Source organism: Carassius auratus, chromosome 5 (genome assembly GCF_003368295.1).
Source record: "Carassius auratus strain Wakin chromosome 5, ASM336829v1, whole genome shotgun sequence".
Lineage (NCBI taxonomy): Eukaryota > Metazoa > Chordata > Actinopteri > Cypriniformes > Cyprinidae > Carassius > Carassius auratus.
The window spans coordinates 7,482,671-7,606,017 of record NC_039247.1 but is presented as its reverse complement, the minus strand read 5'-3'; the positions used below and the strand labels follow the sequence as shown (position 1 = coordinate 7,606,017).

General features: G+C 35.8%; 6 protein-coding genes and 1 pseudogene across 10 annotated transcripts; 5 read left to right on the top strand and 2 right to left on the bottom strand.

The window, feature by feature from the left end:
- Positions 1-2,262: 2,262 nt before the first annotated feature.
- On the top strand, positions 2,263-35,838 carry LOC113073163 (paxillin-like). Of its 5 annotated transcripts, none has more exons than XM_026246044.1 (13): positions 2,263-2,448; positions 21,105-21,310; positions 22,282-22,489; positions 22,576-22,768; positions 24,434-24,584; positions 25,308-26,414; positions 27,734-28,003; positions 28,674-28,973; positions 30,670-30,828; positions 31,882-32,055; positions 32,885-32,966; positions 33,100-33,248; positions 34,335-35,838. In XM_026246044.1, the coding sequence occupies exons 1-13, from the start codon at positions 2,436-2,438 to the stop codon at positions 34,599-34,601; spliced, it is 3,279 nt and encodes a 1,092-aa protein (XP_026101829.1). In that variant the 5' UTR covers positions 2,263-2,435; the 3' UTR covers positions 34,602-35,838. The 5 variants fall into 5 exon arrangements, with proteins under 5 accessions (XP_026101829.1, XP_026101823.1, XP_026101848.1 ...); XM_026246038.1 differs by lacking the exon at positions 2,263-2,448 and adding an exon at positions 16,566-17,500; XM_026246052.1 differs by lacking the exon at positions 2,263-2,448 and adding an exon at positions 18,558-19,097.
- A 2,986-nt stretch (positions 35,839-38,824) lies between these two features.
- On the bottom strand, positions 38,825-43,119 carry LOC113073154 (osteoclast-stimulating factor 1-like). The gene is made up of 10 exons (XM_026246026.1): positions 42,910-43,119; positions 41,078-41,124; positions 40,932-40,982; positions 40,759-40,822; positions 40,511-40,564; positions 40,320-40,427; positions 40,102-40,151; positions 39,876-39,954; positions 39,468-39,566; positions 38,825-39,385 (listed from the first exon to the last, which is right to left on the bottom strand). The coding sequence occupies exons 1-10, from the start codon at positions 42,941-42,943 to the stop codon at positions 39,327-39,329; spliced, it is 645 nt and encodes a 214-aa protein (XP_026101811.1). The 5' UTR covers positions 42,944-43,119; the 3' UTR covers positions 38,825-39,326.
- Positions 43,120-45,431: 2,312 nt separating this feature from the next.
- Positions 45,432-52,736, top strand: LOC113073143 (proheparin-binding EGF-like growth factor). The gene is made up of 6 exons (XM_026246018.1): positions 45,432-45,592; positions 48,400-48,573; positions 49,681-49,882; positions 50,936-51,094; positions 52,270-52,364; positions 52,448-52,736. The coding sequence occupies exons 1-5, from the start codon at positions 45,517-45,519 to the stop codon at positions 52,355-52,357; spliced, it is 699 nt and encodes a 232-aa protein (XP_026101803.1). The 5' UTR covers positions 45,432-45,516; the 3' UTR covers positions 52,358-52,364; positions 52,448-52,736.
- A 2,801-nt stretch (positions 52,737-55,537) lies between these two features.
- On the top strand, positions 55,538-75,659 carry LOC113073127 (NAD-dependent malic enzyme, mitochondrial-like). The gene is made up of 15 exons (XM_026246015.1): positions 55,538-55,701; positions 60,701-60,832; positions 63,860-63,993; positions 65,439-65,588; positions 65,829-65,904; positions 66,077-66,238; positions 67,320-67,533; positions 68,017-68,114; positions 68,239-68,352; positions 70,081-70,192; positions 70,458-70,600; positions 73,329-73,431; positions 73,593-73,663; positions 74,320-74,418; positions 74,516-75,659. Exons 1-15 carry the CDS (start codon positions 55,699-55,701, stop codon positions 74,675-74,677), a joined length of 1,773 nt encoding a protein of 590 aa, XP_026101800.1. The 5' UTR covers positions 55,538-55,698; the 3' UTR covers positions 74,678-75,659.
- Positions 75,660-76,897: 1,238 nt separating this feature from the next.
- Positions 76,898-83,862, top strand: LOC113073111 (zinc phosphodiesterase ELAC protein 1-like). The gene is made up of 3 exons (XM_026246013.1): positions 76,898-77,170; positions 78,002-78,478; positions 83,298-83,862. The coding sequence occupies exons 1-3, from the start codon at positions 77,014-77,016 to the stop codon at positions 83,780-83,782; spliced, it is 1,119 nt and encodes a 372-aa protein (XP_026101798.1). The 5' UTR covers positions 76,898-77,013; the 3' UTR covers positions 83,783-83,862.
- Positions 83,863-85,815: 1,953 nt separating this feature from the next.
- On the top strand, positions 85,816-97,718 carry LOC113073099 (mothers against decapentaplegic homolog 4-like; annotated as a pseudogene).
- A 2,586-nt stretch (positions 97,719-100,304) lies between these two features.
- LOC113073093 (RNA-binding E3 ubiquitin-protein ligase MEX3C-like) lies at positions 100,305-103,344 on the bottom strand. The gene is made up of 3 exons (XM_026245999.1): positions 103,229-103,344; positions 102,638-103,110; positions 100,305-101,408 (listed from the first exon to the last, which is right to left on the bottom strand). Exons 2-3 carry the CDS (start codon positions 103,080-103,082, stop codon positions 100,321-100,323), a joined length of 1,533 nt encoding a protein of 510 aa, XP_026101784.1. The 5' UTR covers positions 103,083-103,110; positions 103,229-103,344; the 3' UTR covers positions 100,305-100,320.
- Positions 103,345-123,347: the final 20,003 nt, after the last annotated feature.

The window sequence follows — 123,347 nt, the reverse complement described above, 5'->3', positions numbered from 1 at the left end:
TGACTGTGACTGCAGATGCTGAACTTTCTAAATATTTAGCAAGCAACTGTGAATCTCACATTATTGTGCAAAAGAAGAGCATTGATAAAATCTAACTTTTAAACATTACTTAACTGAACCAGCTTTAGTTTTTTTATTATTATTTTTAACTACTAATGATTCTATTTCAATTATTATTTTTACAAATTATTTTTTTTACCTGCTAATAAGTTTTAAAGATTGTTTTGATTGCTAAATAATTTTTTATTTAATTTTTGTTTCAAAAAAATTTTTTATTGCATATTGTCTTTTGTTTCTTTTTTCTTTTCTTTTTTTGCCTTATAATACAATTTTATATAATCATAGGTTACATTTATTTGATCAAAAATATTGTAAAAACTGTAATATTGTGAAATATTATTGCAATTAAAAATAAATTATTTCTTTGTCAATATATTTTAAAATGTAATTACTTCCTGTGATGCAAAGCTGAATTTTCAGCATCATAACTTAATTCTTCAGTGTCACATGATCCTTCAGAAATCATCTTAATATGCTGATGTGCTGCTCAAGAAACATTTCAGATTATTATTAATGTTGAAAACAGTTGTGCTGCTTCATACTTTTGTGGAAAGCATGCATAGAAAGCTAAAAAAAGAACAGCATTTATTTAAAATACAAATGTTGTGTATTATAAATTGATCAGTTTAATGCACTATTGATGAATAAAAGTATTATCTTTTTTTTTCAATAAATAAATACTGAACCTAAATTTTTGAACAGTAATATACATATTATTTTTCCAAATACATTTTTCTTATATGCTTGATAAAATGAGTTTTTAATTGCGTAAAAGAAACCAGTAGTAAATCCTGCTTTAATTCAGTACTGAAGTGTGCTTGTTTTGGAGTGCATTTTTGTTATCTGTTGTCATTCCAATTGTGCACTGCATGATCCATAAGAACATGCTGAAGCTGACTCTGATGACTTGATCGCTGTGTAATGCATAGGATGACGTGGCACTGCATGAACGTAATGGGATGACATTTCATGTGTGTGCTATTGCTATTGCTATTGCTATTGCTATTGCTATTGCTGTCTAAATGAGCTAAACACATGGCAAAGACATCTTCACACAACTACTTTATCAAACGCATGCAGATAGTGTGTGCGTAACTTCAGTCAAATTATAGTTCTGATATTATATTTCTTAATGGAAAATGCTAAAAAATCTATGCAGATTTAGTATTCACACAAACTTCATCTAAATAAATTGTATATATTAAATTGTATTTTTTGCTTCTATACAATTCTATCATCAGTTTGATAGTCTGGGCTTCTGAGGAAGTCACTGGCACGACCCTCCCTTCTCTCCAAGAACTGCATTTATCCAGAGTGAGGAAAAGAGCTGGTAAAATCCGTCTGGACCCCTCACATCCAGCACACTTCCTCTTTGAACGGCCAGACATAGGAAAAGTTTCTTCAGCTCACGTCATCTAGTTCATGAACAGTTAAATGTTCTCCCCACTATGCAATAAAACATGTGCAATACTTAACTATTTCTTCTTATATTTATTATACGTATGTTATTGATTTAATACTATATATCTTACATATATCCACATTCCCTTGTATAATTTGTCCATAGCACTGTACAAACAATATACTGGTTACTGTCTCTTGTCTATTGTGTATTGTTTTTTTTTACATATTTATTTTTACTCACTTATTTTTATTTTGTCATCTGTGCCTTGTCACTTGTCAATCTGTGTAGTGGAAGCTTCTGTCACCAAGACAAATTCCTTGTGTGTTTGTTTGTAAGCACACCTGGCAATAAAGCTCTTTCTAATTCTGATGCTCTTCTGATTCTGATAATAATTTTAATAATTGTGTTATTATATTAAATATTAGCACCATTAGTAAGTATATATTACTTAATCGTAGTATGTATATATTTTTTTATATTTAATTTTATATATTATATGTATTGTTTTATTACCATTTATTTTTTTACATTTTTATTATTAGCACCCATTATTATTTATAATTTTTATAAATAAATTGACACTTATTATATATTTGTAATATTTGCTAAATTATTAATGTGTGTTTGTGTGTGTGATACAATTTATTATTATTATTATTATTATTATTATTATTATATTACTACATTACATATTAGCACCAATTATAATTATTAGTATTATTTTGGGGTTATTATTTGTTTGTAATAATTGTATCATAGTTCTGGACGCTTTTCCTAAAGCCTCGCTGTAGGTCAGTGAGCGGGCGCTGCGTGTGCTCGACTCACCAGTCACCACGGGCTCGCGCAGCTCGTGCACTTGAGTTGAAAACTTCTCCGCGCGATTGCGGAGCGCACACGAGACGCGAACCAGAGCCAGAGCGGTAAATCACGGACTCCTGCTCCCGTTCTCGAACCAGAACCACCGCGAAACATGGATGATTTAGGTGAGTGTGAGCCGCTTTGACGTTTGACATCAGATAATCGCGAAAGGAGCAGTTCGACGCGACGCTAGAGCGCTGGATTGACACTGTAGAAGCGGATGGAGCGCGTTGCTGCTGCCAACGTCAGCGCGCGTCGATGCTCGACTACTGCAGCATGCTGAAAAACACACGCTCGCGCTTCTGGACGGCTGTTTAAAGCTGCTTGACGCACTCTGTTCATGTGTGTCCAGCTGTTTTGCTGTTGTGTTGATGCTGCAGTGTAGCAGGAGTCAGACTGATTCATTCTTTACAGCTGCTTCCTTTGCAACACTATGTGATTAATACCAGAGCATTGCTAGAGCAAAACCGCTTTGAGCTTTATATTTGTCTCTAAATGCAGACGTGTAGAGCACACATTTGTTGCTAATTATTGTGCATAGTTCCTCTCTGGTTGATTTGCAAGGCAGCTTCTGAAATGTGTCAACAAAACATCAATGTGTCATTTTGCACCCAACCTCCCAACTTCACACAAATGCACCTAAAACTTTCTGTTGGGTTTGTGCATTTGATTTCACTGGCTTTAATGGACACTTTCATTACAAAATAATCAATAAGAGTAGTAGTTGTTATTGTTGACAGTTAACTAGTATTGGCACACTGTAATACAGTTGATCCCATAATCTTGTGCTTGGTGTTGTAACTTCTTGACTTGTAGCCCAGGGCAATGAGAAAATGAGCTTCAGCCTAATCTAACTAATCTCAATATTACTGCCTTGAGGCTGTTGAGTGGAGTTTTCATGAGTGGCACGTTGTTTAGTGAAGTTATTTTCGTTGATCTCTGACGACGAGACGCAGGCATTGGTTTCGCTCAGAGAGTTTAGACATTAATGTGGGCGAGCAGGGTCAGAAATTAACCAGGTCTGGGGGCTGAAATACCAAAGTGAACGTAACAACATCTTCTTAGATGAAGAAGAAGATGTTTTAAGTGGATATTTTGGGGACATTTGATAAATTGAATTACATTTTTATCTAGACTGGTCTAGTATTGACTTTAGTGCCATAGCTGTCAGTTATTTGCGTTAACTTTGTTAGAAATGAGTTTGAGATGAGTTAGTTTGACATTTATGAATGGCACAATGGAAAAATGAATTCCAGGGGGTGAAAACTGTCCTTTAATTAAGTCCATTTCTGATGCTGCATGCATAACCAGTTAACACATACGGTATTTAGTGTTGTACTTAAACTTTACACTTAGATTAGACTGTTGTATGTTAGAACAGTATCTCATTGGGGGTTTAAAGCATGTGTGTATGAGATTTATATCATTGCCTGTGAAAACACTAGCAAGACGTCTTTATTGCTGAAAATTCCTATTTAAAAGATTTGAAGATCTGCACCACTGTCTTGTTAAATCAAATATACATTTTCTTTATGTTTAGCTTAACTAGATAGGTGTTTACTCTTTTTATCTGGGCTGCATGTAGATGTAGCTGTTGTCTCAATTTTTAAGTGTGTTTGACTAAAAGGATTGTGTCATTTTAACATTAAAGAGTCTAACTGCGAAATGAATCAAGATGCTGGGCCAAAGCCTCCGTCTTTCAAACACTCAAACCTATTTTTAGCGATGATATGGTAGTGACATCCTGACAGCGCTTTAGTGTCCGCCTTGTTGTAAACCGTCTGTTCTCTTACTGATCATAGGAGCCTTCTATAGTCTCTAATGCAGATTGGCATAAATGGGGCACAAATAAGATTTTACTTGATTATACTTTTTGGGCCATTCTGTGCCAAATCATCTGAATTTCAGAAACGTCCCTGGCTAAAATGTAGGGGTTTGTTGATAATAACAATGTACTATTAAACAGGTTACTCATGGAGGCACATAAAAATCCCAATATCTCTGGAACTGAACCATATTGGGCCTTAAAAATTAAGACACCAAAATCAAAATGTGTTAAGAAACACCATCCAAATGGATATTGAGGTAGTTTTAATATCTCCTGAGTTGCAAGCATTCAAAGTTAAAATAATTTTTCCTCTCTTGTAATTTGACTGGTGAAAATTGTCATTTTGACTCTCCTCTGCAAAATAGTGGAATATTATGCAAATATATATCCGTGACATTTACTATTTTGCCTTTCATTACTATTTATGTTTGACTTTCTTCAGTAAAAAAAAATATATTAACAAAAATAAAAAAATTGTAGCCAGAAAGTTTCTGAAATGTGGTTTATTTGACATGGAATGACTCTGTTTCACTATAAATATTTGTGTACAATTGAATAATTTACTAATTGAGCGACATTGAAATCCCAATATCTCTGGAAACTAACCACATAGGGTCTTAAAATGAAATGAAGGCACCAAAATATAAGTTTAAGAACCAAAATCCAAAAGGATATTGAGATATCTTTAATACTTCTAGAATTACAAGCATTCTAACTTTGGAAAAACAAACACAAAAAGTGCTTTTCCCCATTTCGTAATGCATATAATGCAACAAGGATTGCTAAAGTCGGCTGATTTTATTAATAGACACCCCAATCTCTGTGTAAAAATAATGATGCTGCCATCTTTCTAAAGTCATTTTCCCCCTCCTGTAATTTGGTTCCAAATCTTCAGGTGAAAGTTGTCATTACTATTATTGTCAAAATAGTGGATTACTAATTTTCAACAATGACATTTAATATTTTGTCTGTCATCTTTATTTATGTAGACTGGCATCACAATCTGATTCCAAAACCATTTCTAGTGCATCTCTGAACAAATACTCAGCAGCAATATAGATGTGCAGATCTTTGTTGTTGAGTTCAGTGGTTTTTGTTCTATGCAAATTGTGCAAAATAAGACTCAAAATATGCATGAAGAAAGTGCACAGTGCACTTTTATCTCATAAGGCCTCGTTGACTGTGTCCTAAATGGCACACAGACAGTGGTTTCTTTATCTTCTGCGGGAGGAGCGTAGATCCAGACAGACATTGAGATCACAGGTGTGAGCATTTTTTTATTTTTTTATGCAGGCCTCTCCTGAAACCATAAACCTCTATTGTGGGCTATGGAGGAGCTCTTGAACCAAAAAAAACTGTACTCCAGCGTCCTTTTCAGTGTATTGTGTCTTGAGACAGTTAATGTGACATTCTTAAATAAACCAACAAACCTGTCCGTATGTGTCTCTTAGTGTAAAGAAATCTGATTCATTGTAGCAATTCAGATTACACTACCATTCAAACGTTTGAAATAATTTTTAATAAATCATTATAATTAAATATTTTTTAAGAAGTCTCATATACTCATCCAAGGCTGCATTTATTTGATCAGAAATACAGTAATGGTGTGAAATGTTGTTTTAATTTAAATTAACTGTGTTCCATTTGAATACATTTAAAAATAGTGGTTGACCGATATATCGCCAAGCCCAATATATCGGCCGATATTTGTCATTTTTCAAATATCGGCATCAGCCGATAAGTTTTTCAGCTTGGCCGATGTGTTTTATTTTGATGGCACTGAGAGCAGCAATGCTAAGTGCACACAGTGTTCACACTCTCTCTCTCTCTTGTTTGTCGTCATCATGCATTTTTATCCAGCATAATCACGTGTTCTCTGTGTGATGGTCAGTCCGTGTGAAAAGAATGCTCTAAACTCTATTATACTGCACTTTATGCATTTGCCCACTGTCAGTTTCATGTCATTTTCACTGTGTGCTGTATGTAAAATAGGGCTGCACGATGTGTCGTTTAAGCATCGATATCACGATGTACGAATCCACGATAGTCACATCGCAGGATGTGCGATGTAGTCTGTCGTAGTTGATCCGTTATTCATTAACTGTATGGGTGAGCTGCTCCCAGGCCCTTAACAAATGTGATTCGCTGGATTAATTGCACATCTTAACCATCATAGAGTGAAAGTTTTGACAGGGCAGAGAGAGCGAGAGAGAGACGATGGTGTCGATGTTTAAATCATTTAAAATGACAATGTAAATGTGCTCACCCCATTTTTGTTAGTAAGAAAAAATTTGATTAGATTTCATATCGCAATATATATCGCAGAAAAATACAATATCGCAATGTCCTTTTTTTCCCAATATCGTGCAGTCTTAATGTAAAATGTGTGTTGTATGACTTTATTTGAAAAATATGATTCCCAAAGCACACAAACTTCCCAGAAAACTGTGTGCCCTGTTGGTTACAGTGCTTACTTTCTTTTTAATTATATTTTTATTAAATATTTATTTATTTGTGAAAAAATACTGTCATCTAAAGTAAAAGTGTGTTCTTTTACACATTTATTTTTTAATCCATTGTCAAATTATTTCATATTTCTTAAATATTAATAATAATCATTAAATATTAAAAATAATAATTTCAGCTTTATATAAGCTAACGGCCTCCTTGCGTTCCAAGATATCAGCATCGGCTGTCATAAGATAAGATAAGATAATATAATTTATTCCTGTGATCAAAGCTGTATTTTCAGCATCATTCCTCCAGTCTTCAGTGTCACATGATCTTCAGAAATCATTCTAATATGCTGATTAGCTGTTCAAGAAATGTTTCTGATTATTATTAATGTTGAAAACATCTTAATATTTTTTTTGGAAACCATGATCCTTTTTTTTTCGGGAATTATTTGATAATAAGAACGTTCAAAAGAACAGCATTTTTCTGAAATGGAATCTTTATAATGATATAAATGTATTTCCTGTCAATTTTATAAATCCTTGCTGTATTGCTATTAATTTTTAAAAATACTGAACCCAAACATTTAAACAGTAATGCATGTACATTAGCCTAAGTGTACATTACATTTCACAGCGACTTACTAAATAAATAACTAAAAGCCATAAAACACACGAGAGCTGAAAGAGTGCTGAGCTTCTGCAGTTCACTTGTGTTTATGATCACCAGGCAACTGCACAAAAATACAAACGGACAGAATTAGACACACAAGTACTATATTTTCAGTGTCAAGTGTGTGGTGAAATTTGGACTGATAGTTAATATTGATTGTGTAGTGATAAAATGCAGATGATAAATGTAATATGCATCTGGACTGAGATGCATCTAAGATGAGAAATCCATATCTTATAGTTATGACTTTGGAATTGGTTTATTTTTATCAAATTTTTATAAATTGCCTGGGTGTTATTGCTAAAATAGATAGTAATGATGCTGAAAATTCAGCTTTGCATCACATGAATAAATAATATTTTTAAATATGTTCAAATAGAAAGTACAAAAAAATCACAATATTTCACATTTTACTATATTTTTGATCTAATTAATGCAGCCTTGTTGAGCAGAAGGGACTTCTTTCAAAGAAAGAAACTTAGTAGTGCACAGTATGTATCCTAATGTATTCAGGAACCACTGAATATTGTCTGTTCTCATATTGAATATATAATAAAATGCATGAATAAGACATGTGCAGTGTAAATAAGAGTTTATCCAAGTATTAATGGCAAGGAAAGCCCCTTACACTAGAGAGCGATCTTGGATGAGGTGTTTCTTGGAGCTTATAATACATTAAAGAATGATTCATGTGACTTTTACATATGCCAGGTGACCTGTTAATAACAACAACAAAAATATTTTAGATTGCAGTTTTGCAGAATATTCCTTTTTCGAATTGCCTGAAAAACCATCTCATGTGAGCGTTAAAACTTTTTTGCGATATATGGGTTTTTTTTGTGAAATTGACGAGTTTGCATTACGCGTATTTTCAAAGTAGTTCCACTGTCAAAAATGAATTAAATGTAAATAGATTTCTTTAAGGCAGTTACCGCACATTCATTTAACTATAAAAGCACCAAAGCATCTCCACTGAAGATGCTGTGCCACACAATCACTCTCAAGTGCTCACAGCTAAGCGTTTCACACTTTGGTGGACACACAGTCTTAGTCCAAGCTTGATGATAACAGTCTGTATGATCAAGGCCTAGATGTTTAACCTGCTCCACCCTTGTATGCACAAGATGAAATGTATCTAAATGATCTGGCGAGAATCAGAAAGGATTGTGTGTTATTAAGCTTTCTTTTGCGTCTGTCCTAAACCATTTCAGACGCTGTGTGAGGTTGCTGATGTTCGTAGGGCTAAACTGTGATATTCTGTTGTACACGGTGTGAAATTGTGGTTATAACTCAAGCACATTGGCTCTCAACCATTGAGTTTGCTGCATGCAAAACTGTGGTTTGATGATGTGTTATCTGTGGGTTAAAGGAATAGCTTTAAAAAAAAAAAAAGAAAGTTCCTCATTTACTCACACCCTTGTGTTTTATTTTTTATCTGTGAAACACAAAATGTGTTGTTTGGCAGAATGTCCAAGCCTCTCATTTCCATCTGATATAAGTGCACGGTGATCAGGCTTTGAACAGAGAAGAAAGAAAGAAAGAAATCTCAAATTCAGACCAAGCTTCTGAGGAAAAATTAGTCATGACTGTGAGAGACAAGTTTGGAATTGTGAGATCACAAGTTGCAATTACTAATAATACTATTATAAGCATACAAGTCATATGAAACACTTTAATACATTTTTGTTCCCTTTTTGTGTGGCCTTCTATATAAATCAGCATACATTGTCATTGTATGGAAAACATGGTGAAATGGCTGCATGAACTTCTCTTCTCTTGGTGACTCTTAGTCACAATGTGAACGCTCTCACAGCGGTTCCTTTTCTGGGAAAGAGTGTTTGGTTGTGATGTGTAAACACTGAGTGTTTGGTGAATGGTAAAAGGCTTTAACCTCTACACACACACACACACACATAAACACAGGCTTAATGATGAAATGTACAGGCCCAGACAGTGACATGTTTGTATTTGTATGTGTTATGGTTTGAGAATGTCATCATTTGATCTTTCTTGTATAGCAAAGTTTATTCTGTAAAAGAAACTGTGACTTTCAGACTCAGGTTATCTTGACTTTATCAAGAGTATCACCTGTTTGCAGGACAGATACGCTCACATCATAGCTGAACACTTTCTCACAGCTGAAAGCTTATCTGGTCTTGTCTTGAAGATACCACATTCAGTGTTGTTGTGATACACAATAGGTTTTGCTATTGAGATGCCATGCCATGTTGTAAGGCAAGATAGATTAAGTAGAAAAAAAAGTTTTTATCTCCTTTATTATTTAATTGATTTGGCCCTTAACATGTTGTATTTTCTCTTTAAATATTATATTTATTTTTATTTATTAATTTGTTTTTGTATTTCTGTTTATTATATTTATTTTTTTAAATAAATGATATTTTAAGGAAATTGCTTAATATTATATTTTAGGGAAAAAAGTACATATAATATCAAAGGAGCAAAAATAAATATAACATTTAAGAAGAAACAAATATATTAGGATAAAAATAAATATAATATTACTTTTTTAATAATATTTTAATATATTATAAATTAAACTTTAAGTTTTACATACATTTATTTTTTATTCTTTTAATATTTGATTTATTTCCTCTATAAATATGTCCTTAAATATTATAAATAAGTTCTTTTTTTTTTTTTTCTTGTTTGCTCTGTGCAGAATATAGTTGGAAATTCTTTCTTTAGTGAACAAATCTCCATTCCTTCATTTTTTTTTTTTCATAAGGCTACATTTCTATTAGTCATTCGAAATAAAATGAATCTCATCCGCAGACAGCACATGTTGTAAATCTCTTATAACCGTGTTAGATAAACAAGTCCTGCTGTCAGGTTAATTACTGGGCTACTCTGTAAATGCTTACTATACCCTGAATTGGCTGTGTGTTGTCCCTGACTCAATCTAAGAGATGCATTTGGCAGGACGATCAGAGGCATTCTGGATGAGTCTAAACAGGCCAAAAAATCTGAGGAATTCCCAGCACACCTTTCTGCCCATCAGATAGAGAGACGGAGGGATGGGGAGGGTGAGAGAGAAAGAGCTCATGGGAGAACGGCTGGATGCAGGAATGTTAAGTAAAGACTTGCACATTTATTCTCCTCTGCTTCTCTCATTGGAAGTACAGTAACTCTCATGTCACATGTTTGTATGGGTGATGCCTGCACGTATCTTCTCTGATTAGGCTTTGAATCCAGGCATGTCGTGACCAAGACTGTGTAGCATGTTATTTTTATTTAATTTTTTTTGCATGGATCCCATAGGGCTGTGCAAAAAATCGAATGCGATTTTCATGCGCATGTCATCAGTAAAGATGCTCCTGTGATTAGAAGTATATCTCCAGCACGTGTGTTCAGATCAGGGTTGCCAGGTTTTCACAACAAATCCTGCCCAGTTGCTTTTTAAAACTAGTCCAAAATTAGCCCAATCGCGCTTCCAGGAGGTTCCCCGATAAAAATTGCTTCCCGGGGTTAAAATATACATTTTTTGGAAGGGTTGCCTTGGTAAAATTCACATTTTAGTGGCTAAATATCACGTTATTTGTATTGGGGTTGCTTCAAACCGCGGAGATGAAGAACAATTGCAGACTTGGCAACACTGGTTCAGGTGGAGCGGCAGTTACTAAACAGAGCCGTAGTCTACCGACAACTAACAAAATCATTCTCAAAATCGCGATTTTAACATCGATGTTGTGTAGATTGTCATTGAATTACGGCTCGGTGTAGTAAATGCCAACCAGTGTTGCCAAGTCTGTTTTTGTTTTTCATGTCCGCGGGTCACAGCGACCCCAATACAAATAACGTGATATTTAACCCCTAAAATGTTACCAAGGAAACCCTGCTAAAAAACTTATATTTTAACCCCGGGAAGCAATTTTTATCGGGGGAACCTCCTGTAAGCGCGATTGAACTAGTTTTGAGAAGCAGGATTTGTTGTGAAAACCTGGCAACCCTGATCTGAACGCACGTGCTGGAATATACTTCTAATTAAAGGAGCGTCTTTACTGATGAAATGTGCATGAAAATCGCATTCGATTTTTTGCACAGCCCTAGGATCCCATGGGTTGCAGGTGGTTTTGATTGAGATAGTTTGGGCCTGTGGTTTTGTTTTCTCTCAGATACACCTGTACATGGCAGCTGGAACAATAACTACTTCACATGCTCTTATATCTGTAATTTTATTTCTTATTTTTTATTGTATGGTTTATTTATTATTTTATTTTCATATTTCTTATATAATTTCATATATATTTTTTTCTTCTATTTTATTAGTTGTTTTATTCAGTTTGAATCATATTTTTTTTTATTTATCTTTTTTATTTTTTTTATTTTATAATCTTTTACTATTTATTTTAAATAATTTTTATTTTATTTGTATTTTTATTTTTTAATTTAATTTAAATGATTATAACAACTTTTTAATAATTTTGTTATTTATTAAAGAAAATGTCTAATAAGTCATTTAAGTACGATTTGAACCATGCTAATGCACTTCTATTAATACCAGCAAAGTTTTCTAGTCTTTTCAAGAGAATGTTGTGGTCAGTAGTGTCGAACGCAGCATACAATTCAATAGCTACTAACTAAACTAGACTAAAACTGTATCTCTGTGTGTGTTCACTTCCTCCATACGACCACATATGTTTTGATTCACATCTGTGTCATCAGCTGTGTTGATTCATCATTGGGTTACGGTTAATTTCAAGTTCATTTGACCACAAGTTACACAAATGTACTGTAGCCTGCAGCAGATTCGCCTCATGAGAAGGCTATCATTTTAGATTAAATGTGACTAATACTCTCAGGTTATTAATGAGATGGTCCGCTAGAATAAATAGCAGTTTGATAATGATACTGGACTGCTGCTCTCTCTTTCTGTCTGTCTGTTTGACTCCGAGCTGGTAATTGGTCCCACATGGCGTCTCTCTGACAGAATCATAATTAAAAAAAGCACGCAGCCTTAAATATAGAGGAGCCAGAGGACACGATCTCCACCGAGGAACAGCACTTTCTCATCTCTTTCAGTCTCTTTAAGTAGCATTTAAGTAATTAACAGGCCAATGTTTAATGTTTGCTCATTTAAAATGTCAAGTATAGTTTATTGTGATATAAATATCTAACAATATGTTTTTTTTATTCTTAAGGGCATTATAATTAATAAAAATGATTGCTGGATATACACACATGCGCACACCCACATATATGGAAACATATAGGCAGCAATATAACTTTTGAAATGTAATATGAAAAATGGCAATGTATTTCTGTATTTAAATTTACAATTTCCCACACATGTGCAACGGTTACTGCAAAATGAAAACTATATAATTTACATTTGACAGTTCAGTTCTAATTTGTCAATTGAATACATATTTTAACGCTTTATAAGTTGCAACATGTAAATGTATTACATTTACATTTATTCATTTATCTGACGCTTTTATCCAAAGCGACTTACAATTGCTATATATGTCAGAGGTCGCACGCCTCCGGAGCAACTCGGGGTTAAGTGTCTTGCTCATGGACACATTGGTGTCTCACAGTGGATTCGAACCCGGGTCTCCTACACCACGGACGTGTGTCTTATCCACTGCGCAGACCACATGGCCATCCAAATGGCCTTTACAAGTTGCTTCACATTCACACTCACTCACACACTGACTGCGGTGTCAGCCATTCAAGGCTCCATCCAGCTCGTCGAGAGCAGCTGGGGTTAGGTGTCTTGCTCAAGGACACCTCGACACTTGGTCAGGTGGAGCCGGGGATTGAACCACCAACCTTCCGGTTTGTAGACAACCTTGAATTTCAAAATGCATTGTGAGCCGAAGGTATTGCAAAAAGCTTGCAAAGTGGTCATTTAAAATGTCTTTAATTTCTCTTAAATGCTTTGAAGTTTACACTTAAGATGTTTAAATTGCATGCAATGAATGTAAGCCCCCACCCTGTCAATCATTACATCAAGTCAGGGCTTTTGTTGCGTTGTCTGGGGTATTTTGAGAAAATTGGTAGCAAATGCACGATAATATAATGCATTCATTGTGAATAGAAGCATCAGTTTTTTTTATAAGCAGTTTCAACACTCTGCTTCATGTCTGGTGTTGGTGTTTTCGTGGTATTTATCCTTGTCAGTCATTTCATTGCCTCACTATGTTTGCTCTGTTGTGATGGAAAAACAGATTGTGTCATTTCTTACAATACTCTTCCTCATTCTTGCAGGGTTGACATCAGTGTCACATGTCAAGAACAGAACACTCGAGAATTCTGAGTTATTAATGCTTTACTCCCTCAGATCTCTCAGGTTTTACAGCGTGGGATGTATTTCATCGGCTCTTCGTGGCAGGTTTAGGACTGGAGGCTCTTATTTTAGCGCGGGGGTCTTGGGTCTCCCTCCTTGGCTTGACCACCCTGGTGCTTTCAAACCTGAAGGTCAGGACTTCAGAATTGAGAACCCTATATTTCACTGTCATAATTGACCAACATCAGACTCTTTTGGTTTGATCTGTCTGTGTGGATTGAGTTTCCTGCAATTAAGATTGGAGTGAGTTGTCAGAGTCATTTTTAAGATCGGTTTCTCAGCTCAACTGGTTTATCTCTTCGGGTGCAGAAGGTGTTACCTGAACTTCCACTTTTTGGCAATAAAGGGGCATACGTGTATGAGAGTGGAACTGAATGGATTATGAAATGGGTAATAATAAGGAGCCCTCAAGGCAAAGAGATAGCAGATCTTGGTCCCTAGACTCATATTCCCGGCTGTGTTAGATCTCTAGAATCTAGATTTATTGACCTACAGCATATAAATGTGCTGGATTGTGAAATGGCGTGTTAGAAAATAGTTTGGGCTTCTATTATTTAACATTTTTTTGCAATGCGTAATCACTGTTTTCCACCAATAATCCCAGTCCAATGAACGAGTCCTTCTTTTCCTACCACTGTCTGAATGTTTTATAGACGTTCGTGCTAGAGGAGGTTGGGTCAGGGTGAAGTTATGCTGCAGTTATATCTGCATCTGTGTATTTTAGTGTAACTTGTCAAAATATAAGTAACTCAAAGCAAACTGTTCTCCCTGGGACGTGGTCATTTTTTAGGAATGATTGAAAATCGCTTTATTGTGTATTTATTTGTAATGATGAAATGTTCAATGTAATTTATTTCATATTCTTTCAGTTGCATTAAATGGCTGATATCATCAAAATCTTATGTCACAAAATTGTGTTTAATTGTAACAGTGTACATCACCCTAAAGTTATTTTTGGTGTTTTATTTTGTCTTAATTATAAAAATAAATAAAATGACGTACAGTATTAGAAAGATACAATAAGAAAGACATAACTAAACTAGTACTTACCAAGTGATTTAGGGACAGTCTATTTGTCTGTTTATTTAACAGAAGCAATTATAAAATACAGAAATAATTTCTTTATCGCTGTGACGTTAATACATTTTAAGTAGTACTGTACTGGATGTGTGGATATATTTACATACTGTAATATAGATAGACTCTTTATTTCGTGGCCAGGATATGAATCATCCTACCGTGCATCCCTACTTCAAAATTATTTTGCCAAAGCTAAAAATCATCAAATTGTTTGGTTAAAAAGCTCCCTTAGCAAAATCATAAAGCTAACTAAAGGGTATTTTCAGATCTTTATTTTGTTTAAACGTTAACAACTTTCTCCTTCAAGCCTACAGATACGTTGGTAAAAATAATCTTGAGCCATGCATTTATAATAACTTGATCTTTTAGAAGGATATGCAGAGGTTTGTCTAAATCCAGGATAGCAAATTCTGCATTTCAGAAGGGTGGAAAACCTTTGAGATATTGAACATTCAATATGATTTTATTTTTATTATGAGTAAATTTCAAGGATATTAAAATTTTCTATTTCATTACCCTTTTATGAAAAGCACATTTGTAAGGATGTAACGATTAACTGCTAGCTGGTTGAAAATCAGTTAAAATATGTGCCGATTCAAATCGGTAGAGATGCTAAACAAATCGCAATTCAATTAGGGATAGGAGTTATGCCTACCCTATGCCTGAAGGGAACTTACTGTCTTTAGAAAAGTTTAGCTGGTATTTTTTATTTTCATCTTGCCTCTGTATAATGCATATTAAAGTTCATAAGTGCAGCGCTGCTTTGTTTACAGCGGAAACCAAGGAAACGCTATAAGCGCCACCTGCTGGCAGAGAGTGAATCTGCATCTCATTCAGCTCGTCTACGGCTTCTGTTACATGGAAATATTTTTTATCTATAGTTTCACAAAACGGAAGTCAAACCATTATGTTTTTGCTTCAGAATTTCGAAATTATACATATGTTTGGATCATGATTAAAATGAAGTGATTCTAATTTTAGTCTAATTTTAAATGGAAAGAGCACAGACAAAGCCTTATTTTGTTTATATGTAGAGATTTATTTTATTTGTATTACTTATTTATTTGATTTGGGGCTTGTTTTTACCCAAAGCGACTACAAATGAGGACAATATAAGCAATCAAAACCAACAAAAGAGTAATAATATGCAAGTGCTATATTAGTATATAATTATAGCTATATTTCAGTTTCACAAAGAAATGTACAGCATTTTGTCAAAGCAATGATAAAAGGACACATTTAATTCATAATTTGTTATATATATCACTTTGTAAAAAAAAACAAAAAAACTGAATCGAATTGTGAGTTGAGTGAATCGTTACATCCCTACACCTTTGATTAGCTAGATCAAGATACCATGTTAATGGCCTACATTTTTGACCATGTGGGCCATAGCAGGGTTTCTGCAGGTCTTAAAAAGTCTTAATTTGCCCTTCCACAAATGAAGGCCTTAAAGGGTTTTAAATTGAAACCGAAAGCTTTAAATTCATAGTCATGACATTAAATGTTGCATGCACCAAAAAAAAAAAAAAACTCATTTCATTTTGAAAATTTTTTTTTTATTTGAGTTGATGAATGTTCAACTTTGGGTAAAATGCAGTGCACATCATTGTCACTTTTTTGTCAGCTAACCAATCACAGTGGAGAAGGGGCGGGACTAATACCACATCGACCAACCGTTACGCCCTGCTTGTACTACAACTGAACAACAATGGAGAAGATAATTTATAAGCTTTGAAGTTTTGCTGATATAAGACATTTACATTTAGAGACCATACTCACGTACTGTGTTCCATTTTTTTTTTCATAAATTTTCTTTATTGGTCTTGAAACCCTGAATAGTGTTTCATGACGACCGATCCTTATTGACCTGATTTTTACAGAAAATCATAACTGATTTTGGGGGGACCGTCCTTCTTTTGAAGCTGAGCAGAGATCGTCTGATGCGTTTTCAGTGATGAAAGATGTTTAAATCAGCCACATCCTGTATCGTCTTTCGAAGGAATAACGGTCCTTTGCTCGCTCTTGCAGGCTTTCCAGAATAACTTTCTTCCTAGATAACGTCTAGGAATGTTTAGCCCTGTAGTGTTTTTTTGTAGACCTTAAAACGTGGTCATATATGGGTTTGCATAGTGTCTATAGCTTGTAAACCAAACCCCTTGAGAGAAAGCGTTATCTAGCGAACTGACGGCTGTATACATAATTGAGCCTAGAGGAATGTTTGAATGCTTTGGAATGGGAACTACCCTTCCTTTCCTCATCCCACTCCAGACTTTTCCGGATCCTGTGCTTGATTCCTTCGGGTGCGGTTCCTTTTTTTGTTCCACAATGGACGGAGAAACTTCATTACTTTTAGCAGTTGAGGAGATTGAGAAGGTTTTATGGGAATTCGACATGAAGGATTTCATACCAGAATTTGGACGGGCCCAAGAGTCGATGTCTGAGACCGATATATACGCTTTTCCAGAGAATACGTCACCTGATTCAAGAAATTTGGCACTTGTTTCAGCTTCGGTATCAACTGACCTAGAAGAAATGTTAGAAAAAGAGGTGATTTCTGATTTAGCTGCTGAATCTGTCTTAGTTTCGGCTTTAGAAATCAATTCAGATTCAGTCGCTCCATCTGTAGAAGTGTCCTCATTAACATCTGCTCCTGACCCACATTCAGCCCCAGATTCAGCTCCGTTTGAGGCGTCAGACACACACACTGCTCTGGGAACTGAAAAAGCACATGCTGGAGAGTCATTGACAGGTTCTATTGTTCAGTCGGCCGGCACGTCTGATTCAGACGGGACGTACATGATCCCAGACCCGGATTGGGTGACTGGGGGAGGTAGGATTGGCTCTTTTTGTCCTGTCACTGTGCAGTTAAGTTAATATATGTATTTATTTCCCAAAATCTCTGTTCGCACACATACGTTTGCAGATATGTGTGGGGTTTCATGTGGACTGTATCATTTTTGAGTTTTGGACACAAGTTAGCCTACCTGAGTACTCAGAAATAACAGATGGCTGATTGTGAAAATGCAATAATTATACGATCAGAATCGTTATTATATTAACTTTTTATTTAATCCTTCAGATATTGCATATCAATTAAATTTCAGCAGTTTAGATTTTTGATTAGTTTTCATTATTCATATACTGCAGCAACTTGTATCCTAATTTGGCAGCAGACAGCCAATGTGTCCAGATAAATAAAAAATGTTTTATATATATATATATATAGTGCATGTATGAACTGTGTTCTTGTGGCTTTTATTATTTATAATATTATTTATTTATATTTATAATTATATTTATAATTGATATATTTTAATTCGATTATGTTTATCAGAAGATAATACTCATCGTCATAAAAACCTGGAAAAATAAGGGCATTTAAAAAATTGTAATTTGCTACCATGCAAATCTTAAAATCCAGGAAGTGATTTCTGAAGTGTATCTATGTTTCAGTGACTAGAAATAATTTTCCAAGTGGTATTTAAAAATCTTTATCCAATAAACATGATGCTTAATTCTTAAAGGGATAGTTCACCCTAAAATGACAGTTCTGTCATCATTTATTCACTTTCAAGTTGTTCCAAACCTTTCCAAACCTTTACCAAACAGCTGATGGTCCCCTTTGACTTCCATAGTATTTTTTTTCTATGTGAGTCAATGGCCACCGTCAACTGTTTGGTTACCCGCTTTCTTCAAAATATCATTTTTTTATGTTCAACAGAAGAAAGAAACTGTTTTAGAACAACTTGAGGGTGAGTAAATAGTAACAGAATTGTTATTTTTAGATGAACTATCCCTTAAATTGATATTGATTGCTAATATCAATGTAATAGATGTAAACAGAGAAACAGCAGAGACGATTGGAGAGAGAGAAATGTGGGTTAATGTTTCCTTAGCCACTCCCTCATCAGGCCGAGTGCTGAACAAACAGTCAAGATACGAGCAGATTCAAGTCTCAAAGTCTTCCGGTCCTTGCTGTTGTAAATAATATTCACATTTATTTGGCAGATGGTATTACTGTAGTATCACTGACCGAGTCATTTAGCAAGTTAATCTGTTGGTCTAATGGTAGCAGTGTCTCTCTCTCTCTCTCTCGCTTGACCAGATTGGTGACCTGTACAGAGCTGCAGGCAGGTTATATACCGCAGCATTTTTAGTACGTGGTCTGCGGAGGGGAAGTTAAAGTTAGCACCTGTTGAAAAACAGCCGCTCGCCCTCCCTTGCCTCGGATGACTCCACAGTCCCTGCTACTGAACCCAGAAGAGTCTCCGATACTTGTCCCGTCTCAAAGTGCGACGTTTTCCCTTTCTTCTCTCTTCTCCTCTTCTGTCTAGATGGTTCTGTCTCTCTTTGATATTCCATCCTTTTCCTATCTGTTTTTTTCCACTCCTTGCCGTAGCTCCTCCCGTCTGAGATAAAGTGCGAAGGTAAGGACTCAGAGCTCAGCAGGGTGTTTCTGTCTGTCCCAACACACTGTAAGTAACCAGCTTCACTCCGTTCCTGCTCTTTGTATTCACTTGGTTGTTCCTTTGGGATTGTGGCTTCATGTGTTTGTGGCTGTAATGGTGATTTTGGGGATCTGCTGTTGTTGACGGTTGATATTGTGTGATTTAACAAAGTGTTGTGATTGTGTGGACTGACCAACGTTTACCTGCTTACAGAGGTTGATTGTTGATGTTTTTACTCGTCTTGTGTGAGTCTCTGGACTATAACATGTATGGTTCTAGATAAACCGAACTCCTAACATCTAAATTAATATCATGTGTCTACACTAGGCGTGAGCGGCATGTCGAAGAACATCAAAACTTACAATCAAATCATCACTGACAATCGATGCCTTATTTGACACAAACTCTATATTATTTATGTACTGCACAGAAACTCTAGCTACTTTATTCTTCCCATTTGTCAGATTTTTTTTATTTATATCTGAATTAATTGTTCCGTGTTTTGTGCATTATATATTTATACACTGATTTTTTTTCTGAATTATGTAATATATTTATAAATTAATATACATACTCTGAATTATTATTATTTTTTTAATTCTTGAATTCACTCCCTCTGAAATTGATAAAATATTTTATCAATTAATTTTTGTCATATTTATGAATTAATTTCATCTGGAATTTAATCAGATATTTATTTATTAATTAATTTACTGTGCATTATTATATATTTATTAATTTGCTCTGACATTTTTGCATTATATATTTATGAATTTATTTGCTTCTGCGTTATATATTTTTTAATTAATATCCTCTGAATATTAAATGTAATATTTATGAATAATTTACTCTAGATTTTGATACATTTCTGAATTTATTTTCTCTAAATTATATACATTATATGAATTCACTTGCTCAGAATTTTATGAGTTAAATGCTTGTAAATACAATTTTTCTGAGTTGAATTTTATGCATTTTATATTTATAAATTAATTTTCTCTGAATTGTGTTAGTTATGTAATTATGAATTAATATGCTTTAAACTTTATATGTTTTCTATTTGAATATCCTAGGAGCATGATATTTCTGTCTGACTTTTATTCTAAACTTTTTCACACATTATCAAAAAAATATGACATCAATCACTTCCTGTATGGATGTGGTGTGACACACTTGGTAGCATAGATGATGATGCAACTGTGCTCTAAAGGTGCCTTATCTTAGAAGAAGTTGCTAAGTGAAGGACTTTTAAACCAGAGATGTATTAACAGTCACTTTAGAGCATGTTTTACAAGTTTACCTGATTGTATTAAGTGCTTTCAGTTCTATTCCTGAGCTTATGGCTTTTGAATGTTGATTTTATGTGTGCATTATGAGGTCTGTCCATTTATGCACATGCATTTTGCGCTGAATCTTACTTCCTGCTGAATCTATGCCTGTAGGCATGCTGTTTCAGAGCAGTCTTTACACAAGAGGTTGTCGCTCCCGCCACACCCCGTATGAGTGAAGCCTGTAGTGATTTCACAATCCTGATCATGTGATTCAGGAATTATCCCTCCGATCCAGCTGCGAGAGCCATGTTTTGAACAGCCTTTACAGAGTCAAGTTGAAACAGGGTTATTCAGGAGCAACCTTTTTGATTTCTCATAGATTTATGGTGTTCTTGCACAAAACCACCCCAGGGAACCTGAATCTGAAGCAAACATCTGATACTTGAGGTTATGGATTTAAACAGCCTTATAGGCTTCAGAATTTTTTTGTTGTTGGTTAAAGGTCTCTTGTGAAATCTGTATCATCCACCATACAGAAGTTTGGTGAATAGTAAAAAAAAAAAAAAAAATGCATTGTCAGTTTTTATCTAAAGCTACATTTAGATCGATTTTTAATCGCTCTTTAATACCAGTTGTTACTCGAATCCGGTGTGGCATTAAATAAACATCCAACTCTGAGAATCAAACCATTATTTTGATTCTCTTGTTCTTTTAGATGCTCTTCTTGCGGATTTGGAGTCCACAACCTCCCACATTTCCAAACAAGCTGTTTTTCTGCCAGAAGAGACGCCATATTCTTACCCCAAGAGAAAGGACTCGTATCAGGACGTGTCCTCCCCACCTCCACTAACCTCTCCTCCTGCTCAAACACTGAATGGATCTTGGGTAGAAAAGCCAGAATCAAAGCACTCATCAACCCAGGTAAAATGCACCATCACTTCCTGAAGCGTTTCTTTATCCCCTAGAGCTTTCTGCTGGTCTTTATATGAGGCTGCTGGTTATCCTTTAACCTTATGACAAATAGCAGAAGCCGTCCTGTTCCACATTCAGCCTTCTGTGCCCTCGAGCAAAGCACTTCATCTTCGGTCGCCTCAGAGACTTGTGCCATTTAACCAGGTTCAGCATTTCAAGGTTTCCTGAATGGGGCCATATTATACATATTTGTAGCAGTTAAGTTCACTTAAAATGCTAATCAAGCATTCTTGGATATAATTTAGTCATAATTTAGTTTTTTGCAATGGTTCTCCACTCTCTCAGTGACTCTTGAGAAATAATCCGGCTGTTTTTGCAGCTGTACCTTTAAGAGGATTTGATTAGGTGATCTGAGGACGGCTGTGAGAAGCCTAAACACGATGGCTAACACTTTTATAATGAAATTAAATTTTAACCAGGTCACTACCTTGAGTATTATATTTTTGCATTTGATTTGAATTATGATGGTTATAATTAACAGATCAGTTTGGGTTAAGTTTCTCAATATTGAATCTGCATTTATACGCGACTATATGTATTTATGTATTTTTTAATTAAATGTTTGGCGCTAGACATCAGATCTTTTTGATAGCTTTCATACAGGTGACATTCATTCATTTAAATGCATGTTTCGGGCTCTGTAGAATCACATATAGAGGCCAAATCAAAATAAAGGAATTATTAAAAGCATAGTTCAGTCCCTCATGATTTCACTTTTTTAACAATTCTCATGCAACACTTATTATACAAAGCTAAAAAAATTAATAAAAGAAATCCATTAACGTTTGGAGAGACCGCTTTAAGCATTGCCTTGTTTTACTGTTAAACACATTTTTTTCTCTTTTCTTTTTTTGGTAATATTTCCCCATTTTTGCTTTAGTGCCTTAAAGTAAATCAACTTTATTTTTTCTTTCCTCAAGTCTTTTAGCTCGGCTCCGAAAAGTGCCAGTCCTCGTGTGTCACAATCCGAAGCAGAGCACGTCTATAGTTTCCCGAACAAGCAGAAGACTACTGACCCCCCCGCCGCCGTCATGAGCTCGTCACTGGGCAGTAACCTGTCAGAGCTGGACCGTCTGCTGCTGGAGCTCAACGCCGTACAGCACAGCACACCCTCCTTCCCTACTGAAGGTTAATGGGTTGTTTAACATCAATTCAACATTTTCACACTATGTCAAACATATCCAATAGATGTTTTTCCATGTTGTGATGCACAGAGGCCTACCAACCCAAACCAGCCAGCAACACCCAGCGCTATGTCCCAGAAAACGGCGTCTCATCAGTAGTGAAAGCACCTCCTCCCAAGTTAGAGAAACCCAAACGCAGTGCACCCGGACGGGGGATAGAGGAAGTCAGACCCAGCGTGGAGAGCCTGCTAAATGAGTTGGAAAGCTCTGTTCCAGCCCCTGCGTAAGCACACTGCTGAAAACATTCATTTCTATATATATATATATATATATATATATATATATATATATCTATCTATCTATCTATCTATATCTACATCTATCTATCTATATCTATATATATATAGACATATAGATATAGATAGATATATTTGTGTGCATTACCAGTCAGCAGTGTCTTTTTTTATGTTTTTATGTTTGCTCTCCAAGGCTGCATTTATCAAAAATAAAAACTGTCATTTCGTGAAAAAATTATTTCAATTTAAAGGAACTGTTTTCTACTAAAATGTAATTTATTCCTGTGATCAAAGCTGAATTTCCAAATAAATGCAGCCTTGTTGAACACGTCTTACAAAACATCTGAATTATTCCAAACCTTTGACTGGTAGGGCCCTATCTTGCACCCAGCGCAATTGACTTTGTACACCGACGCATGTGTCATTCCTATTTTGCACCTGCGCAAAGCGCGCTTTTCCCTCCACAGAAGCACGTCGCTAAACTAGTGAATGAACTTGCGCTCCCTGGGCGGTTCAGCGCAAAAAAGGAGGCGTGTTCCGGCGCAAACAATCCCTGGTGCTATTTTGCTGTTCCATTAAACAATTGCGCCACTGACCAGAAAAAACCTAGTCTAAAGTCAGTGGCGCGTTGCGCGTTGTTCATTCTGCTATTTTAAGGGCGCATGCTTGACCATAATGTATAGCGTGCACAACGCGCATACACTTTGCTCATGTAATCTACACAGATGCAACAGTTATTTTTGCAAATCATAAATTGTTACACTTAAACAAATATTAACACATGAGATGACGGAAATCATTGTGGTGTGCCACGAAGATGTGAAAAAATAGGCATAAATCTAGCTTACAAATTATTCAGGCTAATTGTAGTAATTAAGGATCAGACCTGTTTGAGGTCATAAATGTATATAAGGACATCTGACAAATTGGTTTGTCCGTCAAGAACCAGGAAAAAAAATCGATGAAACAATTGTGGCTATTTCCTCCCACGCCTGTTTAACCGACGCTATTTTGGGTGGGTTTCTCCCATCCCAATACAACACAACTTCTCTGTCTTTCACTGCTCTTACAAGAACATCAGTCTCCTCGGCTGTGAACCGCTCCTGGCGTGCGCCTGGTAAATACGCCATAATAATAGCAATCCATAATGGAACTTGCGCACCTGCTCTTAAAGGGAATGTTGGATGACGCTCTGATTGGTTTATTTCACGTTACGCCCAAACCACACCTATGAATAATGAAGCTACTTCAGACCAACCCATTTTAGATTTGCGCCGGGCGCAAGAGCCATTTATCCCGCCGGGAAAATAGCAACAGCGCCGAGACCCGCCCACAAAGTTACTTGCGCTTAGCGCTTTGACACTTGCGTTTCAGATCGTTAAAATAGGGCCCGTAGTGTTTTACCACTTTTTAGTTTATACATTTAAAAGGTAAAATATTTTATTGATATTTCTTCTCTTAATTTGAGAAAATAGTCCTATGTTTTAATTTATTTTGAGTTTAAATATAACTTTGGATACTAGATTTTCATTGTGGTCTTTTTTGGACACTCTAGTGCGCAAATGAGTAGAAAAGTTGTGATCAAGTGAAGTTTCCTATCTGTGGTTTAGACCTTTTCTTACATCCCATTTTTAAATGTGAAACATTTACAGAGCCGCCCCATCAGGACCAGTGGTTCCTGAGTCGAGGGAAGTTCAGGAAGAGACTCCTGCCCAGCAACAGCCCAGAATCTCTGCCTCCTCAGCGACACGAGAACTTGATGAACTCATGGCTTCACTGTCTGACTTCAAAGTTCAGAGCAATGTAAGTTTTAGAGAAAGTGAGATAAATAACAGTGCTATTGTTCATGTTTCCTATAATTTTCCACTTTGCATTTGCATTACCACACAATAGTAAATTAGTATAAATTAAGTCACACTGATGGAATCGTGTATGTGTTTAAAATCGAAGTGTTTAATTAGCAAAATTATTTTGTAGTGCTTATATTATTCTTATTTATTGGAATATAATCTGTCTTAAATCTTTACAAGGGCAGTTTTAATGAGTTGTCATTGGATTTTCCTATTTTTAATGTATTGCAGGGGTATCAGCTACAGTATGTTGTGATTTATTATATGCGTGTCTATAGGTGTTGATAATGATAATCCGATCAATCAAGGCTTTTAAAATGAATAAAAGTATATGCCTTAATGAGCGCATGCTCTCATGGGTCAAATATGAAGGTCTTGTTAGAATATCTGTCATGGACACGAGCCGCACTGCGGTCGAAAAGAGAGAATCTGGAATGTTGTGGTTGTGGTGTCATGTTATATCTGGGAATTCTGGTGATTATATTTGCCTGCAGGTTGGTAAACCAACTTATACTTTGTTACATTGACTAAATAAGCCAAACTTGTTGAGATATTACATAACGCATTGCATTAGGCCACTGGGTTTTATGCTCTTTTTGTTAATTCATCAGTCTTTCTACTCAAACGCTTTCCTCCTTTTCTTTTTATTGTTGTTGTCTTGCTGTTTATTGTCTAGTCTGGCTCTCTGTCAGTTAAGGAGGACTCGTTATCCACTAAAGAGTCAGAACTTTCCAATATTGTGGTGACTGAGAACCTCACAGTCCCTTCTGTCCCAGTCCCAGAATCAGAGGTATCTGACCGCAGCGCTCCTCCCCACTCTTCCCCTAATTGCTCACCACTTTTACTGGAACTCCACATTGTTGAGGAATCTTCAACCGCTGCTCCAGAGTCCAACTCCACGGTGCTCTACACTTCCTCCAAGAACCATTCGGAGAAACTACTGGTAGTTTCTAACACAAAGAGTACAGCACCTGTGTCTCTTTCATCACCTGAACCATCTGCAAAAACTTCAAGCCTTCTGACATCAAGTTTACATACACGTGAAGTCAGTTCACCCAAGACTGTCGATCCAAAAACCTCAAGTTCAGATTCGGTCACCAAAAGTAGTCCACCTCTAGTACCAAAGTCCTCCTCACCAGCTCGGACTCCAGGGATATCTAGACCAGTGGCTAAAAGCCCCAGTCCACCTCAGGTGATCAAGAGCTCAAATCGAATTGTTGATGTGAAAATTCCTAGTCCTGTAACAGTTGCTAAAACCTCTAGTCCAGTCGTGGTACGAAAGAGCCCATGCCCAGTTACAGCTGTTAGAGCAACCAAAAGTCCAGTCCCTGGAGTCCTTGCCAAGAGCCCAAGTCCCCAGCCAGGGATTACTAGCAAGAGTCCAGTGCCAACTACCATTACACTCCCCGCTCCTCCAGTTTCAAACCTAACATTAACTCTGAACCCTTCCAAAGAGAAACCTGAGAGCTTTGAACCGGGCATGTTGGGAATAAGCCTTCCTTGCCCCAAGCATCTTCTGGAGGAAGCCCTGGACAAGCTGTTGACGTCCAGTCTTTCCCAACCAGAGCCGGTGAAGTTAGGTGAAGGAGCTCCTGCCTCATCAGAGGTGAATGATGATGTTCTGGCACTTCTTCATCAGTTGACTCCACAGGATGGCACTAAAGGTGTCACTTGGATGGACGACTCCCTAAACCCCACATCGTTACCTGGGGAGGTAGATGTTTCGCTGGACCTTCCACTTCTCCAGCCATCGGCAGTTGAAAGGATCTCCGCTTCTGGACAAGTATAAGGCGCACCAACTCTGTCAGACTGTCTCCAGTTTGCACCCCTAAATTTAGCGAGCATGGGCGAAAAGCATGCTGAACCACATACGGCTGTTTATGTTTTCTCAAATACATGAGCCTGATCCTTGGGACAAGGGGCCTGTTGATACCCAATATGAACCTTTCCATCCTGCTTGGATAGACGCACCCACCATTAGCAAGTTAAATATGCCTCTCAAAAACCTGATACACATATGCAAACATCACATGGTGCTCCTAAAATTGGAGGGATATTCATTTAATTGGTTTTCTGTTGCATTGCTTTGCATCTCGTGTTTTTGGAAAGGTGGAGAATTCAGTAATCCAAAGTATGTGTGGTGCATGCAGTGGATAAGATTCTGTGAAAGGAGTCTTTGCGATGTTCAAATGCATGCCCTGACGCGCTTCCTCATCAAGGTGTATGGTGCTAAATGGACAACAAGGCTAGGCTTGCTTGTTTCTTTGCAGTTCTGTAGTGGAGTTTCGTTGTGCAGTTGCATTCCATCTTCACTTCTTCTGCATTTCTTCAGGGCACTTGATGCAAGAGATGTTTTGCAAAGTTTTTTTTTTTTTTTTTTTTTTTTACTGATTCCATAGTGCCAATAGTTTTGCATGATGAAAATGATTTGCAAGTTGCTAAAGTTGATGTGTGAAATCTAATGAATTAAGTTAGTTTCTTGATGCATTAAAAATATGCATTGATCTTGAAATATAACTTTTAAATCATATGTTGCTTGTGTTTGCCAGTAACATTTAAAAAGCTACTTATTTTCTGATTTAAGTAATGTTACAATATCTGGGCAATGTCTGTTCCATCCGAACATTTATTTAAACATTAGAAGTGCATCTAAAAATACATTGCATGTAATGGTTATTAATTAAATCTAAATTTGTATTGTATTGAACTTATTCACTCTGAATTTGAAAAAAGAAAGGGTTTTGAATCCAATTTAAAAAGTTTAAATGCATTGAATTCAGTGATTTTGGTTGCAATGTCAATTCTAAGGTTAAAATTGAGTTTGCTTTGTCAGTTTTTCTTTGCGTTGCTTTTGGCACGTTGTGTTTGCTTCATGGTCTTTATACATGCTCCTGGATCATTTGTTGAAGGTTAGAGATGTTTTCTATTGTGAGTCACAAAGAGGATGCTCGAGGCTACGCATTGCATAGGCCCAAACCTGAATAGTGTGGGGTTGCTTTATAGAGGCGTTTGGACTGGATGTTTTGAATGGCAGTCACACAGAAAGCACTGCATGATCTAAACATTTAAGGTGGTCACTTTATTAATGGTGCATTTCCGCAGCTTAAATCGGTCATCAGACGCACAAAGGAAACGTCCAACGTCCACCCTATGTTTCGTGACGGCCACATGCGACGAAAAATGGGCCCTCTAATCATCAACAAGAGTAACTCGCAGGATCTACTCATTGAAGAGCTGCAAGGGAAACTGGGAATCAGTCGCACTGAGCGGCCACGAAAGCAGCCAGCTGATTGGCTCACGGAAGGAGTCATTGTCTGTTCCAACCCACAGCGCTTAAGAGAGGAAGGTGGTGTATCACCAAGCGTTGATAAGGTAGCGTAAGGTTACTGGTGGAAGTAACAAAACACTAGCACAACAACCTTTCTTATATTGGTTTGTTTTATAAAACTTGCTTTTTTAGTGTTTATAAAACATTTTCAAATAAACTGAAACAACGTCCACTAGTGGTTACTGAAGTATTGTTTTCAAAAAATTTTTTTTAAGTGTTATAAGCCATGAACCAAACCAACCAGTGGCGAGGAGAATCACGGTTACAACTTTTATTTGAAGCATAAAAGCACTTAAAAATTGAGTTAAAAGACAGATTTATTGATGGATTATGTGATATGTTGTACCTAATGCAAGCACTTTTGGCGCGATTTGTTTGTTACAACTATGATTGAAGGAAATTTCTTTACTGCATTATGGGTAATGTAGTTTTTCAGGAATTCTGCCGTTTACTACTTTAAAAATTCTTTAAAAAATAAGTTGAAATAATGCAAACTGATGCCTATACCTTTGCTTTTAAAACCTCCGAGCTCACACCAGGTCTGTCTTAAAAAGTTTATAAAGTTATTGTGTATATAAAAAGAAAAAAAATTGAATTTCCCTGTTTAGAAAATGAATATGATTTTTACTTCCAGAACCTGATTGTTCCACTTTATTATGCATTTTGTGCTCCTTTCACTTCCTGCTACGTGTTTCATGTTTCTTTGTCCATCAGATCATCATTCCTCCAGACTCACCCAGTCCTCCGAAAAAAGTCCTAACCCATCCTGTCCCAAAAAAGCAAGATCCTGTGAAACAGATGCCCACTCCTCTCCCCCCACCACCTCCACCCCCACCCCCTAGGGAGCCCTCTCCTCCTCCACTTCCTCCTGCTCCTCCAGTTCCAGCTCCACCTCCACCTAAAATCCCCACCCCTCCCCCATCTCCTCCTCCTAAACCTGTGACCCCGCCCCCTCCACCCAAGGTTTTAGCATCTGTTGGCTGCCAAACGGAATATGAACCTCTTTTTCCACCGGTACAGGCATGAACTTGCTCTCTCTGTCTATCTGCATCTGATCAGAGCTTGCATTTATGCCTTCAGGGTTCCCAGAGTCTTTGAAAACTTGGAATTAATAGGGATTTTTTTTTAGGCCTGGAAAAGTCTAAATGGAAATTAATAAAAGAAAGCAGGTTGTATGTTGGGTTTGTGTCGAGTAAAACTTGCTCACAAGCCATAGTGAATAATTCTGAGAGTGGATTATTTTCTGAAAGTTTCTTGAAGTGGTTCACAATTTAATTTGACTGAATCTTTAGTGAATCATTCTGAATTATAGTAAATGTATATACACTATTTAACTACTAAAATGGTAATTTTGAAAACTGGGAACCCTCTGCCTTGTTTCTAGCCATTCTTTCATGGTTTCTAGCATGTTGCATATGGAGCGCATGCTGTTATGTGTTTGACCGTCAAACAGCGTTTGCACTAGGAGTGTCTCAGCATTTATTAAATAGTTTGCTGGTGCCAACATGTCCCATGAAGACAGTCCGTCCTTGTGTTTTCTCTTGTTTTCCCTGTTGATTCCTGGTACATGAAGTGCTAGTGACCACAGAAAAGACTACAAATTTGTAGTTAGGGTTAGGGTCTCTGTCTTCCACAATTGAGCAGAATGTTCTAGACTTAATACTGCAAGTTGAAAGTCAGGAAGTGCTTCAAGAGTAGCTTGTTTAAGTGTGAGTTCAAATGCAGAAATAACAGAGGATGTGTGGGTTGCTATTTTAGCTTTCTGAAGAATGCTTCTGTGTCACGGTTCTTTGAATTGAGAGAATACAGATGGGAATACCAGCCCTTTTTGACCCATAACCTTGCTTGGTCTATCATCTGATTATGTCTTTAACACCTTCTTGATCCTGCTGTAGCAGGTTATGTAGGGAGTGTGAGATTGGTTTCCTTTGATCAATAAAAAGACATGATTCAAAAGCCTGTTGCATAACCAGATTTTCTGATTATGAATGGTAACTATTGCTTCTTTGTGCAGGATCATGCATCTCTTCCAAAGGCTGTGAAATAAGACAAATGCAGTTAACATTTCCATGACATGCATTGCTGTGGCTAATTACAATTGATTTCACATGAGTGATTCAGTGTTTCGGGGAAGTTGAGAACTACTTGAGCTTCTTTAAGTGCATGTGGTAGTTGTTTAATAACACTAACATTCTATAATGGAATGGTTAATAAATGGTGCAATTAAAGATGTGCAATTGAACAGCTCTTAATGTACATCTTGTATTGTTATTGACATGGGAAAAGATCTTTTCACATGCTGATGGTCATATTGAGAAAATATTCATCCAAAAGAGAATTTTAATAAGGTAGTTGATTTCCCATGGTGCAAAGTTGATCATCAGTTTTGGGGCTTGTACGGATAAATCTTAAACCACTTATTAGAGAGCATTTATTTTCACTTCTCAGTGTCGAGTCTCCAAAACAAGTTTGAGTATCAGTGGGTGGTGTGGTGTCAAATCCTGCAAGTGTGTAGGCATGAATAATCAATATTGTGTCATTGATGAAAAAAGTGATAAATGGATAAATGCATCTGCTGAATGGTAGTAATTATGTGTACTTAAGAGAAAGTGCTTGTTTTGTGTCTGTGTGTGCAGTAAAGGATTTGACTACTCCCTTTGCTTAATGAAACAGTCTTTAAAAAGTGAAAATTATTTCTTTTTTCCTGTAGATCATGGCTCAGGGCAAGAGTTCCCCCAACAGCGTTCCAAAGCAGGGGAATAAACTGGATAACATGTTGGGCAGCCTGCAGTCAGACCTCAATCGACTGGGTGTCCAGACTGTCGCCAAAGGTGTTTGTGGAGCCTGCAAGAAACCCATCGCTGGCCAGGTGAGAAATCATTTGAAGAGCTCATATACTGCCCAAAGTATTATCCATTTGGATTTTTAGGATATTGTACTCTAGAGCGGATGCTGTGCTCCAAAACGCCACCAATGTGTATATTTTGCATGTCTGAGTTTTTTTTTTTTTTTTTTTATGGTAAATTTATTTTATAGTCATAAATCTGAAAATAATAATAGTAATAATAATTTAAATATAATATGTATTTGAAAGTCTCGTATGCTCACCAAGGCTGCAATTAATTGATCAAAGCACTGTTGTAAAAGCAGTAATATTGTGAAATATTATTGCAATTTGAAATAAGTGTTTTCTATTCGAGTATGTTTTAAAATATAATTTATTCCTCTGATCAAAGCTACATTTTCAGCATCATAACTCCAGTCTTCTGTGTCACATGATCTTCAGAAATCATTCTGATAAGCTGATTGAAAACAGTTGTGCTGCTTTATTTTTGTTAAAAATACTGTTCTTTCTTTACATCAAAAGTCCTGAAAAATGTATCTCTGTTCTAAGCAATAAATTACATTTTAAACATGAATTACAATAGATAATTAAACTATTTTAACTTGTAATATTTCATATTACTGTATTGATCAAATAAATGCATCCTTAATCTGTAAGAGACCAATTTTTAAAAGTTCACAATTATTCCAAACTTTTGACCGATAGTGCATAAAAATGTGATCTCACTCTCAGTTTCACAGACAAAGCTTACACCAAGTCCCAGACTCAAATGCATGTCTGAGCTCTTTTAACTGAAAGAAACTTGCACTGACATGTTTTAAGATATATCAGTGCCACTGTTTTGTTTCAAGATGCACATCAGTAATGTTTTGTATAAAGGTTACTTAAATGTCCAGATTGAACTATGGTCTAAACCTGGCTTAGTCTAAGCCCTGACTGTGGAACCAGGACATGAAAGTTTTAGCTTGTAGGCTTAATTAAGCTTACGAGCTGCTGATATTCAGTTATGTCTTTTGTTGTTTACTTTATTAAATTGAACTCGTACACTTCCCTCCTCGTTTTCTTTGACTCATTCAGGTGGTGACAGCAATGGGTCGGACATGGCATCCGGAGCATTTCGTGTGTACTCACTGTCAGGAGGAAATCGGCTCCAAAAACTTCTTTGAGCGAGACGGACAGCCATACTGTGAAAAGGACTACCACAGCCTCTTCTCTCCACGCTGTTACTACTGCAACGGACCCATTCTGGACGTAAGGATTCGGTTTCGTATCCCCACCTTTAAGCGGTCACGGATGTGTGTTAGTGTCTCATATATCAGATCCCTGTCGTGATGGTGCTTACTATAGCCGGCCACACTTTACCTTTGGTTTCAGATCTCCTGTAAACACAAACAGTCACTTAAAGACAGTCTAAATAGGTCCAGTATGATTTAAAGAAGCATGCAACACATGCATGAAGAGTCTGCTGACAACATGAATGTAAATGCATAAAATAAATAATTATAAGACTCTTAATTCTTTAATAGAAAAAAAATTACTAAACATCCTTAAAACAAGATGCATTTACAAACATTGTCTACCACGACATTATACAAAAGCAATACATGGCTGCATGCAAAAATCTGATTGACTAACATGGTTCGTACAAGAAGGTCTTTTTAATGAGTCGCTTGAAAAGATTCATGAACATATGAGTCACATGATTGAATCAGTCCCGAATCACAGATTTGAATCGCTTACTGACTGGATGTTTATATGATATTAACACAAAATTTATATAAAATAAATATATGTTGAAATAATGTTTAAAAATAGCATTGTTTAGCATGTAGTTCGGATTGGAGCAGTTTACAGTATATTACTAAAACACAAGTGGTTCACATTTTTGTTTATGTAGGTTGGTGCATGACCTCTGGGTAATGAGCAATTTTCCAGTTATTACCAATAATAGTTAATAATTGTCTTATTAGTAGTTTTTGTTGTCTTCATTTTGCATAAATTCTTTCAAATCAAATTGTGTTTTCTGTTCTTGTTTCACCACAATTTCATTGCACTGAATGGCTTTGACTTCCTCCTGCAGAGAGTGGTGACCGCGTTAGACAGGACTTGGCATCCGGAGCATTTCTTTTGTGCCCAGTGCGGGTCATTCTTTGGGCCTGAGGGTAAGCAGCTTCCTCCTCTCAACCTCTTTTCTTCTCTTAAGTTTTCCTTTTCTACTAGCTTTTTTTCTTCCTCTTTAAAATAGTTTTAAGCCTTAGGCAACCTTTTTTCTCTCTCTCTGTCAATTTCCTGCAGGTTTCCATGAGAAGGAGGGAAAGGCGTACTGTAGGAAGGACTACTTCGACATGTTTGCCCCCAAATGTGGCGGCTGTACTCGTGCCATCTTGGAGAACTATATTTCGGCCCTTAACGCTCTTTGGCACCCTGAGTGTTTTGTCTGCAGGGTCAGTATGTGTTTGATATATCAGCTGGGCCGATTAATAGGCCAATATTTGGCACGGGTAGATGTAAATACATTTAATTTTAATCACATTTTCTTGAATTACATTAAATGTATTACACCTATATCTGAGTCTATATAGTTATAAATCAGAATTTATTTTATATTCAGATTTTTTTATATTTATATTTTATAATTATTTATCTTTGTTTATATATATATATATATATATATATATATATATATATATATATATATATATATATATAAATATATATATAATTTTTTTTTTTTTTTTTTTTTTTTTTTTTTTTTTTTTTTTTTTTTTTTTTACCTGTGATACTTTTTTCAGGATTCTTTGAAGACCAACATTTATTCAAAATAGAAATCTTTTGCAACAATATACTCTACAGTTTTTATCTTTTTGAAAGAAATAAATGTTTTTATTCAGCAAGGATGTGTTCAATTGACAAAAAGTGATGATAAAGACTTTTTAAATAAATGCATGTTCTTAATTTTTACTCAACAAAGAATCCTGGAAAAAAAGAATCACAGGTTAAAAAAAAAATACATCACAACAGTTTCCAACATTGATAATAAATCAGAATATGATGATGATTCCCAAATGATCATGTGACACTGAAGACTGGATTAATGATGCTGAAAATTCAGCTTTTCATCAAAGAAATAAATTTAATTTCAAAGTATAGTCAAATACAAAACCATTATTTTAAATGGTAATAATATTTTACTATATTAGTTTTTTTTTCTGTACTTTTGGTCAAATAAATGCAGCCTTAATAAACAGAAAAGACTTCTTTAAAACACATTATAAATCTTTCTAAAAACCCCATAATTTGAACAGCAGTGTATATTAATTCATTTCGACGTGATCAATCATAAGCCATGCTGCTTTCTAGGTACTGGGATCGGTTTTGGAAGATTTGTGGTCTTTATGTTGCTATCTGTGTGTTTTGAATGCTTGCACATTTTAATATCAGATGTTTCTGTGTTGCTGCATGCATCCTCTGTGCTGTTTTACTGTAGCATTATTTGAATCATTCCTGCCTTTTGACTCTGTCCTCCACAGGAGTGTTTCATTCCCTTTGTGAACGGCAGCTTCTTCGAGCATGAAGGGCAGCCGTACTGTGAGGCTCATTACCACGAGCACCGCGGCTCGCTCTGCTCCGGCTGTCAGAAGCCCATTACCGGCCGCTGCATCACCGCCATGGGCAAGAAGTTTCACCCCGAGCATTTCGTCTGCGCCTTCTGCCTTAAACAGCTGAACAAGGGCACGTTCAAAGAGCAGAACGACAAACCCTACTGCCAAAACTGCTTCGTCAAGCTCTTCAGCTAGAGTCTGATAGTGTTGAGAGGAGTGTGTTTGAACATGCACACCAATATCCAAAGTCCCAAGGGTGGAGTTTTCCAGTTGGCCACAGTGTCATCTTGTGGCGATAGTGAGCATTACACCAGCTTGTTCCTGTGCCAAAGCACTGTCAGAGAAGTGTAGATCTTCAGGGAGGCTATGACGATTTTTAACAGCCTTTTTAACATGCTTTCCCTTGATCTAGAGACTAAATTATGGTTCTTAAATTTCGTGGAGCTATTTTAGATATTATCGACTGCATTGGACAAATCCAGATCTATTTTTGTACTTGTTACACACACACTGAGCTTAACTTGAACATGCACATTTCTGTTTGCACATTTCAGGCATCTCTTTGCTGCTTTCTGGTATTACGAAACTTTCTGTTATTTGATTTAGCTTCTTTTTTTTTTTTTTTTTCTCCATCAGCCACATCAGGTTTTTCATAAAGATGCAATAACAGCTTGGCATCATCGAAATCTCAATGCCATATTCTGTATATTTTTCTAATTTTTGGTACTCTTGAGAGTTTGCTCAGTCCTGATTTTATTGTGCATGTATTTCTCTGTCTGATCACTTTATAAAGTGTGCTCTTTTACCTTTTTTTTTGTTGACGATTGTTCTATTTTTATATTCATGTGTGGTCTTAGTTTTTCTGGATGGCTGGAGTGGTTTGAGCTTCCATCCTTATGCCTTTAAGAGAGTTAAACTGTGGAATCAACTTACTTCTGCTGTTATAATAACATATTTTATTCTTATAAAACGCCGCCTTAAAGATACCAGTTTGGGCCTAGATGCCCGTTTCATTGAGTATGTGGCGTTCCACAATGTGCCTATTGCCACCGGGCATGTTTTGTGATTTACTTACGATGATTTTTGTCTTAATTTCTTGTATGTAATGAGTTTGTGATGCACCTTTTGCCTTTATTTCAATTCATCTGATTTCCTACTGTATGCTAGTAAATTAAAGTATTAAAGTCTTATGGATTATTAGTGATTGCAAAAAATGTTCTCGACTTGTGTTTTTCCATAATTTAAAGATTTTCTTTTTCAGGGTGATGTCATATTTTGTTCTACACTGACTGATGACATGCACATTGTATTTAAACCTTGGGGTCTAAATGGACTGTACAAGACGTTGAATAAATACCAGGATCTGAATGACTGATTTACGAATTGTTGATTTATTTGCCTTGAAATCTCATTAAAAGCTCACTAAATGTTTTTGTTCTATGTGTTTTAAGGTCATTTTGTATAAATTCCAATCCCAGGGAATAAATGCATTTAACAAAATGCATTAACATAAATGTTAATATTTTCAACATTCCACGAAAATAATCAGGATGATGTTTTCTAGTATGATAAAGAATGTTCATTCATGCATACATTCCAATGTCAAAATCCAAACTCAATTTTAAGTCCATTCGGCTATTGTACTAATCTGGCTCTTTAGCGCCACCATACGATTTAACCTTTAACTGCATGCTCGAACAAATGGTTGAGCACATCTATTTTATTGAGAGGAGTACCTAACTCAAGCTGATTGAGCCATCTCTACCATCTATTTGATTTATGTTATTCCCAAAACATCCACTAGATGTCAGAGTGTCAATCAACAGCACTTGTCACAATCCTTCTTCTAACATGGATGTCAGAAACAAAGAAATCAACCCTTTCCATGTCCATGCTAGCCCTTCTTGGTGAAATTTTGCAAGGTAAGAATTTTTTTTATTTTTTATATTAGACTGTAAGTGCCTTAACTTTACAAAATGATGTTACTTGGTACCATTAAAAACTTTAGTATGGTTTTAATAAATTTGCTGTGAAATAAACTTCTGATTATTCATAGCTATGAGTATGACACAGCTCTTGTTATTTCTCCATTAAAATACTGAGATAATTTCTTAAATGTTTTTTTTTTTAGATATTTTTTTAAGTAAATATAATGAATTCTTAGAATTAATGTGTGGAAATCATAATTATCAATTACTTATTAAATGACAAATGCTGATGTACTTACATTACTATAAATGTAAGAGATTGTAATTTATTTATTTGTTGTTGTTTTCTTAACAATTACTAGATGGATTTCAACAGTACAAGAACTTCAGGCCCATGTACCAGAAAACCCCCAAGGACTCTAATGCTGATCTCAGTTATCTTGATGACCTCAAACCTGTCTTGGAGTAACCCCAGCCCTGAACATTTTTAAGAATTTTTAAGAATTATCGAGAATTGGTACATGAAAATTGCAGATGTCAGGTGGTAAGAATCGAAACTCAAACGTAGTTTAGAAAAATAGTCCCGTCCGAATAGACGATCTGGATTATCATCCTGTCCAAGAAGAGGTAGCTGACAGTCTTTTTGAGTTCCTGGATGAAGATGATGCTCCCTCGACAGGCACATCCTCTACTAAGCTTCCAGGTTAGAAGAGAAGAAAAGGCAAACACACTCTAAAAAACTTTCCTTGACGGAGCCAGAGGATACCCCTGGCTGAAGACGTACACTGCACAGCATTGCTGTTTACAAAGAAGTGTTCATTTATCTACAAAAAGAAAGAAATAAAATCCTGTTGCACTACCACACTTGAAGACGTGTTTCTTGAATCATAAAAGCTTAAATGCCATTACATTACTATCTTTTGCTATTTTGTATTTTTTTGAATGCAGAAATAATGTAATGCGTTTGGTTTGGTTACTTTTAGTTATTTCTGTTATTTATTTTTGTTTATTGTTAAAAAAACAAGAAAACTTATAATTTCCTGTGTGATTATGTTATGGCCTACTTCAATAAATAAAGAATATTCAATATACAAAATTTTATTTTGATTTGTTTTTTATAAATTAGTATTATAGTTCATATTTTCTGATCTTTATAGTATTTGTGAATGAATTGCGGTATTTTTACTATTAAGTGACATATCAACCATTTGGTAGAGGCTGATATTAAAAAAAAATATGGGATGTGTTGAAAAATGATAACTAGCAACATACACAGACAAGAAATGCAAACAAAAACTGGGCAGTTGAAGGGGTTAATTTAAAGCCCCTTGCTAACATACACATTCACTGTAATGTCTGAGCACAGGACTACGGTCAATATTAAGATTTAAAAACAAAATCATATATATCACACCCTAAACCTGGTGATTTTTACCTTTGTTGCATTAGTGTATTGTTCAGTATAATTATTTAAAATGCACTTTCAGCAGCTGAGACGTGCAGAACAAATGGAGAAGTCAGCACATTATATCAGAACATACTTTTTTGTTGAATTGGCAAGATGTAACATGAGACCACTAAACTGCAGTAACTTTGAATGATCTTCCAGTAAATGTAATCGGTGGTCAATGACCTCCTTAAAGTTCCTATTTCAGAAATAAACTAATCTTCCGAAACACGTGAATACAAAATCACTCAATTGTAAGTGTTTATTTGACAGGTTAGTACTCCACTCTTATTCTCTCTCTCTATATATGTATATAGAATAAGCGTGGAGTAGTAACCTGTCAAATAAACACTATTATTTAATTTCTTTGCCATGAATCACGTTGCTCTCAAAACCAAGAGTTCATGAAAAGCGGCACAAACTACGCAAACATAATTTAATAAGGACCACACCACAAACACATCTGTTTTTAAGCCAAATGGAAAAAGAGAATAGATTGGAACAAGGTTTGTGGTTGACCTGACATCATGTTTTAATTAAAAACAGGGATCTGAAAATCATTCTGTCATCATTTACTCACACCATGTATGAATCTTTTTTTCAGCTGAACACAAAAGTGGGTAACCAAACAGTTTCTGTTCACCATTGACTTCCGTAGTCATTTTTATGAGAAGTCAATTTATATGGAAGTCAACCAGCAACTTTTTGGTTACCCACATTCTTCAAAATCTCTTCTTTAAAATTCAACAGGAGGAGGAAACTCCACAAGTGTTGGTGTGTAAAGAACAGAATTTTCATTTTTGGGTGCACCATCCCTCGAAAACGTTTAAAATGAAAGCATTTCTCTAATTGCACTATGAAGATTCATTCATTTCGGAGAATAAGGTTTTCTAAGTGTCCCCCGTGATGAATAGCACATGATAATATGATTAAAAATTATGCATAATGGTAAAACACTAAAATACATTCACACAAAATGTCTTTAAAAAATTAATGCACACAATGAAAAAAAGAAAATAAATGAAAAAAAAAGGCAAACACCATTATATTCAAGCTGCAAGCTTGAGACTTGCATATCAAGCGAAGGCCACGCTGGTTTATTTGCATAGTTATAACACTCAGATTTACATGCATCTCAGAAGCTCATCATCAAGCACATATCTCTCTCACACACACACAGTCAAACAGGTAAAACACTCAAACACACACACACGCGCATAAAACTTTTGGAATAAAAAGACCCAGTGCATTCTGGGCGAAGTCCCTGTTAAAAAAGGCACTTTAAAATCAAAAAGACAGTTCTGTGGAATAAATACAGTTAAGAGAGGAGCAGCAAACAGAAGAACAAATGTTCACCGTGTCCAACCTAAACATGTACAGCAATACGTTTACAGTGAACTGGAAAGAAGAAATAAGACAACCAGCTTTCACATCACCCCCCCCCCAACCCTAGTAAGTAATCTTTCTCGCACATATAATCTGATCTATATACATGTTGTGTTGGAGTGAACGTAGGAATGAATGGACATTAGTGCTGCTCTTCTCTCAGTCAGAGTCTTCATCATCCAGATACTCCTCGGCGTTACTGTGGGTGCGGAGAATCACTGCAGATTCAACAGAGAGAGACAGTTAAGTGTGAATCTCTCTCACAGGAAGGTAACTGAAAGGAGACGCCTTGTGACTCACCTCCTCCCAGCTTCCTCTTCAGCAGAGAGGCACACTGTGCATTGGTGGCCATATCCAGAGCGGTCTTCTTCTCATTGTTAAGCACGTCTGTCCTGGCATCTAGAATAGCACAGATGCAAGATAAACAATGTAGAAAACCATGCAGGTACAGATATATAAAAAAAGACATGCATTTGTACATTTCAATTAGAAATGGAGTTGTGATTGATTTGAACCAGATACGGGTCACAACAAAACTACATCACTACTGTTAAGGCTTAATGCAAGAATGTTTTACAACTCTTTTTACACAGATATTTGTTGTGTTCATGTGTCATATTTCACTATTCTCACATAATCCATGTAAGGTAATGCAATTGTATTTCTGTTGAACTATATAAGAAGGAGAAAAAAAAATAATTCACTCACTTTTATTAAGCAACATTTCAGCGATATCGGAGTAACCCTTCCAGGCAGCTGCGTGTAGAGCCGTGTCTCCCAGTTTATTCTGTTGAGGAAATTAACATAATATTTATTACATTGAGTCAAATATAAAGAACACTGCTTCCGTTTCAGTCACTTTTGCATCCTCTGTAAGCTGATCTCACTGTGCATTCGAAATGCATTCGATCTCGAGAAGAGACACCAGATTTACCTGCTGATTGAGCTCACAGTTCGGCTGACTCAGCAAAATCTCCACCACATCTAAAAGAAATAAAACCCATAAACACACAATAGGTGGAATCTTTGTCATTTGTTTGATTTTTAAGTGCCATATTATTGGACAAAACAAGTTTAAAGAGTTCTTATAGGCTGTAAGTTTGTGCACAAATATGTGAAAACACTTAACACTTTTGTGTGTGCATCTTTTACCTTTATGTCCTCCGTGGCAGGCCCAGTAGAGAGCGGTGTTCCCGGCTTTGTCCAGTCCGTTGATGCCAACCTTATTATCCAAACACTCTCTGAGCCAGCTCAGATTACCTGCATTCACACACACAAAACATTTGATCGTTTCACCGTGTTGTCAAATAAACAAAATGCTAGACAGGTTTCTATTTGGTTACCTCGCTTGGCTGCTTCATGCATGGGGTTGTCAATGGACTCTGCTTGCTCAGCCACTGGAAAAAGGCAAATCTCATCAAGATAAGAATGATACACCTACTACAGGATACTTTTAGCCAGTTTTTTGTCTTCCAGGCAAATTTAAGTCAAGCTTTGGAAAGTAATGGCACATAATAAAGCATAAAAAGAGAACTTGAGTTTGGATTTTGTTCCAATATGTTTTAGTAAAGTAGGTTCTAGTTTGCCTTACCATAATTACTGGGAATAAGACCAGTCCTTCCCCGGCATGTCCCCTTCCACCAGTTACTGTCACTCTGAAAATAAACCCAGCAATCAGTGCAAAATCCCCAACACTGCCATGACTTTAACGCTCTTTATCGCAGGAGGAACTATCAGTACTTCCAAGCGAGATCGTAAACTTACTGTATCCGAGATGTACAAAATATCTCCTTCCTCAAAGTACAGTTCATCTGGCTGAAAAAGAGGAAAATATTCACGATGAGCTCGATTCAGGCGGGCTAAAACAACCTACACAAATGGGAAAGAGAATAAGTAAGAAGGAAACTCACCGTCCTTGGGTCAAAGGTGAATAAAGCCCTGTACACCTTGACCTGGCCTGTTGAAAACATCAGTAAATCAGTAAATATTCCACCTGTTAAACCTCATCTTCACCCATCAGCCCAACCATATAAAACACCGCCCCATCTACAACCAGGTAGTATCACAGAACTAAACGCAGCTCGAATCACATAAAACAGAAAAGTGTCCAAGCCAGAGGAACCCAACCCCTGAGGTCTAAATGTATAAATACACAAAACACTACATGCACAACAAAGGGCATTTCCTGACCACAGAGGTATTTCGAGTTGCTGTATAACAAATAAAGTAGAAGCCCTGCTGAGCGGGATCCAAGCGGCCCCTCCTGAACTTCCAGATCAGACTCTGAAATGGAAAAACTGGCCTCCACTGGATATAATCATTCTGCTTGCCCCTGACTTACAATCAATCGTTAAGAAGTGTAGAACTCACTTCAACCAGTCGCAAATCTTCTCTGCAATACTGACAATAAGATGTTTCTCAAAGTTCCCCTAGAATCTACACCACATTTTATTATTATACTTTTAGTGTAAAAGTTTGGCCACTACTAAACAATACTGTGTTAAGAATTCCAAACACAATTGGTCAGATTTGGATGCTGGATCTCACAGACCCATATCCTGGACAATCTGGAATTAGAGGACATCCTACGACTTACATTGAGTCATTTAGCAGACGCTTTTATCCAAACGATTTACAAATGAGGACAACAGAAGCAAGAGAAATCAACAAAAGAGCAATAATACACAAGTGCTATAACAAGTCTCAGTTTGGTGTAATGCAGTACACATAGCACGGGATTTTAAACCATATAATAAATAAAAAGAAAAAAAATTAACATAATAAAATAAAAAAAGGTCTTGAGACGAGACCAACACAAAGTTCAGTTCAGTTTTCTAAATAACTGGTTCTTTGGAATCCAAAATAAATTTGTGACCATTTAGACCAATTAAGTGATTTTACAAGAGGGAATGGCACTATTATTAATAAAAAAATAATAAATAGTCATACTGAGACTAGTTCTGCAGTCTAAAGATTTAGGTACTGTTGTAACAAAAAGCAGAAATAAAACATTTGATCAGTTCTGCAAATCGGTTATTGGTAGTTTTAATACGAAAATAACATGCAATGTACCAGTAGTGAAAAGATCATATTGGTCCTTTCTCTACCTTTGACCGTGGATAAAACACCAGTCCAAATGTCATGGTATTTTGCACACACTTAAGCACAGCTCTTTCATATGGGGAAGTAACTGTGAGACAATAGCTGTGACTCAAAAATCTAGTCAACATTTTTGGGCATTATAGAAACTATTTATTTATTTCCAGAACGCACCGAATACAACCAAAAACGCGTTTACGCAAGAACAAACGTGCGCATGCAGTGGCTCTGAACCACATCCAAACGCTAGCGAAGGCGATTTTCTCCACTGGTGGAAAAGGCTTTTACTATTGTTGTCTATTTCTTTGACCCTTTAATCTAAGATGTATTCTTTTTTCTTTGCGCATGTTAACCGGTGACAGGCGTTTAAAACGCGTAAAAGCGCAAAGAAAGTTACGTTGCATTCATTGCGTTGCGCTGGAGAAAAGCCAAACTCCACCCGCAGGAGAAAGTTCACCAAGCCCCAGAATTGCATGCTCTTATATACATTTCACTGCACGGCATCGGAAACCATCGTGTTTGTATAGCTATCAGACAAATAAACAACGCAAAAACGTATGGATGGATGGATGGATAATGAAAGTTTAGTAGGTTTACCGAGGCAACGTTAACGTTAGGCTTTTCCTCCACGCGCACCTCTTACCTGGTTTAGCTGGTTTGGGGGGAGGCTTTGACATTTCTGAACTTTCCAAGACTTTTAAAGAAGACTTCCGAGTTGTTTCAGATAATAATACGTAAAAACGGTGTTAAAAACTGTTAAGAATGCAAATGAAACAGTGTGTCGCTGCTGTCTTTCTTTAGGCGCTGTCAATGAGGAAGCGTAAAGGAGCCCAATGCGGAAAACCAGCACTGCGCATGCGCAGATGTCTGAAATTTCGTATTACCCGTATGACATTTTACTATGGTAACATAACAAATAGTTACTACAAAAATGCCATGTTGCATATAAAACTATTTTTTTCAAACTTAGATATAAATCTATTTGGTACAAATTATAAACCATATGGAACTGATATATTTATTACTTTTAATAATGATTTATGTACTTGAGTTTTATTTCAATTATGTAGCCTAGTCAATGACAAAACTGCAAATGATTTTTGCAATATGGAAAATAACATTTCTATTTTCTATTTATATAAATGATTGTTGAAATGATTGAATGAGGTTTGATGTAAGTCTAGATTTAGGGAATGTAGCTACTACTAAACATTTTCTAAACCTTCATTAATAACATCAACCAACATTTACGAATTACACAGTGCTTAACAGTAGTGTATACAATAACAAAACATTACTGACAAATATAAAGATAAACTTGTCTTTTCAGACCGCACGGTCAAATAGTATTAAGATAATCTAAAGAAATCAGTTAACAAATGCAGGACATTTTTCTGCACTTTAAAAGAAAATAGTTTTAATACCTTACTCACAAATAAAACCTTGAGAATGCATGCAAACCTCTAGACTTGTGAGGAAACACATAACTCTGGTCTGCACCAACAAGTTGGTTTACATTGCATGCATGATTTTAGGAGCTGCCTCAAAATAGATCTGCTTTAGCTATTTCTGTTTGAAAAAACTTTAGCATTAAATCTACCGTACGTATAGACCTGTCTATTATGTGAGTTCTGAGCTAAAAAAGGATGTCCGATGTTATCACTGAATACCTACACATGAAATTTTAAGGCGTCTTCCATATGAACAGAATGCAAACTCATTCTTATCTTGGTGAAATTGACCTCTGTACACATTCTCACTACATTTTTGTACATAGTACAGTGTAAAATGCATTGCTTTTAATTAAAAGTTAAACGTTTATCGCTTTGGATAAAAGCGTCTGCTAAATGCATAAATGTAGATGTAAAAGGGGTGAATACAAGTGGTGTCTCAAAATATATTTTACTCTGATTTAAATTCTGGTTAGCATCTAATGGGGTGTCTATGGTGTTAACGGTTCAGGGTCATTAGCTGTAATTCTCTTATTTTTGGTGCTCTTTAGAAACTCATTGCCATGCAGATGTGAGGGACGTGTTGCACAGCAAGCGACTCAAGCAGAATTTAAAATGCACAAACACGTTTATTCATGGCTTCATCTAAGACAGTGGTTTTCAACCTGTGGTCTCACTGCTGACCGCATACACATACTGTATACACACTGCAAACACCTGAGGCACCGCTACAATTAATGAGCTCTATGAACAATGCATGGCAAAAAAGAAAAAAAAGTCCCTGTATACAGGATTTTTTTTTAATGTATTTTTTTTTGCCACAAGTCTATACATTTTTTTACATCTTCACTATAGTGATAATTTTGACTTATGTCTGTTCTAGAGATGTTACAACTTTTTGATAAATCTGATTGGTTTTCTTTTGGAAATATGTTTCAAATTAATCCTGAATGCATTTATGACTGTAAAAGCACAATTGCAAAATTGATCAAAAAAAATCGCGATAGTTTTTTTTTTTTTTTTTTTGTCCATATCGCACAGCCCTAGTTTATTCAATAAATATAGTTTAAAATCTAGCTTCTGAGTAGCCTACTAAGTTATTAACCCAACAATAGCGGGGTCAGTTAATTTTTTTGAAGTGGGCCGCGCAAACATATGTGTTTGGTTGTGTGGGCCGCGAGTTGAAAAAGGTTGGGAACCACTGATCTAAGAAAACCAGTTGTTCTTCCAGCTACCGCTCTTCTGTAGAACACCAGTTTTTTGGTCTCAAATTTCAGGGACAGTAACCATAGTTTAATGACCCATGAGGCCGTGTTCACACATAGGCACAAAATGTGTGCACTGGTGGTATTTTGGCTTCTATCATTATCAGTTCATTCATTCTTTTAATTCTTTTTATTCCAGACGTGATGTGTCTCATATTCCATCCCAGATATTTCAAAGATCCTAGGCCAAATTCAGTTCCAGTGACTCCTACATTTAAACTGACCATTAAAATAAAAACATTAAAGTTTATATATTGCATATTTTTATATCCCATTCAAATCTCAACAGCCGATAACACAGTGGAGGTAGAGTATTATAAACATTCAGCATCACAGCTCAGTGACGTGAAATGGAAAATGAATCTCACTTGATGACTTGTGTGTGAATGATCAGTGGATGTATTCTACAGGTGGACTCTCGTCAAACATTCACCTTACAAAAGGCGCCTACAAACACACACATTATCTGTGTGTGTGTGTGTGTGTGTGTGAATGGAAACCTCCCTATAAAAGCTCCTCCTGGACAATAAGTACATGACAAACAGAAACTCAGCACAGAACTCAGCTGCCATGAACCTACAGCGCCTCTCCTCTCTGCTGCTCTGTGTCGGTGAGTTGCCTTTCCTCCATCCTGAACTGACCCTGTCTTATATTAGTTTTGACCTGTCTGCTTCAGGTGTGCCACGGTAATAAAAAACCTGGAAATCGTAGGGGAATTAAAACAGTTATTTCATTTATAACTGACATTTATTTACAATCATTTAATATTGTGGGATTTTTTCTACGTGTGAATATATGTGTTTCTAGCCATGCCTTGCTCTTAAAATATTCAAATTGCTAAGAAATTATTCATTTTGATCACAAATGTAAAAACAAATATTTGCCCAATGATAAAGGTAGCAACTGGAAAAAATCCAGAAAAGTCTAAAGTGTTTGAAATTGCAAGATATTCTCTTCCATTATCGGTGTAAATTATGTGCAGTCATTATTTACTGGTTTACTGTACTTTAATTTCACTTTGACATCTGACAGAAGACAACCGCCTGACGAATATGAAAGCCTGCTAGATAGTAAGTCTTGCTGAGGGAAGTGTGGTATTGTGTTTGTGTCTCCAGACAGGCAGGGTTTGGGACATTGACTCGACCTGTACTAACATGCCTCTGAATAGCTGTGAGCTCCGGCTTTTCCCATAGAGGTGTATGATGCCAGAACAGCACACAGTTTAAATCTCGGCTCTCTGTTGTCATGTTCGACGTCACAAAGTGTGTATTGTTCATGGCAAAGGACGGAGGACACGGGCGTCACAGTGCTGTGTTAAATATATATTTAGCTTTGCGAACTAGTGTTATAAAGGTCATCCCTGAACACAATAATAGGTGTGTGTGTGTGTGTGTGAGAGTGTGTGTGTGTGTTTGTGTGTGTGTGAATTTCTTTGAATTAAATGCAGGATTCCAGTCAGTAGGAGGGTTCAGATCAAATGCATTTACTCAGACATTCTCACTGTAGACTTGTTTGACGGCAGCTGTTGCCAAATGATACCTGTGAGAAGGGCACATTTAAAATTCCATTGAATTGCCAAATACCTATTTATTAGAGTAAAGATAGCACATGCATGCTTTTCAAGCAAAATGTCTGACAACAAAGTTTGTTGTTTAATATAGTGATGTTCTAAAATAAAGCTATATTTATAGATAGGAATAGATGCTAATAGATAATGTGATGAAGAATAGAATATGTGCAGAATAAAATGACATGCAGAATTATAATTAGTGCTTGATAGAGTGGATTGGATTGCCACACACCCAGGGCTGGTGGAAAATTCTCTCTTGCAATTTTCAGACAATGGCAACAATTCAAGCCAAGAGGAAATCAAACGGATGCTTTTTCCGTGTCTTTTTGTTCATTATTCCAAATACAAACAAGGTTGACTTTTTTTCAAAACGTGATGATCAAAGCTTACTCCACCTATGCAACAACGCTACCATGGTTACGTAGGATTCAACCCACAGATGCTGGCTGTGTTTCGGGATGGGAGTAGTCCTTCACATTCACATTCAGGTCTGACTCCATTCTGCTAAATAACGCCCACTTTTTTTTCTTTCTTTTTTTTGATCCCAATCAATTCCTGATGGATAAAATCAAGTCCCAGCCTACATTCTTTCTTGCTGAATAGCTTGTTTCACTGTAGAAATTAATCACATGGGTTGTGAACATTGAGACCTCCTTAGATGCAAACACTGTTTTATGTTGTCTTTATGAAATAATAGCCCAAAAAATATACATTTTTTATGGAATAGTTCTTTTTTTTCTTCTTTCTTTTTTTTTTTTTTTTTTTAAATATATAGCACTTTTGAATTATTACAATTGTGTATGAAATGTGCTATATAAATAACCTGCCTTGTCTTGCTTTGCATGGAGGCCAAAAAAAACAAAAAAAACAAAACAATCCTCAGTTTTATTCAGAAGCCAAATTTTGGTGCAGTTGCTAATATTTAAATGGCTAAAAAGTAAGATGTTAGCTTTAAACTTAAATCTTTTCATCAGAACAGCAGAATGTATGAAATGCATATAAATATCAGTTGTCACTCTGTATCTACAGATAATATGTCTTAGGTGATATTTAAATGCTTAGTTTTATGATCAAAGCTCTGTAGTTTTTATTGTGGGGGCGAAACCATATAATGCAATGCAATACAATGATGTTTGAGAGATTACATATTTTCCACATTTTCATTTAAACATAATTTTCTTAGTCAAAATCATTGTTTTATTAATCATAAGTGCCATTCTTCATGTAGAGAATGTAATCCCAGACATGTAAACTGAGGTTAAAGGATTAATTCACAGCTGACAATATGGGGTTGGTAAAGAATTGTTGGCAAAACTTGCCAATCAACCTTTAATAACTGGTCTGTATGGGTCCTGAGCAGTTGGGTTATTTATATGTGCATCATACTGTACCTGTCATTATATTGTGTATTTTAGCATGAATGGAACTCTGTGTTGATCGTATCAGATTCTGTGCTATGTATTTTATAAGCAGGTGTCCAACAAGACAAGTAGACATAAATGACTCTAATGATGGATTGCATTTGCAGCAGGTGCAGCTTTACCTCATATAACCTCAACTTTTCCACTGGCTTATGTCTTTTCCCTCTCTCTCACACATACACAGTTAATCTGCTCAGTACAATAAACATGGGGTGTTTACAGGATGACTCAACATCAACTGCCACATTAGCAGATTAACCTCTCTTTATATCTGCTAATTGAGGTTAATGTGTTATTGTGATATGACGAAGCATTGGATCCTGTTATTATATGCAAACTGGGCCGAAACTAAATACAAATCAGCATTCCTCCCAAAGCTGTTACTACATTTCTGCTGTGATTCATAGTGTGTGTTTCTGTGTGTAGTTTGCAGTGCAGTTTTCACCGTAACGACAGCTGCTGCTCACACATCTGCACTGGGTCATGTGACCGTGATGTCATCATCGGGGGAGGGGCTTCAGAGCGCCATGGGTGAAGATTTGGAATCTGATGATGATCAGGATCCATCAGTTATGTTCAGTGATCCAACTTTGGTTAAAGGTACAGTCAAACAAACCCGTCCACTTGCTTGACAATCTCCCGCAGACGTCTGTTTTTCTTAGAATAAGATAATCATAATTACTGACCGTAATAACACCTTTGGCATTTTAATTAAATGCATCATTTATGATTATGAACTACAAAGGTTCAGAAATTAATTTATACATTATATGAATTTAAACACAGTTTCATTATACTAGCAATAAGTGAATTTTCTAAGAACAAACTGTTCATATTTAACTCAAAAATAAAAATAAAAATAAGAATGCTTAGTGAATAAAATGAATAGAGTAAGTGAACTATAAACATGTAAATTAATTGCATGCAATAAAACAAAAGTGTGTGACAAAATTGTGTTGCATTAGTTCATTTTAATTAAATAAATTAAACAAGCAACAAGTGTAGAGATATTTAGTGTAAAAGACCGTACTTGCATCACTGTTTTTATGGCAACATTAATTAAACTTTTAAAACTCAAAGTGTAGAATACAAATGCCAAAAACATTAAAGTATGAATCTTCCGGAAATCAAAGTCAGTAAAGGAGGAATTAAGATGTCATTATATACAAAAATATTGTTTGTTCTTAGATTAAGCTAATTATTACTGACTGGAATAACACCTTTTGGTGTTTTAATTAGGACATTAAATGTATAATTAAATAACTATTAACAAACTACTTTTGTTGTAATAATATAACCGAACGAATCTTAATCCAAATAAAAAATATGCAAGTATAATCTGCACACTCTCTGTATTCAGTAGCAAACAAAGCATGCTGGGAACGGGAAATTCCTTGTCCAGTTTCTGTATATTACTGGCAAGAAATAATATTCATGCAATTCCAATGCAACTTACATTAACTCGATATATATATATTTCTGAACCTTTGTAGTTCATTAATGATGAATTAAAATGAATCTCATGCAATAAAACTAAATGCTGTGACAAAATGATGAAGAAATTGCTGCATTAATAAACTGAGCAAACAACAAGTGTGGAGATATTTAGTGAAAAAGACCACTTAAGAACATTAAGGAAAATTCAAAGTGTAGAAAGCAAACATTCTCACACACATTAAAGTTTCTCATACATCTTGTGTCTTCCAGTAACCCAAGTCAGTAAAGAAGACGAGCAGAATCACAAACGCTCTGGGCACAAAAAGAACAAAGGAAGAAGGAAGAATAAAAATATCACTCCTGTTCAGCCGAATCACAGCCCCACCGCTGACCCCTGCCTGACCTCTCACGTGGACTACTGCATCCACGGCCACTGCACATACCTGCACGGCCTGAGAGAGCCTGTCTGTGTGTGAGTGACTCTTATCTACTGAAGCTTGTTTCCCCCACGGGATAAGAAACAAAAAGGTAAATGGGACATTTTATCTCACAATTCACCTTTCGTTCTTACAGTTCTGAATTTACATCTGACCATTTCTCAGAACTGTTAGACATAAACTCAGAATCGTTTGATATAAACGCTGAATTGTGAGATTTAAGCTTGAGAATAGTTTGAGTCAGAATTGTGAGACAATTACCTTTATTTTATGATGTAAAAACAATTGCATGATGTAAACCCAGAATTCAGAGGGGGAAAAAAAATCTGAATTGTAAATATAAACTCAGAATTGCGAAATGTAATTACTGAGTTTATATCTTGCAATTCTGACTCTTTTTCTGAGAACTGGAAAATATGATCTCAGAATTGTGAGATACAAAGTCAAATTACCTTTTTCATTTTTTTATTTAATGGTAGAATCAAAAAACAAAAAAACAAAAAAAAAGTATGAAATTAAAGTTCTAAGAAATAAATTCAGAAATGCAAGATATAAACTTTACTCTGTGAGATATAAACTCGAAACTGCCAGTAAGAAAGCACGAATTTTAAGGTTTATGTCTCACAATTCTGATTTTTTTTCTAAGAATTACAAGATATAAACTCAGATTTGTGAGATATAAAGCCTATATGTATTTGTTATTTCATGGTGGGAACAAAATTAAATAAATCACAAGAATTAAATGCAGAAATTCTGAGAAAACACACATTTTTGTGAGAGAAAAATTAGTCTGAATTTATAGTTTATGTCTCCAAATTCCGAGTTTAAACATCAATTCTTTCTTTTTTCTGAGAATTGCAAGATTTACACTCAAAATTCCGAGACTGCGATTCAGAATTCTAATATATAAAAATCACAAGAATTGAGAAATAAACAGTCGCACCTACCTTTTTTTATTTATTCCATGGCAGAAACAGGCTTCTATACTTCTCTGCATGCACACAGCATAGAATTCACATATAATTAATGAAATTCAGTCAACACTGCATTATGGTTGTGTTCAAGTAATGGAAGTCTGATCATTTCAGATGTAAGAGAGGTTATGATGGGGAACGCTGTGGGATCCAGCTGCTCGGGACGTCTCGAGACGATAGCAGCACAGAAACGACCCACACCGCGCTCGTCATTATGGCTGTGGTCCTGTCAGTCATCAGCTGCCTAGCCATCCTGCTCATGGTCTGCGTGCAGTAAGTACATTCAGTGCTAAACATACACCCCCACACACTCATTCATCTTTCACACTCCTGAGATATAGTTGGCACATATTGTGACAGCAGTTTGGACACACCTGTTCATTCTTTATTACTATTGTAAATCATAATAAGTCATTGATACTATGAAATAACTCTACCTAGCTAACGTTCCAATTACATTTCTAAAAAACATGAAAATTTTGTTTTTAAATCACTTTTTGTTAGTCTTCGAAACACAATTTAAGATATTTTGGATGAAAACCGGGCGGCTTGTGACTGTCCCATTCACTGCCAAGTAACTTAAACAGTCAAGGTCCAGAAAAGTATGAAAGACATCATCAGAATAGTCCATCTGCCATCAGTGGTTCAACTGTAACGTAATGAAGCGACGACAATACTTTTTGTACCCGAAGAAAACTATCTCCTCTGTGTCTCTGCATCACCGTAGCGCCATTTTGGGGAACATCCACTGAACTCAAACTGCGTATGCTCTTCAGTGTCAGCCACGCTGCACGGATGCACTGTTTTCATTCAAGTCAAAGAGTAAATACACGTGGAAAACATGTCCTTGTGTCTCCGCCGACATAGAGATGTGGAGAGATAAAGAGGAGACGAATTGTTGAATAAAGTCATTATTTTGGTTTTCTTCCCATACAAAAAGTATTATCATTGATTCTAATCATTCATAAACAACCGATAACTTGTCGCCCACATCAATGCTACATCATTCCCCTCATCCCCATGAGAAACCGGAACTACTTTCAGGTCTCTCGGAATCTCGTTTAAAGAAATTAAAATCTCCAGCGATAATTATAATGGTTGCTACTTGCTATGGATCTGTATAATCTCTACGGATTATATATAATCAAACTCGCTTTATAGGCTACAGGTTGTGTGATTAAACGTATGCATCTTTGATGAGAAGATCGGATCATTTTAATGAATATCATTCCAAAGAATGAACAACCCAATGACTTAGATTAGATTTTTTTTTTTTTTTTTTTACTATAATGCAAATTCAACATATAAGAAGAAATAGGCCTAACAATATACTCATAAAGCCTAACTATCAAGCAAAGTACAATGAAAAGAAATAAGAGTAGATTTGAGAGAATTTGACAGAACCATGTACTAAATATGTTTTTTTTTTTATTGATTTTATATTGCAGCTATAGAACACATCAACGCTTTCAGGTGGCGTTCCTGAGCTCCACCGATGAGAGAGAGAAACTAGAGAAAAAGAACATTGTGGTGTGAAGAGGAAGTACGATCGAGTCTTTATTTATGGGTTGCTAAATATAAGATTTTTATGTGTGGTGTTTAATAAAAGCATTGTTTTTGTTTCAGGTAGAAGTCATGCTGCTGTCACTGGTCTGGAGTGCACTACAGATATATTGCACATAGAATAATATAATAAAACCTATTGTAATAATGTATTTATTCTTTGTACCTATTTATTAACAAATTATATAATTTCCTTAGTATTTGTAATAGTATTTTGATAATAAAACAAAACTTATGTTTATTTGATATGTGATATTCATGTACACCTAAGATTTGTGTCTTTCTTTCACTCATTTTCTTCCATTTTCTTTTTCAGGGCATTCTTGTAAAACATTAAGAGTTATAGTTATATCTGATAGAACTATATCGATGGCAATATTTTGCAGTGCAACCCTAAAAAAAGAGGACAGATGGCTGGGATCTTTCTGTTTTCTTAATAAATTTCTGTTTTCTGAAATAAAGTACCAGAAATACCAGACGAGGCACTAAAATGGAAAGGATTAATGCTGTTTTTTAGTATAAGGAATTCATATTTAAGTCTTTAGACAGTCTGTCAAAGAGGTGAAAACAATAATCTTACAGCTATGAGAGTTATTCACATATGAAAGCAGACGTCCATCACTTTCCATCAGGTGGAGTCTGAGGAGCCTCTCCCTGCAATTTTCTGCAAAGTTTCCAATCATCTTTAATCCTTATGTTTCATAACATAATAGAAGATTATATAAATACAGATCAATCTAAGGACCCACTGTCTTGCGATGTTTATTGTGACTTCACAAGTGATCTTGAAGACCTTGATTAGCTGGTTCAGGTGTGTTTGATTAGGGTTGGAGCTAAACTCTGCAGATCCCAGAAGACAGAGCTATTAAATACGTGCCATGTTGCTGGTTGTGACTGAAAGAGTAGTTTAAAACCATTACATGATATTATAATAAACAGATTATTAGTTGTAATTTTTAAATAGGTAAATTTTCATTAATATATTTTTGGCCTTAAATATTCATATAATAAGATTCAATATTTTTATTCGTCATATACACAATTATATAGAGCATATATAACCAGCAGTGAAATTTGAGTCAGGTCTGCTCCATGGACAGTGCAATTATTAAGGAATACAACACATTTTTCTTTTTCAAAATATACATAAATCTAGCTATGAAAGAAATAAATAAAAGTAAACAATAAAAATAAGAATAAAATATAAAAAAGAAGTACAGTATACTGTAGAATTAAACATATAATGGAAAATAATGTGCATGAAAGTACACTGTATTCTTAAATATTTAGATACCCAGGACAGGGATGTAATAAAATATTATTATTCATAAAATATGATATGTTGGAAAATACATCATGTTTGTTAATGACAAATATTAAGAAGTGCTACCATATTAACACATCTATACTGTTGCATGATAAATAAACCTGTAAATGTATTTAAGTTGTGCAAGGACTTTTAATTGTTTTCTCGAGACTACAACAAGTTAACTGTGACCTCTTCTGGTCATAAAGTGAACAGAGATCTGGAAATACATTTATGAAGCAGGTAAAGATGACCAGACATTAATTTGTATCAGAATGTTTGTGTTCTAGACATTTGGAGGCTCTACGGGCAAAATTCATGTTGGATTCCTAACATCTTTATTTATACACCATTTGATTTTACATTTTGTATATTTTTACTTATACAAAAGTGTCAAAGGTTTGGACACATTCTAATGTTTTTGAAAGAAGTCTCTTATGCTCATCAGGCCTGCATTTATTTGATTCATTTATTTGATTCATTGTGAAATATTATTACAATTTAAAATAATGTTTTTCTATTTTACTATACTTTAAAATACCATCTATTTCTGTGATGCAAACTCGAATCTTCATCAGTCAGTACTTCATTCTTCAGGGTCACATGATCCTTCAGAATTATATTATGTTGATTTGTTATCAATGTTAGAAACAGTTGTGATTAATATTAATTTAATGTGTTCATTATTATAATTTTTTTGATGCTTAAAAAGTTTTTTTTTCAAAGTTTAAACTTTGCTTTATCGCTTAATGTAATGCTTAATTTAAAAGGTTTGAGTTGTGAAGAGTTTACGCTAAAATTATGGTTTGCATATATATATATATATATATATAACATAACAGAAATCTTTTAAAACAATATGTCTTTATAGTCCATTTTTTTATCAAATTATACATCCTTGCTGTTAGGGTATATAAATCAGGCTTAATGAGCAAAAGAGACTTCTTTCAAAAACATTAAAAATAGTAATGTGTCCAAGCTTTTGCTACTGTACATATTAATACAATTTTATCTAATGTAATCTCTTTTTTTATTTTGTTTGAGGATGTTATTATAGCTATGCAATATTATTAATATGACTATATTATGTATTGCATTGTTACATTAAATATGCACCACACAAATCAAGTGGAATTGAACTACAAGATATCAAGCAGAAAATAATTTGAAACTGAAATTAGTTATGTTAGAGCAGTAGCCTAATGTGATAATAAGGAGAATATAGACGTTTGTTGTTTTTAAAGCTTTAAAACTATTCTAGTGTGTTAGCTTTTTTACTTTAAATACAAACATCTGGTTTTATTTGTGTAGCTATTTTGCGAGTCCAGAAATGACGCTGATTGGCAGAACAAGTTTATATTTAGAATACATCGCAATCCTTCCAAAATAGATGACGTCAAGCTGTGCTTCTCTTCTTTTTTATTCTCTATAATCTTTGTTAAAACTAAAATGAAAACTCCACTATTTCACTTCAAGCTCAACTGTTGAAAAACTCAACTGAGTTGAACTGAGGAATGAGATGAGGTTTGTGTAAGAAGTTTACGGTAATTTCATCACTTATCTTCCGCTTCTCTGCAGAGTAAAAGTGGTTGTTTAGGACCTTGTGGGTGCTTTTAAAATACTGGGTGTTTCTAAATCATGCAATCAAAATGATCTACCTTACCTAACGCCACCCCTAAACCTACCATCACTATGACGTCAGGCAATCAGGTATCATGGTCTAAAAACAGCAAGATCTGGTAACTCACATTAATTTCCCGCAGAGACCTATATACTTTTTTTGTCGTTTGTTCTGCGCTTTACATAAGAGCTTTACGGTAAACTCCAGCTCGTTTCTGATTGGCTGTCTGCGTGTGTGTTTGGTAGAATGTCTCGTGCAGAGAAGGCTTTTAACTGTCACTCGCTCTGCGTGACCTGACGCGCACACCTCAAAACGGTGAATTTATCCAAAATATAATGTTCAGTCGCGTTTTATGGTGACCAGCTGACTCTGAGACGTTTGGAGGAAATGGTAAGGCCTCAGTTATATCCTTTAAGAGAGTTCTGGAGGGTAATATATTAAGTGCGTTGAGCGTTTTGTGTTAGTTGTCATCACGTCACTCAATTAACGTTAGATTAACAGCATCACATTATAGAACGTGTTTACATGATTGTTTAATTAGTTAGCTGATGGTCTTGTGGTTTGACATTGTCAGTATTTTGGTTCTACGCCTGTGGCTCGTTGGGTTTGCGGCATTAACTAGCATTTTACTGTTAACAAACAACAACAGATTTCCACAGAACAACAACAACAAAAATGGAATGTCATTTAAATCTTCCAATCAATAGAAATTCGATTTGAAAAATGACAATGAATGGGATTCCGTGCTGTTCCATTCCATGCTGCATTCTAAGTTTCCAGATAAATCCAGACACCAAACCAGTGGCGTAGCCAGAATTTTATTTTTGGGCGGGCCTGGGCAAAAGTGAGCCGGTGGCATAACGCAAATCCGCTGCGCAATGTCGCAATATTGTAAATATGTGTTTCAAACCAGGAAAGCGAGCCAATGGATATCACACAAGCAACCTGCAAACTTTGCACAATAATTATGGGTGAACCTCTTAAAGGGTTAGTTCACCCAATAATCAAAATTAGGTCATTAATAACTCACCCTCATGTCGTTCCAAACCAGTGAGACCTCCGTTTATCTTCGGAACACAGTTTGAGATATTTTAGATTTAGTCCGAGAGCTCTCAGTCCCTCCATTGAAACTGTGTGAACGGTATACTCCATGTCCAGAAAGGTAAGAAAAACATCATCAAAGTAGTCCATGTGACATCAGAGGGTCAGTTAGAATTTTTTGAAGCATCGTAAATACATTTTGATCCAAAATAGCAAAAACTATCACTTTATTCAGCATTGTCTTCTCTTCCGGGTCTGTTGTGAGATTTCAAAACAAAGCAGTTTGTGACATCCGGTTTGCGAACGAATCACTCGATGTAACCGGATCTTCTTGAACCAGTTCACCAAATCGAACGGAATCGTTTTAAACTGTTCGCGTCTCCAATACGCATTAATCCACAAATGACGTAAGCTGTTAACTTTTTGAATGTGTGCACGGTATACTGTCCATGTCCAGAAAGGTAAGAAAAACATCATCAAAGTAGTCCATGTGACATCAGAGGGTCAGTTAGAATATTTTGAAGCATCGAAAATACATTTTGGTCCAAAAATAGCAAAAACCATGACTTTATTCAGCATTGTCTTCTCTTCCATGTCTGTTGTGAGAGAAAGTTCAAAACAAAGCAGTTTGTGATATGAATCGAACTGAATCGTTTGAAACGGTTTGTGTCTCCAATACGCATTAATCCACAAATGACTTAAGCTGTTAACTTTTTTAATGTGGCTGACACTCCCTCTGAGTTCAAACAAACCAATATCCCGGAGTAATTCATTTACTCAAGCAGTACACTGACTGAACTGCTTGTGAAGAAGGAACTGAAGAGGAACACCGAGCTGAGACTTACCCATCTATAATCCTATATTCAGTATATAGGCTAATTGTTAAGATTACTGGCAACAGCTGGTCTTAAATACTTTAGTCACCACACACCAAACGACTTTGAACACTGACTGAGCTCAGATAACATTCATGACTGGCCTGACAGTATGTTTCCTGCCTTAACATAGTGAACCGGTTTGCTGTCTTACCATTACTTGCGGACTGATGGACGGTCATACAGAATTGCATACAGAATTATGCACTGCTGCTTTTTTTTCTAAATATAATATTTGTATAATAAACTGGGGGGCCTCTGCTGCACACGACACATAATAAAAGTAGCCAAAACAACTGAAGCATAAATTTTAATGAATGGACTTTAAGTGATGATAATCCGCTCAATTCAGAAGCAATCAGAACAAAATAATTGCGGTGTCAAAAATTGACAGGGGTCATTTTCCCAGAGTCGCAAACAATGTCGTTATAGTTCAATATTTAACAACCACAGTTCGCTTACGATGCCTTTTTGGAAACCCATACCTCGGATCTGTCCAGTTTATCAACCATTGGTTTCCACACTGGTTTCGTTAAACAAATTAATTTATTCTATTAAAAGATTGACTCAAATTCCATTGCAATCTGGACTAAGGTTGTAGGTTCAAACCTGGATTGAGTAATCGATAAACTATACTGATTTCTAGGAAATCGGCTTTTACAAAATAACTTCTTAGTGTAGCATCATATAATGGTTTGAGATCTGACCAGGACTCTCAAAGACTTTAGGTTTAATCCGTGACCTATCTTCATCATTGCCTTTAATTAAGACACTTACATTAAACTAATTATACGTAGTTCCAGAAATCACAGAAATTATGTCCGAAACTGTGTTTGTTTGATGATCAGGTTGTGTTCATCAGCTATGAGGTGCCGCTTTGTGAAATCACTGGCTTGTTTTTCACTGAGCAAGTACACATTAGGCAGATCTGGTTTGTGACTTCCCATTTGTTCCCTAAATAACTTTCAGTGTCACTTGTTAAAGGTCAAAGGCCATGGCAGGAATAGCCTTAAAGAAGGAAGGCATGTTTTCTGTTTCTGGGTCACATTTGTAGGCTCATGGTGAATAATCTGTAATAAACTCTGGTTAGTTTGGTAACTTGGGTGTATATGTTCATGGCGATAGCAATGCGTCATGGATTCAAGTCCCAGGCAATTTCTTAAGTACAATATAATTTACTTTGGGGGAAAAAAAAAAACATCTCACAAATGCGTAAATGTATGTATGCATAAATCACATTGTGAGTAGTTGCTGCCTTGCAGATAATTTGTCTGTTGTTCTGTAGCTTCAACATATCTTGGAATATACTGTTTCAGTGTTTTGGGTGATCTATTTCTTTAAATGCAAATGTCCCAGTTTAGAGTGACCCCTGAACTCCCTGGCCTGTCATCGTTGCACCCTTGAGCAAGGTAACCTCGGCGTAAATGGAGATATGTACATTTAGTAAGTGAATGATTGATTTACTTGTCTGAAGGACAAGCTCATGTCAAAGCTTAATGTCGCACCCTGATATTTAACTAAAGGATTGCAAAGGCAGATACCACTGTGTTCTGGTTAAACAATTTTTATTTATTTATTTATTGCTAAGGTTTGCATATGGTGGTGTGTTCTTAATGACAGCTTTCCTGACAATATGTACTATTCCTAAAATAAGAAATATCCCAATATATCTCTTTGCTTGCAGTGTATCGCAATATATCATATTGCAATCCTTGTATCCTGATGCGTATCGTATCGCCAGATTCTTGGCAATACACAGCCCTACTTCATTATGCACCAAGAGCTTGTAACACTCCAAAGAGAAAGGAACATTTGAAATCTCTTTCTCATTGTAAAAAGACCAGTATTATGTGATTATGTGGGTAAACTAGTTTGACATTTAATTCACACATAAATTGTGATTTTGTAATAATTTATTCACCCTCATATTGTTTTGTTTTTTTCCTCACCCTAATTGTTTTTGTTTATTTACTTAATTTTATTTTATTCATCTTCCTTCCAGGAGATTACAGGATGCTGAGAAATTAGTATTTGCATCATTTGTGTCAGGGATTTCCAAACGTGTTTGACAGCAAAAGCCCTTAGAAAGTTATCATTTTAACAGCACATTTGCATGTTCACAGTTAACACATGTTATTTAATGGCCACATGACATGCAGGTAAACCAATACACTGACTACGTTTACATGCTGTTAAAATTTGGGTTATGGTCGGGTTAAGGTCACTATTTGGGTTTCTGAAACATTCGGGATAACCCGTTTACATGCGTGAGCAGAGAGAGTTACTCCTGTATACATGGAATGTGTAATCAGTCGCCAATATCCCGATGTAAACAGCGACTCACGGTTAGCGTCTGGACGTAAGACGCAATGTGCGTCATTTCCGATTCTTCCTCCTGTATCCAAAGACTCAAAAGACCAAGATTCCTTGCGAATAGAACATGCGCAGAACACACATTTTGATGGGGATATGCCGAAACGCGTTTACAAGACCAAATATTCGGGTTAGAAAAGGGGTACCCCAGGTATAATATCCCGGTTTTTAAAAACCGGGATATGAGCATATCCGGGTTTTTGCCGGTGTTTACATGGCCGTGCACGACCGGGTTATTGCTAATATACCGGTTTTGAACGGGTTATTGGCTGCATGTAAACGGAGTCTATATGTATATGTCTGTATGTATGTATGTATGTATGTATGTATGTTTATTTTTTTTATATAATTTTTCTAAATATTTGAAACAAAAATTTTATTACATTCAAAATGTAATTTATTTTAATTATGTATGTGAATGTTGCTCTTTTATTATTTAATATTTTTCATCAACTCAAAAACCCCATTTTGGGAAAACCTGATTTTGACAGTAGATTCTGGCTTAATCTCATTCATTGACCTGATTCCTTGTGTGTGACTGAGATTGTGAGTGAGAGCACTGAATGTGCACTGTGTATGTGCTTTAAGGTCAGCTCATGGGGGAAGGGAGCTGAATGTTTCTATGTGGTTGAGACAAGTAATATGATTTATCCCTAAAGGAATAGCTCATACAAAAATGCTAATTTTGTTTTACTGAGAACTATCACTTGCTTTGTTGGGCCGGTCACTGTTTTATCTTCAGTGATCACGTGCATGGGTTTTTATGCCTCACAAACTTCAGCGTTTGGTTTTCTGTTTTGCATTGCTTTTCAATACTGCTTTCAAAGACTTTAATATTCTTCTGAAGGGCCACAGCATTTTTTTAAAGGATGTTCTTCATTGCCATCTGTGTGCTGAAGGTCTCTGGCACATCAGTGACTCATAATATTCTCAGTCAGGATTGTGTTGTGAGACTCCGATGCCGACAGATCAGCCATAATAATTCTAATTAAATCTAATCAGCAGATCTTCTATCAGACACTAATGATCAAAATTATCTGTTTTTCTGTCTGAGTGCATTAAGTGTAATGGCATGTATTCTTTTTTTTTTTTTTTTTCAGGTGTGTGTCGGTATCAGTGCAGCCATGTTGTCCAGATTAAGCATGAGTGTGAGGCCATGTGTGAGCGTGTGCCGATGGGTTCACACTAAAGAAAAGGGGAAACCGCTCATGCTCAACCCTCATACCAACAAGGTTAGACTAAATACAATCTGTCTGCCTTCTAGTTCTCTCTCAATGTCTCTTTCAGTCAACGTACTTTCTGGTTTTCAGTATCATTTATTGAAGAGTTGAAGAATCTGCTTTTAACCTGTAATTTGCAGCATTTAAATGATACAAATGGCACAAAAATTAGGATCTCAGTTTTAATGACTGCATTAAACGCAAACACACACTTAATAAAAAAAATGATAAACAACATTTCGTTAGATTAGAGAAGGGAGCTGTGTAAAGCCAAGTTCACACCGAGAACATAACTATAAAGATAACTAAAGATAACAAATATTAGCGTCCACACCAGCGAACATTATCGTGTTTATTCATGTGCGTCTGCCACTTAAAATTCTCGAGCTTGTTATAGCAGGATGGATTCCGATTGGCTGTCAATGTTTGTATCATTCGTCAGCTGGGTGCCAGGGTGTTTCTAGTATGTGGTTGCTAATGTGTCCTGATTGATTCTATGTATATGTGTGTGTGTGTGTGTGTGTGTGTTTATGTGTGTGTGTGTATATATATGGTATATATACCATCATTTTAATGTAAACTCTTCACAACTCAAACCTTTTTAATTAAGCATTAAATTAAGCAATAAAGTTTAAAATAATAATTATGATGTTGTGTTGTGATTATCATCAAATAATATCTCAAGAGCAATCATGCTAATTTTCTGTAATATAGAAAGACGAGTAAATTTGAGCTGCATCTTATATCATGAGCTGTACGTGTGCGAATGAACACAGTGCCATGCTTTCCTCTGAAACCTGCAGTGGATGTATTTATTTAATTAAATCACTGCCTTTATAATTTGATCATCACAGTAAGCGATGTCGCTATATAATTTTTTTTTCTCTATATATATATATATATATATATATATATATATATGTATACATAAACTAAATTAAACTGGACATTTTAGTAGTGTTTCATTTTCACCTCAACTCACGTGAATGTAAGACTGCATGCACAATAAAGTGTAACCATGTTCTGTCATGCTACACCACTACCACAACGTTGATGTATACAGTCTAACACAGTCCCTGTGTGTATTGAGGGTCTAAATGCTTTTGTCTGGAGATCATTAGAGGAGTGACTCAGCAGATGAGCTGCGTATCCTCAAAAACATGGCTGTGTGCTTCATTTGCTGTAGACCACTGGTTTTGTTTCATATTCTTATTTTACTTTGGAGATCAAGCAATGACCCAAGACACAGTCAAAAATATTTTATTGTAAACTTGCTGCAGTTGTATTTGTGACCCTGGACCAAAAAAACTGTCTTAAGTGGGTTTTTTTTATTATTTGTACAGCATCTACAAGCTGAATAAATAAGCTTTCCATTGATGTATGGTTTATTAAGATTGGACAATATTTGGCTGGAATAAAAATATTGAACTATTAAAAATCTGGAACCTGAGGGTGCAAAAAAATCACAATGAGAAAATCACCTTTGAATAGCAATGCATATTACTAATCAAAAATTAAGTTTTAATCTATGTACAGTAGGGAATTTACCAAATATCTTTTTTGTATTTTTACTTGGTATCCTAATGATTTTTGGCATTAAAAAAAGAAACAAAAATATAATATTGACCCAAACAATGTTTTTGTTTTCAATTGCTAAAAATATACCCCAGTGACTTAAGACTGGTTTAATGCTCCAGGGTCACATATGATGTAGTCCGTGGTCATTTTATTATTTGATTTTAACATATATTTTTTTTAAGCAGACCTGTAACCCACCAGCCCTGTTAAAAACAAAACAAGCTCAAACACACATGCACACACACTCCAGGCATTTGGAATGTAAAGTGAATGCAGTTCCTGTGTTTTATAGATGGGTGTTTCCCTCTCACTGACCCTCATTGGTCTCTCTTCTGATTTGATCTCCTCCCCACAGACATTTCCTCCTCACACACAGGATGTGTATGCATTACATTTGTGGCAGCTCAGATCAAAGATTTACACATGGTTTTATTGTACAGCAGACCAGTGTAGACACAGTTCACTGAAAAAAGCCTTGTCCGTTTGGGAAGGTGTGCACGCAGTCAGTGGAGTCTCGCGAAGCGGGGCCAGGCAAAAGTATAAATCCCACAGGCACATTAATGTATCGTCTGCAGGGCACACACTCTCTTTGAAATAGAAATCGTTACCACATTTATTGTTAAAATCTTTCATTTATCACTTGTTTGTATTTGGCCAGTTTGGAGAAACTAAGCCTCACCCAACCTTTCCAGCCAGGCATTTTTGCGATCACTGGAACTTGAAGACACTTGTACAAATGCAGATGAGTGACATGAATGAAAATGGCAACAGACCGGCAATGTAGTATTTGGTTTCCCAACAAGGACCATCGCCCAACACAAAATCAATTTGCTGAATTCATAAACTGTATTTTCCTGCTCTCAAACCTGCCAGTCTAAAGGAACGCTGTGTACGGCGTTTGGGGTAATTTGAAAATTACTATAAACTTAAAGTCTAAATAAAACAATTTGCAACTATTACTGTTATTATATTTTAGTATACAAAACAAGTGTGTATAGAGTGCGTGATGTCACATGCATTACTGCCGGCGGCAGTAGACAACAACAGTGGCAACCAACCACCACGGTGACGCGGTTTTCACAGCTACTGTCACAGCCCAACTTCTTAGCTGGTGGAGAAAATGTAGCTGCTGTTGTGCCTTCTTGATAAAATAAATCAAACCACAAATGGATATAGAATAAGGTAAATAACTAACTTATTGTGTACATTAAGTAACAATAATAATAGTAATATTAATATTTAAAGAAGCTACAATCGTTTTTTGTTTAAAATATAAAACATGGTTGGATCTGATCTATTTGTAAAAACAATACTTTTTTTTTTTCATTTGACCATTGTTAGGCATTCAAAATTTTCAAGAAAGCCTTCTTGACTTCTAAACACTCCCAAACTTCCAATCCTCAATTTTACTGCAGTAAAAATGTAGTGTTAACATTTTATTGTGTATTTGTGCATGCATAGGGAATGGCCTTCACTCTGAAAGAACGGCAGATTTTGGGCATTCATGGTCTGTTGCCACCAAAGATCGAGACTCAGGACACCCAGGCAATGCGCTTCCAGAAGAACCTGAAGAAGATGTCCGACCCACTGCAGAAGTACATTCATTCACTTCACTACCCTTTCCAGATAATAAGAGCTGTTCTACAATTTGATTTGAATTAATTCAATCCAAATAACCAAAGTTTGCTGTGTATATTATCCAAAAATATGAGAAATCTTGCAATAAAGGTTTTGTGGCTCAAAAAATCTTAGCCAATAAAGTGAAAGTGAAAAAAGTGAATAATCATAACCTGCTTTTTTCATGATAGATAAAGTTATCTAGCTAAATAGTGCAACCCAACATTATTTCAAACTCCATATTCTGTTTCTGTTTGAAAATGTCCAATTACAAAAGGTCAAATTTGATTCATGAATCAAAAAAATATGTCAGACCCTATACCATCTAAGCTTCTAAAAGAGGTGCTTCCAGAAGTTATAGATCCTCTTCTGACTATTATTAATTCCTCCTTGTCAGTAGGATATGTCCTCAAAACCTTCTTAGAGAAAAATGGTATATGTGAGGATTTCCAGTCAGGATTTAGACCGTATCATAGTACTGAGACTGCTCTCCTTAGAGTTACAAATGACCTGCTCTTATCATCTGATTGTGGCAGTATCTCTTTATTAGTTCTATTGGATCTTACTGCTGCTTTTGACACAATTGACCACAACATTCTTTTGCATAGACTTGAAAACTTTGTTGGCATTAATGGAAGTGCATTAGCATGGTTTAAATCATACTTATATGACTGCCATCAATTTGTAGCAGTGAATGAAGAGGTATCGTATCGATCACAAGTGAAGTATGGAGTACCTCAAGGGTCAGTACTAGGACGGTTACTCTTCACGATTTATATGTTACCCTTGGGAGATATCATCTGGAAACATGGTGTTAGCTTTCACTGTTATTCTTCGCCTAGAACACCTAGAACACTGTCTAAGACTTGATGGCTGCTCTGTCAATTCTTTGTCATCAGTTAAGTGAAGTGAAAGTGAACTGATAAACTGTCTAAAGCTGTTACTGTACACTATAAACTGTACACTATAAACTATCTAAAGCTGTTACTGTACCAGCACAGTAAACTATTTCTACAAAAAATATCATTGCACTACTGTTATTTTGCATATAATAAATTGTTAAACAATACTTTGGCACACTCATTCAACTGTATTTATTACCACTGTTCCCAAGTTCCTGCTATTCATAATGTGTATATAATCCTTCTTTGCTCTGTTCATAATGTACATACAATCCCTACATTACATTCATATTTATATTCTGTACATACTCTGATCAATATTGTATATAGCAACTCCACTGTACATTCTGTATATCATAGCTTCACTTACTCTGCACTTTTATGTATATAAAACACTATATTCTTGCACTTCTGGTTAGATGCTAACTGCATTTCATTAGCTCTGTACTTGTACTCAGCAAAATGACAATAAAGTTGAATCTAATCTAATCTAATCTAATCTAATGGGTTAATTTGAACAGGTACATCTATCTAATGGGGATTCAAGAAAGAAACGAGCGTCTCTTCTACCGTGTGCTTATGGAAGACATCGAGGCTCTCATGCCCATCGTCTACACACCTACTGTGGGTCTCGCATGTACTCAGTATGGACATATCTTCAGGCGACCCAAGTGAGCTGCACTTCTTTAATTATTAACCATTTAGCTTTGATACATTATATATTTGATACAAATCATAGCTTAAAGTACATTTTAAACATTTAATTAAGTTAATATTTTACAAGAGAAGTATTATTGTGTTAAGAATATTTTTCTTGTTGTCATTGTCATCATAGGGGACATTTACTCTGAAACACTGGTTTGTGTGTTTGGGTGGCAAAGAGATTGAAGTTTTTGTCTCTGTTTCTACAGAGGTCTGTTTATCTCCATTAAGGACCAAGGACATATTCGTTCCATACTGGATAATTGGCCAGAAACCACTGTCAAGGTATTAGATTTCAACATTCCAGCATTCTGCTACTTTTCAATTTATATTAAAGTGCATGTTTAGATTTCATGGCGAACAACATCTTTTAGACTGTGATGCGTATATTACTTGGCTTTCTTTAGAGAGTTTTATTTAGTACAGTGAGGGATTGTTCATCTGTGTGTGTTTACAGGCTGTAGTGGTGACAGACGGTGAGCGTATCCTGGGTCTGGGTGATCTGGGAGTGTATGGGATGGGTATTCCTGTAGGGAAGCTGTGTCTTTATACGGCCTGTGCTGGGATTCGGCCTGAGAGTTGCCTGCCGGTCTGCATTGATGTAGGCACGGATAACGAGGTTGGTGACCATTCATTCCCAAACCATTCATCACTGACGAGATTTGTTGACGTGTATACGTTAATTTAACATTTAACGCTTAATAACAATATATATATATATATTTAAATATATAGTGGTTAAATGTAAAACTTATTTATTTAATTACAAAATGTATAACAATTTCCCATGGCTGGCTTATATATTAAATATTGTGATTAGTCAAAAAAGGTAACACTATATAACTATATACAGAATGTGTGTGTTTGTGTGTGTGTGTGTGTGTGTGTGTGTGTATGTATATAAATATATATATATATATATATATATATATATATATATATATATATATATATATATATATATATATATATATATATATATATATATTAATATATATTAATATATATTAATATTTGTATCACTATTGTGTATATATAAAATGTTCAATGTGAAAATAAAATGATTACATATATAAATATGAAAACATCAAAGAATATTAACTATATGACCCTGGACCACAAAGCAAGTCACTGGGGTATATTTGTAGCAATAGCCAAAAAAAAACATTGTATGGGTCAAAATTTCCCATTTTTCTTTTTTGCCAAAAATCATTAGGATATGAAGTAAAGATCATGTTCCATGAAGACATTTTGTACATTTCCTACCATAAATATAAAAAGGCCTTCTTTTTAGATTAGTAATATGCATTGCTTGAGAGGTCATTTGGACAACTTTAAATGTGCTTTTCTCAGTATTTAGATTTTTTTTTTTGATTTTCAAACCGTTTTATCTCTGCCAAATATTGTCTGATCCTAATAAATCATACATAAATGGGAAGAGTATTTATTCAAGTTTCACATGATGTATACATCTCAATTTTGAAAAAATTGACACTTAAGACTTTAAGAGGTTTTGTGGTCCAGGGTCACATATATCCATCACTTCTCACTGTTGATATCACTATGGAGATTTGAATGCCTTTCTTAAGTCCAGAATCCTGCTGTGGTGGGTTTTTTCTCAATGTTCAAACGAACATTACATTTGCTTACAGATGGTGTATGAAAACAACCGTGTTACGTGTGTTTGTGTGTCTCTGCAGAAGTTACTGAGGGACCCGTTCTACATGGGTCTGTATCAGCGGCGTGACCGTTCGCAGCGCTACGATGATCTCATAGACGAGTTCATGGAGGCTGTGGTGGATAAGTACGGACAGGACACCCTCATCCAATTTGAGGACTTTGGGAATCACAATGCCTTTCGATTTCTGAAGAAATATCGTGAGAAGTACTGTACCTTCAATGATGACATCCAGGGTGTGTACCAGTCCTAGATTTAATAATGGAGTTTGCTAAGCACAGCTGGTATTACTTTGTGTACTCGTTTATTTTCATTTCAATCGGTTTTAGTCCAGTTAGTAATTTTAGTGCTTCATACTTAAACTTTCTAATTTTAGTTTAGTTTTAGTAAAAAGGTTTTCAACTAATATTTCTCTTATTACAATATTATTGTAATATATAATTTTTACAATACAATTATTGTAATATTATCTTTTACAATTATACTTATTACTCATAGTATAAGTGGTTTGTGCTCCAACCATGAATCATTGTTGAAAACATGCATATTGTTGAGGAAAGCATGATCAGATTTTTCTTTTTTTTTCTCAAAATCTAAATGAGACTTATGATGTCTTTACATGCAGCGGTATTTCCTTTAAGAAATGCATATTTAATTGATTTATTTTCAGATGTTTGCTTGTCTGCTGTGCATAAGTAGTTGTGTTTGTGTGTCCGCAGGCACTGCATCAGTAGCTCTGGCAGGTTTGTTGACCGCTCAACGTGTTTTGGGGAAGCCAATATCTGAACATAAAGTTCTGTTTCTGGGGGCTGGAGAGGTGAGCTCATGTCACACCTTTTAAAGACACTATAATGCAAACCAAGTCTTTTAATCTGTGTGGTCTGATATGAGATTAAACTAACGTAACCTGTGTATTTAAGATAGAATTTTGTATTTATTAGGCTGCTCTGGGAATCGCTAACCTGATCGTCATGGCCATGATGGAGTCGGGAGTGTCTCAGGCAGAAGCCAGAAAGAAAATCTGGATGTTTGACAAATATGGTCTGTTAGTAAAGGTGGGCGAGCATAAAATTTATTACTTTGTAATTATTTTTAAAAGGGGCCTGCATATGTAATATAATAAAATGCACAAAATAGTTTACATAAAATTTCTATGAAAATGTGTCAAATAATAACATAATTGTAATTGAATCGAGAAACTAATGCGGATTCATATCCCTACTCCACTCAAGTCATAAGCCAAACATTTATACTTTTGATAAGTGAGTTTAAAACAAATCACTAATACTATGAGCTATAGTACTAATGATGCCCGCTTTAATTAACTACAAAAATGGAATATAAACGATGATAAGTTAATCCTGATTTTGAACCAGTTCATTGAATCAAATGAACCAACTTTTAAAAATGTCTCATTGCTACCAGGATTATTATAGCTAAAACTATTTGTCACAGTGTCTGGGTTGTTGTTCCCCGGGGTTCCACTAGATGTCCTCCTTCTCACGGTGTCTGTCCCAGATCACTTCCTGTTTCCTTATATGGTCACCTTCCTCCTTGTTAAGTTAATTAATTGTTTCCCCACCTGTCTCCTGTCTCCTCATTATCCTTCTGTATAAATACCCAGTCTGTCTTAGTCTGTGTTACGGAGTCCTTGTCTAATGTCTTTTGATATTTCATGTCCGTCAACTCTTGTCTTACCTTGCCTTGCCTTGCCTTGCCTTGTCTTCGTGTCTTGTTTTTATGTGGATTGATGTTTTGGTTTCGACCCCTGCCTGGACTGTTTACCCCTCTGGATTATCCCTTAAATAAATCTGACTTACCTGCAATTGGTTCTCTCTCGTCGTCTCCTGCAACGCGTAACGTGACACTATTTAAACACTTTGATTATTTTATATAAAATAATTTAAATTCAAAATTTTGAAGTGCCCCATTATGCCATTTAGAATATTGCCTTTCATATAGTGTGCTCTGTTTACATTCACATACAGCTACATTCTGTGAAGTTGTAAAGCTGAAAGTGCACGATAAAGTTATTTTCTCCCAAAATAAAGAATCGACTCTGTACAGCCTAAAAGAGTTGTTAGTAATTTTAATCCCATTTCTGTGACGGATATGATAAATAAAATGTTTATATTTTCTATCGAGTGTTTAAAATGTGAGACTTTGGCAATCGGTGCATTGTTTCCGACACGTGCTGAAAGCAGCAGACCAATCACAACGGATCCGGGCATCTGACCAATCAGAGCAGAGTAGATTCACGAAAAGGAGAGACTCAATCTTAGAACTGCTTCAAACTAATTTTTGATTTTCATTTTTGACTTACATGCTTGTAAACCTATTGTAGGAGACTCCCCAAATAATATTAGGAACCTTAAAAATGGCATAATATTAAATTTTAGTTTGATTTTATATATATATTTTTTTATTAAATAAAATAACAAAACTTACCTTACCATGCATAAACCAAAATTAGTAACTGAAATGTTAAAGTTTGTTAAAAAAAATATATATATTTAAAATTTAAAACTGAAAATATAAACAATATAATAATATATAAATACAGAAAAAAAAAAAGAGTACTACCACTGAGGTTGTTTGTTGTCTTCGAAATGCAATCACATTATTTTACTAAGCTTCGCTGACTGAGCTCACATGCAAAGTCTCCTCTAAAAACTGTCAACCGGAATTGAAAATCTGTGTCATTTAGAAACTTATTCTTCTTCCACATGCTTTGAGACTCACAACTGCAGTCCAGTAATCCAGTGTGCTTTTCTCTGTTCCAGGGCAGAGCTTATGAGACCGATACTAATCAGGAGGGTTTTCTCCACCCTGATCCGGGGGAAGTGAAAAGCTTCTTAGATGCTGTCAATGTTATTAAGCCCACGGCGATCATCGGTAAGATGAGCTTCTCCCTCTGTGTTAGTCAAGGTTTACACAAAAACAGTTGTCATTTCTTTTTTCATGACCATTTGAATTAAACAAGCTCCTTTAGTTGCTGTTCCTCTACCTGTAGAATTGTGTGTGCAAGTAAATACAGGTTGTCATTGTTGTATGTAGCATATAGTTTGTACATATAGCTTGATGCCTCATATAACCCCTAAATTCTATATTAAAATGCATGCACTGTATGTTATTATGACCTCTTTCTCAATGTCATCAGGTGTGTCAGGTGCCGGCCGGCTGTTCACTCATGATGTCATCAGAGCAATGGGCAGCTTGAACGAGCGTCCGATTATCTTCGCCCTCAGCAACCCGACTGCCAAGGCAGAGTGTACCGCTGAAGATGCCTACAGCCTCACACAGGTTAAATATCATTCATGCATTAACCCCGTAAAGCCAGATTTAAATAAAAGCCCCAAACAATTGTGGATATGTGTTGTTTTGTTGCAAATCATTTGATACACCAGGCTCATACAGTATGATATAGTGAGAATATGGAAGGGAAAACACCTCAGTTCTATTCAGAGGCCCCAAAATTAGCAAAAATATACAATTTGCTGCAGTTGCTGATATGTATTTAGTAAAAGTAGGATGAAATAACACAATGTTTCCTGATGATATCTCCCAAGGGTAACATATAAAGCGTGAAATGTAGCTGCCCTAGTACTGACCCTTGAGGAACTCCTTACAGTGTTCCTGTAGCTCAAGTGGTAGATCATTGTGTTATCAAGCGCAATGTTGGTGGTTCGATTCCCCGGGAACATGTGATGGGTAAAAATTGATAGCATGAATGCACTGTAAGTCGCTTTGGATAAAAGCGTCTGCTAAATGCATACATTTAATTTAGTTTATAACAGTATAGCATAGGGGTGTCCATGGTTAACCGGTTAACCGATTAACCGTTAAAAATTGTGTAACCGAGTGAAACATTTTGCTCGGTTAAGTGACGTCAATGGCGTGCATTGAATTTAGTTGTAATACATTTTTGCACCACCAGAGACCGCCAGAGCGCTCCCAGACATTTGTAATGTCCACAAGAAGAAGTCATTTTTCTAATATGAAGCGGGCTAATACCAAGGGGAAAGGAACTCGACCGGAAGTTGAAGTCGGGCGGGGGCTGCCATCTTTTAGCAGAACTTCACTTGCGTTAGCATTCCCATTGACTCCCATTCATTTTGGCGTCACTTTGACAGCGAATAACTTTACATCTGAGGCGTTTAAAGACTCTGTTTGTCCATTATTTATTTCTAAAGATACACGAAAATGTATAAAGGGCTCCAGTACCTTCTATGTTACATTATGGCCCCGTATAAACAGTTTTTGTAAAAATAGGCTAACGATTGCGTCATAACCACTCGGCTCTCTGTCGCATTACCGTACAGACAGGTGGAGAAGCTCGCAGCAATTAACTTAATATGGCGTATTGGCGTTACATTTTAAAATACTATACAAAATAATTAATCAGAATACTTACTCCTGCTCACTCACGACAAAGAACTCCCCGCTCAAGCTCGCCGTCTCTGCAAGATTAACGATGGCAGTTTGCGCGCACAGCCACTTAGAAGATTTACATCTGGCAGACAGGTTGCTGACGTCGTCAAGCTTCGTTTAAGTCTGCGCGTCAGAAACGGAAGTGCTAAAAAACGCTAAAACTGGGCTTCATTTGTCTCAATTGAGTTCCAATGGGGTCGCTGTGTCCATTTCTTTTACTGTCTATGGCTAATACAAGTGACGGGGCAAAATGCAAGTATTGCAATACAGTGCTTAGATATACTTCAAGTACAACCTCGTTGTTGTAATCTCAACAGCCAACACCTGGGCATCATTAGGCCGGTCAGGACACACTGGATGCGTGGCGAAAGCATCTCAGCTGCGTGGCGTGTCTGTTTTTTATTCGGTTCGCATGTTAACAGGTTAGAGCTTGCCGACTGCCTGCGTGAGACGCGCGGCTCAGGCGCGGCTCGACGCGTGCATGCTAGAAATAGAACCGACGCCTTGTTGGTAGCGTTTCCAGGCAAAGTATAATAGGAAAATATGTTTATATGTCATTTTGTACACAAATACATATTAATTCATGACATTTTGATATTTGAAAGTCTATAGGTTGACATAAATTCAGATATAAATGTAATTTAAATGAATAAATAATTATCGATTTTCAAATATTGTACGTGTCAAACATAGTCATAGTCATAGCCTTAGCGAGGCGGCCGCGGACTCTGCTTGTTACCTTTTGCCTTATACATTTTAGGCTTATTCTCAAATTCAGATTGTGTTAATGGGCGGCATTATTAGGCAGTTTTAATAGGACAATTTGACCGGAGAGATTAAATTTTGTCGGACATACCTTTTTTTTTCGGCCAATGTCCGGAAATTACTATGGTTATGGTTACTATGGCACACTATGGTTAACCGAGGCTAAGGGCCTCGGTTAACGGTTAATGAAAAACTTGAGAACGTGCAGCTATACGATATTTATATAAAATGCCTATAAATATTAGTTGCCTTTCTATATCTCCCAATAATATCTTCGCAAGATGATATTTAAATGCTTCATTTTGATCAAAACGCTGTATTTTCATAACATGGGTACAATGCAATTCAACGATGATTGAGAGATGAAGAAACCTATGTTCCTCAAAAGCCTGATGATCATATTTGATAATCACATTTGAACGTGATATAAAAGTTACTTTATAGATAATCGAGTAAACCCAAGTTGTTTTGGTCCGATATTTACTAACGATACGAAAGTTATTCTTATGTTTACTTCATTAAAATCCTTACGATTTCAAAGCAAAAAGACACAATGTATGAAATAGATTGTGTACAAGTTTTTTTTTTTTTTTAGTTAACTCTAAAATCTGATCGAATGAGCCAGAACTTAATTTTTTTGTAAATTCAGCATGAAAAAGTGTGTCTTTTGCTTTAATCACTTCAGTGTTACAGTAATAACCGCATTAATACTCTCCGATGTACACAGATGACATCCATTACACCTGTAGTCATACACAGATCTGATGTGCACATGGATTGTCAAACCCATAAGAATAGCAGTATGTGAATATAATTGAAGACTGTTCTGTTTCAGGGAAGGTGTTTGTTTGCCAGTGGCAGTCCGTTTGCCCCGGTGTCACTAGAAGATGGCAGGATACTGACCCCTGGACAGGGCAACAATGCTTATATATTCCCAGGTATTAACATGCGCTAATTACAGTCTTATAGTGATGGATGTTTTAATGGTTCACTCATAAAACACATCCACATTTTAAAGCTGCTAATATCTAAGTAGCATATAAAGATGCTTAAAAACAAATGGTCTAAAACTGGCCTGGGGTTGTGATTGTGATTTCAGGTGTAGCTCTGGCTGTTATACTCAGTGGAGTGCGACACATCAGTGATACGGTCTTCCTTGAGGCCGCAAAGGTACATACACAATCCTGAACCACACTGTTATTTTAAGTTTTATTTTTAATTCAAGATTCAATTATTCATTATTATAGTATGCTTCATTTTACTGTACAATGTTGAATATTTTCTCATCTCACCAGATGTTAGTTTTCAGGAATTTTTGTTGCTGATTCATCATTCAATTTAATTTTTTTTCATTGATGAACTGAAGTGAATGTTTTAGCCAAACAGTTGTTTTACCAGAATTGAAGTTTTAATTTAGCCGAAAATTGAAAATAAAGTTAATTTAAATATTAAATCAACGTATCAAAAAAAATTAAATATGTTGTATTAGTTTTTTATTATTATTCAAATAAGTTGAATAAGTACACTTCAGTTGCACTTTTTTTATCTAAGTTTTTATGAAATATTTATGACTTAAATTCTTGGTGGCTGTCATAATAACATGTGTTCATTATTTAATGCATGTTTGAATAAATCATAATAACAACATTTTAAGCAAAAACATAATGTATATGTAACGTAGTGCACATATTTAGCAAAATGTTATCTCTAGAGATATTTGTCATAAGTTATTAGTCCTAAATGGCCGGTGTGTAAGAAGCAGAAGTTTGTACTTGCTGTTTTTGTTAATATTTGATATTGTAAATTGATAAAACATTGTTTTGCAGACGCTGGCGGATCAGCTGACAGATGAAGAGCTGAGTCAGGGCCGACTGTATCCACCCCTGTCCAACATCAGAGAGGTGTCACTGCAGATGGCCATCAAGGTCAGACTGTGTGTGTGTGTGTGTGTGTGTGTGTCACAGTATGCCACCAGTTTTCTGTCAGAAGCCCTTACTAAGACGCTGTGTGTTTTGTGCACAGGTGATGGAGTATGTGTATTTAAAGGGAATGGCGTTTCGATACCCAGAGCCTGTGGATAAGGAAGGGTACATCAGATCTGTTTTGTGGAACACCAACTACGATTCGTTTGTGCCCGAGATGTACGACTGGCCCGGGGTTTCTCACAGCCCTGTAGTAGACTAGACGACAAACATGTGAGAAAACACTAAACCGAGAGAAAGGGGTCAAGAACTAGGAAGTGTGCACTCTTTTTTTTGCAACTTCTAGAATTTATTCATATTTCTGACCCTTTGTTTAAATTGCAATTTCAGTTTATGGATAAATGGATGAATTTTGCCTAGATCTTTATCTAGTGTCTGTCCAGGAAACATTTCACTACAGAATGCAAATAAATACCTACTAAAATAAAATTTTGCTCAGAGAAAATGAAACCTATTTTAATCATTTTCATCACAATTCAGCACATTTTACCCAAAAAGCACAGTGAAATATTTTATTTACATTTATGCATTGTACTACTTAGATGTTTCCTGTCATTTGTATAACACCTTTTCACTTCTTCACAACATTACAATTTAATAAGAAACCATTAAGACTTAATTAAATGACTTAAGAATTAAAAACAACTCTCAATAGTAAATGTCCAGAGCCATTTTGCTTATAAAAATTTGGTAGTAAAAATTGAAAATGATTGCACAGTGCAAAATAGCTGAATGATTCTAATTAAACGTCATATTCTTTCATTGCAAAATAAATATTTATTTGTTTTTGCACCCTCACAGTATTTTCTCCAGTCTAGAGTTCAATAGTGTGCCTTGTCGCTCCTCTCAGTTGTTTTTGTATGTTATGTGCAATGAAACTTTAATGAAATTGCGCTCCATTTGTTCATGTTTGTGTTGGTTTCTTGTTGTGTCTGTAACAGCCATTCAGTTCATAAAGATCCATTTGTTTCCTAGAGGAGGAGGATGTGAAACTATATTATATAGTACAGTATACAGTTATAATTGCATTATGGCATATATTTGTAGCTGTGATTGTGAATTTTCAGGGCTTTTACCAGCAAATATTTACATGCTTAGGATATAAACATGCTTTTTATATAGTTATAAACAAAAAAAGTGTCAAATGTCATTGTAACAGAATAAACCTTAACGTGGTCATCTTATTTTTCCTTAAAGGGGTTTATTTTGAAAAATGACCGGCTGAGTGTATGTTATCCAACTTATTGCACAGATACTTCCCAAATAAATTAATATGTGGACATGATTTGTGTTCAGATTATGTGGAAAAAAAGAAGAAAGTGGAGTTAATTAGAGATCTGATACCATCCCAGCTATGAAGGTTTCATACAACATCAGTAAATTAAATTATATTAAAATCTCAATGCAGCTTGCATCTGTTGACTATCAGAAAATAAAAAATATGTACCAAAGCGCCTGCTTATGTATTTTTTAGTCGTTGCTCATCATATGTAAGATATTTTAATTGCCATTGAAAATGCAGGGTTTCAAATTGAAATGTAGGTTTCTTTTACGAAACCGCAATATGTATTTTGGGAGACACAACAAATGAATAGGGAAAGAAATTACATTTCAATATTCCTATGAAATCTTCGATATTGTTATGAAAATCTTGCCAATTATTACTCTTTTCATTACATGTTGCCCCAAGAACACATTAATATGCAAATTAGAAGCTTTATATAAATACATTGTATATTATGGGAAAACCCTAAATGTGTATTTTACACTTGCATGAAGTGAAATGGATCAAATTATCATGTTTTATCTTTAATAGCATAGTTGAGTATCATCGTTATACAAGGTATGCAATAAACAAATCCTGAAACCTAAAAATGTATTGATTGATTTATTGTTTTTGCCTGTTCATGTTCATTCATGTCTTTTTATTTATTTATTAATTTTAGTCCTGGTGTAGTCTTCCACTTTCGTCACTTTCACTTTGTCACTTTCTACATAGGACAAAGCATAGCATATCAATAAAATATCATTTTTAGTCTAACAATGTAATCACATGGAAAAAATATTAAATTCACACAATTTTTTTTTCTGGTTCTCAGGAAGTATTTGAAAGATGTTATATTTTATTTTACACGTGTAGCCACGCCCCATACCTACTCTGATTGGTTCGATCGTCGGCATACATGAAATAATAAGAAATGTGTGCGTGGTTAGTGTAGAAAGGAGTATTTTGTTAAAAAACCTAGAAACTGTGCAGTTTTACAAAGCCTTCATAGACAGAAAAGAAAATTCAAACTCCATCCTACACCAACTACGCATCATGTAACGTGTACGTCTATGAAAGACGAGCGAACCAATCAGAGAACGTTTGAGGCGGAGCGACACGTGTAGCCCCGCCTCCACGTCGTACTCGTGCCCCGGATGTTGATCGAACGCGTGCGCGTGAGAAGGTGCAGTCAGAGCCTATCATATTAGACATTCTCTGGTGCCGGTTTATTTTAACAGTCGTTAGTAGTTGTAAAGTCGCATAACAGCACTATGTCCATGGAAATCACATTCCTCGGGACCGGCTCGGCGTATCCGTCTCCCAGCCGCGGCGCGTCTGCGCTGGTGTTGAGGACTGAAGGGGAAAGTTGGCTGTTTGACTGTGGAGAGGGAACACAGACTCAGCTGATGAAGAGTTCACTTAAAGCGAGTGAGTCACTGATGCACTTCTGAGCTCGCGCTGATCAGTGCTTCGTGTTGTGTTTACATGCTGCATGCTCGTCCTCGACTCTGGGTCAAGCTAATGAATCTGGTGAAAATATCACAGTTCTGTGTTTCAAAATCAACGGAAACAAATAAGACATTTTTTTTTGCTTATGAGAAAAACTTTAGGCCCCTTTAGGGCCATCAGTTTATTTGTTAAATTAATTCATGACAATAATCACATTCTTCACTAATGGGGAAAAATCAATACTGCTATAAAAATCCAGTGTTTAAGATTTCTTGTTAGTATTTGTTGTACTACCTTTTAATTAGTTAATGAAAAAACACCTCTATATATAATATTTGTACCGATTTCTTTCATTTAAGCTGCTCTAAAAATAGTTTATAATTGTTTTAACTGATTCCAATGTGAATGTATGCTTCTATGGTGTGCTTATACGAAACAACACATTTTTTTGTTTTACAGATTTTTAAATGCATGCTGATATGAAGTAATGAAGTAATATTGTGAAATATTATTGCCATTTTAAAATAGTTGTTTTCTGTTTTAATATATATTAATATGTAATATATTCCTGTAACAAAAAGCTGTATTTTCAGCATCATTACTCCAGTGTTCAGTGTCACATGATCCTTCAGAAATCATTCTCATATGCTGATCTGCTGCATAAGAAACATATCTGATTATTATCAATGTTGGAAACAGATGCTGTCCATACTCCATATATTAATATTTTTTATGAATAGAAAATTGAAACTGAATATATGCACACACATATAGTCTCATAGTTTCAACTTTCCCATGTTCCCTGTTCAGGCAAAATCACCAAAGTGTTCATATCTCACCTCCATGGTGATCATCTCTTTGGTCTCCCTGGTTTGCTGTGCACCATCAGTCTGAACTCTAACCCCCAGCCGGATCAGCCTCCCCCCTGCGTGGACATCTACGGCCCGTGTGGGTTAAGACACTTCCTGCGTGTGGCGTTAGAGCTGTCCAGCTCCCAGCTGCTCTTCCCGTATGCCGTGCACGAGCTGGAGCCGTCGGATGAGCAGTGTCCCGCGGAGGGCCGTCTCAGTCCTGCGCTGACCGCCAGCAGCGATACCCTTCACCCTCAGGAGCGCCCCGGCAGAACCGTACGGCTGGACCCACACACAGACTGTTACCACCTCTTCCAGGACAAACAGTTTGTGGTTAAAGCGTTCAAGCTCTACCACAGAGTCCCATCGTTCGGCTTCTCGGTGGAGGAGCGAGAGCGTCCAGGACGGTTAAACACTGACCTGCTGAAAGAACTAGGTAACCTGTTAAAGGCAAAAAGCTGGCTAATTTATTAAATATTATTGTTTTATTCTTTTTAATTGATTAATTTATAATTTAGCAGTTTTTTTTGTAATATACACCTATTACAGGTAATTTAGTATATTCTCTTTTTTTTAACTGGTTCACTATAATTAGGGCCCGAGCACCGAGGTGCGAGGACCCTCTTGTATCTGCTTTGTTTTTTATTATTATTATTCTTCTTCTTCTTCTTCTCCCGAATGAATAGCATTTTTGAGGGCTTTAACATGCTCAAAAAGTCATGAAACTTTGCACACGCGTCAAACCTGGTGAAAATTTTCGTCTAATATAGGATTCAGAAGAGGGTGTGGCAAAATGGCTCGACAGCGCCACCTATACCAAGAAAATCAACAGCCTTCCAGCTATGTTTCACGTACATGCATGAAAATTGGCACACATATGTAACACACCAATACCTACAAAAAAGACTCTTGGAGCGAAATTCTAAACCCAACAGGAAGTCGGTTATTTTTAATATTATGAGCATATTTTGTGTAATTTTGGTCATTTCCATGTGTTGTATTTTAACGAACTCCTCCTAGAGAGTTCTTCAAATCAACACCAAATTTGGTATGCCTAATCTAAAGACCTTTGCGATGTTAAATTGCGAAGATCTTGAGTTTTCGTTGAAGGGCGTGTCCGTGGCGGCCTGGCGAATTTCGATGATTCGCCATGAAAAATGAAGTTGCTATAACTCACACATACAATGTCCAATCTGCCCCAAACTTCACATGTTTGATGAGACTCCGAACCTGAACAGATTGACATGCCCATATTCAGTTATAGTCATAGCGCCACCTATTGGCAACAGGAAGTGACATATTTTACGCTGCGACGAACTACTCCTAGAAATTTTATGACATCAATGTCTTTTTTGTGGTCAGTCTAATCTAAAGGCCTGTGCGATGTTCAGTTGTGAAGATCTTTAGTTTTCGTTAAAAGGCTTGTTCATGGCGCCGCGACGAAGTTCGATGTCTCGCCATGGGAATAAAAGATGTTATAACTCAGGCATAAAATGTCCGATTTTCCCCAAACTTCACATGTGTGATAAGAGTCCTGGCCTGAACAGATCTGTAGGCCAATATTCCACTGGGTGTGGCAGAATGGCTCTATAGCGCCACCTATACACTTTCAACGGAGTGCGCCTCGAGCTATGTTTCACGTACATGTACAAAAATTGGTACACACATGTAACACTCCAATACCTACAAAACAGTCTCTTGGTACGAAATCCGGATCCCAACAGGAAGTCAGTTATTTTGAATTTTCCCTTCAAAATTGGTGTTGTTTTTGCCATTTTCAGGGGTTGTACTTTAACGAACTCCTCATAGAGATTTATTCAGATCAACACCAAACTTGGTCAGTGTAACCCAAAGCCATTTGCGATAATAAATTGCGAAGGACTTGAGGTTTCGTTAAAGGGCGGGTCCATGGCGGCCTGACAAATTTCGATGTTTCGCCATGAAAAAGGAAGTTGCTGTAACTCAGACATACAATGTCCAATCTGCCCCAAACTTCACATGTTGGATAAGACTCTTGACCTGAACAGATCTACATGCCAATATTCAGTTATAGTCATAGCGCCACCTATTGGCAAAAGGAAGTTACATATTTTACACTGCGACAAACTACTCCTAGAAATTTTTGACATCAATGTCTTTTTTGTGGTCAGTCTAATCTAAAGACCTGTGTGATGTTTAGTTGTGAAGATCTTGAGTTTTTGTTAAAAGGTGTGTCCATGGCGCCGTGATGAAGTTCGATGTCTCGCCATGGGAATAAAAGATGTTATAACTCAGGCATGAAATGTCCGATCTTGCCCAAACTTCACTTGTGTGATAAGGGTCCTGGCCTGAACAGATATGAAGGCCAATATTCCATTGAGTGTGGCAAAATGGTTCGATAGCGCCACCTATACACTTTCAACGGAGTGCGTATACACTTTAAACTGAGTGCGCCTCGAGCTATGTTTCACGTAAATGTACAAAAATCGGTACACACATGTAACACACCAATATCTACGAAAAAGTCTCTTGGTACGAAATCTGAATCCCAACAGGAAGTCAGTTATTTCGAATTTTCTCTGCAAAATTAGTGTTGTTTTGGCCATTTTCAGGGGTTGTACTTTAACAAACTCCTCCTAGAGATTTATTCAGATCAACACCAAACTTGATCAGTGTAATCTAAAGCCATTTGCGATGTTAAATTGCGAAGGACTTGAGGTTTCGTTAAAGGGCGTGTCCATGGCGGCCTGACAAATTTCGATGTTTCGCCATGAAAAAGGAAGTTGCTGTAACTCAAACATACAATGTCCAATCTGCCCCAAACTTCACATGTTGGATGAGACTCTTGACTTGAACAGATCTACATGCCCATATTCAGTTATAGTCATAGCGCCACCTATTGGCAACAGGAAGTGACATATTTTACACTGTGACAAACTACTCCTAGAAATTTGATGACATCAATGTCTTTTTTGTGGTCAGTCTAATCTAAAGACCTGTGTGATGTTTAGTTGTGAAGATCTTGAGTTTTTGTTAAAAGGCGTGTCCATGGCGCCGTGACGAAGTTCGATGTCTCGCCATGGGAATAAAAGATGTTATAACTCAGGCATAAAATGTCCGATCTTGATCAAACTTCACATGTGTGATAAGGGTCCTGGCCTGAACAGATCTGAAGGCCGATATTCCATCGGGTGTGGCAAAATGGCTCGATAGCGCCACCTATACACTTTCAACGGAGTGCGTATTCACTTTCAACGGAGTGCGTCTCGAGCTATGTTTCATGTACATGTACAAAAATCGGTACACACATGTAACACACCAATATCTACGAAAAAGTCTCTTGGTACAAAATCCGAATCCCAACAGGAAGTCAGTTATTTAGAATTTTCTCTGCACAATTGGCGTTGTTTTTGCCATTTTCAGGGGTTGCACTTTAGCAAACTCCTCCTAGAGATTTATTCAGATCAACACCAAACTTGGTCAGTGTAATCTAAAGCCTTTTGCGATCTTAAATTGCGAAGATCTTGAGGTTTCGTTAAAGGGCGTGTCCATGGCGGCCTGACAAATTTTGATGTTTCGCCATGAAATAGGATGTTGTTGTAACTCAGGCATAAAATGTCCAATCCTCCCCAAACCTCACATGTTCGACAAAAGTCCTGCCCTGAACTCATCTGAAGGCCAATATTCCACTATAATGATAGCGCCACCTGCTGGCAACGGTAAGATTGGCACATATATGGGATATACTTTGATATATTCCACTTATATTTAGGACATTAAATGCATATTTCTCAACGTTCACCTTTTTACTAAAGCCACACGATGGCGGTGAGCCCGGGTGCGAGGGCCCGTTCATCGCTGCTTGCAGCTTTAATTATATAATTGTATTTTGGGATTCTATTATTTTATTTATTTATTGCATTTTGTCTTTCTTTTTCTGTTACCAGCCTAGATTTCCAGAAAGCTGAAATGTGAATTTTTTTTTTTGATAAACGTCTCTACCTTTAATGAGTACAAAAAAAGGGGTTGCAAAGGGGTAGAAACATTTTCGGTAAATTTCTGGAAATCTTTCAAAAATCCCTGGAATATTCCCAAAAATCCTGGAAAGTTTCAGAAATTTCCTGGTAATTTTTCACCTTTTTACAACCCTAACAAAAAATACCATGGTAAAACAATAGCTTGCTACAATATGTTACTTGAGTTACTTAATTGTAGTTTCTTTGATAACTTTGAGATTTTTTTTACTAAATCTGAATGTTGTTTGTTACTTTGACATATCTTTTAAATATATTTTATTAAACCGTGCTAATTTAAGTTCTTTAAGCAGTTGATATCACTCATACTGAATTTATATGTTTCCTAAAAGTGTTAAATTGAATGGAATGAATGAATCCATACCAAATTAGGCCTACTGTATGAATTTAGTTATAAATGAAAGATCTAATCATTGGTTTTATTTTGAAAAAATAATTTACCAGTATATACAAGATATTGAATTCGTCCTTATGTATATTTATTGCAAGGAGAAGAATTGCCTGTATGTGTGTGTGTGTGTGTGAGTGTGTTTTTAATTAGTTTGTTTTATTTTTTAGGTAAGTCATCCTTGACTGTAAATCATATTTTTGAAAGTCCTGCTTTAAATGATACTAGGGAATTTTACAAATGAAAGTACATTCATAGGCCTTTTTTTAATTCTTTTTTTTTTTTTAGTTTCTCCTGGGAAACAATAATAATAGATAACAAAAACAAAATTAATATATCAAATGTTTTTATTTATCGCTTTGTAAAAAAAAAGAAATAAAGGAAAAAAAAAGATATATAAATATATAATTTGTATTTATAATATATACAAAAAATAGTTTTTTGTTTATATGTATAATTAAATGTATTATTAAGACTGTTAAAACGTATTATTCTTAACTCTGCCATGAAGTGCTGTTATGGCGTAAAATGGTAAATATGATGATGTATTTCTCAGCAAAAGTAATATATTTAACAGTGTCAGCCCTGAATCCATTTTAGAAGTTTTTATCTACATTAAACATTTAATTTTTTTTTTTTTTTTATTGATCCTTTATACTATTTCAGTTGTTTCTCACAATGAAAATAGCCAGTGAAGTGTTAAAACACCAACCTGCCAACCAAACTAACTATGTACAGTAGTACATCTGGCTGTACATTAAAAATATAATATCAGTAATTAAGCAGATATGTAACCACATTGATTGAACTGTTAGATTTAAAAATGTTGAATCTTTTAATGTTATCATGTGCAGGTTTGAAGCCGGGGCCTCTATACGGGTGTCTGAAGAACGGAGAGTCTGTGACTCTAGATAGTGGACGTGTATTGACCGCCAGCGAGGTGCTGGAGCCGCCGCTGAAGGGCCGTAAGGTGTGTGTGTTCGGGGACTGCAGCGCTCCGCTGGGGGACGGGTTTAAAAGGGCGTGTCAGGGGGCGGATGTGCTGGTGCACGAGGCCACGCTGGAGGACGGGCAGCAGGAGAAGGCTGTGGAACATGGGCACAGCACTCCCAGCATGGCTGCTGCGACGGCGCTCGCCTGCGGGGCGCAAACACTGGTTCTGCACCACTTCAGTCAACGCTACAAACCCCAAACACTGCTGCGAGACAGCGACGATGACGATATAACCGAGCTCAAGAGACAGGCTGAGCTCGTGCTGCAGGGGTCAAACACGGAGGTCATCCTCGCTGAAGACTTTCTCACGCTGCCTGTTATGCTCAAGAAGAATTTGTCACAGTAGTATCTGTAAGAGTTATGTATGGATATGTTTTTCTAAGAACTGTGTTTTAACTTTAATAAAGTCTTTCCGTTTTATCATTATTCTAGAGTGTTTATTTATTTAGAGTAAATGTGTATCGATCGAGTGATCAGTCCCAGAGGAGGTGAGATTTTCACTTGTTTATTTACTGTTAATCATTTTATTTTCATAAACGGAGGCTGTTGGACCAGTGAACTGAGGTTGGGAAGTTTTATTTGTCCTGATTAATATCTAGTGATATGCATGAACCGTTTCAGTGTTCTGTATGATGATGAACATCTGCTGTTTATTTCTCTGGATGTGCACACTTTTATAGCATTATGTGTATTGGGATCGCAAATCATTTGAGTCAGTTCGGGAGTTCGTAGCGGGTTCGCGAATCATTTGACTCAGTTCGGGAGTTCGTAGCGGGTACGCGAATCATTTGAGTCAGTTCGGGAGTTCGTAGCGGAATCGCGAATCATTTTAGTCAGTTCGTGAGTTCGTAGCGGGAAGGCGAATCACTTGAGTCATCTCACTCCAGTTTGGAGTTGGAGCGGGATAGTGAATCATTTGAGTCAGTTCGGAGCGGGATCGCGAATCATTTGAGTCAATTTGGGGATCGCGAATCATTTTAATAAGTTCGGGAGTTCGTAGCGGGATCGCGAATCACTTGAGTCAGTTTGGGGATCGCAAATCATTTGAGTCAGTTCGGGAGTTCGTAGCGGGATCGCGAATCATTTTAGTCAGTTCGTGTGTTTGGAGCGGGATCGCGAATCATTTGAGTCAATTTGGGGATCGCGAATCATTTGAATCAGTTCGGGAGTTCGTAGCGGGATCGCGAATCATTTTAGTCAGTTCGTGAGTTCGTAGCGGGATGGCGAATCACTTGAGTCATCTGACTCCAGTTTGGAGTTGGAGCGGGATAGTGAATCATTTGAGTCAGTTCATGAGTTCGGAGCGGGATCGCGAATCATTTGAGTCAATTTGGGGATCGCGAATCATTTTAATAAGTTCGGGAGTTCGTAGCGAGATCGCGAATCACTTGAGTCAGTTTGGGGATCGCAAATCATTTGAAGCAGTTCGGGAGTTAGTAGCGGGATCGCGAATCATTTGAGTCATCTGACTGCAGTTTCGGAGTTGGAGCGGGATCGCAAATCATTTGAATCAGCTAGGGATTTCCTAGCGGGTTCGTGAATCATTAGAGTCAGTTCGGGAGTTCAAAGCGGGTTCGCAAATCATAGCTGTATATGGATAGGCATTTTTAACTAATTTAGTAGCTATAATTACGTTTTCCACGCTTGTTTAGGTGTGAAATGTGAACTCATATTTTTTCTTTTAATGATGTGCCGTTTAACAGTATCAAGTATATTCAAAAACTAAACAAATCATGCCTAAAACGTGCAAGCATCTAGGCTAATGTAAAGTTACATGATGAAGTCATACTAGTGCGCATGTGCATTTTGAGTGCATTCTTTCACTACATTATTCGGTGTATTCGGATGGATTTATGAATGCATGTGAATGATCACAAAATTCAAGATATGAACTTTGTGCCAAAAGGGTTCTTTCTTGTAATTATAGAACCTTTTTAGCATAAAAGGTTATTTGGAGTTGAGTAAAGAACCCTATGGTTCTATATAGAACTCCATTGATCCCTTTCTTCTAACAGTTTGTTGTCATAACTACTATTTATTTTAAAATAATGTGAAACAGTAATACAGTATGCAGTGTATAACAAAACTTCAAACAATTCTGTGCCACTTGTTGCATAACTTAGCCTGATCAAAAAACCGAGTTAAGATTATTTCATCAAATCTATTCATCCAAATGGAAATAAATTCAAACAGCTTGCACTGTGGGTTACTGCAGTGTGTAAATATAGCAAGTCTTCCAGAAATTCTGTGCATACAATTAGATGTAGTACAGTCTACTATTGTGAGCACAGCACTGTTGGTATTCTCGTTCTAGTGTATAACATATTTAGCCTGTGATTTTCACCTGCTGTTTTACTCTCTTGCAGTTTTCAGTCATGAACCTAGAACAGCATATATGTGGGCGGGGCGTATTTACGCTCCCCGGTGACGTCACCGCGCTTACGTAGAGACGGTCTCCGTGTATTGTCGCCATGAATCGTAAGTGTTTCTGTTGGTATTTTCTCATTTTATTTTTAATTTCCACTTAATACTTAGCTCTAGCACTAAAGTAGGCATTTGATCTGCCCGTTCCACACATATATATAAGGAGTATCTGTTAGCCGGCCAGCTCGTTAGGTCCTAGTGAGATCAGTCGCATTGTCACAGACTGGACTGTGATTTATTATCATCTCGTTCACAGATTTAATTGCTATAATAATTAACTGTAATTATGTGCTTTTGATGAATTTATAGTTTAATAGACTCCATTGGAATCATATATGTTTCCATCATAGCGGTTTTAGATGTTAATTAATCTGATAAACCAATAATTCTGCATAAATATGAACACTGCTGTGTTTAATCAGAAGTAATATGTGGGGTGTAAATACTCAATTAGTAAATGTTTCACTATTATTGAACATAATCTACTTAATTGTCTTTGTTTTAGATTGACGCATTCTATCTATCTATCTATCTATCTATCTATCTATCTATCTATCTAAGATCACGTGACTGAAGACTAGAGTAATGATGCTGAAAATACAGCTTTGATCACAGGAATAAATTACTTTTTAAAATATATTAAAATAGAAAACCAGTATTTTAAATGGTAATAATATTTTATAATATTGCTGTTTTATTTCTGTGTTTTTGGTTAAATAAATACAGCCATGATGAAAGAAGAGACTCCTTTAAAACACGAAAAAAATCTGTATATATATATATATATCTAATATATATATATATATCTTTTTGTCTGATTGAATTCAATGCAACATGCTTTATAGGCATGCCAAATAATTGTATGTTTGTTTTCTTAATGCAAAATATTGTAAATTAAGTCATTTTTAAAGTATATTAAATAGAAAACCAGTATTTTAAATGGTAATAATATTTTATAATATTGCTGTTTTATTTCTGTATTTTTGGTTAAATAAATACAGCCATGATGAAAGAAGAGACTCCTTTAAAACACGAAAAAAATCTGTATATATATATATCTAATATATATATATATATATATATCTTTTTGTCTGATTGAATTCAATGCAACATGCTTTATAGGCATGTCAAATAATTGTATGTTTGTTTTCTAAATGCAAAATATTGTATATTAAGTCATGCTCTGTGTTCTTAGGCTGGTGTGGAGCACATCTCGACATCAAGGAGTGAAGACAGACGTGTTGAAGGACGTGGGTTTGTTTATTCTCACCTCTGGTTGTGTTATTCCAGCAGTATGTCTGTCTCCAGCACACCCACCAGTAATGATGCCTGTCTGAGCATCGTCCACAGTCTCATGTGCCATCGACAGGGAGGAGAGAGCGAGTCCTTCTCCAAACGAGCCATAGAGAGCTTGGTGAAGAAGCTGAAGGAGAAGAAGGATGAGTTAGACTCTCTGATCACTGCCATCACTACAAACGGGGCTCATCCCAGTAAATGTGTGACTATACAACGCACGCTAGACGGCAGACTGCAGGTCTGGTTGATTATTAAAATGGACAAGGAATAGTAGTTATAGTAGATACTCACCCTCAGGCCATCCAAGATGTTTTCTCATCACAGATTTGGAGAAATTTAGCATTACTCTACATCACTGTCTCGCCAATGGATGCACTGCAGTGAATGGGTGCCGTCAGAATAAGAGTCCAAACAGCTGATAAAAACATCAACATGTAATCCAAACCACTCCAGTCCATCGGTTAATGACTAGTAATGCCAAAAGCTGCATGTTTGTAAGAAACAAATCCATCTTTTTGTCGCTTTTGACTAAAATAGTCCATAATAACATTTATCTCAGTTAAAAAGTCAATCCCCTGTTGTCCTTTCACAATAAAATCCACAAACATATTTGTTTAAAACTGCTTTGGACTGTATTCACTTGTAAACACACTTGATTGGTGCGTATTCCTCTTCCTCCTCTTTCTTACAAACTCCTAGCTTTTGGCTTCACAAGACGTTAACTGATGGAGTGGAGTGGTGTGGATTATCATGATGTTTTTATCAGCTATTTGGACTCTGATTCTGACGGCACCCATTCACTGAAGAGGATCCATTGGTGAGCAAGTGATGCAATGCTACATTTCTTCAAATCTGTTCTGATGAAGAAACAAACTCATCTATATCTAAGATAATCTGAGGGTGAGTAAAGTTTCAGCAAATGTAAATTTTTGGTTGAATTATCCCTTTATCTATAAATGGAAGTTACTCTGGAATGAAATTCTGTTCTGTGTTTTATCATCCGTGTGCACAGTTCTGCTGTGATGATGTGTAGATCGATGCATCTCATTTGTTTCTCAGGTGGCCGGTCGTAAAGGATTCCTCATGTTATATACACACGGCTGTGGCGATGGCCGGACCTGCACAAGAACGAGCTGAAACATGTGAAGTACTGCCAGTTTGCCTTCGACCTGAAATGCGACAGCGTGTGTGTGAACCCGTACCACTACGAGAGGGTCGTGTCTCCAAGCATCGGTGGATTGTCTTCTGTTGAACATTTCTGTCAAAGCTCTCTTACTATGTAGAATAATGCTTATTCACGTGATCTCTCTCCGTCTTTCCATTTTCAGATCTGTCGGTTCTGACTCTGGGCGGCCCAGGTGAGGGTGCTCTCACTTCATTTCATTTTTAATGATCAGTACTTATATTTACATTAGTTATATTTAATAAAAAAATAATTTGTATGGACCGTACAATTATGTTTAAACTGCGTTATTGACTCAAGACACATGCTACCTTTCAAAAGTTTGGGGACAGACTTTGCATTAAACTGATCTGATGGCATTAACTACATTTATAATGTTTACAAAAAGTGATATTTCCAAAGATTTTGAACTTTTTTTTTTTTTTTATACTTTCTAGTCATCAAAAAATCCTGAAAAAATGATTATGGTTTATTTTAAAATTATAAAAGGATATTATAATATAAAAAGCATGTTTCTTGAGCAGCAAATCAGCATATTAAAATGATTTCTGAAGGATCATGTGACACTGAAGACTTTGCATCACAGAAATAGCATTTTAAAAACATATTCAAATGTAAAAAATTAGTTTTAAATGAAAAATTGGATTGCACGGTATTTTCTGTGTTTTTGGTCAAATAAATGCAGCCTTGGTGAGGATTGGTGACTTTCAAAAATATTAATAAAATCGTACAGACCCCAATCTCTCCCATATCACTCTCTGATATTATTTATGCATTTAGCAGATGCTTTTATCCAAAGCGACTTACAGTGCATTCAGACTAACATTTTTAACCTAACATAAAAATATCACTCTTTAAACTCAAATCAACATTTCATGTCCTTTAATTTAATTTATTTGCTAATTAGGCATAACATAAGCAGGACTTCATGTCGTCTAGCGGAATTTATCGTGGGATAATGATGGAATAACTATGTGATCCACTGCAGATTGGTGAGTAAGTCATTTAGCGTGTTTAAGTGTAGGTCCGAGTGTAGATCCGCTGGTGAAGGATGAGTTCGATGCTCAGCCGTCTCATTCTGCTGCTGATGGAGGTCACAGTATTCAAACCATCCAGCACACAACCTCTTCCTCTGCCCCGCCCGACGCTTTCAACAGCCCCGCCCTCCTGCCGCCAGTCGACTCCTCAAGCTCCGCCTCCACTTCAGCGTTCACCAGTATGGCTGCAGGTCCAGCCAGTAAGTCAGTATTTCTTCTGTTTGTTCAACCAGCAGGACAGAATGCATCGCCTTTTAACTTCATGCATCTTCTAGCTGTAGCCCATCAGTCAAATGAACATTTTCCTGATACCTGATGATCTTTTGTAGCTCTGAGAGTGTATGAAATCGGCATGTTTTCCTCCTTCAGATGCCCCCAGCTCATGGCCCAGAGGAAGCAGTTTTCCTCCCAGCATCCCTCAGCAGAACGGCCACCTGCAGCACCATCCTCCTCTTCCTCATACGGGCCAGTACTGTGAGTCACTAGAACTACCCCTAACTACCATGTTTTAGTTTCATCATTAAATGTTTCTCTTTGTCTGTCTGGGTCAGGGTCCGTGCATAATGAGCTGGCGTTGCAGCCGCCCATATCCACTCATCCAGGTGAGGAATAACACACACTGCGCCCCGGTTCACTAACTAGAGAAACCATAGTACGTGAGAGTAACTAACTCTGATGCATGAGAGCATTCTGTTTATTGTAAGCTCATGCTGCAGTTTTGTCATCAGCTGCTTCAAATGCTGAAGCTCTTCAAAGTCAGGTGGATTCTGATTGGCTGTCAGTAGAATAATCTTCCTGAGAGTGATTCCAGTGATATCATTCCTCTGTGAACGTCCCTATTCTTCTCATTATTAAAACTTATCATTATCATCCTGAGAGTGAACAGGCCTTTAGTCTGTCATGGTTGTTATTGTTAACTAAAACAAAACATATTCAAAACACTTTTGCTACCACTTTTAACAATGTTTCATTTGTTCATATAACAGATTAATAAATGCTTTTGTTTAGTCTAAGCTGAAGCACTTAAAATAAAGTTTAGTTTTAACTGTAATAATTATATATATATATATATATATATATATATATATATAATAAAACAATTTTAAGCTGTCACGCAACCTTAAATAAAAAAAAAAAAAAATTATGTATATATATATATATATATATATATATATATATATATATATATATATATATGAAAAAAAAGACAAAAGATAATTAAAACTGAAAATCTATAAGTTAATTCGAAACAGAATACTAAAATGACACTGGTGCCTTATCATAAAAATGCCAAAGATGTGTGGATCATACATTATTTCTGGTAAATTTAGTATTTGTAGTATGCAGTATGCATGAATAAAAAGTATGTATCCGCAGAGGCTTTTAGCTATTATTACCCACAACCCCTTGCAGTACAGAAGAGGTTGAGTTCATTTAACCAGTACACCATCACCTTAACATGTACTGCAGTATCAATATCTTATTGTGTTTTTACATACAGCAATCTATGTTCTTACCCATCATCAGTGAAGTACATTTTTTTAGTGCATCAGAGAAGGAATCAAAATATTTTAAATATGCGTATTTCAGAATCCATATTAAAATCCTGTGATGTAAGGGTTAAAAAATGCTTATTGATTTGTAACTGCACGGTTTCTCTCTGGTTTCTGCTCAGCTCCAGATTACTGGTGCTCGATTGCGTACTTTGAGATGGACATCCAGGTGGGCGAGACGTTTAAGGTGCTGTCTAACTGTCCCGTGGTGACGGTGGATGGTTATGTTGACCCGTCAGGTGGAGATCGCTTCTGTCTCGGTCAGCTGAGTAACGTACATCGCACAGAGGCCATCGAGAGAGCCAGGTATGGTGACCGAATCATCACTGGAAACCTAACACTGCTAGTATTAGGATTACCATTTTTTTTCATATTTTGGTTGAGATTTTATTTTTATATTTTGTTATCATTTTAAAGTTGCAGTCATTTTGATATGTATTTTTGTCATTTGTATTAGTTTTAGAATTTTTGAGGGTTTATTAAATTTCAGTTAAATATTATTTTATTTCAAGTAACAAAGGTGTTTCTTTTTTATTTTTTTATTTTTTTATTTAGAATATTAATGAATATTAAGCCATATTTGTTTACAAATTATTCAATTAGTGTTTAATTTAAATGAGTATTATTTAGTATTATATTATTTAGTTATGAAATAATAAATATAATACTTGCCCACACGTCACTTCACTTCATCACTTATATTGTGAATTAAATGTATTTTTTCTTCTTCTTCTGTTTACAATTTTAGTTAAAAATTTTAGTAATTTTGTCATATTTATTAATATCATTAATATGTTATATAATTTTTATTATTATAGTCTGTCCCAAATTTTACTGCAAAATAAACAGTGAATAGATGAAATAAAAATAAAATATAACTTTAACACTGTATTATCAGTGCTATTTTAATATCACTTTGATATTAAAGTTTTTATTAATATTTTGAATTTTGTATTTTCTGTTCAGTTTTATTTATTTTTTCCTTTTTACTATTTTCCAATGTCTTTTTTTATGTTTTATTACATTTCAGTTAAATATTATTTTATTTCAAGTAAAAAAAAGTTGTATTTAATTTTTTTATTTTTTTTTTACTATTAATAATAAATAATAAGTCATATTTGTTTCAAAATAAAAATATTTAATTATTATTAAAACAATTTATGGTCTTAGTTTAAGAAGACTAACAACACTGGTGTTATTATAAAAAATAATTAAGTTTATAATTTAATGTTATTAACAATAAATAATACATTTTAAATTGTATTGTTTGTTTATTATCAGAATATAAATACTAAATCATTAATAATGTGAAATCTGACTAGTTAACAATCAGAATATTAATAAGTAATAATAAGGCTTGTTTGTTTGTTTGTTGTGTGGTTGTAGTTCGTTTAATAATGACAGCACTGAATGACAAGACTCTGTGCCTCATGTCTCTTCTCTCCAGTGAGTGCAGCTCTCTCTGTTCTCTGTCCTGCAGACTTCACATCGGTAAAGGTGTTCAGCTGGAGTGTAAAGGCGAGGGTGACGTGTGGGTGCACTGTCTCAGTGACCACGCTGTGTTTGTCCAGAGCTATTATCTGGACCGCGAGGCTGGACGAGCTCCGGGTGACGCCGTCCACAAGATTTACCCCAGCGCCTACATCAAGGTAACACAAGCGTCCGCTCCACCCGGTACGATTATTAGGACCTTCTTGGACAAATGAGTGATATTCTTTCGAAGTACAATGGAAATACTATGGTATATGTGTATACAGTGTGAGGAAGTTGTTAAACTATTATTATGTCACACAACTAGTAGTCTACTAACAAAATCATTTAAGATATTTAAGGTGGCAGTGTCTTTTTAACAGCAAAAATAGTACGATTCAGTCATATTATTTACGTTTAGAATAAAAATGTTAGTAATGTTCCATAATAAATATTAAATCATATTGTTTTTTTATAATCTGAAAATATCAATAACATTAAATAATAAGTAGAAGAAATCCTATTTGTGTTTACAATCTGAATAATAGTAATATTAAATCATATTTGTTTTCAGCCAAAATATTATTAATTAAATATTAATACTATTTTGGTTGAAAACAAAAACGATTTATTATGATGTAATAATTAGTCATATTAAATTGTATGTATGTGCACCAGGAAACTATTAATAATATTAATAAAATATTACTAGATCATGATCTGTATTTACAATCAGAATATTTGAAATATTTAATCGTACCTAGTTTTTTTCCTGTTTCCGGACTTCAGTGTTTATCTCGCCTAAGAACAATAAGGATCTTAGTTAATGTGACCGCAGTAAACTTGCTGAAACATTTACACTAAATGCAACCAATAAAATGAATAAAATTCAAAACCTAGTCAACTGCAGCAATTATCAAATGATTTTGCTTTGATTCTGTGTGTATGGGCATCAGAATTAGTTTATACTGGTGATGTACCGCAGTTTTGTGGTGTTTGTGCTGCATCAGTGCGGTGTAACAAGTGTGCATCCTAACAGTGTCTTTACGAGGCTTGGACCATCATTTAAAGTAGAGAGTGGCAGCAGGAGCAGGTCTTCTCTGCTCTGCGTGTGTGACGTCTGTGTGTGTGTGTGTGCAGGTGTTTGATCTGCGGCAGTGTCATCGGCAGATGCAGCAGCAGGCGGCCACGGCTCAGGCTGCAGCAGCTGCGCAGGCGGCTGCGGTGGCGGGAAACATCCCGGGCCCGGGTTCGGTGGGAGGCATCGCCCCTGCTATCAGTGAGTCTTAGTCACTTTCAGCTAGTCAAGTGTAGATCCGTTTTCTGTCATGATTAATGAAGCCCAGTCACAGAGCAGCGGTTCGTGTGGCGATCACGGCTGGTTATTGAAATAGTGGAATAATCCATGAACCATGTTTTTTGTTGTTGTTGTTTTTAAGTGGTGGAACCAAATGATATTTGTGCTGTTCTGTTCCGTTAATGTTTTTTTTTTATTTTTCTTATTATAATCACTTTTTTTTTTATACTGGAACTATGTGTAATGATTTTCATGACGTTCAGTTCTGTTAGTGTAATATAAATATTAATAATAATAATACTAATAATAATAATAATAATAATAAAAGATAAAATAAAAACCAAATGATTTTCAGGATGTTCAAATTCTATATGGATGTTTTTTTTATAAAAAATAAAATAATAAATACTGGAACCAAATGATTTTCAGGATGTTCTGATCGTATAAGGATTTTTTTTATAAAAAAAAATAAATAAATAAATAATAATAATAATAATAATAATAAAATACTGGATCCAGGTGATTTTCAGGATGTTTGGATCCTATAAGGATTTTTTATTTAAAAATAAAATATGTTTGGTTCTGTTAAGGTTTTTTTTTTTTTTTTATAGTACTATAATCAAATTATTTTCATGACATTCGTTTCTGTTAACAGTTCTTTACAAAAAAAAAATAAAAAAAATAATAATAATAAATAATCAAACCAAATGATTTCATGACATTCTTATTCAAATATTCAATACAAATCATTTTTATAAATTTCTGTTTAGATTTCTTTAAAATAACAACAACAACAATAATAATAATAATAATAAATACTGTAACCATATGATTTTCATGTCATTCAGTTTTGTACATTTTTTTTGGTAAGTTTACAATAAGTTTAATTTATTAAGTAACATGAACTACATTTATTACAGTATTTTTTCATCTTGTTAATGAAAATACAGTAATTCATTGTTTGTTCATGTTGATTCACAGTGCATTAATGCTAACAAGCACAACTTTTGATTTCAATAAAGCATTAGTTAACATTGAAAATTAACATTAAGATTAATAATTGCTGTAGAAGTATTGTTCATGCTTAGTTCACGTTATCTAAAGTACTTAACCAATGCTAACTAAAGAACTTATTGTATCCATTTTTTATTTTTTATGCTTGTATGAATGATTGATTGATGTTCAGTTCTGGTAAGTGTTCTTGAACTCCTGCTGATGCAGTCAAAACTGAGTCCTGAAATAGTAGAGCAGTGTTTGCTGGGTTTAGTAGTGATCCGTCTGCCTGTCCTCAGGTCTGTCTGCTGCGGCAGGCATCGGTGTGGACGACCTGCGGCGTCTCTGTATCCTGCGCATGAGTTTCGTCAAGGGCTGGGGTCCCGATTACCCTCGCCAGAGCATCAAGGAGACCCCGTGCTGGATTGAAATTCATCTGCACCGCGCTCTGCAGCTCTTGGACGAGGTTCTGCACACCATGCCTGTAGCCGACCCGCAACCTCTGGACTGATGCTTCAACATCAAACCTTCAACCTTATTACATGACTGACCTCTGACCTCAGCCATGAACCTCAGCAGAGTATGATTTTTTTTACGCCATCTGGCAACACGTTAGAGAACCAGCAATACTATAAAACAACATGAACTTTGATCGATCCAACAGGACTGTTCGTCAAAACACCGTAAAATCATCTTTTTTTTTTTAACAAGACCTTCACTTTTGATGTTCAAAGAGGAAATGACCTCATATTGCATTTAATCCAGTTTACAGTGGCCACATACAACAAAGAAAAACTTGAATGCATCAGTTTTAGGACTAGTTTACTAAGAATTACTCATTTATCTCTCATTGTAGTTTGTAAAACCATTTTTTGTAAATCATGACATTGAATTGAAAGGTTTTATGAACTCTGTAGACAAAAATTCTAAATTATGTGAATTGTTGCATTCATTAACGATTATGAGGGGGGAAATTATGTAAATGATTGCATTAAGTTAAATGCAGTTCATTTATGTAACAATGGTTTTTATGACTAAAGGATCATGGCATTTGCATTCATTTGAACGTAGAATATCGTTTGAAATTTTAGTTTCTTGAAGTTTCTTGAGCAGCAAATCAGCATATTATGATGATTTCTGAAGGATCATGTGACTGAAGAGTGGAGTAAAGATGATTTGAACTTTGATCACAGGAATAAATTACTTGAAATGTATTCAAAAATAAAACAGGTATTTTAAATTCTAAAAATATTTCACAATATTACTGTCAATATAGTCTTCGTAAGGCGAAGAGACTAAAAACAATCTAAAACTTTTGAACAGTAGTGTAAGTTTATTCCAATTGAATGCAATAATTTACATAATTTTATAAAACAAGCTGAATAAGTATTTACAAAAATTCAGTATTTATTTCATTTGTATCGATTTGAACGCAACAGTTCTTGTTAATATGGTTTCACAAACTAAAACTTCACACAGATATTTGTTCAGCTTCTGTTTTATGATGATTCGTAAAAAACATTTTTCTGTAAATTATTGCATTGCATTGCATTGAATTGTATTCTGCTTATGTTTCATGAATGAGATTGTTCTCATAGCTACAGAAGTAACTATTGAGAAGTTCATGTAAATTGTTGTATTTAAGAAGTTCAACAAGTTGTATAAGTAAATCCTATTCGATTCAATGTGACGGCTACACTAAAAATAGTTTCACAAACCATTCTTTATGTAGTTTATGTAGCACATAATTCTTGTATTTCTGCTATTTATGTGTGTGTGTGTGTGTGTGTGTATGTGTTTTTGTGTGCATATTTATACACGCACAATTAACAGAAATAAGAAACAAACTATTTACATATTTAATTTAATTTCGTATTCAGAAATGGCTTTTTATGATGAGTTCACAGTTTGTTTTTGATGAATGAGGCATGTGGGACAGTAACTTAATAGGATTCAAGAAAACTCCGTCACTTCCTGATGTTTGTAGCGAGTATGTGGCCAGAATATTGTCCTTTGTGTGTGTTCATATTTTTATTTAGTATTTTTTATAACTTTAATAACTCGTTTATATCAAGCACTTGGTTACTTTATATCACCTGTAAAGATTTCCACTAAACTTTCCCTGGAAGGGCTCCGTCTCAAACTGAGTGCAGTCAGGATCAGGATTGAGATGCAGCCAAGTGCATTTAGTCTTTGATATAAAACTTTGCCTCCATTTAGCCCAGGTGGGTTAGATATGGTTCATACTGATTATTTTCTTGTACTAACCAGTTTTGTCTTCTCATTGTATGTGCATTTGTATCTTTTCTTCTTAGTGTTGCATGTTGGGATGGAGACGGAGCGACGTGATAATCGAACTAATTTAAGAAGCAACAGTATTGAAAATGAAGGCTTGTTCAGAATGGCATGCTAGTATTTTTGCAGCATGCAGTATTGTTCATAGCACATATATGATCATATTGCACAATGCATATTGCTCGATTTGATGGTGTGACTAAACTAGAGTAATACACATACATAAACAGTAATGCTGAAGCAATATGAGGCACATTTTTTTCAATCTTGATTTAGTTTTTGATCAGAAGTTCAAAAGTTGAAGATGTTATTACATAAAAAATCAGATTACAGATGCAAAACAAGTGGATTCTGGATGCCACTTGCTGAATTAAACATGCAACTTGAGAGAAGGTGACAACAATAAAACAAATAATGTTGAAGTTCCACATATTTAAAAAAAACAAAAAAACTGTATGTAGTATATACTGTGTAGTACACTAGTATTTCATTCTGAACACAACCTGTGTGTCAACCGGAGAGAAACGGCTGAATGAGCGACTAGTTGAGCAGGTTGTTCAGGCTTCTGGTGTGTTTCTTCACTTATTAGTGCTTTTCTGTTCAGAATGACTTTATCTGATCGACAGCAGATTGAAATCACTATTTGACTGAAACATGGTAGATATGAGAATACAGTAATATTGCATTATTAATGTCATTCTCTCTGGAACTATTAAATGTCAATCTGGTTTGTACTTTTGTAATGTTTGGTTATTATATAAAATTGCATCAGTGTTTTTTGTCTAAAATCAGAGACTGTCATGAGGCTGAAAATTTACCACAATAAAATAGTTTGCATTAAAATGCAACAGCTTCCACTGCACTGAAACCTTGTATTTTAGCTGAAACTGGGGTTACCGTGGTCATTTTTCATAAGGGAGAACTATATTACCAATCTTTGCATTTTTCATTACTTTCATCAAATATTTTATTTCTTAGGTTCATTCTTGCTACAACGTATCTGCTTGATCTTGCAACGCTAAAGTATGGATGAAGCTAGTTGAAAGTAAAACCCAAATCACACAAACACTAAGCACAGGTTTTAAATGAAACAATTTATTAAGGAACTTTTAATATCAGAAAAATAAAAATCTTGATTCTTTTTTACAGCAAATATATAATATCAGTGCTCTGGCCACAGGACAGCGAGGCCATTTATCATAAAATATATTTGAAACTTTAAGAATTCAACTTATATGACTTCATGTCCCTGCATAAATGTATATACATAATAAAAGAACAGTTGAATTATAAAATACAGAAACATAGTTGCAGTGTGATGGTAAAAGAAAATCCCTCCGATGAACATAAAATTCCTAGTCATGTTCAACATAGGACTTTAATTTTGTTCATAATGTGGTAGTATTGATACCTAATGCAGTGTATATATCTATATCTAATCCTTGGCTTTTTTTTTCCGTGTTTTAGGAATAGATAATAAATCATGCAGGTGTGCTCTTTCCTGCTCTATAGTACCTAACATCAATACTCTACAAGCTAATACTCGCAGCAGCTGACTCCTCGCCAGATAGTCTTAATATATATCTTAAATCTTAATATATATATATTTGAATATGAAATATAAACTACAGAAATACTACAAAATTGTAAAAAAAAAAAAAACCTGTCAAGGTGAATCTCGAGAGGTTATGGATCTCTGATGCTTCAGTTTCTCTGAGTTTAGTGGTGTTTGTAGCCGTGTCAGCCAACACTTTGAGCTGTTTAAACCACATTTTCGTCAACAGAATGGCTCCTCTGGGTACGACACCCTGTGATGCCCTGGCAGGACCCATTCATTTAAGGCAACGAGAGGAGTCGTTACCAACAAATACTAGGTCTATAATGCAATTTACCAAAAAGGGCCTCTACGGCTGTTCGTAGTTTTACGTGCATCGTCACTCTAGGTAATGTTTCCATTAAAAGTTGCAAATCAATAAAACATTTGAGAATAAAGCACTGTTTCTATCCCATGTGTTCAAGATTTAAAAAAATCTTAACTTTCTGGGAAAATGGCGCAAATGTATGAGTAATAAATTATTGGTGCAACTGGGGAAGCCTGATGTTTTGGAAAGCAATTTTGTGCTGACTTAATTTTTATTGCGCATCCAGCAAAGTTTTTCCATCATAATTTGTGCATGTTCAATTCCCAGCCAAAATAACTAGGAATCTCATCTGAGCGTGTATGTGCATTTTCAAATTTTCGCATCTTGGCATTTCCATCCAGCTTTTGTATACGACATCCCAAAATCGGTCTACAAATATGTGGATGGAAAAATGAAAGCAAAATTAACTTGAAACGCAAGCATAACCAATGTTTAAATTTATCTAAAAATTACTTCAGTTTATGTGTTCGCTTCAGTTTAACTATGCAATTTAGATAACAATTCATTTTGCTCATGTTCAAAAGAATAGTTCACTCAAAATTGAGAATTTGCAGAAAATTGTCTCATTTTCAGGCCATCCAAGACGTATGTGAGTTTGTTTCTTCGTCAGATTTGGAGAAATGTAGCATTCCATCACTTGCTCAACAGAAGATCCTCTGCAGCGAATGGGTGCCGTCAGAATAAGAGTCCAAACAGCTGATAAAAACATCACAAGTAATCCACATCAATCCAGTCCATCAATTTACATCTTGTGGAGTGAAAAGCTGCATGTTTGTAAGAAACAAATCCATCATTAACACGTTTTAACTTCAAACCGTTGCTGCGGGCTCAAATAGGAGTCCTCTATCCATAATACTGCGTTCTCCATTGGTGAGCAACTGGTCTAATGCTAAATTTAGCCAAATATTTAAATGTTCTGACAAAGAAACAAACTCATCTACATCTTAGATGGGTTGAGGGTGAGCAAATTCCCAGTAATTTTTCATTTTTGAGTGAACAATTCCTTTATTGATGTCATGCAATGCCCTTGTTGGAGATGCCAAAGTTGGAGATGTTCAAAGAGTTCAAGACGGCGCTTTATGATCACTTGCTGCTCGACTCTAGTGTGAAACAGAAACTAAAGGCCACAGATCACCATACACCCCACCAGCGTCATGGAATCAGGCACATGAAAATGTAAACACAGTCAATACCTTGAAAACTAAATGACAAAAGATTATTTAGCATTGCTAAACCCCAGCGACGCTCGCCGTAAAAACGACGTAGCAGCTAAACGCAAATCTCTGAGATGAACTCAACTGTGGTTATTAATCAGAAACCTGCATTTGCCAGTTATTTAAACGTAATAAAGAAGGAAGAAGTAAATTTCTTGTGATCCCAATTTTTTCCCCTCTCTCTCTCTCTCTCTCTCTCTCTATGCGCTTTGCAGGACGGAGTTGGAACACTCCAAACAAACAAGGTTTTGCCCGCCCAGGACAAGCGCCGCCATGTTGTCTCTGCAACGTACGCACGCAGGAACTTGGCTGTGTTTTGGGTAAGTGCGCACGTCTGGTGGAGAGCTGGAGCCCGTGCTGTCGCTAGACGGAGAAAACGTGGAACCAAAGGCAGGGAGGCTCTGGGAATTCTCCTGCACCAACCGAACCAGCGGATGATCCTCCGGAAGAGACGGAGACAGACGGGCCAGAAGAGACGGAGAGAGCCTCGGCGTAGTGGGCAAACTCGCGCCCCACAGCGTCGGCTGCGGATTGCTGGGCGGCGCCGTCATCATTAGCCCGTCGTATCCCGCAGGATCTTCAGGTCCCAAGGGCAACTGGGAATCACCAAACCAGAACGTGCCTCCGCTGCTGCCAGGACTGAGATCCGCCACTGCGCTGCCTTTCCCGCTGTAGTGGGACTCGCTAGAGTTGCTTCCGAGCGAGCTGGAGCTGTCGTTGCGATTCCCTGCAGCATTGCTGTGGAAGTTTGAAACGCCGCCGGAGAAGAGCCAGGCTCCGTTGCCGCCCGACTCGAAACCAACATCGGTGCCGTTGTAGTGGAAGTCGTCATCATCCACACTGGTGTCCAAGCTTCCTGCGGTTCGCATCGCAATATGGGCTTCGATTTCCTCCCGAGCTCGGTCTACGTTCTCAGGCATCCCGGTCACCTCAAACACCGGTTCTTTGTCGCGGCTTGGCGTGACGATGTAGGTGTGGGTTTGCTGCTGGATCCTCTTGATAGTCGCTCCTTTCGGCCCCACCACGAGCCCTACCATTCGATATGGCACCCGAACCTGGATGGTGGTCTGTCCCGGATGACAAGGAACGCCGTTGTGACCTGTGTTCGGCACCACTTTGTTTCGGGATGCCCGGATGAGAGAAAAATGCTCAGCCGCGGACAGAATCTCACGCTTTGCCATAATGACGTCTTCCTTCCGGCCGGTCACTACAAACACTGGTTCCTCTCCTCTCACGGGGGTTTTGATGTAAGTGTTGGTCTTTGCTCTTAGAGCTTTGATCTTGCAACCTGAGGAGAGCAGAAATACAAAGCAGAGTCAACACATTCCTAGTTTAAGAAGACATCTATCAATCAATCACAGTGATAGACAAGTGATCTCTTCTCAGGAGTAATTAGAGCAGTCCTGGATGCTGATTGGTCGATACTAACATACTTGAAATAGTAACAGGGCTTGTCAGTGTGCTAGTTCAGTTGTTAGTATTACACAACTTGTTTTCCTGCAGTTCAGTGAAGAAACATCACGACATTACAGATAAGTGAGGCAGCTGAAATCTTTAGTGTAGTTCACACATGCACATGACACATGCAGTTCAATGAGGTCAATGCAAGCATATATTATTAAAACCATTTTCATAATGGTTTCATAATGAATGCACTGATATTGGGAAATTGGCCCACACAATTTACAAATAATTATGACAAATTATGATCAGGCTTATTACTAATATTATTATTTTTCTTGTTGTTTTTGTAAACGTAAAAAAAGTTTTTATTTATATTTTGCATTTTTTTATAAAAATTTTAGTTCGTTTGAGTAATTGTGTTGTTGTTTTTTTCGCATTTTTAGTAGTTTTTGGTTTTATTTATATGTCTATTATTATTATTATTATCTAGTTTATTTACAAACATCTAGTCTTTTATGAATTTTTATTTTAGTTTTAGTTACTTTAGTATATCAAGTTAGTTAGTTATTTTAGTTAAACTAATTTAAAATGATAAATGATGGCAACTAGCTGAAATACAAATTGTTATTTAATTTCAGTTGACATTTATTTTAGTTTTAGTAATGAAAAAAAAAAAAAGTTTTTTTATGGTTTCAGCTTGAGTTTACTATAATAACCCTGGTTCAAACTTTATTCAGGTATCAAAATATACTATCTAACTTTTTTTACCGTCTGACATCTGGTGAATTTAAAACCTTTTGGTAACTAAACTTACGCTTAAATATAAAATACAAAATATATTTTTGTAACTTAATATTTTTTATATGTATGTATGTATGTATGTATGTATGTATATATGTATATATATATATATATATATATATATATATATATATATATATATAATTTTTTTTTTTTTTTTTTTTTTTTTTTTCTTGAGGTGAGGTGTGAAAATCAGAAAGGTGAGTACAAATATGAATCACTAATCCAGCTGGCCTCCTTACTGTTGAACACTGAGATGTGTCACAATATTAGAATATCAAACATGAAACATTAACGATCAAACAAACCCACCCTGTCGGCCAACTATCTCTGCCACATGTTCAGAAGTGGGCACCATCACACACTCTGTTGTGTTTACGCTCTTCCTCCTGGTGTTGAGTGCACACCTCTCACCCTCCTGCATCATCATCATCATCGCCATCATATTCCCCTGAACCGGGTAACCCTGGGACTCGTCCGGCCCGTCCTGGAAGAGCCCGGCATAGAGCTGATCTGAATCAGTATCATGTCTGATGTTGTTGTTGTTGTTAGTGGTGGTGTTTTCCTCCTCGGATCCAGTTTGGGATAAGGGCTGGAGGTCCAGTACCGCACCCAGGACACCCAGATGAGAAGTATCATGTTGTTGTGATGGACTCTCATCATCGCGGAGGCTCATCCGGCTCAGGTTGTGTACCGGTACCGGGAGGTCCGGTTCAGTATCGTCGGACTCCAGGAGTTGAGCTGTGTTACTGGGCATGCTCGACCAACAACGTGTCCTGCTTTCACTGCGGGACACACAAAAACAGACAAAAGTGCCTCAACGATGAGTTATCCACACTCCTGTTACTGCATTCAAGTGTAGAGAACCCGAATATGCGATTTTTAAAGTGTATTTAAACTTACAGCTGATGTTTTTAGCAGCGGCAGCTGTGGTTCCGTGACCCTGTTCTGCTGGATCTCTTTGTTTACGGTTCTTCGGGGATCCTCGGGCGGGTTCGTGAACAGCCGATCAGTGCGCGCAGCGCCTCACACCGGCGCGGAAGAACAGCGTACTTTTCGGTTTAGCAGCCAAAACATTTAATTTAAATTTTTTTATTTAATTTTATTTGTTGTGCCTTAAAACACTTTAGAGAAACTATAATCATAAATTATTGAGACTTTTTTTAAATGATAAAATATTTTAAATAATAATATAACAAAAATATGAATCAACATTATTCAGTTGCTCGTTTTGTACTTTCACTTTTGCTTTAGGCTTTTTTTTCCTATTAGGAATTTTCTATTGAAATTCAATATCCTGGTTGACATTTATAAAGAATAACTCTTTGGGTTTGAGACTTTAGTCTTTGCAACTTTACAGATCTTTTTTTATGCACCAAGAGCTTGTAACACTCCAAAGAGAAAGGAAAACTTGAAATTGCATCATATGACCCCTTTAAAGGAGAAAAGGGTGAGTGTTCTTGCATGGCCTCATCAGAGTCCAGACTTCAACCCCACTGAAAAAAAAATCTGTGGAATGACTTGAAGACTTCAGTCCACAAATAATCACCATATTGAACTGAACTTGAGCAGTTCTGCAAAAGAGAGTGGGCAAATACAGCAAAGTCTAGTAGAGACTGATACAAATCCCAACAGACTAAAGGCTGTAATTAAACTAAAAGGTGGTTCAACAAAATACTGACACAAGGGGCTTATCCTTTTTCCAACTCAGTGATTGTTTTATTTTTCATTTTTTCTGACATGTTGGCGTTATATCATTAACTTGCATGTTATAAAGTTGCACTGACTAAAATACAGCTGGATAAAACAAAAAACGGTCAGTCTTCATTTCAAGCTGCAAAGCAACAAAGTGTGATTATTTTAAAGGGGGGTGGGATTCTTCATAAACACTGTGTGTGTGTGTGTGTGTATGTATGTATATATTCAATATGTTCTGTATAAATTGCATAAACATGCTAATAACATGTTTGACATTATTTTCACACCAATTAATCACATTTCCCCCAAAATATATAGAACAATATATACAATAGGTTTTATTTACAATTAATGCAGATATCCAGGTAAACCCAAAGGATACACATACTTTTTTCCTGCAGCTGTAATGAATCTCTCTCTGTTAATGGTCTCATATATGTATTTTGATTATATGTCATTAATAATGTCTACAGGCTGTCTCTAAAGCAGCGAAGTTACTGCTAAATCCTGATGCTCTGGCCATCCCGTCTCCTGGACAGGCATTTTACAGTCCCGTACCGGTCAGACAGATTAGGAATAGTGTAAATGGATGTGCACTCAGTGAAAAAGATACATGTCTAATGGAGTGGTTTGAGTGTGCATGCTTGAGTTAGTCGGAGTGTGTGTGAGGTCAGATGTGTCCATTAACAGAAGAGCGTCTAATGCCCCTCTGCTCTGGATCATTAGTGCCGGGCCTATTTCCATTACTAATGATCGCTGCATTATTTTAAAAAGTCACAAAGCACAGCACTCATCCATTTTACTGTCAGGACCGAAAACCCTAGGTAATTATTCTTTATGTTATATTTCAATATTCACTTACAATAATGCAGCAGATGCTGGACTCAGCTTTAATCAAATCATCTTTCATTTGCCATTGAGCTGCCAACTTCCTCTAGAGGGGGAAGAACTCTTTATCAAAGTGCAACGCCATCCATCATGGTGCATCTCTGTTTCTCTCTCCCCTCTCAGGTTTTGCTTGTTGATCACACATATTCCACCCATTTTAAAGTCCTTTTGGTAAATTAAAATGGTCATATTTTTACACTTTCATAGCACTTTATTTTATTTCCCTGGACCACTTAGCTGTGCTCAACAAGCTTCATCAAGGTTAATTAACCATTTTCATCAAGGTTTCATTATGAATGCACATTGAAAGTTGTGTCAATGTCTATGACATTGAAAGTTTAGCCTGTACAGTTCACGATTTATGATGACGAATAACCATCTATTATGGCTTATACTCAATATCAGTTTTGTCTTTTTAAAATAATGTATAATTCAAATATAATTTCTAAAATGTTAAATAGACATCAGGTTATAAAATATACTATAAAAATGGTTAGCCATTTTTTTTGTTTTTGTTTTTTTACTTGTGAAATCTGACAAAACCTCTAAATTAATGAAAATGTGAAAATTACAAAATCATTTCAAAAGTAATTTATAAAACTTAACATAGTTCAAAGTGGAATAAGATTTTGAAATATACTAGAAAATTAAAAAATGTACTTATGAAATCTGGCAGAATAAAAAATTAATGTTTTAATGTATAAAGATTAAAAATATAGTGTTAAGTTGGTAAAATAATTACATGAATAAGTTTATTAATATTGATAATGTGTTTATATTATATTTTTTGAGGTGGTTGTCAACCTCATTAAAATAACAAGATTTGTTATATATTTCAAATATTAATTTAGCAGACATTCTGAAGTTTTCCTTTTACTGTACTGAGACTTCAGATCATCTAATCATATTTTCCGAATTATGAAGTGTTTTTTGCAGTTTTGTTTCAATACAGTGTAAATGGTCTTAGTGGACTTTGACTGTTAAAGTATGTGTTTCCCTTTAAAACATAAGCCTGTATTATTATGTCTGATTAAAGTGTTGATAAGTGAGAATTGAGCTTAACAAACATTCAAGGTGAAAGGATTGAAATGACAAAAATATTTATTGTAAAATACATTTGTTTTTGCCATTTTGCAGGAGGAGCTGTCATCCTCTCAGAAGCATAAAGGTGTGCATTTCAGGAAGATTTCAGAACGGAGAGAGCAGGTAAAGTGTAGAGACAGACCTGGACCAGGACAGTGTGATCTACAGGAGTGAGTCTGATTGATGCATACGTTCTCAGCTGCAACACAACAGCATTTGCATTGTCTTACAAAATGTTTTCTGAAGCATCTGGACTTGGTTTGCCGTGTGCAGATGCTTCAGAATCAGTTTTACAGACGAAACACCCACAGACCAACCGCAGTCTGTTCGCTGACCGTCTGATGAACACTGCACTCAAAAACACTTCTTCCTCTATTAAAATCTAATCTGATTGACTAACCTTTCCTCAAATTATGGAAGTAAGTCACACTTACAAACTACTGGGTTGATATGATAAGTGTTTGAGGAAGACCTAGTCAAGGCATTTGCCAGTTTAATTACATAAAACTGTTGAAATTTGATTGTTTTGTTTGAGGCAACAGAGCACTGCGGTGTCTTTTTATAGGTCAACCCGGAAATTAGCATCACACTGCTGCTTCCCTCGACAAAACCCAGTAGGATTTTTCTATTGGCTTTTGGATTATTGCTGAAAATAAACTCTGTGTCAAGCAAAAGATTCTTACATGTTATGTTCATCGTGATAATCTTCATAAAATGAGCACAACATCTATGAATTTTGAAGCCCAAGTCATCCCTGCAGCACTGTATTGTGTTTGATTAAATGGTTGATTTTGTGTATCCCTGTGTGCTGTTGTGTGTGTATCCCTATGAGAAAGTGAATCAGAAAGACCTCTCAGAGCTGGTTGTCTCTCGATACCATGAGCCGGTGGCTCTACAGGAGGAGGAGAAGGTATAAACCTCATATCAGGTGTATTTGTCCTCTGTTACATATGTGTAGCTTTCAGAGGAAATCATTTTGGACTTTATTCTGTTCACAAAGACCTTTATATTGTTAGTAAAGATGAGTAACTTATTAGACTGAAGAAACTTAAGTTTATTTGATTATGCATGCTTTTTATGTTTAAGTGTTAATATCAAATATGATAATCAGGCTTTTAAGGAATGTTTATTTATTCATCTCTTAATCTTCATTGTATTGCATTGCATTATGTCTTGAAACTACTGAGCTTTGATCATAAAACTAAGCATTTATATAATATTATTGGGAGATATACTGTAGAGTGTCAAGTGATAAGCATTTTATGTAAGTTGTCTACACTATACTTTTATAAAGATTTCATTGATTTACATAACAAACTTATTATCAGAATTTAATTTCACTATTTGGCCATATAATAATTAGCGACTGCACCAAATTGCACATTTTTGCTCAGTTTGAACCTCTGAATACTGAATTGAGCTGTTTTATCCTCCATATTCTCACTTTATTCTATATGAGCCATGAGTATTATGTTGCAAGATTGCATATGGACGTTCTGTCTTGCCTGTAGAGGGCACTATTGCAACAAGACAAAACATGCTTTTCTGCATGGATGCTTTTCTGTATGGGTACAAATAACTTGTGTTTGCATCATGTGTGCATTTCTCAAATATGTGTGTATATGTGTATTTTTAGGGTGTTCCGGGACCAGGGCAATACTATAAAGAGTCAGTTTGATACGCCTAACCCACGCGCTCCTGGGTTGTGTCCACCCTTCCCGTCTCAAGCTCAGACAACAGACTCTTTTATTTCTACACATTCATATCTGCTAATAACAACTGGTCTGGAAAAAACTCTCCTGATGTCACATACAAAATCTAATTAGACCTTATTTACTTGTTTAATACATCTTATTGTGCACAACATATCAGTACAACTGTACTTCATAATCTTTTAGTAAAATATAATGACAGAAGTAAAATGTGTTGTGAATGCCTTCATGTCACTTTCATCTGATCTCAGTACTGTGTTTTTATAACGGTTCTCCAGTCAAGGATGAGACCCCCCTGTAGGTGCGTATGATGACCCGCGCTGTGCTCTGGAGAGATCCTGAAGAAAGGCAGAGGGGTGAAGAAGAATCCTTTCGGCCTGACAGCTGTACGCTTGCTGACAGAAATCAGACCGAAAGCTATGCCAGGTTTGTACCTGTGTGTTTGTGAGTTTGTTTTGCTTTCTGAATGCAAAATGTCTTTTATCTGTGAAATGCAGTCAAGAGGTCAAATTTGGACTGTGCTTGCCAGAGGGGCAAACATGAGGTTTGCAAAGTTGGCACTAGATTTCATACTGCTACACATATTCTTTGCAACAGCAGCCAATCGGATTTCAAGCCATTTTCAAAGCGACCAATCAAGACACTCGAGATGCATTCTAAATTACATTCTGTCTAGTATGCATAATTACAATTTGTTCTTCACAAATCATAGTACATTGAAAATAGTATGCCAAAGTGAAATCATGTATAATGTTACAAAATGTTTATATTTCAAATAAATCCTGTTCTCTTGAAATTATAGTCATCAAAGAATTAAAAAAAAATCATTTTCCAAAGTTTCCAAAAATATATTAAGCAGCACATCTGTTTTCAACACTGATTGACTTAAATAGTAAAAATATTTACAATATTTTTCATTCATTTTTACTGTATTTTTTATGAGATAAATACAGCCTTGGTGAGTAATGGAGACTCCTAAAAAAAACAACAACCTCAAACTTCTGAACAACCATCAATATCTAACAGCACTGGTTGGTAGTACCCCAGTAGAAACTAATCATCTTACTGATGCATGTCTTTGCTAGGTCCCGGTGCCTATAATGTGTTTGAGCATGTCCTGGCTTATGAGGGTTTTAAGAAAGCCTGTCTGGAGAGCACACGGAAGGGTGCCTTCAGCTCTATTGCACCATGCTGGCTTTCCCCCCCAGCAGAGAGGAGATGTGCCGCCCGGGGCCGACTCAGTACAAGGTGAGCAGTTCTTCAACCCAGAAAGTGTGCACTCTTTGTCTATTGTCTATTGTGCGCTAATCTGCCAGCGCCCTTGGGAGCTTATTCAGACTTTTCAGAGAGTTTCATCCAATGAAAACGAATAAATCTTCCATAAATCCCCTTGAACTGAATATTTCTCGGCATTCACTAAATGTCAGGCTACAATTTAGAGCCTGTCCTTTCGAAATTTAAAATAGGTTTAGCCAAAGTACAACAGTTGGTGCACTTAACGGCAAACGCCAGTATTAATTACTGTTGCTCGTGCTCAGGGTGAGGTCTTTAAATGAAGTATCAATCATTCATGCTGCTGATGTGAATTGCTTGTTGGCTTGTTGAGGAGAGGTGTACTTTTACTTTTATAAGCAGTCAAATTTAATGGTGATCTATGTCATTTTATGACTGTGCTAAAGCATTAAAAATACCATAATGCATTTGCAGATATTTAGAAAACACACTGCTACAGTAAATCATTCTACTTGAAATGTGTGTTCCATGTCGGAATGTCTGTTTTTGCTTTGATCCATGTGATTCCGCCCACTGACAATTTAACCAATAGGATTTCAACACGGTGGGTTGCCAGTTGCAGCCATGGAAGCCAGCAAACAGACTGGATCAGAATTGGGTTCTACCCAACCTAAAAAGCCTCGGCATCCATCTAGAAAGCTCTATGACTAAAGGAATATTAAAATGCGGATAAATCATCGTCACCTTTCATTTTCAGTTGCACTTGTTCCTATTGCGTGTCCTAAATTTGGCAACCCACATGAGCATTGAGTCTTAGGACCATATTTTTGTTGCATCAAAGCATCAAGTTTTATAAGAGCGAGCACAGCTTAGCAACAACATGGCAACTGTCTAAAATGCATAACCATCCAGAACACCCTTTAAACCAATAAGCAACTGCCCAAAAGATGTTAGCAACCACCTATTAATGCCATCAAGCTAGTATTTTTAAACATTAGCTCACTATAAAATGTATGATTTCTGATCAGTGAATTAACCACAAACAAACTGGATTTTATGTTTCTAAACGAAACATTGCTATAGAAGACAGCTGCAGTGCAACAGTCCTCAATGAAGCAGCCCCTCCTAACTTTAGTTTTATACGTGCCTGCAGGACTGTTAAGAGAGGTGCAGGTCTAGCTGCTCTGTTTAAAGATGTCTATCAATGCAAGCAAGTGTCATTTGGTCAGTACTTGTGCTAAAATGTGCTCCACACATTCTGTTTATCATTATTTACGGACCTCCAAAATGCTCTCCAGGCTTTGTTAAAGAGTTAACAGAACTCAATGATTTCCTCAGAGTTTGATTTTTAATATTCTCATGGATAATGGAGAAATCAAAACTTCAAAAGAAATTCTAACTATTTTTAACACTTTTGACCTGCTTCAGCATGTGCATGAACCCACACACAATTATGGACACACTCTAGATTTAATCATCAGTAGAGGTCTAAAGATTTCATCCATTGATATTAAGGACGTAGCACTATCTGATCACATCTGTCAGAAAGAGATGCATTAACTATGAAGGATATATCTTTAACACTAAGCATTTGTGGACTCTTAAAAAGTTAAGAATGTTGCTGATGATACTACTTCTGTAACAGTCAATGAGAAAACTGGCAGACAAAAATCACCTTGGAGAAAATCAACAGCAGTTCAGAGTATGAAGAGACAATTCAGAAAAGCTGAGCGGATGTGGGGGAAGATGAAACTTGAAATTCACTTTAGCATCTATAAAGACAGTCTTTCAATGTGAAACTAGCCACTGCTACTCTTTTTGCTACTGTTGAGAGACTAACAACCCCCCCAAAGTCAGATTGCCTCAGCAATGCTCTCAGACAGCAAATGCAATGAGTTTGCTTCCTTCTTTTCTGAGAAGATCAATAAGATCAGAAAGATGATTAGCACATCCTCAAGTCAAGTAGAGGTCAGACAGATTCAACCGCAATTTCAAAAAGAAGTCACCATGTCTGTGTTGAAGCAATTGATAGCAATAGTTTTGGAAGAAATAGTGCAACACCTAAAATAGTCAACATGTTACCTCGACACACTTCATTTTTCAAACGTGTGTTTAACTGTTTAGGAGCAGATCTCAACGGCTCACTTCTTTCTGGGACGTTTCCAAACTCCATAAAAACTGCAGTTGTTAAGCCACTCCTGAAAAAGACCAATCTTGATAGCACTATATTGAGCAATTATAGATCAATATAAAATCTTCCTTTTATTGGCAAGATTATAGAAAAGGTAGTTTTTTATGGAGCCAAAAGAGTATCAATAAAGATAAAAGCACACACTACATTCACATGCACACACATCATTTTTTTTTAATCAGATGAACAAATACTTAAACTCAAATGGATACCTGGACAATTGTCAATCTGGTTTCTGATCACAGCACAGAGACAGCACTCATTAAGATAATAAATGATATTCGCCTATTCTGACTCTGGCAAAATATCAGTGTGGTACTACTAGATCTCAGAGCTGCATTTGACACTAGAACCAGAAAATCTGAGCAGATCACACCAGTCCCCAGGTCCTTACACTGGCTTCCAGTAATGTTTAGGATTGATTTTAAAGTACTTTTACTCATTTATAAACCACTCTTTGGCATAGGACCTAAATACATTTCAGACCTGCTCACTGAATATAAACCAAACAGACTACTCAGATCATCAGGATCAAGTCACACAAAACAAGGCGAGTGTGTTTTAGATATTATGCCGCCTGCAGTTGGAATCAGCTTCCAGAAGAAATCAGAGCCCGTATTCACAAAACATCTTAAGACTAAAAGTAGCTCCTAACTTGCCGATTTAGGAGAAAATCTTAAAAACAGTGGGCGTGTCAGTCCTAAATTACTTGCTGTTTTTCCCTAACAAATTTGTGGCAAGCTTTTTTTGCGTGTGCTTGAGCGCTTCTTAGGTTATGTAGACAATTAAAGGCTCATTATTATGATATATATGGTTTATTAATAAAAGTGCGACTAATAGTCGACTAATTCTTGAATTAAACTACTTCTAGTCGACCAGAAAAAGCTTCAGTCGAGGGCAGCCCTAATGCATACTTAGGAGAAGTCTTAGTGGTAAGATAAAATGTTTTGTGAATATGGGCCCAGATGTGCTAAAACATCAGCCACATCTAATTGCAGTCTCCACCGTTTAGCAGTGCATTTATTGAATGAACACTGTGCTAAACCCAAACTGATTGCACTGTATTTTATGTATGTATAATCATTTTATATTTTTAGCTATTTTAAATCAATTTCTAAATCAGTTTAAAAGTTTTTAAGTTCCCTGTTTTTTTTTTTGCGATTTTTTTATTTATTTATTATTTTACTGCATTTTATGTAAAGCACTTTGAATTACCACTGTGTATGAAATGTGGTATATAAATAAACTTGCCTCGCTTTGCCTTTCCTTGCCTAGTAATTCCTTAGAACACCTTAGCAACCACATCACTGAAGCATCGATGGATGTTTTGCAAGATCCACTTTTCTTTAGATCTAGTAATGGTTCTACTGTAACTGTGTTCTTTTGGCAAACACTGTGGTTACCATGGTAGATTTTTGAAAGAATAGCAGATTGAGAATGATAACAGTGTGTGTTGTGGCTGGCGAATCCCTCGCTTCCTTTGAAGCATTTCACAGTAAACCCGGGACATTGGTACTTTATGGGCTGTTTTCCTTGGAAATGTCCATCATTTTCAGTGTGAGTGTTCAGCTGGCCTGATTCCTGAACCAAAACCGACCCCAGTGGAGGTTTTTTATGGACTCTCCTCTGCTTTTGTTCCCTGTTCATGGTCTCTGCCTGCATAGATAAGAGCAGTGAATGTGTCCTGCTGGCTCTGTAGATGCTCTCAGACTTTTTTACTCACACTTTTGATCAATTTAATGAATCCTTAAATAAAACTAATTTCTTTCAAACAAATCTCTTGCTGACCTCAAACTTTTGAACAGAAGTGCACATGGAGATGACCTACTGCATTTGGCAAAATGTCCAATATGCAAGCAGAGCACACTGTGGGGAATACTGTCTCCCACAATGCAATGCACTTGATTAGACCTTCCATTGCAAGTGTGACACATGCAAGTGCATTGAGTTTAATACATTACTAAGTAATTAATAACTGCAATATATAAAATGAATTTCCCCTTGACAAAGTAAGAGATGACTATTCATTTTTCTGTAATTTAATTACAGTCACCTCTGATGTTATTGCATTAAATACTGTATCCATGACTATAAAACAATTTAATCTAAAACAATAGTGGATTTATCATCAAAATTTAGTGTCTACTGTTTTTAATATAAACTTCTCCCTTAAAATACATCAGTAAGTTCAAGAATAATTTATGCAATTTTATATGATATATTTGAATGAATTAAAAGAGCAGTGTCAGGGCTATCCTTGTATTGATCAACTTGTCAAGGTTAATATGGGATTTAGAAAGTAATTATTAATAATAATTATTAATGCAATACTTTTTAGAGCGAGTAATATGTACAGTAATCCAATCACACTGTCGAGGATGTAATTAGTAGCTAGTAATTAGTTCGTATTTAAGAGTAACCTACCTATAAGTGAGGATTTAAACATTTGACTACACAGGCAATATAACCACTTCAGTTTCATTGCAATTTAGTGAAGTTTCTTAAAAGTAGTATATATATTTGACAGAAAGCTAGTATTTCAGAGTCTGAGATGAGTACCTGCTGCATTTGATCTCTAGCGTCACGATAGTGGAGATTCAGATTTTTCCATTATAAGCTAAACCACACAGACACCTCAGAGCCGCACCAGTCCATAACAAGACATATTTGGCCCAGAAGTGAAAGATCTGTCATCATTTATTCACCTCTGTGTTGTTCCGAATGCATTTGATTCATTTTTCTTCTGTGGAACAAAAAAAAAGAAATGTTTTGGAGAATTTCAAGCATTCTTTTTCATACAGTGAAAGTAGACAGAGACCAGCTGCCATGCAAGTGTATATATTCCAATTATAAGAAGAACAGGTCCAAATTTAAGTGTTATTTGAATCTCATTAAATCTCTTTAATATGAATCAGTCATTTTATAAGGAATAATTGGGGACTGGCTGTTATTAGAAAATAATGCACACCCGTGTTGGTGTAGTTGCTAAACTATTTTACTCATAAATTAAATCAGATTAGAGCTAAACATGTTTCTGTGTGCAAGCATGTTTCGGTGTATTTGAGTGTGTGTCAGTACTTGATGTGTGTGCACGTTTGTATGGGAGAGAGAGCAGGAGAAAGGGAGTATGTGCTTTCCGTCAAAGACTTAAGATATGCAAAGATGTTGCACTCCTATTATTTATCAATGGGAGAAAGTGTAATGCGCAATATTGCAGAACAGTCCTGCCTTCTCCTAAAAAAGTCATCTCAGCACTGCAGCTGCCGTCTGAAGCTCCGGTTGCTATAGCAATAGTCAGCATTCTGAGATGCGCATCGGCTGCTCTGACCTGAAAAAAATAAGCCTTTTTTCAATGCTACTTAAGCATAAGAAACAATGTTTATGCGACAGTTGTTGTCAAATTTTATTGGTGATTTCAACTTGGTGAACAGTTTTGGAGAATTGTATGTTTCCCCATTCATGCCACAGAGTGAAATCTTAACCCTAAAAATGGCCAAACCATAAAGAGACAGAAAATTAATTAATTGCTATTTTACTTATCACATTGGTACTCAAATAATACAATTTAATAATTTTTTGGTTTTCACACTTCACAACTCCTTGTTCAAGCTCTTGTTCTGTCCAGGCTGGACTATTGCAATGCTCTTTTAGCAAGTCTTCCAGACAATTCTTTCAAATGTTTACAATTAATCCAGAACGTGGCAGCAAGATTAATTTTTTATGAGCTGAAAAGAATGCACATCACACTTCTGTTTATCAATTTGCACTGGCTTCCAATAGCTGCTTGCATAAAATTCAAGGCATTGATGTTTGACTACAAAACTACCACTGGCTCTGCACCCATTTACCTAAATTTATTACTTCAGACTTATGTGCCTCTAGAAGCTTGCTTTCTGCAAGTGAACGTCGCTTGATTGTTCCATCCCAAAGAAGCACAAAGTCACTTTTACAGACTTTTAAATTAAATGTTCCCTTCTGGTGGAATGACCTCCCCAACTCAATCCGAGCAGCGGAGTCCTTAGCCATCTTCAAGAATCGGCTTAAAACATCTCTTCCATCTTTATTTGACACTTTAAATCTAGCACTCTCTAATTTTATTCTCTATTTTTATATATATATATATATTATACAATTAACAAAAGCAATAAAGATCTCTAACACTAACTTGCTCTGTTCTTTTTCTATTCTATCTGTTTTCTTTTTATTTATTATATTATTTAAAAGCCCTTGCTACGTGTACTGTGTTTAAGCTAACTGAGACTTGTTATAGCACTTGTGTATCATTGCTCTTTTGTTGATTGTGATTGCTTCCACTGTCCTCATTTGAGTGGCTTTGAATAAAAGTGTCTGCTAAATTATTAAATGTAAATGTAAATGCCAAAACTTGACTCTTATTTTAGATTTTTCACTGAAATTCACTGAAAACAGGACACCTGTTTATTTGTTACAACATGGTTGTAATTCCTGAACGCTATTAAGTTATTTGTGTTATTTTTTTTAAAGAAAGCACATAGCAGATTATTGCTGAAGTAAAAGCATTTCAAAAAAATGAAAGTATAAATATTCATAGATATTTAAATTTACAATAAAGATAATGAAGTATTTTCATTTTTATATTTTATGAAATATTTTGCACTCTAAAACTGCTATAAAATCAAGGCTATCCAGATCTCCTGTTACCCGTCATACAGTGAACATGCTCACGTCATTAAATTAATCATATAATTAATGTATGTACTATAAATCAAAAAATATGATGCATGTTTTATTTCACTGTCTTTGTTTTTAGGAGATGAATATGCCATTCAGATGGAATAAAATATCAGAGCTCATGCTTTTCCTCTGGTGAATCTCTGGTGTGCCACAGAGCTGTTAGTCTCAATAAAGTGAAAGTCATGACATTTGCCAAGTATAGTAACCCATACTCAGAATCGGTTCTCTGCATTTAACCCATCCAAGTGCACACACACAGCAGTGAACAAACACACACACTGTGAACACACACCCGGGGCAGTGGGCAGCTATATCCAGTTTTGGGTTGGATTTAACATCTGGACTATAATGAGCTGGACCTGATAACCACAAACAAACCTCACAGCTAGTTAAGATGCAACACAACTCTCTAAAAATGCTATTTAAATGGGGCAAACTACACGATTATTTCAATTAGGCATGAGCAGAGGTTCCCAGTCCCAATTAGACAACTTTTAAAGAAATCCACAACCTTCACATTTCTGCTTTTAACCACTCTCGAATGTTTTACCCCATAGACTTCTGAAGGAAGATTTCCTGTTTAACAGCAGGCCACAAATGGCATAAAGATGATGTCAGCATATATTCCTTAAAAAACGCTTTGGTCCCCTGGGGTTTCAGGGTCGTAGTGGTCTCTGGGGGCTGCAGACAGGAAGCAGCGCGGTCGCGTAGTGATGGAGGTCGTGTATCTTCTCAAACGATTCACTCACGTTATATGAGCCTGGCAGAGGTGTCTCCTGCCAAGAGAAATCTAATATCTAACCACAGCATCATAAACATCATCTGCACAATGAATTTACTGCAGGGTTACCTATGTATATGAGCCAAGAAGCTCTGTGTGTGTGTGTGTGTGTGTGTGTGTGTGTGTGTGTGTGTGTGTGTGTGTGTGTGTGTGTGTGTGTGTGTGTGTGCGTGGGTGTGGGTGTGTGTGTGTGTGTGTGTGTGTGTGGGTGTGTGTGTGTGTGTGTGCTGTAAATTCATGGCTGCAAACACGATTTTTGCTTGTTTTTACAAAACAAATGAGAGTCAAATTGCTACAGATAATGTACATAGAAATTAAACTGTATTGAACTAGAAATATTCTAGTTATTTAGACGTATGCAACTATTGCATATTGTAATAATAACTAGCTATTTTTACAAATGCATCCGGATCATATTGACACGGTAGTGACCATATCAGAAAACAACAATCAACAAACAAAATAGCTGTGAAACTAATTAACCTAATTAAACTAAAATCTCTTTTGTGTGATGCAAAAAAAAAAAAAAAAAAAAAAAGATTCTACATTCTAAACAATGTAAATTCTTTGTAAATTCTACAATATTTATATATTTGATATGAATTTTATATACATTTTGATATTATATATATATATATATATATATATATATATATATATATATATATATATATATATATATATATATTTGTATGTTATTTTATTTGTATTAAGTATTAGTATAGCACCTTTATTTTATTTGTCAAAAATTATTTAATTAATCAAATACGGAACAATAAAACAAAGTAATAAATATTATTACGATTATTATTATTACTGCATCCTTCATACATAAAATGCAGCTCAAAGTGCTTCAAATGGCGGTACAATAAAAATCAAAAGAGAAAGTAAAAGTGTACAATTAGGATGTAATTATAAAAATAATAATAATAAAATCCGTCACCATGTTGCAAATATTTTTAGCTATTTAAAACTATTTTTTACAATAATTGTTAACTAAACTTAATGGATTAACAAGAATTACAAATAAAAAAAATGAAACTTTCCGAGGCTTTATGGGAATTTTTGTATTTGTTTAACTGTCATGAGAATAATGTCACACTGCAGAACATCATAATGATGCTTAAATTAAGCTTAATTTTCATCATGCAACATAAAATGTCTTATTTGAATGTGAATGTGATCTGGGTGTGATTTGATGAGACTGCTGCAGACGTCAGTGTGTATGTGATGTTATTTGTGAGGGAGCAAACGTGTCTCATAAAGCGAGGATAGACGTGAGGCGAGGCTCTGAGCTTATAATGAAATATTTGCAGAATCTACATCAGAGCGTCTGAGTCAAACACTCTCTGTGAGTTCTCATATCTTATGTTTTATAATTACTGATTTTAGATAAGGACGGGATTTAATCTAAACCCTCCATGAAGCCAAACTATCAGGGCTTTCCCACTGAATTTAACACACACACACACACACACACACACTAAAAATCTGTGTTTGACTTTTTACTGACAAAATTTGTATTGCTCAGAGTTTGCTCATTTATAGGACAGATTCTTTTTGTTTACGTAATGTACTGTGCATATGTATATATAAATACACACAATCAGTGCAAGTCTTTGGTTGGACATTTATAGGACAGATTCTCAGTTAGGCCTATGTTTTATTTAAAATACCAACTTTTTCCTGAGTACATTTTGAGACACTGTTGAGATCTTCTGACATCTTTGGAGGAGACAAGTGACATTACCAGGGTTTTATTCCCAGAAGAAGCATCTAATAAACAGGAGGGTTAGTAAAATATCAATTTGCTCTCCATTTCATGTTTAGGAGAAACAACTAAGCTATTAATGAGATCTTATTTGTGATTTTTCTTTCCTATGAGAGTCTAAAGATGAATTCAGGGTGTTTTGTGTGTCCTACATTGGCAAACTGTAAACCCACAGTCTGTCAGATTTAAATGCAGTTGTGCTCTGTTTCTTATATAACGCTTCAGTTGTTTTCTCTACCTGCAGCAAACAGAAAATATCAGAAAAAGACAGAAAATATCCAACATTACTAAAAGCTTTTACTACAAGTTTCTTCAGAATACTTGGTTCTGACAAAACACATACAGCTGGAATGGTCTGAAGGTCAAAGGTTACATATTTGGAAACTGTTTTGTAATAGAAGTGATATTGTGACAACTGCAAGAAAACTGCAAAAAAAAAAAAAAAAAAAAAAAATTGTCAATAGAGTTAGGGTGTTATCCAGTGGCTATTTTTAGTATAGTCCCCAAACAAAATCTCACAGGAACCACACATTTTTTTGACATCAATTTCAAATTTGAAATCTAAAATTCTAGACGTAAGGTTTTGATTTAGCTTCATGGGACACATTTGTGATTCTCCATAAACTTAACTTTTTTGTATATGGCAAAATCATATGTGTCGCTGGGGTATATTTTTAGCAACAGTAAAAAAATATTGTATGGGTCAAAATGATAGATTTTTCTTTTATGGCAAAAATCATTAGGATTTTGAGGAAAGATAATGTTACATGAAGATATTTTGTACATTTCCTACTGTAAATATATAAAAGCTTTTTAATTTTTAATTAGTAATATGCATTGCTAAGAATTAATTTGGACAAATCTAAAGGTGATTTTCTCAGTATCTGGATTTTTTTGCACCTCAGATTCCAGATGTTCTTAACAAACCATTCATCAATGGAAAGCTTATTTATTCAGTTTCCAGATGATGTATACATCTCAATTTGGAAAAAAAAAATTACACTTAAGACTGGTTTTGTGGTCCAGTTTTTATTAATACAAACTTTAATAGTATCTCAGTGATACTGAATTTAATGAGAAAATTCTGTTTGGGCACAATTGTTGAAAAATAGACAAAAACGTTCTTTTTGCTCTCAATTTGATCTCATTGCTGTATATAAAACTCATTTGTTTCCTATTGATGTGTCCAATAATAAGTAATGAAATATGTAAAGTAAAATAGCACAAAATAAACAATATAATTAACAGTGTAAATTAAAAATGTAGCAGTCTATGAACTGAACAAAAATAATAAATGAAAGAAGTAGCATTAGTAATTTAAAAATCTTAAAAAAATGAATAATGCAATACAAAGAACAATATAAAAATATATAAAATATATGGAAATATGAAAATTATATGAAATATGAATGATGTGAAATTTAGGACTTTTTTAGAGGCAGGTTTTAAAACGTATTCAGGAACTTTGGATTAGTCTTCCTTGCATGCAATTGTGATATTGTCTTTCTTTTCCTTCTGTATTCTAATTTGTTTCTCAGGTCACACACTTCCAAAAAGACCTCGGCTAAGCCTCTCCTATAAACACATGCTTCCCAGGAGTTCCTGTCACACACACACACACCTCTTTATGGGTGATATATTTTCCCTGTGCTCTCGGAGAATAAATCAGGATTCTTTAATGGGTTTGATGTTTCAGGGTTTTTGTGTGTCATAAATTCTCAGCCCTGCCCACAATAACACAGCACTAATGTAGAGAGATCTCAACATACACACACACAACATCTTGATATCGTTATACACACCCTTTTAATCTAATTAAGCATTTACACACTCTCATTATTCAGTAGAGAGAGGGAGGTCGAGGAAGGAAGGGCGAGAGACGAACGAACAACAGAAAGAATGGTTTTAGCTCTTTATTGAACTGACTTGTTTTACATTTGCAGGCTAATTGAATCAGATAAATCACTGTGGCGGCTCGTGCTCTGTGCGTGTGTTTGTCTCCTGGAGTTTACGGATCTTAAAGTCAATGTGAAATCAAAATTGAACCAATTTACTTTCTTAATGCATGATCCTGGACGTCGTGGACGATGCATGTTACTCTAGAGAACAAAATGGTGGTTTGTTGGTGTATTTCATCAAAAACATTTAGGTTAAGATCACCTAGGCTATGTGGCTTTTAGATAGTGCTAATCAATACAGTGCAACAGTCGGGTTCGGGAAGTAAAAATCCCATTCAGTTTCTCTATAAGGGAATTGATTTTTTTAAATGATAACAAATGCAGACATACTTTGAGTTACAAGGTTGTTAATCGATGGTATATACTTTCATTAAAGCCATCAGCATGCATTATTTGCATAATGCATGTAATTATTTTGACTTTCAATTCTTTGTTAATAATTGTGGTCAACAGTGGAATTCTTGGGGGAAAACTACATTAGCCATGATGACTATGCACCAATCTCCAAAAATCATACAACAGAAACAAGTAAATCCCAGCATAATTATTATTTAGCATACATCCACTCCCACAAAGCAATAATACACTCTCAAACTACTTACACACATCACACACACACACACACACACACACACACACACACACACACACACACACACACACACACACACACACATATATATATATATATATATATATATATATATATATATATATTGCAATGAATGAACATAAAATACTTTTAGTACTCTATAGACATATTAATCATTACTTTTATATTTTTTCATTGTTTTTATTTGATTCATCAATTGCAATGCTTCACTGAATTCTTCTCATTATTGTAGCTCTTTCCATTAGTTAAGCAGTTAAGTACACAGTCTTTCCTTTGTCTTTTCTGTACAATTTTCAAATACTTTTTTGCTTCCAATCATAGTTGGGTCAATTCAACCAAAGGTCCTTGCATACAGTTGAAATGCTATTAATTAAGCTTTAAGCATTTAGAAATTAAATTCTATGAATTCATATTTACTGATTAATCTGCTATTTTTAAAATGAATTTTCAGCTGACATTTGGAGCTAAATTGCAGTAGGTTGAAAATGACTTTCAGAAAGATGGTGGCATTATTTTTCTATTTTTACCTGGAGACTGGCAGGTCTGTTAGTAAATTCGGTCCCACTTTATATTAGGTGGCCTTAACTACTTTGTACTTACATAAAAAAATAAGTACAATGTACTTGTTGTGTTCATATTGTATTGTAAAACACTTTTGCTGCTATTGAGGTGGGATGGGGTAAGGTTAGGGAGAGGGTTGGAGGTATGGGTAAGTTTAAGGGGGGGTTAAGGTGTAAAGTATGGGTCAACAGTGTAATTATTACAGAAATTAAATACAGATGTAATTACATGTCGTTTTTTTTTAAATATAAGTACAATGTAAAAACATGCATGTACACAATAAGTACATTGTACTAAATTATTAATTAAAATGTAAGTACGTAGTAGTTAGGGCCACTTAATATAAAGTGGGTCCGTAAATTCTTTAAAATTTAGCAATCCTTGCTGCATTATATGTCAGTGGTGGCAGTTCAAAAATGGGTAAAATCACTTTTTGCTTTGTTTTTCCAAAGTTTGCATCTCGAAGATATCTTAATATCCTTTTAGATTCTGGTTCTTAAGAAATGTTTCTTTTGGTATCTCCATTTTTAACGTGCTATAGGCCTATGGTCCTGTCAGATATATTGGGATCTCAGTGTGGCTCCAAGTTCAAATAGTTGCATTTGATCAGTTTTCAATACCTGAAAACCAAATGTGGCTGCTTATGCATCTGATACTTATGTTTAAAAAAATAAAAATAAATACAGTAATGTTGAAACTAGAAATTGTATTAGGTCTTTGAAAAATCCACAGGAAGGCCTTAAAAGGTCTTAAATCAGAGAAGAAAGTCTTAAATTCACAAAGGCATGGCATTAAATGTTGTATGCACTACAAAAAAATATTTTTGCTTTCCAATAAAAATATTTAACATCCTTAAATCAATGTACTTGAACTTGAGATGAAAATGTAAACTTTGACTTAAGATATTGTTCACTTTGTTTTTAATGAAAACATTTCTTATTAAACAAGACTTGTTGCTTCTCATGTATATGTGTATGTTTTAAAAATCCTTCAGTGAAAACAAGACAAAATTACCAACTTTTTGCAGCATGATCAGAAGGTATAGTAAAAGTTATTTTCATATTCTAATGGTTTGAGACATACGTCTTTAATGCCTTTTTTTTTTTCAAATTAATTAAAAAGTAATGGAGATTGATTAGAAGTAATGTACTATTGTACTAAATGATACAAAACATTTATATTTTGAGAACATGAATGTATGTTCCCCTTAGATTATTCATTAAATGTTTTGAAAAGTCTTATATTTACTGTCTACTGTCCCTGTTATTAGTAAAGCATGGGACATTTAGCTGGTGCAACATTGATTTCATTTTTAGATTTCAGGAAGGTACATCTACAAAGCACTGGAAGGCATACATGATCATAGCTGGTTGGTTTGGTTCATAAAAAGCTGTATGGGAAAATAAATGGGCAAAATAAATCAGGAACCAATGCCACTGAAAAAGTGGACGAGCACTGGTGCACTGGTTTTGAAATGTTTTTGTGTGTGTGTTTTTGTAGGTGATACAGTCCATTGCTAATTGCCAACACACTAATTTGAATGCAGTTTGACAGTAATCTTATAATAGCATATAATTAAGAGATTCACAGGCATTCTGATATGAAACACCCACTTTTTTGACCCCATCTTAACTAGCTGTCTTACAGTAACCCCTGGACTCTCACAGTTAACCACGGCAACCTAAAAATAGTCGTTGTTTTTTTGTTCAATGCGCGACTGGACTTTTATTGCAGTGAACTCAATTCGAGCTCTCTGTAAGCATATTTTAATGATTATGAGTGGGAGAACGTTTGAGCGTTTGTTCTCGGTGGACTTATAG

Coding starts and splice junctions, on each gene's coding strand:
- LOC113073163 (XM_026246038.1), top strand. CDS start 16,885: ATGTTTGAATGCTTTGGAATGGGAACTACCCTTCCTTTCCTCATCCCA. Junction 30,829..31,881: donor AGAAACCCATCGCTGGCCAG/GTGAGAAATCAT, acceptor TGACTCATTCAG/GTGGTGACAGCAATGGGTCG. Junction 33,249..34,334: donor CTGAGTGTTTTGTCTGCAGG/GTCAGTATGTGT, acceptor TGTCCTCCACAG/GAGTGTTTCATTCCCTTTGT.
- LOC113073111 (XM_026246013.1), top strand. CDS start 77,014: ATGTCCATGGAAATCACATTCCTCGGGACCGGCTCGGCGTATCCGTCT. Junction 77,171..78,001: donor GAAGAGTTCACTTAAAGCGA/GTGAGTCACTGA, acceptor TTCCCTGTTCAG/GCAAAATCACCAAAGTGTTC. Junction 78,479..83,297: donor TGACCTGCTGAAAGAACTAG/GTAACCTGTTAA, acceptor TATCATGTGCAG/GTTTGAAGCCGGGGCCTCTA.
- LOC113073143 (XM_026246018.1), top strand. CDS start 45,517: ATGACAAACAGAAACTCAGCACAGAACTCAGCTGCCATGAACCTACAG. Junction 45,593..48,399: donor CTCTCTGCTGCTCTGTGTCG/GTGAGTTGCCTT, acceptor TTCTGTGTGTAG/TTTGCAGTGCAGTTTTCACC. Junction 48,574..49,680: donor TGATCCAACTTTGGTTAAAG/GTACAGTCAAAC, acceptor TGTGTCTTCCAG/TAACCCAAGTCAGTAAAGAA.
- LOC113073127 (XM_026246015.1), top strand. Junction 65,589..65,828: donor CATATCTTCAGGCGACCCAA/GTGAGCTGCACT, acceptor CTGTTTCTACAG/AGGTCTGTTTATCTCCATTA. Junction 65,905..66,076: donor GGCCAGAAACCACTGTCAAG/GTATTAGATTTC, acceptor GTGTGTTTACAG/GCTGTAGTGGTGACAGACGG.
- LOC113073093 (XM_026245999.1), bottom strand. CDS start 103,082: ATGCCCAGTAACACAGCTCAACTCCTGGAGTCCGACGATACTGAACCG. Junction 101,409..102,637: donor AGAGATAGTTGGCCGACAGG/GTGGGTTTGTTT, acceptor TGCTCTCCTCAG/GTTGCAAGATCAAAGCTCTA.
- LOC113073154 (XM_026246026.1), bottom strand. CDS start 42,943: ATGTCAAAGCCTCCCCCCAAACCAGCTAAACCAG. Junction 41,125..42,909: donor CCCCAAACCAGCTAAACCAG/GTAAGAGGTGCG, acceptor TGTTTTCAACAG/GCCAGGTCAAGGTGTACAGG. Junction 40,823..40,931: donor TTTTGTACATCTCGGATACA/GTAAGTTTACGA, acceptor GTTTATTTTCAG/AGTGACAGTAACTGGTGGAA.